At 54.4% G+C, this 139,293-nt stretch overlaps 2 protein-coding genes and 1 long non-coding RNA gene across 6 annotated transcripts; 1 reads left to right on the top strand and 2 right to left on the bottom strand.

The window, feature by feature from the left end:
• Positions 1-2,374: 2,374 nt before the first annotated feature.
• LAMB3 (laminin subunit beta 3) lies at positions 2,375-26,654 on the top strand. 4 transcript variants are annotated; one of them, XM_059867628.1, is made up of 24 exons: positions 2,375-2,587; positions 3,194-3,314; positions 3,769-3,855; positions 4,802-4,956; positions 12,631-12,745; positions 12,893-12,966; positions 13,070-13,249; positions 13,623-13,686; positions 13,955-14,130; positions 15,294-15,417; positions 15,684-15,872; positions 15,952-16,107; positions 16,917-17,116; positions 17,947-18,058; positions 18,357-18,729; positions 19,275-19,435; positions 20,396-20,604; positions 21,549-21,752; positions 22,315-22,459; positions 23,285-23,492; positions 24,459-24,600; positions 24,728-24,904; positions 25,595-25,748; positions 26,147-26,654. In XM_059867628.1, the coding sequence occupies exons 3-24, from the start codon at positions 3,807-3,809 to the stop codon at positions 26,281-26,283; spliced, it is 3,504 nt and encodes a 1,167-aa protein (XP_059723611.1). In that variant the 5' UTR covers positions 2,375-2,587; positions 3,194-3,314; positions 3,769-3,806; the 3' UTR covers positions 26,284-26,654. The 4 variants fall into 4 exon arrangements, with proteins under 4 accessions (XP_059723611.1, XP_059723614.1, XP_059723612.1 ...); XM_059867631.1 differs by having other exon boundaries at positions 15,297-15,417; XM_059867629.1 differs by having other exon boundaries at positions 3,208-3,314.
• Positions 26,655-26,989: 335 nt separating this feature from the next.
• Positions 26,990-41,230, bottom strand: CAMK1G (calcium/calmodulin dependent protein kinase IG). Its single transcript, XM_059867632.1, has 13 exons — positions 41,123-41,230; positions 37,116-37,232; positions 34,736-34,864; positions 34,410-34,484; positions 33,693-33,831; positions 33,077-33,200; positions 32,509-32,584; positions 31,366-31,478; positions 30,467-30,545; positions 29,948-30,035; positions 29,004-29,551; positions 28,476-28,592; positions 26,990-27,572 (listed from the first exon to the last, which is right to left on the bottom strand). The coding sequence occupies exons 2-12, from the start codon at positions 37,205-37,207 to the stop codon at positions 28,499-28,501; spliced, it is 1,557 nt and encodes a 518-aa protein (XP_059723615.1). The 5' UTR covers positions 37,208-37,232; positions 41,123-41,230; the 3' UTR covers positions 26,990-27,572; positions 28,476-28,498.
• A 20,739-nt stretch (positions 41,231-61,969) lies between these two features.
• Positions 61,970-65,911, bottom strand: LOC132338361 (uncharacterized). Its single transcript, XR_009489436.1, has 2 exons — positions 65,717-65,911; positions 61,970-63,062 (listed from the first exon to the last, which is right to left on the bottom strand). It is a non-coding gene; the product is annotated as an uncharacterized LOC132338361 (long non-coding RNA).
• Positions 65,912-139,293: the final 73,382 nt, after the last annotated feature.

The raw sequence follows: 139,293 nt of genomic DNA on the forward strand, positions 1-139,293 counted from the left end.
GATCCTGGGGACACTGGGGGTACTGGGGGTACTGGGGACACTGGGGGTACTGGGGACACTGGGACACTGGGGACACTGGGGGTACTGGGGACACTGGGGACACTGGGGATACTGGGGACACTGGGGATCCTGGGGTACACTGGGGGTACTGGGGACACTGGGGACACTGGGGACACTGGGGATACTGGGGATCCTGGGGACACTGGGGATACTGGGGACACTGGGGACACTGGGGACACTGGGGACACTGGGGACACTGGGGATCCTGGGGACACTGGGGGTACTGGGGATCCTGGGGATCCTGGGGATACTGGGGATACTGGGAACACTGGGGACATGGGGGACACTGGGGACACTGGGGATACTGGGGACACTGGGGATACTGGGGATCCTGGGGACACTGGGGACACTGGGGACACTGGGGGTACTGGGGATCCTGGGGACACTGGGGACACTGGGACATTCTGTGCCCACCCATCGTGGGTCAGGCCAGAGGGAACCCCACGGGGTGGGGAAAGGAGCTGGGGGGAAAAGGAAAACCCAATTTCAGGGCAAATCCTGAGCCTTTGCCTTGCTGCAAAGTGGTGTGGAAGGGATCTGGGACAAGTGCTGTGCTCCTGGGCTGGGCTGGGTGAGGAGCAGGTCCTGAGCCCTTGCTGGCCACAGCTGTCCCCTCCCGGCAGCACGGCCCTGTCCCAGCTGTGCCCACAGCTGGCACTGCTGCAGGGCTGCTCAGGGAGGCTGGGCTCACAGGGTTGCTGCCCTTTGGAGCCAGCTCCCAGAGTTATTGGAATTTAAACCTAAAGTAGGTCAGTGGCGTTTTGGTTCAAAGTGTTATTTGCTTACAGAGCAGGTTTTCAGAACAGGAACTGGAATTTTGTCAGGAATTCCTGAAATGCTTTTAAAGGAGATCATGGTAATTAGCAAAGCCAGTGATTTAAATCATCTCTGCTGGAATAAGAGGTGGTTTGCTGGTCAGGTTTGAATTAAAATGGGAAATGAAAAGATTAGGTGGAGGAAAACCTATTTTGTTACTGATATCATTAATCTTCCAGCCAGGAGGGTTATCAGAAAGTTACAACATGAGACATAATTTCTTATCCCTGACAAAACCCTCCCAAGTTTTCCACTTCCCAAGCAGCTTCAGTGCTTCCAGCTCTGTGTCCTGTGACTCCTGCAGGTTTTTCCCACAAGGGTTCCAGGCACCTGACAGGACTCAGGCTGTGATGGGAGGTTTCATCCTAGCTGGAAGGAGCTGGGAGTCCGGACTCTGCCCTGCCTGTGCCAAGATCCTGCTCAGCATAAGCAAATTATCCCTGGGCCTGGTTTTCTCCATCGTAAAGCAGCTGCTCGTGTGCTTTCAGGAATTGTGCTTCAGACACTGCTAATCCTTCGATGAAGAATGTAACAGCAGCATTAAGGATTGCTCAGTCTCTGTGTGCTTGAACTATAAAACCATCCTCAAGCAGCATCCTTTTCCTTAGAGCAGGTTTTGCATTTCAAGGGATTAAATGTTCTCTGTGCGGTGCTGTGTCCCTGGTTTCAGCTCCTTTTGTGTTTCTGTCAGACGGGGAGCAGCAGGCGCTGCTGATCTGCTCCTGGAGAAGAGGCTTTCCTCAGCAGTGTCCCCTGCTGCCCCCGGGCAGGGGATGTCCCGTGACTCAGAGCGCGACTTCCTGCAGGAGGTGATGGTGTTTGTTTTCCAGGGAATGTCTCGCCCAGCCCTCGGAGGGCTGTGGGCACAGCCTGGCACAGGTTAGCACAGGCTGCAGAGGAACTCGAGCCCTGTGAGCATCCTCCTGTCTGTCCCACCCACCCCAGATTGCTCCAGCGCTTGCATTTATTTGCTCTGGTGCCTTTTCAGCAGCAGTTGCAATCTCCACCTGTACCCCGTTCCCTCCCTGCCACCCAGGAGAGCACTGGAGCTGTTCCAGGGTCTGACTGCCACCAGAATCTGGACCTGGCACCTCTCTGCCCCCAGGGCTTTCAGGGATCCCCTGTCCCTGAGCACCCACCCGTTCCCAGCCGATTTCTCCCTCCCATTTTCACCGGTTTGCAGTTGATATTCTGTAAAGGAGCCTTTTCCTCCGTTTGGATCCTGTTTGAACTTGTGGAGCCTGGAGCTGCAGGTGATGTTTTGCCTTGCTGGGCTCTCCGGGCCCGGTGGGAGCCCTTTACACACACGAGGTGCTGCCCAGGGGCTCGGTGCGCGGGGCTCGCTCACCGCAGCGTGCCGGGGCCGTGCCGGCAGCTCGGGGCACGTCTCATCCCTCCCTCCCTCTCTCCTTAGACATTCCAGGGCTCTTCTCGCTTCCCTGCTGCCGCCGGCCGGGCCGGGCGGGGCCGGGCAGGAGGAATGCGGCGTTACCGCATTGCTGAGCTCCCCAGGTGTGCCCAGGTGTGCCACACCTCAGCCCAGCTTTCACACTCCGTAGCCCGAGGGACGATATTTTTTTCCGCAGCTCTGTGTGTAGCCCTGCTCGGAGCTGCTGGCCCTCAGCTTGGCGTGCCCGTGTCCCTCGGGTGGGGACGGGACGTGGGTGCCACCAACGGCAGCACAACAGGAGGAGAGACCTGGAGTCACCTGGTGGGTCCTGCTGAGCCCCTCACCAGTGTGGGAGAGGAACTTTGGGGTTATTTCACTGGAGGGCATGGAAAGGGCTCGATAAAGTTTTGCAGAGGATGAAAACCAGTTTTAGCTGGAATTCAGCGTGCGGGCTGCGCTGGGGGGGGTGGCCGCGCTCTCAGCTGCCCTCGCTCCAAACAGGCTTTCAGAAATTTCTGACTTTGCTGCCGCAGTACAGCAATAATAAAGTTGTGCTGCTGTTTCCCTTCGTGTTTAAAGGCTGGAGCTGAGGCGCTGGGAGCAGCCCTGCCCTGCCAGCCGGGGTGAGCACAGCGTGCCAGCCCTGCCCGGGAGGGAGGGTGGGCGAGCTCTGCTGCAGCAGCCCCAGCCGGGTTAAACGGAGCCCGTTTGGGTTAAACGGAGCCCATTCGGGTTAAATAGATCCCATTTGGTTTAAATGGATCCCATTTGATCCCATTTGTGTCGAACGGAGCCCATCTGGGCTGCTCCCCGCCGTGCCCGGCGATGGCGGTGCCCGCCTGGCGCTGCCGGGAGCTGTGCTGTGCCCACAGGGTGTGGATGTCTGGGGATCCCTGAATCACTCCTTTGTCATCGCTGCACCCACAGGCACCTCTCTGCAGGTGAGGCAGCGCGCGTTAAAAGCCTGCGAGGAGCGGCCGGCGCTCAGAGGCTCTGGCGGCTGCCGGGGGACGCGGGGACACCGCAGGGGACACAGGGGACAGGGCAGGTGAGGTGTCTGTTTGCTGCGGGGGCGTGCTGGCAGCATTTCCTCCCCTGGGCTGTCCCACGGGGCTCCTTTCCCTGCAGGAGACGCTCACAGGAGGTTCTTATGGATTTCTCCTTTTCCTGGAATGTGAGCTCGGGGATTGAGTCTGGAAGCGCAGGGCGAGGGTGGGGCTGGGGCACCCAGAGTGCCTGGGAGGGGGCCTGGGGGCTGCAGGGGTCTGTGTGTGCACACTCCATCCCCTCCAGCCCCCATCCCACCCGGCACCAGTGGGGCTGGGCAGGGGCTCCTTGCATTGGAGGCAAATTCAGTTTCAGCATCTGATTTTCCTTTTGTTAGTCTTGATTTTTCCCCCCACGCTATTCTGTGTAGATTAATTAAAAGTATCTCCCTGTGAAGTGAGAAGGAATGAGGGCCTGGACTGAGCTGTTGAACTGACATTTTCTGCTCTTTTCAGTCTCGCTGCAGACTCCTCCCAGCTGTGCCCGGGGCCGAATGGAGCCTGGCTGCCAGCTGTGGCCATGGGCAGCGCTCGTCCTGCTGGGTAAGGCTCACCCTGTGCTCCCAAAGAGCAGGGGACAGCTGAGTAAAGAGCAACGCTGCTGATGGCAGCTGTGCAGCAGCAGCACCAGAGCCTGGGCTTGATTGTGGCCCTGGGGGGTGGCAGGAGGCTGCTCTCTGTCCTGAGATGCAGGGCTGGCCCTGGGACCAGGGGACAGCAACCAGGGCTGGCCCTGGGACCAGGGGACAGCAACCAGGGCTGGCCCTGGGACCAGGGGACACCAACCAGGGCTGGCCCTGGGACCAGGGGACACCAACCAGGGCTGGCCCTGGGACCAGGGGACACCAACCAGGGCTAGCCCTGGGACCAGGGGACAGCAACCAGGGCTGGCCCTGGGACCAGGGGACACCAACCAGGGCTGGTTCTGGGGACCAGGGGACACCAACCAGGGCTGGTTCTGGGGACCAGGGGACACCAACCAGGGCTGGCCCTGGGACCAGGGGACACCAACCAGGGCTGGCTCTGGGGACCAGGGGACACCAACCAGGGCTGGCTCTGGGACCAGGGGACAGCAATCAGGGCTGGCCCTGGGACCAGGGGACAGCAACCAGGGCTGGTTCTGGGGACCAGGGGACACCAACCAGGGCTGGCCCTGGGACCAGGGGACACCAACCAGGGCTGGTCCTGGGACCAGGGGACACCAACCAGGGCTGCTCAGTTCGATGGGCAAGGCACAGAGCACCCCTGCAGCTCAAAACCTGGGGCCAGGGCAAGGAAGTGTTTTGGAAGTAACTCTTGTAAAAAGCACTGTTATTAAAAAATAAAGGTTTCACCTCAGGGTGAAACACCCTTCTCTGTATTGGCACATGCCCTGGGGAGGCTGTCCCAGCCATGGCTGGTTTGGTGCAGAAAGCAGCTCCTGGTTCTGAGGGGCTGTGTGGTGTCTGTGCCCCTGACACCACCCTGAGCCCTGTTCCTGCTGTTGCAGCTGCCCCGTGGCTCCTGGCAGCACAGAGATCCTGTTCCCAGGGAGCCTGCTACCCTGCCCCCGGGGACCTGCTGCTGGGACGGGCCCCTCACCTGAGAGCCTCCTCCACCTGCGGCCTCAGCAAGCCCGAGACGTACTGCACCCCCCACGGACAGGTACAGCCCCTTCCTCCTTCCCCAGAGCTCCCCTGGGGGTGGGAGAGCCTTCCTCCCTTCCATCCTCCCTTCCATCCTCCCTTCCATCCTCCCCCCATCCTCCCTTCCATCCTCCCCACCCCGCAGGGATGCTCCAGCCTGGAGGGGGCTCTGAGCTGTCCCGACTGGGATGAGCTTTAAGGTCCTTTCCCACCCAAATCATTCCGTGGTGCTGGGATTTGTCCCCTCCCAGCCGTGCTGGGGCAGTGTCCCTGGAGCCCTGCTCTGCCATCCCCTGGGTGAGCTGGGCACCAAGGCAGACACAGGGCATGGGCAGCAAGGTGCTGGCACGGAGCACTGGGGACAAAACATCCCCAACCCTCTGTCCCTGGGCATTTCAGTTATAACCTGAACTCGTATTTGCTTGTCATGAATGGGAACATTCCAGCTTGGAAAAGCTGCTGAAGTTGTCTCCAGTCCCTGGTTGTGTGGGGGCAGGAGATCCTGCAGGGGGATGATGCTTCACCCAGCTGCAGGGCCAGAGGGAGAGTTTAGGGATAAATCTGCCCGAGCACAGAGCTGGGAGCTGCAGGGGTGATGTGTCCCTGGTGTGAGCACTTCCTGCAGCCTTTCTGTGGCTGCTGCTAACCCCAGAAGGAGGAGCCCCGAGGGTTCAGTGCAGGACAGGCAGAAAGGGCCTTGGGAGAGATGCTCCAGAGGAAAGGAGTGGCAGCTCCCCAGTGGGGCAGAGTTTTCTGCACTGGAGCCCAGCTCCTGTGAGTCAGCCTTGTGGTTTTAATTCCCCTGCAAACTGGAGGCCAAGATGTGGCTGTGAGCGGATTAGTTGTGGAGGCAGTGGTGTCCTGGCTGGGCTGGACAGATTTCCACTCATCCCTGAGCTCAGGGAGGGGCAGCTCCCAGCCCAGAGGGGTGTGAGCATTGGATCCTTCTGGATGCCGGGCTGGCTGCAGCATCTCTCCTCCCTCAGGTCCTTTTCCAGGCTGACAGTCACAGTCAGGCATTTCCTCCACTCCCTTTTTCTGGGGCTCTTCTGCTGCTCCCAGGGATCAGGATTTGTGCTCACAAATAAGCCCTTACTGCTTCCCGTGGCTTAATTAGCTTTTCCTCCCAAATTTCTGCTTATAGATGAGGAAAAGTTCTCAAAACTGTGCCTCTGAAATGAAATCTTCGTTTAACAGCGGCTTTGGGCAGCGACTTATGTTTGAAAAGGGGGCAAGGGGGCCTCGTGCTTGGGGAGTGAGTGAGGACAGAACCCTGATTAATCTGCTCATCCCAAGAGCAGCTGGAATGGGCTGGGTGCCCCCTTTGCCTGAGCCTGGGGGCTCTTTCAAAGGGCATCACTGTGACCCTGTGCATCACCTGTAATCTTTGAAGAGGGGCCTGGAGCTCTCAGCTGGCTGTGCTAGCCCTGGAGCAGGAGTGACCTGGCTGCAGGATCAGGGAGGGAGGGCTCCTGGAGGAAGGCAGGGAGCAGTCGTCTCTTCCAGGCTGCAAATCCCAAAACTCTTTGGTTTTCATGTCCCTCGTCCCTTGCCTTACAAGTACCAGGGTTAAAGGGGATGTGGAACAGTTAACATTGTGCTGAGCTGGGTTCTCCAGTTCTGGCTCTGGGAATGGGCTCTTCTCTTCCTGACATTTTGTTCCTTTGCTTTATTGAAATGAGAGATCCAGAGCCACGGAGAGCAAATCCCCTGATTTCTGTTCTGCAGCTGTAATTGCTGATGGAGGTTTGATTATACTAGCTCTTAACTTGGGAGAAATCCCCACGGGCTCAGCATTTCCTAATTTTTCCCTCCCTTTCTCTACTTCCCTAATTTAAGCCAAACTGAGCTCGATTTCCCTATTCCCCTCCTATAAAAAGCAAGCCCGTTTAATTTATAGACTCCTCGAGCTCTTTTTTTGGTTACAAGCCCTGCTCTCGTTCAGTTGCCAAATAGGTGCAAATCTGGGGGCGGTTTTGCAAGCTCAGCAGAGGGCACAGGACCAGGGGTTGCTGCAGTGCCCGGCTGCTCCTGCCGGCCCCAGGGCCCTCTTTTGCAACTCTGGTGGCCACTGACCAGCCTCAGCCTCTGCTCCATTGTCTGCCCAGCTCCAGATCCCTCTAACCTTTACTCTTTGCTCTCCCGATTGCTCCATCCCTGGCGGGGCTCAGGCGGTGAAATCCGAGCGGGGCGCTCAGCATTGCCGTGTACAGCCCGGGCAGGGAAAGGGCCCGGCTGGAAACCACCGGGGCTCGGAGCTGCTGCTGGAGCCAGCAGGGCAGGGAAACGGGAAAGGAACCGGGAAAACCAGCCAGGCTGGCTTTGGGGTCTGGAGTGCTGAGGGACGCTCGGTGGGACAGGCTGAGATGGACTGAGGGGTGGCTCAGCCTCAGTTAGCACTTCCTTGACCTCGAGAGCAGAATAGATGTAAATATAGATGTTATATATGTAAATACAAACGTGTGCACAGCTCTGAGGAGCACGGAGCAGCCCCCACTGCTCCTGCAGCCCGGGGGAGGCTCAGAGGGGCTTTCACAGACACCCTGAGCATCCCTGAGGGACCTTGTGCCAGAGAACAGGGAGGAGGCAGGGCAGGAGCAGAGCTGTGTCCCTGTGCTGCTGCTCCTGGAGGCTGTGAGTCCTCACCCTCCAGCCCTGGGACACTTTGATGTTTGAAAGGTTTGCATGGGGTTTTCTGCCTGTCTCACTGAGCTTGTGGGCCCTTGGGGGGTGTGGAGGGGGGCAGTCCCCTTTACCAGCTCTGGTGTCACGGTGACATCCGGGGGGTGAGAGGAGAGTTCCAGAGGAAGCAGGTCCCTGTGGGAGCCAGGCAGGGTGATGTGAGCCTGCTGGGGCTCCTGGCACAGCACAGGGCTCCCTGCTGCTGATGGATGGGGGCAGCTGCCTGGCAGGGCTGCTCTGGAGCCTCAGCACCCACTCCTCTTTGGCTGCTTCCAAAAATACCGGCCAGTGTCTGCCGGGAGGGAAGTGCCAGACAGGTCTGGAGCTGTGCTGGTGCTGGCTCGTGCTGGCATCTGCTGGGCCACCTGCCCGAGTCCCTCAGGGAGCTGGGAGCCCACCCCAGAGGCTGGAGCTGTGCCTCCCACCCCCCCTCCTTCCCACCCACAGCCAGCTCTGCACAGAGCTGTGGAATAACCACGGCTGGATGGGACCAAAGCGTGGCTCTGGTTTGGGTTTTTCTTTGTCCAGTCAGGGGTTTGCCCTGCCCAGTCTGTGCTCCTGAGGGGCTGAAGGTGAGCAGCAAGCACAGGCTGCTGCTCAGTGCTTATCTCACCCAGGCATTCAGGCACGCCCTGTCCCTGCTGCAGGGATGTGCCCCTACCTGCCGAGGAACAGCCAATTTCCCATGGTGTTCCCTCCTCCCTTCTCTGCATCCCATTTTCTTGGCCTTGGGCTGCAGATTGACACATGCTGGGAGACATCTCCTCACTGCCTGGCACCGTGTGGGGTGTGGGATAAGCTGCTGCAGTCTGGGGTTTGCAGCCTGTCAAATCATCCTGGCAGATTTGAGATGAAGTTTTGCTGATGTGAGAACAGATGGGGTGAGGAAAACAGCACCCACGAGCTCGCTTTTAAGTGAGGGAAAGGAACTCCATTTCCTTAAACCTCATCCCTGGGAGCTTTGTCCAGCCCGTGCCTGTACCCCACCTCTGCTGCCCCCCTGACTCGGGGGTAGAACCAAGGTGGGGCAGAGGTTGGAGCACAACTTCTGTGGTTTGAGCAAAACCTCAGAGCTCATTTCCAGTGTCATTTCCAGCCAGCCACAGTGACTCTGATGTCATGGCACAGAGACCCTCAGGCCCAGGCTGGGATTTTGGGGTGTCCTGTGTGGGGCTGGGGACTGCACTCAGTGATGCCCTTGAACTCCCTGATTCTGTGCTAGATCTGTGCTCCCAAACTGAATCCCAGACCAGTTTAGGGAATGCCAGTTGCTCTCTGGGAAGTTTAACCACGATGGCAGAGCCATGGGAGCTTCTGCTGCCTTTTCCCATGGCAAAGGAATGGATTTCTGCCCTGCTCCAGGAGCCTGGCCCAGCCATGTGCTGCAGGGAGCAGTGCTGGAACAGAGCAGTGTCCTGCAGGAAAGGGGCTGGAATAGGGAATGGCATAACCTGGCTCTGCAGGGGCCTTTGCCCACCCCAGGGTTTGATAACCCTAATCTCTGTGCGTGTATGAATTCCCACTGCTTCCCAGTTCTGTCTGGGAACACTCTGGAATGGTGACTGGTGTCCCTGTGGAATACTGGTGTGCAAGGGCTGCCTGCTGGGGGCTGAGTGCCAGGAGCTGACTGGCACAGTGCTCTCTCCTGGGGCAGAGGTGGGACCCCCGAGGCCCCACAGCTGGGAGAGGTCTCTGCTCCACGGCTGCTCAGCTCAGCTTCCCTCTCTGCTGATGAAGAAGTGCAGTTTATTTTGGGCTCTGCTCCTGTGCCAGGAGGTTTTTATTTCAAGGGCTCTCTGCTCGTGTTAAAACGGCAGCAGGAGCTCCTGAAGTATCGTAGTCAGGGGCCATCAGGGTGAATTGTGTGAGCTTTGCTGCCCTGCACGAGGAGGGAACTGCTCAGGAGCTGGGTCACGAGGCCAGGCAGGAGGAGAGCAGCACAGACCTGCAGACCTGCCACTTTCAAGTGGCTCTTTGTGGATTTTCCCCCCTTCCATTCATTTCTGAGACGTGACTCTATTTATTCTGAGCACAGGAGTTTTCCCTCTCACACAACTGTGCTGTGAATTATCTTTCAAAAGTCTGGAAGGAATTTCCCTTCATCCCAGAGCCTCCATAACCCATATTTTGGGTGACTGGAGCAGCTTGGAGGCACAGAGGGTGAGAAGTGATTTCCTTGCAGACCCAGAGCCCCTTTTACCTTCCTCCCCACGCGTTCCCAGCAGAGCCTGGCAGGGAGGGAGGCCGTGCTGGGAGGCAGCACCATCTGCCCAGGGCAGCTCCCCAAAGCTCCCCTGCCTCTGGTCACGTAGAGCTGCAGCCCTGAGTGCCCCTGGCAGCTCCCAGGGATCCCCTGAGCCTGGTCACAGAAGGAAATGGCAAAGAGCTGGGAGAGGTACGTGCTGCTAAAGCTCTCCTCACTCTGGGCAGTCATTTTTGGTAATTCCCTCTGTCCCAAGGAACTTTGAGCCACATAGTCACAGCTGGTAAGGGCAAATCCTGCTGTTGTGCAATTCAGGGGTTTCACAACTCCGAGGATGTGACATGAATTTGGTTTCCAGTGTTAATTTTAGTCTTAATTAAAAAACTGAAAAGAAAAAAAAAAAAAAAAGGTGATTTTTGCAGCCAGCACAGCCCTGGGCTGCCTGGGAAGGGTTTGTCTCACACACCTGAAGCTTCATTTTGACTCAGCACCACGTCTGAGTGGGGCTGCAGCTGCACTGAGGCTGCTGGAGAGCACCACTCTCCCTGGCTGTGTGAATGAGCTCATAAGTATGCACAAGTCACTCCTAATGAATAATTTAGCTGAGATTAACCTTTCCCCTTGCAGGAAACCTTCCTTTCTCCTTTGCTAAGCACAGTCAGGACTGCTGGGAAGTTTAATCACTGCTGGCAATTGTTGACTAGATTGTTTCTGTGGGTAATTCCTGCAGCTCCCTGACAATTTGCTGCTCGTGGCCATTATCTGAAATGAGTTCTGCCTAGTCCTGATTAAATTATTTGTGAATCTCACTGGTGGAGCCAGGGAAATGGCATGATTATATATTGTCAGTGCATGTTTGCTTACTTTGGGATATTGTTATAAATGCTGTAGTTTGCCAACTCCTGTGCTGGGGTATTTATAGACAGAGAACGTAAAGATTGTGGAAAATACAGAAACAGATGGGTTCCAAGTGAGGATCTCACTGTGCACCCAGCTGGGGAAGGTTCCCAGGCCTGGGACAGGGCAGACCCAGGTCTGGGCTGTGTGAGGAATGAAACCACAGATTAATTTTTATAAACCACACATTAATTTTAAAAGGGGAAGCCAGAAATTGTGGTGTCACCGTGGCCCAGTGGCTGCCACCCTGCTGCCCTCCCGAGCCCAGACCTGTCCCTTCCCCAGCCCCATGGAGGGCCCTGTTTGGGGTGTGCTTTGGGTTTGGCTCCTCTGTTTTAAGCATCCTGTGGAAGGTTTTAGCACAGGGGTGCCTGTGCAGTGCCACTTGTCACTTGTCACCCCCTGGCCCTGCTCAGACCCTGAAAGCTGATTCCCCTCTGGGGTCCCAGCATTCCCATGCCTCTGGAGTCACCCAAAGCCACTGCAGCCCCTGCCAGCCTTGCAGGGGATATCTCATTGCCTTCCCTGTGCCAGCTGTGCCCCTGCCAGACCCAGACCCCCTCTGCACCCAGGGTGACATTTCTGAGCCATCAGGGCTGGCTCCTGCCATCCCTGGCACGCGCTGCTCCATCCCCCCTAATCCCTGTGGGACGTGTCAGTGACAGACGTGTCCCACTGCTCCATTTGGGAGGCTCCTCTGCTTCTCAGGCCACTGACACCTCCGACTCCCAGAAAGTCTGGGCTGGAGGAGATGATGCAGTTCCAGTGCCCTGTCATGGGACACCTTCCACTGCCCCAGGCTGCTCCAAGCCCCATCCAGGCTGGCCTTGGGCACTGCCAGGGCTGGGCCTGCCTCAGTTTCTCTGGATAACCTGTTTTCCACCAGGCTGGAGGTGCTGAGCCCTTCATTTCATGGTCTGAGCAGCATCTTCCCCCTCCCAGTGGTCTCTGCAGTCCCTGGCTCCACTCCAAGATCTTCAGCTGGGGCCTGCCTGTGTCCCCAGAGATGCTGCTGAGGGCTCTGGCACCATCTCCCCATTCCCCACCTCCCCAGTTCCCCATCCCCCTGGCCCTGCCCTTCCCACCTTGGCCTCACCTGGCTGTCTCCATCCCAGTTTCCTGGTGGTCCTTGCCCAACCTGCTCGCCCACCCCGAGCCTTGGCTGCTGTCCATCCCTTCCCTGCCCCTGGCTCTTGCTCAATCTCTCTCCTGCTGCTCTGCCCGTTCCTGGGCCAGCCCAGGAGCCCCGCGGTGGTGGCTGCTGGTGGCTGCAGGGAGCGTTGCCTGGTTAGTGACAATTTGGGTATTGTTTGCTCCCGGGGGACGCTTTTCTCCCGTCCCCGCGTTCTCCATGCCGAATCTCTGTTTACTCCTTGGATTACTTGCTCAAGTGAAGGGCTGAACTTTGAGCCACTCGACTTCCCACCCCCTGGCTTCTCACCCACTGCGAGCTCCTGCTCTGCTCCCGGGGGAGAGCCCTGGGGGCTGAGCACAGCCCGAGCCCTCGGATAGGAGAGAAAGGCCCTTCTGTTCACCAGACAGCCCCTGGGCTGTGAGGAAAGGGCAAACCAGCGCTGAAAGGCTGCAAAGGGCTTTCTAGCCAGTGTTGGCATTGTGGAAACCGCGGGGGTTGCTTAAAAAACCACAATTTTGATGGTTCACCAGAAATCTGTGTTAGTCAAAAGCGTTTTGGGTTTAGATCTTAGTCCATAAAACCTTGAGCTGTGGCTTTCAACAAGGTGTGCAGGGGAGCACTTGAGGCCTGTGTGTCATCAGTCTCGCTGATCGTGGTCCTCCAGCTCTCTCTCACTGAGCTCCTTGGTCCATAATGAGCCCACCCTGCCTTTCCTCCTCACCCCCGAGCCTCCCCGGGGGGCTGCTGGGGTCACTCCCGCTGTCCTTTCTTTGCAGTGGAGCATGAAGTGCTGCAGGTGTGACTCGAGGCTGCCCCACAGCTACAGCGGGCACCGCGTGGAGAACGTGCTGTCCTCGGCCGGCCGCGCGCGCTGGTGGCAGTCCCAGAACGGTGAGGGACACACGCTGCTGCCAGCAGCCCACCGGGGGGAGGAGGGCATGCTGCTGAGCTCCGTGGGTGGGGAGGAAAGGAGGAAATGGCTGTTATTGTCCCCATGTCCCCAGCGTGTCCCTGTGACGGTGCCCTCTGTGCCCGCAGGTGTGGAGCGCGTGTCCCTGCAGCTGGACCTGGAGCAGCTGTTCCAGCTGGACAGCGTGGTGCTGCACTTCAGGGTGGGTGTCTGGGGGCAGCTGCTCTGCTCGCCAGCTGTCACCCCATGGTGCCAGCCCTGGTGCCAGCCCTGGTGCCAGCCCGTGTGTCTGTCCCTGCCCGCAGGCGCCGCCCGCAGCCATGCTGATCGAGCGCTCTCTGGACGCTGGCAGGACCTGGCAGGTGCTGCAGTACCTGGCATCCGACTGTGCCAGCGCCTTCCCCGGCGTGCCCCGTGGCTCCCCTGAGGGCTGGCAGGACCCCCGGTGCCAGGAGCTCAGGGGGCACCCCGTGCATGGGGGCACGGTGGGTACTGGGGGCTTGTGGCAGGGAGCCCTGCTTGGGTTGGGGTGGGCAGTGCTGCAGGAACAGGGGATGGCCTGGGAGCCTGGCACACCTGGTGAGGGATGGGGGAGATGGAAGCCTGGTACACCTGGTGAGGGGTGGGGCCTGTGGCACCCAGCATGCTGAGGGCAGCCCTTGGGAAGATTCCTGCTCCTCTGCAGGAACGCCTTTGCTGCTCTGTGACAGGCAGGTGCTGTGTCCTCTGCAGTTCTAAAAGCTGTCCCTGTGTTTAGTGACCCTGTGCAGAGGCAAGTCCAGAGCACACAGTGCCCGGAGCAGGAGCAGAGAGCAGCTGGAGTTCCCTGCTTTTTAACCTGTTTGCTTTCTCTCTAAGGTGAAATTCAGTGTCCAAGACCTGGGGTCTACAATCAGCTCCTCTTACAGCCAGGTCATCGGGAGTAAGTGATGGGCTCCTCCAGAGCTGGGAAGGGAGAGGGCAATGAGGCTCCTCGTGGTTCTCCCTGCAGTGACAGGAAGAGCTGAGCTGGGGTAACCCCTGGGGGACCCTGAGCTGCGCCTCTGGGCTGTCAAGGAGCAGCATTTGGTCTTTGCTGATGGCTCTTTGTGCCACTTCCTCCTTCCCTTGCTCCAAGCCCTCCCCACCGATTGCAAGGAGCTCCTGCTGGGCACCTGCTGCCCCTCACACCCGTCCCCTGTCCCCAACAGGGCTGGGGCCCTTCACCAACCTGCGCATCAACTTCACGGAGCTGCCCCACATCCCCCGCCAGGGCTACCACTCGCCCAGCACCTTCTACGCCGTGACGGAGCTGCAGGTGCTGGGGAGCTGCTTCTGCCACGGCCACGCCGAGAGCTGCGGCCCTGCGGGGGAGCAGCACGGCACGGTGAGCTCGCCATGGGCTGCCAGGGGGCTGGGCACTGCGGAGATGGCTCTGCCAGGGGCCTGGGCACCACTGGGATGGCTCTGCCATGGGCTGCCAGGGGCCTGGGCACCCTGGGATGGCTCTGCCATGGGCCTGGGCACCCTGGGATGGCTCTGCCATGGGCCTGGGCACCCTGGGATGGCTCTGCCATGGGCCTGGGCACCCTGGGATGGCTCTGCCATGGGCCTGGGCACCACTGGGATGGCTCTGCCATGGGCTGCCGGGGGCTGGGCACTGCGGAGATGGCTCTGCCATGGGCTGCCGGGGGCTGGGCACCACGGGATGGCTCTGCCATGGGCTGCCGGGGGCTGGGCACTGCGGAGATGGCTCTGCCATGGGCTGCCGGGGGCTGGGCACTGCGGAGATGGCTCTGCCATGGGCTGCCAGGGGCCTGGGCACCCTGGCATGGCTCTGCCATGGGCTGCCAGGGGCCTGGGCACCACGGGATGGCTCTGCCATGGGCCTGGGTACCCTGGCATGGCTCTGCCATGGGCTGCCAGGGGCTGGGCACCCTGGGATGGCTCTGCCATGGGCTGCCAGGGGCTGGGCACCCTGGGATGGCTCTGCCATGGGCCTGGGCACCACTGGGATGGCTCTTCCATGGGCCTGGGCACCACTGGGATGGCTCTGCCATGGGCCTGGGCACCCTGGCATGGCTCTGCCATGGGCTGCCAGGGGCCTGGGCACCCTGGCATGGCTCTGCCATGGGCCTGGGCACGACTGGGATGGCTCTGCCATGGGCTGCCGGGGGCTGGGCACTGCGGGGATGGCTCTGCCATGGGCCTGGGCACCCTGGCATGGCTCTGCCATGGGCTGCCAGGGGCCTGGGCACCCTGGGATGGCTCTGCCATGGGCTGCCAGGGGCTGGGCACTGCGGGGATGGCTCTGCCATGGGCCTGGGCACCACGGGATGGCTCTGCCATGGGCCTGGGCACCACTGGGATGGCTCTGCCGTGGACTGCCAGGGGGCTGGGCACTGCGGGGATGGCTGCACTGCCTGCCTGGGGTGCTCCTTGGCCACAGTGACCAGGAATGGGCTGTGGGGGGCTCTTTGCTGGCCATGATCTGGTGAGGCTCCGTGCTGAGCTGCTGCCCCCAGGGTGGGTGACCCCTTGTCTGTGCAGCAGGTCCCTGGGCACTGCGTGTGCCAGCACAACACGGCGGGGCCGCACTGCGAGCGCTGCGCTGCCCTGTTCAACGCCCGGCCCTGGGCCCCCGCCGAGGACAGCGACCCCCACGCGTGCCAGCGTACGGCCAGCGCTCCCCCCGCCCCAAATCCCGCCCGGCCGCAGCTCCCAGCCCTTCCCGGGGCTCTGCGGGGCTGCTGCTGACACGGTGTCTCGGCACCTTTGCCCCTGACGGGCTGCAGCAGTGCCCTGGTGCCACTGCGGGGCTGTCACGGGTGTCACTGTGTCACACGGGAGCCTTGGGCACCCTCTAGTGCCACCGCTGCTGCTGCCGGGGGGGTTTGCACGGTGCCGGCTCCAACGGAGCCGTTTGCTGGGATTTTTTAGGATGTGACTGCAACGGTCACTCGTCCTCGTGCCACTTTGACCCCGAGCTGTACCAGGCCAGCGGCGGGGCCAGCGGGGGGGTGTGTGACAGCTGCCAGCACAACACCGAGGGCAACAACTGCGAGCGCTGCCAAACCGGCTACTTCCGCAACCCGCGGCGGGAGCTGAGCCACCCCGAGGCCTGTCTGCGTGAGTGACCCCCCAAAACCCCCCCAGCACCTTCCCCGGACCTGCCCCCTCAGCTGGGCCGTTTCCTGCCTGTTTGCAGCCTGTGAGTGTGACCCGGAGGGCACCGTGCCCGGCTCTGTCTGTGACCCGGGGACAGGGCGCTGTGTCTGCAAGGACAACGTGCAGGGTGACCGCTGCCACCTCTGCAAGCCAGGCTTTGCCCAGCTGGCTGGTGCCAACCCCGCTGGGTGCCGCAGTGAGTACCCCTGGGACACCCCCTGCCCCCGGGGTGCCCTCTCCAAAAGGGAGCTGTGTCCTGCCCAGCTGTGGTTTGGGGTTTTCAAGCCAAGGGCCTGTTTTTAAAGGTTTATAAAAGCTCCCTGTTCAGTCTGGGGGTGGTTTCAGGTGTCAGTTTAGCAAAAAGCACGGGGCAGGTGGGGTTTGGGGGGTGCAGCTGTGTCCTGAGTGCCCCCAGGGCTCAGGGGGTGATGCCATGCAGAGCAGGGCAGCACAGGGCAGCTGTGGGTGGGGCACTGCTGTGTCCCCCCAGATTGGGGACACTGAGGCCCTCGGGCTGCAATCCCCACTGCAGGTTTGGGGGGTGCTGTCAGAGCCAGGTGCAGATCTCCTGTTTGGGGGGTGCTGTCAGAGCCAGGTGCAGATCTCCTGTTTGGGGGGTGCTGTCAGAGCCAGGGGCAGATCTCCTGTTTGGGGGGTGCTGTCAGAGCCAGGGGCAGATCTCCTGTTTGGGGGGTGCTGTCAGAGCCAGGTGCAGATCTCCTGTTTGGGGGGTGCTGTCAGAGCCAGGTGCAGATCTCCTGTTTGGGGGGTGCTGTCAGAGCCAGGGGCAGATCTCCTGTTTGGGGGGTGCTGTCAGAGCCAGGGGCAGATCTCCTGTTTGGGGGGTGCTGTCAGAGCCAGGTGCAGATCTCCTGTTTGGGGGGTGCTGTCAGAGCCAGGTGCAGATCTCCTGAGCTCGGGTGGGAAGGGAGGGAGGAGAGCTGCCCTTGGGTGGCCGCGGGCTCCTCCCAAGGCTGCTCCTCAGCCGGCCCCTCCCTGTTGCAGGGTGCACCTGCAACACCCTGGGGACACGGCAGGACACCGTGCCCTGCGACGGTGACACCGGGAGCTGCTCCTGCCTGCCCAACGTGGTGGGCAGCGACTGCGGGCAGTGCGCGGCCGGGCACTGGGGCCTGGGCAGCGGGCAGGGCTGCCAGCCCTGTGTCTGCCACCCCCGCGGCTCCCGCAGCCCCCAGTGCAACCAGGTACCCCCAGCCTGCTGGCAGCCTCCTCCTGGGGGGGTTCATCCTCCTGCTGCAGCCTTTCCTCTCCATTGCTGTGCTTGCTCTGTTCTCTCCTTTCCAGTTGCTGCTGGGAGGGGCTCTTGGGGTTGAGCTGCACGGACCAGGGTGACACTGCCATGGCCCTGTGTCCCCTCACTGTGACCTGTCAGAGCATCAAACACACCTGCTGGTGGCTCCTTTGTCCTGTCCCATCCATAGGAACCCCCACAAAAAGTGCTGTGTGTTCCCCAGTGCATCCCACTCCTATTTTCCTTCTCCCAATTCTTAGAAAACACCACGACAGTCTATTCAGGAAAATGAAAGAAAGTGGTAATTATTGAGGCAAGATTAAGTCACTTTAACAAGCCTGATATTTATCAAGGAAGTCCTAATAAGACATCTTCATCCAGGCGAGGGAAGTTAATTATGCTCATTTGTCAATGAAAAGCATGTGTGCCACTTCAGGCTTAAGAGGCAACTGGGAAAATTAAAGTTGAATGTAAAAAACCCCAAACCATGACAAATTCTAAGAGTCAAAGATAGGCTCCAAATGAGCTCAGCATGGGGAGGAGACCTGAGATGGCAAAGCAGCTGCTTGTGGGCGATTGCTTTGTTTTTGAAACAAGGCTGAGCACCCTCCTGGTGGTGCTGGGGCTGTTTGGAGCCTGTTTGCATCCTGTGCCTGAGCTGCAGCCTGGCAGGGGCACCTCGGGCACAGACTGAGAGGAGGAAATGGTCCATGGGTGGTTTTGGTGGTCAGGAGCAGCTGGGGGAGAGCTGTGCCAGCTGTCCCTCATGTGCTGCCCTCTCAGTTCACAGGACAATGCCCGTGCAGGGATGGCTTCACAGGACAGACGTGCTCGGCCGTGGGGCAGCAGCAGTGCCCAGCCCGGCACTACAGGGACGCACAGGGAGGGTGCACAGGTACTGCTTGGCCTCGGTGCTCCTGGCTGAGATCACAGATTTACCCAGCACTGCCCTCCCAGCAGCCTTGGCCGAGTCCTGGGCCCCCCTGGGCTGGCCCTGTAGGGTCAGGGGCAGTGCCAGCTCCGGGGCCTGGGGGCTCTGCCCGTTCCTCTGCCTGTGCCACCTTTGTCCCAGTGGGAGGGGACAGATGTCACAGCTTGGGTTGGGAGTTGTTAACCTAATCAAGGGCTGATTTTACACAGATATAAAGTTATTCACCACCACCTTCTCTCTCCCCCCACCTTCCCTGTCCCAGAGTGTGACTGTGACTTCCAGGGCACGGAGGAGGGGGGCTGCGAGCAGGCCACGGGCCGGTGCCTGTGCCGCGCCGGGGTCACCGGGCCGCGCTGTGACCGCTGCCAGCGGGGCCACTGCAGCTCCCAGCCCGGCTGCCAGCCGTGCCACCCCTGCTTCCACACCCTCGACGGGGACATCGAGCGCCTGCGCCAGCGCCAGGCCGGCCTGGCCAACGCCTCGGCACGGCTGCCCGCGGGCACGGGGGGCTCCCAGCTCGACCCCCGCCTCTCGCGGGCACAGGGCAACCTGCAGCAGGCACTGGGCATCCTCAGCCACCCCGCTGGCATGCAGCAGGGCCTGGCCCAGGCGGGCAGCATGCTCGCTGCCATCAGGTGAGGGATGGGAGCTGTCCCTGGGGCAGCCCTGATCCGCGGGGAGATGCTGGGGTTTCTCCGTGAGCTGCTTGCACGGTTCTGTTTGTTTCTGTCCCTGCCATGCCTGGCTTTGCTCACAAGGGGAGCAGGGAAGCAGCAGAGCAGCACTTCCACGTGTGCCTGTCCCGCTCCCACGTGTGCCTGTCCCGCGCACAATGTCCCCAAGGCAGGAGGAGTGTGGGCAGCCTGCATGGTGGCACTCTCAGGGCTGCGTGGTGGCACTCAGGGCTGCGTGGTGGCACTCAGGGCTGTGTGGTGGGCACTCTCAGGGCACATCCATCATTCCTGGTCCCTGTGTGGGCACAGCCCTGCTGTGGAGGGGCAGCAGCCCAGCTCCTCTCAGCAAATCTCTGAGGCTCTGCCATGTCCTCGTCTGTCTCGGGGCTTAGAAGTGCCCCTTTGCCAGGTGCTGGCAGTGCCCCAGCACAGGTGGCCCTCTCAGCCCTGCTCTCTGTCTGCTTTGCTCTCTACCTAATTCCCATTTTGTTCTTGTTCTCTCCCAGGGAGCAGGTCCAAGGCATAAATCCCGACCTTCATTTCCTGGATGACACTGCCTCTCTGTCGAGGGAGCTGGAAGCCCTCAACAGCAGCTTGTTTGTCACCAGCTCCCAGTACCAGAGCAAGAAGACCCAGTTTGAAACCAGCCGCAGCACGGACCTGTCAGGTACAGCTCTGCAGCTGCAACATCTCTTCATTTGCAGTCATTAATGTACCTCAGCCTGACTGCCTGGGGTTTTTCCCTGGCTGGTGGGGAGATTTTAACCTGCTGTCAGCCTCAGAACAGCAAACACATCTCCTCTCCAGTGAGGGGTGCTTCCCACACAGCCTGGCTCATGACCGTGGCTTTCACACTGCTGGGGGGCTTGCTCTGGTGTTTTGGGCTGGCAGCTCATTCTGTGTTCCTGTTCCCCCCCAGCACAATCCCTGCTGCCAGGCAGGGGCAGGAAGGGGACAGCCCTGCCAGGGAGTGTCACTGAGTCCATGAGGCAGCAGAGAATGGAGGCTGAGCACATGGAAGGGATGGAGGGTGGGGAGGAGAGCCAGGCTGCTGTCGGGCACTGGCGAGGAGAAGAGCTAATTAAGCCATATGATGATGCTGGTGCTTGCTGCCATGAGTCCAGCTCCAGCTCCTTCTCTCCCAGTGCCTGGCTGCTGTCCCCTCCCTGCCACAGCACACGGCTTGGGGACGTGCCAGCCGTGCCCAGTGGCACCAGGACAGTTCACTCTGCACCTCTCTGTCTGCTCAGAGCTCCATGTCCTGGCCGCCCTGTGCTGGAGGGGAATGATGGGGCTGCTCGGGAGCTGGGCAAAGGCTCTGAAATCTGTCCTGCCCTGCCAAAGGCCAGGATCAGCGGGTGTGCCTTGGCTGGCTGCAGTTTAGTTTCAGCCCTAAGCTCAGTTTAGACTCCAGCCCTGAGTTCAGTCCTTCAGGAGACCTCGAGCTCTCTGAGGGGAATGGCTGGAAGGTGTTTGGAACTAAAAGGAGTTTTTGGTGATGCCTTGGTGACTAATCCTGCACCCTCTCCTGTGCAGGAATCCAGCGCAGGACAGAGGCAATGCCTCCCTGAGGGGCCGTGCTGCATTTGTGACTCATTTGTGCCTTTTATCGCCTCGATTCCCGCAGGAGCCTTGCAGACGATCCGCTCTGCCTACCGCAGCTCCAGCAGCGCCGGCAGCCTGGCCGCGGGAGCCCCGGGGCTGCTGGCCCAGGCCAGAGAGAGCCGCCGCAGCACCGCGGGGCTGCAGGGGGACCTGCGGGGGGACACGGCCCAGCTGCTGGCCCTGAAGGGCGAGCTGGCCTCGGGCCCCGACCTCACCCCTGTCATCAACCAGGTGAAGATGCAAAGCGGGTTTTTAACTTGCCCACGGGTGTGTCTGGTTCTCAAGGGGGCCCTGCAGAGCTCAGGAGTCCCATCCTGCAGCCCTGCACCTGTCCTGAGGGAGGGCAGGGCAAAGCTCTGTCCAGGACAGACTCGGCTGGAGAACTGGCCGAGCATCCCCAGCCCGGGGATCACAGATCCCACAGCTCTGCCCTCCACCCCTCCCAGCCTGTCCTTTTCCCTGCAGGGACTCTCTCCTGTCACTTCTTGTATCTCCAAGACCCCCTTAATTTCTGGCTGAGGTTTCTCCTATTTCTCCTTCACTGCTTTGTTATTGCCATGGAGACCCATTTCGGTGTCGGTTGCTGTGGAGACCACCAGCCTCCCCTCTCTGCTGCTGGGGGCACCAGCACGTTCTGAGCCACCAGCCTGGCCTGGCTGGGCGCGTGGCACGTGCCCTCTGCACTGTCAGCCTGGGGGCAGCTCTGCCAGATGCCAGAGTGAGAGCTGCTGCTGCTCCCAGGGGCTGCTCGTGCAGCTCTCCCCCAAGGGGAACAGGGCAGAGGGGTGGCTCTGCAGAGAGGTTTGCTCCACACAGATGTGCTGCTACTCATCAGGAGCCACTGGGGCTGGGCTCCTGCTTTGCTCCTGTTTCTGCTGCAGCTCGGGCTGGTGATGCCATGCTGGCCAGGTGTCACTGGCTCAGGTGGAGGCCTCCAGCTCTGGCTGCCCTTCTCTGACTGGCACATCTCCAGTGCTCTGGGCTGTGCCACCTGTGTCACTGCCAGCCCGCTGGGCTCCCTCCCGTGCCCACACAGCTCCTGCAGCACGGGCTCAGCAGGTCCCAGCTCCCTTGGCAGGGTGTGCCATCCCTGTGGGGCTGTGTTTGCCTCCCCTGGGCTCTGAGGTGAGTCCAGCCGGGCACTGCCCAACCCCAGCTCTTCTCTCCCTGCCCAGGTGTGCGGAGGGGCCCGAGTGGAGCCGTGCACCCCTGCCCGCTGCCAGGGGCTGCTGTGCCCTCGGAACAACAGCTCTGTCTGTGGGGCTGGCCAGCCCTGCCACGGCCTCTTCCCGCTGGCCAGCGGGGCTCTGGCTGCGGCCGGGCGAGCGGCCAAGGAGTTCAGCAGCCTGAGCGCCCGGCTGCGGGACACGGCACAGCTGGTGAGTGTGGGCACTGCCCGTCCCCTCTCTGACCTCTGCTTACCACGGCAGAGAGCGAGGAATACACACCTCAAACTCTGCTCGGGGCTTAACCCCTTGGGCAGCTTCAGAAACCCAGGAATTTTGGAGAGGGAGGCTCCCTGCTGTGTGTGGGCCCTGCCTCCCCAGCTGAAGGTACTGGACACAGCACAAGGAAGCCTCTCTCCCTCCTGGGTTGGGATCAGTGTGGCAGAAGCACTGGGAAATGGAAAACTCGTGGATTCTGCAGGTTTGATGCATTTGGTGCAACCAGAGGGAGTTCATGGGTTAGGGCTCTTGCAGCTTCTTTCTGTGCCTTGCCAAGAGAAAGTGAGGTTTCAAAGTGATTCAAAACGCATTTCAAAGGTGTTTTTAAAAGCTGAATGGTGCTGCCTCTCTTTGAGAACTCCTTTGCAGACCCAGCCCTCAGTCTTTAACCTTTACAGCCCTTTGAAGCTCTGGCACAATGAAAACAGGGAATAGTGCCTGGCCCAGGCCAGGGCTGAGGGCTCTGAGAGGCCCCAGCCGTGATTTCTGTGTGCAGATCCAGAGGACAGAGCTGTCGGCGAGTGAGATCCAGAGCAGCACGCGGCGGCTGGCGGAGCAGCTGGGGCTCAGCAGGGCGCAGCTCCAGGGCGACGTGCGGCGCGCGCGGCAGCTCCTGCAGCGCCTGCGTGCCTTCCTGGCAGGTACCAGGGCAGGGCTGGGCTGGGCTGGGCTGCAGCCTGCCTCCCGCATGGCACAGCTGATGTTTGGAGTGATCAGAGAATCACTGGGCTTGGGACAGGCCTCCAAGGTCACAGTCCCAGCTGTGTCCGATCTCTGCCTTGTCACCAGCCCAGAGCACTGAGTGCCACGTCCGGGTGTCCCCTGGGCACTCCAGGGATGGGGGTTGGCAGCCAGCAGTGAGCTGATGCACTGAGGTTTTCTGGCCACGCTCGCTGATGCAGACAGACGGACAGATGACCCTTCTCTGGAGCAGGCTGTTAATCAGATGAGGATTCTTTATTGTCCTGCAAACTGATGGGATGACTTATTGTTCACAGACAGATTGTAATAGCATAATGAGCCTCCTGAGCATTAGCTGAATAAGAAAATCAGGTCATTTGGTGCTGCCTGGTGCTAATGATGAGTGAAGATATTTCTGAGCTAATCGCTGGGCTAATGTCCCTTGGGCTCTGCCTGCTTCTGATTTATTAACTTCTATTTGTGAAATGAAAAAATGCTTGTCTTGAAACACACCCTCATCTGCTCAGTGAGGGCTGCCTGACTGCTCTGGGCTCAGCCATGGTGTTAGTGTTGCCAAACTCAAGGTATCATTTCAGCAGTTTCCTGAAAGTTTTGCTGGTGTGAATGAGAAGTGCGTGACATTCAAGGAGATGGGTTCAGAAGGGATCCTGGCAGCTGTGTGGAATGAGGAGATGTGTGTGAGACGTGCATGGGTGTCTGCCCTCCTCCTCCCTTGCGTTTGCACTCCCACCTTCCCTGACGCTGCCTGTCTGCCTGCTCCGCAGACAAGGACACGGATCCTGCCTCCATCCAGGAAATCAGTGAGTCAGTTCTCTCCCTGCGCCTCCCCACGGACGCTGCTGCAGTCCGGAGGAGAATGAGCGAGATCCAGAAGCTGGCGGCGGAGCTGCAGTGCCCCGAGGACATCCTTGCCCAGACGGCCGAGGACATCGCCAGGGCCAAGAGGCTGCAGCAGGAGGCAGAGCAGGCCAGGTGGGTGGGGGTTGAAGGCCATTGCCAGCCGAGGGTCCCTTAGCTGGGCTCAAATCTTGCTCTGCCCGAGCTGTCCTGACTTGCACAATCTGAAGTTTTAGGCCGGGATCTTCTGTGTCCATCCAGTGCCTAAAAGAATGAGTCTGCAATCTCCAGATACCTCCCAGGGGCCCCAGTGCGAATAAATCTCCCCAGAATAGATCCTGTTATAGATACCAGGACAAGAAGGGCTTTATGGAAAGCAGTGGAGGCTTTGCTCTTATCTCAAGTGCCTGTGCTGGGAGATGACAGCGTTGCCCTGGTATTAGCTGATATTGGTGACCTACATCCTAATTGCACAAGAGAGCATGGGGAGAGTTAATGGGCTATTTGTTTTCTGGGTGAAAGTTGGGACGATTATTCCACGGTCCCTTAAAAAGTAATTACAGGGTGTCCTTGCCAATTTGGAGCATCTGCTTTGTCACAAGTTGACTTGCAGCAATACCCCAGCGAGAAGGTCAGCAGGATAAATCTGTAAACTCCTTGGCAGTGTCTGACACCTGCTTAACCTGCTGGAAGTGATGAGACAGGGGAGGCTGGCTTTCTCCAGAGCTCTGTTGCCCAGCCTGAGCAGTCCCACTGTGAGCAGAAATCTGTTCGCTGGGGCTGCTTCCGTGGTTATTGCTTTCCCTTTGACACCTTGTCGTGCACCATGAAATAAACATTTCAGACTAGTTTGAAGGAAGGCATTTATCTCCCCTTCTTAGCTGGTCTCCTTTGCTTGAGGCTGTGAAGTGGAACTGATGTTCCTCTCACAAGGAGACCTGCTGGAGTCCAGATGTGTGGGTTTTGGGGGTGGGACATTGCGACCTTCCCAGCAGCAATCCTCTCCTGCTTCCCAAGCTCCCTGATTTACCTCTGTGACCTCGACTCCCAGTCTTTGCCCTTATCCACCCTCACTTCTTGCTGCTTCCCACCTCTCCCCAGGAACCGGGCAAACGCCGTGGAGGGCAGCGTGGAGGAGGTGCTGGGGAACCTGCAGCGAGCCAACACGGTGCTGCTGGAGGCCCAGGGGGCCCTCAGGGGCTCGGGCTCCTCACTGCGCTTCATCCGCGAGCGCGTGGAGGAGGTGAGGGATCCTGGTGGCCTCCCAGAAACGATCCCTGTGCCCTGTCTGTGTCCTTCAGCCAGCAGGGCTGGCACAGGGAGGGCTTTGGGTGTGACTCCCCTCCTAACGGGGCTCCCTGTGCCCGCAGATCGAGGCTGTCCTGGGGCCAGCTGAGAAGAACGTGGTGGCCATGGGGGCTGGGCTGGCCGGGCTGGCCGGGCGGCTCTCGCAGCTGCAGCGCAGCACGGAGCAGAACCGCCTGCGGGCCGGGGACACACGGGACACAGCGGGGACAGCGGCACAGCAGGCCGGCAAGGCCCAGCAGGTACCGGCCCAGAGCAGGGCCCAGAGCAGGGCCCGGCAGGTACCGGCCCGGAGCAGGGCCCAGAGCAGGGCCCAGCAGGTACCGGCCCAGAGCAGGGCCCAGAGCAGGGCCCAGAGCAGGGCCCAGCAGGTACCGGCCCAGAGCAGGGCCCAGAGCAGGGCCCAGCAGGTACCGGCCCAGAGCAGGGCCCAGAGCAGGGCCCAGCAGGTACCGGCCCAGAGCAGGGCCCAGAGCAGGGCCCAGCAGGTACCGGCCCAGAGCAGGGCCCAGAGCAGGGCCCAGCAGGTACCGGCCCAGAGCAGGGCCCAGAGCAGGGCCCAGCAGGTACCGGCCGAGACCAGGGCCCAGAGCAGGGCCCAGCAGGTACCGGCCCAGAGCAGGGCCCAGCAGGTACCGGCCCACAGCAGGGCCCAGTGGGTACCAGCTCACAGCAGGTACCGGCTCAGAGCAGGGCCCAGAGCAGGGCCCAGTGGGTACTGGCTCAGGGTGTGCCCCCTGCCAGCACAGCACAGCCTGAGGCAGAGCAGCTCGTGGAGCTGTCTGTTGGTCTGTGAGTGCATCACAAGCTGGCACACATTTGGTAACAAAGCTCTGGTGCAGCATCCATTTAACATCCAAGCAGGATCCAACACTGGAAATGCCCCCCTGGGCCTGCTGGAGGTTACCTGCAGTGTGTTTGCCTTTCCCCAGGCTCTTGCCCAGGTGAAGGAGCTGTACTCGGAGCTGCAGAGCAGGGTGGGGCAGGGCCCGGCGCTGGGCGAGCAGGGCACGAGGGTGCAGAGCATCGGCCGGGAGGCGCAGGCGCTCTTCCAGGAGACCGTGGGCATCATGCTCAGGATGGAAAGTAAGGCTCTCACAAACTCAGCGTCATCGTGCCCTGGGGAGGAGCTTGGACTGCTGTGGTGTGATGAGGGAGACAGCACACTTAGGGCAGCGAGAGGGTGGGATCTGGGCTGGAGCTGGAGCTGCTGTGCCAGGAAATCGAGAGTTTTCAAGGGTGCCACCATGAAGGGAAGCCCTGCCTGCAGTGCCACTGTGCTCCTGTTTTCCTCCACACGCTCATTTCCATTTTCTGGCATTCAGAACTAAAGGGAGTGGTGTTTGGGGGTTGTTTGGAGGGTGGGGAGCAGAGGGAGTGCAGCATGTTGGTTTTCTTGCCCGGTCAGAGCTGTGCAGGAGTGAGGTGGAGGCTCAGCCCAACCCCACCACATAACCCTTCCCTTCCCTGCCCTCTCTCCTCAGCTCTAGAGTCAGAAATTCAGGAAGGGAACAAGGCTCTGGTGTCCAGGATGTCACGGCTGTCGGGGCTGGAGGAGAGGGCGGGCAGGATCCGGGACAGCATCAAGAGGAGAGTCGCCTACTACGAGAGCTGCTCCTGAGCAGCCCAGGGCATCACTGCCTCCCCTGCACACACCGACTGCTGCACTCATCCCACTTTCCAGCTGGAGCTCTCCTGTGCCCAATTCCCTATTTTTAGCAAGTTAATTTTCCATACCTCTGGAAAATAGCTGCACTGAAGCGAAGGAGCTCCCCCATGGAGGGGGTTGGACTGGCCAAAGCTGCCCAGTGGTTGGAGGAGAAAGGGGGAGAGACCTCAGGCTCCCGTGCCAAATAAACACATCCCAGGTTGTTATTTCCAGAGGGCTTTATAAACCAGGAAATTATTTTTTCTTCTTTTAGCCAATTCAAGCTCTCTAAGCTGAATTTCACTGTTCAAATTAAAGCCCTCCTGTGGGGTCTTCTAAAGCTTTTTATCTGTGCTGCAGTTAATTCTTCAAACATGCCATGGCTTCAGTACTTCCCTCTGAGATCTTCCTTCAAATAAGCAGATCAGAGAAGTGAAGAATTTTATCTCTCTCTGTACAACATACCTACATTTATGCAAATTAGACAACCACAGGCTCATAGTCAAAGGTGAAATCAGATGTCTTGTTTGATTTTCTGCCACACAATCTGCTTATTTTCCACAGAACATTTTGCCAGAAAAACACCAGTGGGAGCAGGTCTGGGATGCACAGGGAAAGCTTTAGGAGGGACTTTGCAGACCATTTCCATGTCAGATTTCTATGAATAACCATGAGGCACTTTACAAAACAAATCTCAGCTTTATTCAGCAAGTGTTCATTGTGCAATTACAGCCTTGGAAGGGGAGCTCAGACCTTGCTGTGGCATTGTCACACACAGGGAGGTTTCTAGCAGGTTCTCCCTCCTGTTGAGCTGCACTGAGGGCTGGGCAGCCTGGGCAGCTGAACTCCAGAGTGCCAAAGCCTGGACTAACCAAGGCCCAGGAGAGGAGAGGGTGAGGGCTGTAAAAACAAGGGAGCTGCCCCAGGAGGGAAGCTCTGCATGGCTTTGGTTTGTGGGGCTGATGCTGTGCAGGGCAGTGGTGCATTGACAGCTAAACAGGGGGCAGGAAACAGAAGCTGATGATGCCCTAAGAGAATGTACACTGGGTGTGGGAGCAGGAGCCTCAGACCTTCACTCGCCTCCTCCCGGCTGGAATGATCCAGAAACACCCCGAGCTGACTGCAGGGATGGATCCTGGCACTGCTGTGCCCCTGGCCCCAGCAGGTCACTGCTCTCCAGAGCTGCTGGCAGGGCAGAGCCTCCTTTCTGCTCCCACTGCCGGCTCTGAAGTGCAGAAAAGAGTCAAAGAGCCCTTCTGGTCCTGCAAGAGAGAGAATTCCAGGTGAGGACTGGGCTTTGCTTCCCTGCAGAACGTGCTGCTAATGAGCCGCGGTGGGGCAGGGACAGCTCGGGTCCCTTTGTGGCTGTCACAAAGGGCTGTCACAGCACTGATGGCTGGAATGGGCCCCTCTGGAGCCTGCAGTGGCCGCGTTTGTCTGTGCTGTTAATCGGCTGTGCTTCGCAGTCCTGATCAAACAACCTCATCAGCAGAGACTGGCACAGGACATGACAGGAGGGAGCTCTCTTGATGTCGCTTTTGAGGAGAGCTGTGCCAGCAGGAGCTCACCTCTGGGACATTGCTCAGAGCAAAGCTCACTGCTCACACACAAAGCCGTGCAAATGATGACAGGACTGAGCCAAGCTGTGGTCAAACAGGATCCAACCTGCACTGTTTTACTCTGCTTCACAAAATGAGCCTCTCTGGGCTCTGCTCACTGAGACACTCAAGCCTGCCTGGGCCAAACCCGGGAAAGAGGGGAGCTGCCTGTGCTGAGCCCTGGAGCTGCAGCTCTTGGCAGCCCTTTGCTCACGGCCCCAGCTGAGACCTGGCTGAGGGACAGGTTTGCATGGGTGTTTTTCCCATGAATTGCTTGAAACCAGTGCAGAGTTTGGTGTGACAAACCCAAGCTTGGCTCCCTCTCTCACGTCCCTGGTCAGCCTCGTTGGGATGTAAAAGCTGGATTGTGAGTCAGGGGCCTGGCCCTGGTGGAAGCTGAGAGCTGAGTCACGGCTGGAGAGGTGCTTGGAGAAAGGCTTTTTCTCTTGAAAAACCCTGGGTTTGTTTATTTCAGGTACAGTCACGGTGCTATTTGTGCCTTTCCCTTTTGCCTGCCCTAACTGGATTAATTAAGAGCAGCTGAAGATTGGATTGCAGGGCACTCACCTCTGACCACGTGGCTGCCTCCATCACATGATCAAACAAACTCCAGTTTGCCCAGTGCCACAGTGAGACGAGTGTTTACTGGTTTTCACTGGAACGAGAACCTCTGACTTGAAATGACTGCTAGGGAATGGGTGAAAGGGAACAGAAAGAAGAGAAATTGCAATTATTTAGGATCCTTCTGTAGGGGAATTGTGGTGTCAATGTACAGAACATCAGCTGTCAGAGCAGGGCTGGGTGCAGTCCCTGCAGCCAAGGCAGGGTCTGGTCTCAGTGCCAGCAGCTTGAGCCACTGGTAACTCCTGTGGAACTCCAGTGTGCTCCAGCCCATGGGAGCTGTGCCACCCAGCCTGGGCACCCTGCTCACCTGTGCAGACACCCAGCAGAGCCTGGGCTGGGCACAGCTTCCAGCCAAACAAAGCACTGGCTCATCCCTCCCCTTCTCCCCCCACCTGCCCACAGCCCCTGTGCCAGGCATCTCCATTCCCATCACATTTGCTGGAAGTTCATGGGAAGGACCTGGATACCTACTGGGATTTTGAAGACTTTTTCAGCAGCACTGTCTCGGAGCAGGAGGAGGCCTTTGTCTTCTCATGGCCCACACAGGAGGGGCTGCAGCCACAGGCGCTCCTGCCCGGGGGGCTGTGGCTGTCAGGCAGGGCCAGGCTGCTGTCCCCAGGCAGGGGTCCCTCCTCTGGGGGGCTGGGGGTGTGTGGCAGGGCCAGGCTGCTGTCCCCAAGCAGGGGTCCCTCCTCTAGGGGGCTGGGGGTGTCCAGCAGGGCCAGGCTCCTCTCCCTGGACAGGGGTTCCTCCTCCAGGAGGCTTGGCAGCTTTTCCTCCCCCATTCCCATCTCCTGCTGGGGCTGAGGGGGTTTGGGTGGGTTTGGGTGCCGCTGAGAGGGGGCCTGAGTTGTGTCCTTGTCGTCACTTGGTGCTGCTGGCGGGGGGGTCCCCGTGGGGCTGCTGGGCCTGGGGGGCTCGGAGGTCTCTGGGGCAGGGACAGAGCCCTCAGCCCCACCGTGGCCACTCATGTGCAGCTTCTTCATGTGGTGCACGACGGCCGCGGCGTTGAAGGCTTGCTGGGGAGGGAGACAAAAGCCCCAGTGAGCAGCTGGCAGTGCCAGGACAGGATGTCCCCCCCGGGTGACACCAGTGCTGTCAGCACTGGCTGTTTGGGATGGGCACATTCCTGCCACAAACCCACAAACACCACCTTCCATCGGCTGCAAGCTGCGTTGGAGCCGAGGAAAGCAGGGAGATGACCCCCTGCCCTCTGCTCTGCTGGGGAGGCCCCTGCTGCTCCATGTTTGGGGTGAATCTCACTCTGCAGCAGGGAATATTGCTGCAAACACATCGACTGCAGGCAATCCCAGCTTTGGAGGATGCCAGGTTCTGGGTGCTCACCCCCCAGTTGAAGGTGGCAGCAACTGGTGGTGTTGGTGAGATGGCTCTGGGCTCCAGCAGCAGCCACTTACCCTCCATTTGCTCTTTGCAAAGTTTTTCTGGATCTGAGCACTGACAGATGGGTAGATGTCACGGTGAAGGGCTGTATTTCCATTAATCCTGCAGATGGAAGAGAAGAAAACGGGCTCGTAGGCAGATGGCATTTGTAAGGCATTCCACATTCTGCAAGCACTGAACTGCTTTGTACGTTCAATCAGCAATAATTAAACCCAAAGGAAAAACAGCAACAAAATGTAACACAAACACACACTTCAAAGCCTGGGAAAGCTCAGGGTGGGATTTCTCCTCTGCCTCTGTTTGTGGAGGCAAATATGCACAAATTGCATCTTTAATTATTCATGGTTTGCTTTCTGTGCACACCAGAATGAGCCAGCCCTGCGCGGGGGAGGCGGTGACGACAATGACGTTAATGACGGGGTGGGGGACACTCCTGCTGCGGGGACACTCCTGTTCCCTGCTCCCACGGAGCCCAGCGAGCACACTCAGGGACACCTGGGGGCTGCAGGACCCCCTGGGCACCCCCAGCTCACCACGGGTGCCGCAGGGCCTCCTCGCAGGTGAACCTCGCGCTCGGGTTCTTCTCCAGGAGGTGCCGGATGAAGTCCTTGGCTGTTTGGGAAAGGGGAAAGCAGAGAGGGGTTATTGCCTCCTTCCTCCAGAGCTGATCCCGACAGAACGTGGGGAATGCTGCTGGGTGAGCAGCACAGAGGTCAGCCCCCAGGAGAAGGGGTTTGTGTTGCTGCACCGGGGAGGTTCAGGCGGGATTTTGGGAAATATTCCCTCACTGAAAGAGGGGTCAGGCACTGGAAGGGGCTGGCCAGGGCACTGGTGGAGTCACTGTCCCTGAAGGGCTCAAAAATTGAGAGGTGGCACTTGGTGATGTGGTGTGGTGGGATTCAGCCAAAGGCTGGACTTGGAGATCTTTTCCAACCTTAATGATTCTGCAATTACTCCAGTAAAGGAAGATTCTTACAGTGACAGGCTCCAGATGAAAAAATATCAACTCTGGATGTACCAAACTTCACTCTTAAATTGTGTGAATTGGAGTTGAATTATTCACCTAAAAAATAACTCTAGAAACCATGAAGTGAAAACTGAGCAGATTGAGAAGTTGCCCTGAAGAGCTCTTATATCTCTCCCCTTTTTTTCCCTTTGTTTTTCTTGCAGGAAGGATTGTGATGTTTGTTATTAAACCCCAGCACACCCCCTGCTAGGTTTGTTTGTTTGTATAAAAGATTGATGTTGAAATAAGCCGTGAGGATGCTGCCTGCAGTGAGCTCCACGAGCAGCTTGGGCTGGTGAAGTGGTGGCTGACAGGACAGAGGAAAAAAATGGGGAAAAACCAGCAGAGTTTCCCTTCTTACAGAATCCCAGAATGGTTTGGGTTGGAAGGAGCCTCAAAGCTGATCCAGGGCCATCCCTTCATTACCTGACTCGGAGATATCGTCCCAAAACGGAGACTCGAACTCGTAGTAGCCTTCCTTGATCTTCTCAAAGAGTTTGGACTCGGTTTCCTCGTAGAAAGGAGGGTACCCACAGAGCCTGGAGCAGAGCAGAGACACAGTGCCAGCTCAGAGTGGGCACAGGCTGCTCCACAGGGAGGAGTGACAGCGGTGACAAGGTGTCACAAGGGTGCTCCGCCCCCTCCTCTGTCCCTCTCTGCTCAGGGGATCAGCAAGGCTGCACAAAAGAGTTAAAAAAGAGTTAAAAACTCCACTGCAGCAGCGGAGAGGACAAAGCCACAGCTGGTACCGAGCTGAGAGTGTGGGAGGAAACGAAACAAAAAGTCCTCGGGAAGATGGAATGGTATTTGTAGGGAACTGGAGAAAAACAAAGCAGAGGATGAGGCACAGCCAGAGCAAATGGGATTCCTTTCATCTCCTCTCCCGTGCTCGACTCCCCACATCCCTTTAATGTCTGCATTTGGGAGGAATTCGGTGCTGTGCTCCACAGAGAAAGGGCAGGTCTGGCCTCACCCCTGCTCTGCAGAGCCCAGGGGAGTTCCCTAAGCCAGGGCCAAGGAAGAGGAGCAGTTCCCAAAGGCAGAGCCAAGGAAGAGGAGCAGTTCCCTGAGCCAGGGCTAAGGAGAAGGAGCAGTTCCCCGAGCTAGGGCTAAGGAAAAGGAGAGAGTTCCCAAAGGCAGGGCTAAGGAAAAGGAGCAGTTCCCCAAGGCAGGGCCAAGGAAGAGGAGCAGTTCCCTGAGCCAGGGCAAAGGAAGAGGAGCAGTTCCCAAAGGCAGGGCCAAGGAAAAGGAGCAGTTCCCAAAGGCAGGGCTAAGGAAAAGGAGCAGTTCCCCGAGCCAGGGCCAAGGAAAAGGAGAGAGTTCCCAAAGGCAGGGCTAAGGAAAAGGAGCAGTTCCCTAAGCCAGGGCAAAGGAAGAGGAGCAGTTCCCAAAGGCAGGGCCAAGGAAGAGGAGCAGTTCCCAAAGGCAGGGCAAAGGAAGAGGAGCAGTTCCCCAAGCCAGGGCCAAGGAAAAAGAGAGAGTTCCCAAAGGCAGGGCCAAGGAAGAGGAGCAGTTCCCAAAGGCAGGGCCAAGGAAGAGGAGCAGGCTGTGCTGCCTGCAGGTACTCACAGGATGTAGGTGATGACCCCGATGGACCAGCAGTCCACGGCTTTGCTGTAGGGCTTCTGGGCCAGCACCTCGGGGGCTGCAGGACAGCAAAGCAAAGGGCAGCTCTGAGCAACAGAGGGTTATCCAGCACTGGGGGAAGCAGGAGTCTCAGCCAGGAGCAGCCCCATCTCCCAGCTGAATTGCTCTGTGGTTTTTGGATCTTTTTTATGCCATTATATAGAAAGAACCACAGACAATCTCTGCCTGCATGCTGAGGTTTGACCACAGAGCTGCATCCAGCCAGTGCAGTCTGGTGGGAATTAAACAAAATCCCATTGCATTAAAGTAATTTTTATAAATTGTTTCAATAAATATATTGCTCTTAAAATGACCCTTTTCTTTGCATTTTGAACCATTGAGATTTTTCAGTCCCTGCACTCGTTCACAGGGTCTGTGCAGTGCATCTGTGAGCCCGTGTTGTTACCAACAGACTGGTGTGTTTCTTTCCCTCTGCCAGGCATGTCCTGGATGTGCACAAGCCTTTCCTCAGGAGCTCCACCAGCACAAGCCCAGTCCTGCCCCAGCTCACCCACGTATCCTGGGGTCCCACAGGCCGTGGACATGATCCCGTTCTGCTCCATTTTCGACAGGCCGAAATCCGTGATCATGATTTTGGAGTTCTCCTCGGGGGTGAGGTACAGCAGGTTCTCAGGCTGGGGACACGTTTGGGGCAGGAAATGGCAAAGAGGAGTGTGGTTACCAATTGTGGTGTTGGACGAGCTGAGAGATGAGACTTGACTCTAAGTTCTCAGAAGGTGGAATCATTATTTTATAATATTAAATACTAAAACTGTACTAAAAAAACGGGGAAAAATCAGAAAGCTAAAAAAAAATGATAATAAAAAACTTGTGACTGATCAGAGTCCCAACACAGCTAAACTAGAATTAATCATTAATTAAAAACCATTCATATAAAACCAATCAAAAATACACCTGTTGGTGAGCAACCTCCAAACCACATTCCAAACAATCAAATAATTATGGTTTACATTTCTTTTCTGAGGGTTCTCAGGGGAAAAATCCTGGCGAAGGGGTTTTCATAAAAAGTGACAGTGACAGAGGAGCAGGAGGGGTGGCACAGGCAGGGCAGGGAGGTGGCACAGGCAGAGCAGTCAGGCACAGGCACAGGCAGAGGCAGGGCTCACCTTCAGGTCCCGGTGCACGATGCCGTTCTCGTGCAGGTATTTGACAGCTGTCAGCACCTGGTGGATCACCAGGCTCGCGTCCTTCTCGGTGTACACGCCCCGCTCCAGGATCCTGTCAAACAGCTCTCCCCCCGACACCCTGTGGACAGAAAAGGGCTGGAATAAACACAAACAAAGCTTTTGTGTGAGCTCAGCTGAGTTTCTGCTCCTTCCTCAGCAGTTTTTGGGAGGCTGAGGCTGTGGCTGCTGCTGGGTGCAGTGCCAGGCTGCCAGTGGGGGTTGCTGGTACACCTGGGCACTTGGGGGAGCTTTGAGGTGAGCCCTGCTGGGGCTGGCACCAGGTACCCAGCTCTGCCTCAGGCTCCCCCCACAAGTGGCTAGGGGGTTGGGGTTTTGTTCTGTACTAAACCTGCAGCCCAGCAGCAGCAGCAAGGTGCTCAGAGCTGTTCCCTGCAGCTGACACCGTGCCCATTCCATTTCTAGAAACCCTGCGTGGCACAGCTTTAATTAGAAATGCTTCTGTCTCTGCCCTGCTAAACTGTCAGGAATGAATTTGCATAAATAGAACCAAATTGTGGTTCAGGAGGTTGCTGTTAGGATGGGGATGGGCCAAGGGGCCACAGGCAGTTTCCAGGTTGGTGCTGGAGTCCCACACATCCCCCTGCTCCTGCCCTGTCCCTCTGTGTGGCCCCAAAGAAAGGGCTCTGTGGCACTCACAGCTGCATGACCAGGTAGAAGTGGGTTGTGCTCTCATAAATATCCTCCAGAGTCACGATGTTTTCGTGCTTTATCCTGCAAGGGAAATGGGGGTCAGAAACAAATCCTGGCAAGGGCAGAAGGGGGAAAATCCAGCAGTCATCTTGCTTTAATCACCAGGGAGAGGTCACTGGGGCTTCTGGGGCTGCTGTCCCTCCCCTGCATGGCAGAGGATCACTGATATCCATCCAATTCCTTTTGGAGCCCCAGCCCCCATCAGTGGGAGCCAGACCCTTTATTTAAAGCCCCCAGCACATCAGGAATGCTCCTTGGACTGTCACACTCACTTTTTCAGCACTGCTATTTCATTCTCCAGGCTGCTGTCCCTGTTGAGAGGAGACTTCTTGATGCATTTCAGAGCAAAGAGCTTGCCAGTGCTTTTCTGCTTCACCAGGAAAACTTCTGAGAAGGCACCTCTGCAGAGAGGGGGAGAAGCTGCATTTCAGTGCTTCTGGGCACGGGAGGGACTGGCAGAGAAGGGAAACAGCACAGGAAGCACTGTGGTGGAGCTTCATGTGGATGCTGGTTCTAAAGCTGGAACCGAACTGGAGCAGCCCCAAACTCAGGGTGTCCAAGGCAAGGTTATGCAGTGGGAATAAAACCCCACGTTTTTTCTGTAGAGAAAATGTTAATTCTGCACTGTCCAGGAGGGAGCTGCAGTTTGGGTTGTGCCACCCTGCATTCTGCAGGTCCAAAATGCAAAGCAGCAGGAGAAGCCCAGTTAATCTTTAAATTCAGCCTCTGCTTGTTCTCCTGCCTGCAGAGGCTGCTGTCCCTGTGTCCCCTCGGGGACAAAGTGACAGTGTCTGCCCCCCCAGCAGCAGCAGGTATTTATAACCTGCCTAAAACCCCCAATCCAGCTTTGTCCTGGGGCTGAGCACGCGGCTGGGGCAGTGACAGTGACACTGGGCCAGTCCTCACTAATCCTCATCAAACCTTAACCATGCAGCTCCTTAACTGGGGGCCTTAAGTGGGACTTGCTGTGAGTCTCAGGGCAAGGAAGGGCAGTGCTGTGGAGCCCGGGGGAAAGTGAAAACAACTTTGAGGTGGTTTTAAGTCCCAGATCTTCATTTCAATTCTTCAGAGAGCTGAAGCGATGCACGTGGGAAAAATCCCAATTTCTAATGCTAAATTTTCCTATTAAAGCAATAGTAGGAAATGAACAACCTACAAATCAGCTGCTGGGGCATCTGTTCTACATCTCTGTCCCAAACAGTTTATAATAATTATGCTCCTTATTAAAAATGATGAATCAACAAGTGGGCTAGGAGAGAACAAAGTTTTTCTAACCTCATTCCCTTAGCGAAAGCTGCTGGATAATTCCATTAATCTCTGAGGCTGACAAGGCACAGAATTTGGAGGAGCTGCTTCTTTGGGAGCTTTCTCGTGGGCTCGGAAGTCACAGAAAATTTGTCCATGACAGAACTTGCTGGTGGAGGTAATTCAATTCCTCCCCCACAACCTTGGAAATGTTTTGTTGTCTCATCCCCATGAATAGGCAAATGAAGCTGTTAACGCACAGGGAAGGATTGTACAACTCCAACATCCTTGTTTTTGTTTCATTCCCCAACTGAGTCAGGGCTCCTGAGCTAAATATACAACTTGTTATTGTCGTGCTCTGCTGTGCCAGCCCCTGACCTTGCAGCAGCAGGAGTGGGGCAAGGACCTTCCCTGCAGGAGAGGCTCCCTGGGGGTCAGGGGGCTGCAGGGAGGGCAGGGGCACCTGGGGCTGTGCCTGGGGCTGGGGGCTCTGCTGCTCTTTGGGAAGGGTGAGCCAGGAGTGGGAGCAGCAGCAGCAGCACCCTGGGCACCCCTCACCTGCTCCTGGCAGGCCTGGGACACTGACCAGGGCCAGGAGGGACCCAGGACACTGACCAGGGCCAGGAGGGTCCCTGGGACACTGACCAGGGCCAGGAGGGACACAGGACACTGACCAGGGCCAGGAGGGACCCAGGACACTGACTAGGGCCAGGAGGGACCCAGGACACTGACCAGGGCCAGGAGGGACCCTGGGACACTGACCAGGGCCAGGAGGGACCCAGGACACTGACCAGGGCCAGGAGGGACCCAGGACACTGACCAGGGCCAGGAGGGACACAGGACACTGACCAGGGCCAGGAGGGTCCCTGGGACACTGACCAGGGCCAGGAGGGTCCCTGGGACACTGACCAGGGCCAGGAGGGTCCCTGGGACACTGACCAGGGCCAGGAGGGTCCCTGGGACACTGACCAGGGCCAGGAGGGACCCAGGACACTGACCAGGGCCAGGAGGGACCCAGGGCACTGACCAGGGCCAGGAGGGTCCCTGGGACACTGACCAGGGCCAGGAGGTCCCTGGGACACTGACCAGGGCCAGGAGGGACCCAGGACACTGACCAGGGCCAGGAGGGACACAGGACACTGACCAGGGCCAGGAGGGACCCAGGACACTGACCAGGGCCAGGAGGTCCCTGGGACACTGACCAGGGCCAGGAGGGACCCAGGACACTGACCAGGGCCAGGAGGGACCCAGGACACTGACCAGGGCCAGGAGGGACCCAGGACACTGACCAGGGCCAGGAGGGCCTGGGGACATTGGGCAGGACCAGGAGGGCCTGGGGAGCTGGGGCTGGGGCTGCTCCTGCCCAGGGACACAGGGACAGCAGCCTCTGCTCCTGCTGGTACTCACGAGCCCAGGGCCTCCATGAAGATGAAGGTTTTGCGGATGTTGCTGGTCTGCTTCTTCCAGGAGCCGCTGCCTTCCTCCTCCTTGCGCCCCATCTCCTCCAGAGTGGAAGCAGGAACACTGGGAGGAAGAGGAGGAGGAGGAGGAGAGGTCACTGGCAGTCTGTGTTTGCTGGGAGCCCAGCACTCCCCAGTCACAGCAGGGATCAGAGCTGGCCAAAGCCTGGGAAATGCCCCCCAAACCCCTTAGGACTCCTTATGAGATCGGGTCTGGGGACTGGAGGGACACCGGGACCTGAGACAGGGACCTGGAGACAAGGGAAAATCGATATAAAAGTGACCCTGGGCAGCAGGGAGCATCCCTGGGAGTGGGGAGCATCCCTGGGTGTGGGGAGCATCCCTGGGAGTGGGGAGCATCCCTGGGTGTGGGGAGGATCCCTGGGTGTGGGGAGCATCCCTGGGAGTGGGGAGCATCCCTGGGAGTGGGGAGCATCCCTGGGTGTGGGGAGCATCCCTGGGAGTGGGGAACATCCCTGGGCAGCAGGGAGCATCCCTGGGTGTGGGGAGGATCCCCTGCCCAGGGCAGGCAGGGAGCCAAGGGCTGTGGGACACAGCTGAGCCTTCAGAAGACAAAGAAAAGCTCTCCTGGATGTTTTTTATCCCTTTGGAAAAGGCAGAAGTATTCAAGCAGAGAAGAAGCTGAAAGGTCTTTTTCCATGAGAGACTGCTTAGATATTGGATTCCTCCTGAACCTACTTTATCTCCTTAATTAGCAGGTTTGCAGGGTTTTCAGCTCCTTGACACAATTTTTAAAGGTTAATTTAACATTATTGAAACCAAAATTGACTCAATTGTAAACAGTTGAAGCCTTCAGTCCATAAAATCACCGAAGGCCTCATGAGCTTGACCTTTATTTACCTCTTGGTTTCTGATGCCTGTGTGACTCACAGAAATCAGCTCCTTCTAGAGCCCGGCCTTATCTTGCTGTTTGAAATCAGGGAAGGTCAAAAATCCTTCCCAAAAATGCTGATCAATCAGCAGAAAACTTTCAGCCAATTATTTTGAGTCCCTAAATAATGTTTTCTTTGCTGTCATTTGCCCATCCCAAATGTAGAGATCTGGGATATCACAGAAAGAGAATTTGCTGGCAGAGCCATTCAGCTGGTGATGGCAGGTGAGTTTTATCCACTCCAAATAAATATCAGAGCTGGCAGGGTGGTGCTGAGTGACAGGGGAAACTGAGAGGAGCTCTCCATTCCTCTCCCTGGCTGCTGCCAGCCAGAGAATACGAGGTGAAAAAAGAGAATAAAAAGCCCAAGTAGGTCAGCCTGGCCCTGGGGACGAGTGGCATTTTGGGCTCCTGTGCTGAAGCACGTCCTGGTTGGGAGCAGCTCATGGGACAGAGGGAACGGGGCAGAGAGACCCTCCTGCACTGGGCAGAGGTGGCTGTCCCCAGCCCTGGGGACAGGGGGTGATGGGCACTCACTCCTGAGAATTTGGCCCATCCAAGGCCAGGGGCTCAATCCTGGCTCATTTCAGCTCCATTCCCGGAGTATTTTGGTGTTTGATTCCTTGTGAATCCAACAAGTTCCCTATTTTAGAGGGAGTTTTGCTCCCAGGGGAAGGCAGGGTCATGTTTTGCTCACTCCCTGTGGATCATGTGCCCGTGTCAGAGCTGCTCCTGCTGTCCCTGGGGTGAGGCAGCCGGTGCTGGGGACAGGCTGCAGGAGCAGCTCTCACTCCCCACACGTGGGGCTGATCTCCTCCTTGCTCAGTTTCCCTGTGCCATCAGCAGCAATCCCCTCCTGCCTGCCCTCACCTCCGTGCTGTTCTGGGAGCAAAGGATGGAATGTTTGAGCTCCTGAGGTGGAAAGCTGCCAGGGCAGGGGGTGCAGGGGAATGGCCTTTGAGGTCCCCAAACCATCCTTGATCCCAGCAGGGCTCAGGAGATGGACACTTGCCCGCTCTGCTCCTGCTGGATCCCATCCTTCCCGGGATTCTCCTCTCTGGCACCAGGGCAGGAGTTTGCCCAGGGCTGGGTGCAGGACCCAGGGGCCTCTCAGCCCAGCCAGGATCATGGGCTCAGGAGAATGGGGATTCCCTGGGAGCTCCCCTTTGTCTCCCTCTGCCTGAATCACCTGTTGCACCTCGCAGCACTTGGTCACAATGCAATGTTTGATGAATTTGTTGTTGGTCTTTTGTTATTTATTCAAGTTCTGTGCAACAATCCCCAAACCCCAGACTTGTTTGGGTGTGAAGGGACCTCAAAGTCCATCCAACCCCACCCCTGCCATGGCAGGGACACCTCCCACCGCCCCAGGCTGCTCCAGCCTGGCCTTGGGCACTGCCAGGGATCCAGGGGCAGCCACAGCTGCTCTGGGCACCCTGTGCCCTTCCCAGTGCCCAGCCCTGGCTTTGTGGATGGACTCCCTCAGCTGGAGAAACTTCCCACAGCAGTGGGACCACGGCAGAAGCTGGGCAAGCCCCTGGTGCTGGGACTGGCAGATTCCCTGCCCTGCTCTGTGCCCACCTGCACACCCCAGCCCTGCCGTGCCCTCCCTCCCTGCCAGCTCCACCCCGACCCCGTCCAGCTGGGCCTGGGGACAGATCCCAGCCCCAGCCCTGGCATGCACACAGAGGGCACCCAGGGGCACTGGAATTCACATGATTTCAAATAATTCTTTAACTAATTCCCAATATTTTAACCCCTGATCCCACAGTGGGCTGCGGTGCCCTTGTGCCCGTTCACCTCCTGGCAGTGCGAGCACTCCGTGTGCCACGGTTGCATAATGAGATTGAAAAGCTCATCAAGAAATGCAGGTGAGACCCTCTGGAGCTGAGAGGGAAGAGCTCATTATGAAATGCAGGTGAGACCCTCTGGAGCTGAGAGGGAAGAGCTCATCAAGTGAAACAGGTGAGACCCTCTGGAGCTGGGAGGGAAGAGCTCATCAAGAAATGCAGGTGAGACCCCCTGGAGCTGAGAGGGAAAAGCTCATCAAGTGATGCAGGTGAGACCCTCTGGAGCTGGGAGGGAAGAGCTCATCAAGTGATGCAGGTGAGACCCTCTGGAGCTGAGAGGGAAGAGCAGAACACAGCTTTGGTTTGTGGAGCTTCCCCCTTCCCCCCCATAGCAAACACAGCAGCACGCAGGGCTGCGCCTGAGTTTCTGTCCTGGGCAGGAGACTCCAAAGAATGTGATACCAGTGTCTGACCTCTGGGCTCTCCTACAGCCTGGGCCAACCTCTGCTCTGCTCTGGCTGACCCAGCAGCACACTGCTCAGGGTGCAAGGGCTGTTATGATGACCTTGCTTAAATCTTTCTGAGGAAATGGGGTCTGCTTCCCCATCCACAGGCACAAATCCATCTGCAGCCAGCCCTGCTCCTGAATGGATGCTCTGCATTAGCAGAACGATTGTAAGTCATGATTAATGGTCTCGTGACAAACTTCCATGTGCAGGGGGAGCAGACATGCAGCTTTCAGGGCTCTGCCTTTGGAATTAGAAGTTTATAGGAAAAAAAGGGGAATACAAATTCAAAGGGCTTTGATTAAAAAAAAAAAAAAAATACAGCAAAGCAAGCAAATCTGCATGTGAATGAATAAATGAATGAATGAATGAATGAATGAAGTGCCAGGGCAGCCTCTGTGTTCAGGGACAAAAGAACAAGAAACTGAAGCCACGAGCTCGCCATTAAAAACAAACCCACATCAAAGCTCTGGATCCCCCCACCACACCATCCATTCCAACTTGGGAACACTTGGAAATCTCCATTTTCACTGGAGACATCCCAGATCCCCACAATACTCTGGATGGAAAATGTCAGAGACAGCTTTCTATGAAATCCTGAACACAACACGAGTGCTGGGGGATAGCACAGAGGAAGAGTGCTCTGGTGTTTCCCTGCTGCGAGATAAAACCAATTTAAAGCAAAGCAGGTGAGCGGGGACCCCACCTGCTTCACCGAGAGAGCAGGAGCAGCAAACGGCTCGGAAGGAAAGAAGATTTTGCTTACCCAAGTCAGCAGAGACAGAGCTGCTCCTGTCGGCTGCTCGCGCTCGGCGCCGTCTGCGGGGATTAGAGCCGGGAGGAGGAGGAGGAGGAGGAGGAGGAGGAGGAGGAGGAGGAGGAGGAGGAGATGGAGCCGAGATGGTAACCAGGGAGTCACCAGGGGCACGGGGACAGTGCGGCAGGGCTGGAGCCCGGTGCCACCAGGCTCAGGGCTGGAGCTGGGCGTGCAGCAGCCGCTCCTGCCGGCGCTGAGACATCCCCGAGGCAACCCCAGGCTGCCTTCCTCACCCCAGCGGCTCCTCGGGGCTTGGAAACCGCCCCCACTGCCTTGGCATGGGCTGGCACTGCCGTGGCACTGCCCTGGCTGTCCCGGCAGGAGCTCCAGCCGGGCAGGGGATGCTCCTCAGCGGCTCGGAATGGCACAAACCCTGCAGAACAGTCATGGGGCAGAGGTCAATCTCCATGCCCCGAATTTGGGGCTCTTTCACCCCAAACCATGGCTCTGTTTTGACTTTCGAATCCTCCCTGTGAGTGCCTGCTCAAGCACAGCCCATATGAAGAGAGGAAATATTAATAATTCTTTGAATCTTTTCTAGGTGTGGGATTTTAGAGCTGGCAATAACAACTTTACTGACTGCATTCTCAGTTGATTTACACTGCCATCTAGAATAATGCATGGAAAAAGTCCATATCATCGTGGAGTTTAGTTTTATGTCAGGAATAAATCAGCTCTGAGGCAATACTTGAAAATCACATTCATTTTCTGGGCATATTTTCCCTCAGGAGCTTGGTTCCAAGGCAGAGGCTCCGGGGTGCTGCTCCTGTCTTTGCTGTGGGTTCCATCCCTGGGAACTCCCCAGGGGTTTTGGTCAGGATTCCTGGATGTGCCTCTGAACGTGCAGGGTCCCTTTAGTGCAGGTTCCCTTTAGCTGGGTGGAATTTCCATGGATTTTACCTTGAAAGTCACCTAAGGCCTCACCTGTGGAGTGAGGGGGAGCCAGTCCCACTGCAGGGGAGGCACCAGAGCCAGAGTGGTGTGAGAGGCTCTATTGGGGGTTTACTGGGTTTATTTGGGTGTTTATTGGGGTTTTTTAGGGGGTTTATTGGGTTTATAAGGGGGGGTTATTTGGTTTATTAGGGGGTTTATTAGAGGAGTTTATTTAGGTTTATTTTGGGGGGGTTATTAGGGTTTTTTGGGGGGGTTATTAGGGTTTTTTAGGGGGGTTATTAGGGTTTTTTGGGGGGGATTATTAGAGTTTTTTGGGGGGTTTATTGGGGTTCCCAGCCATCCTGGGATGGTTTGGAGGAGCTCGAGGCAGAGGTGAGGAGCACAAAGGGAAGCTCTGACGTGCCAGCCCCAGGAGCTGTGGGGGGAGGTGGCTGTGCTGCCTTGCCTTGCCCCTGCAGAGCCCACTGCAAACGTGTCACAAACGTGTCACAAACCCACAGGCAGAGCCCCACGGCAGCAGGGCCCTGCTGGGGCTGGCCAGGAGTCAGAGGAGGGAGAAACACTCCTGGGAACACGGAGGGGAGCAGAGCTGTTCACCTGCAGCATTCCCACACCCCGGAGCTCAGAGCTCAGCCTTCAGAAACAGCCAGAGGAAACAGCAACAACCTGCAGGAGTGAGGGGAAGAGCTCCCCGAGGGCTCTGCTGGGCAGGGCTGATGGAGGTGGGGGCTCCTGACCCTGCCTGCTGGAAATTGGGACAGCAGGAGGCTGCTCAGGGAGCTGTGCTGAGCGGGAGCTGAAATAGCAGCTCTCACCCAGGAGCAGGGAAAGCTGCACTGCTGGCTGTGAATCACCCTGAGGGGGTGGCAGGGAAACAGCAAATGTGCAGCACAGCAGCCCCTCTGCACGGGGGGAAGGTGCTGCTGTGGCCAGCCCCGGGGAGCAGCACCTGGAACACGCCGGGAGGAGAGAAAAAACATCTCCTGAAAAAGATGGAGAGGGACTTCCTACAGAGGCAGCTGGGGAGAGGACAAGGAGGATTGGTTTTAACTAAAAGAGGGAAGATTTGGAGTGGATGTTGGGAGGGAATTGTTCCCTGGCAGGGTGGGCAGGCCCTGGCACAGGTGCCCAGAGCAGCTGGGGCTGCCCCTGGATCCCTGGCAGTGCCCAAGGCCAGCCTGGACAGGGCTGGGAGCACCTGGGACAGGGAAGGTTGGAAATCGATGATCTTCAATATCCTTCCCTCCCAAACCCTCAGTGAGAGGGGAACGGGACCCCCGTGCCCGGGGGGCCAGGGGCAGGACTGGAGCCAGGACACCCTGAATGCAAGCACAGCCAGCCAAGCCAGGGCAGGGCTGGCACTGTCCTGCAGCCTGAGCCAGGGCTCGCCAGCCGGGGGCAGTCCGGGGTGGCCCTTGGGGACACGGGTCCCCGGGGGCGGGGGCAGGGCTGGGTGAGCTGGGCTCCATGTCCCTGCAGGGCTTTCCTGACCCAGAGCGATCTGCGGGGGTGTGCGGGGTCCGGCCAGCCGAGCCGAGCCGAGCCGAGCCGAGCCGGGGCAGGCCGGGAGCTGCGCTGGGCCAGCAGAGAGCACTGCAGCACAGCCCATGGAGCTGCCGCAGCCCGGGGAGCCGGCAGGAGCGGCTCTGCCTAAAGCCAAGCCGGGAGAACACGAGTGATGCCCTTGGGAGGCTGAGCCGCTGGCCGGGGGAGTTCCTGTGGCAGAACTCCTGGAAATAAAGCGCATTTCAACAATTCCTCTCAGCCGGGGAGCGCTGTCTGCTCTTCTCTGTCCCCAAAGCAGGGATGCTCCTGCATCCATGGCACCGTGGGAATGAGCTGAGGTGGCTCTGGATCCTCTGAGCCGTCATCGCCCCAATGGGAAAGAGCTGCTCTTTCTCCAGATTTGATTTTGACCTTCAGGGGATAAATTGGTGAATGAGCTACCCAAGGAACTCAGTCTCGGGTTCTGCACGTTCTCCTTAACCTGGGAATTCTGGTCCTGGAGACCACATGGTAACCATCCCTTCAAAAATGGCAAAGAATCATGTAATTAGCTGCTGATGAGCATTACTGTTAATTACCCTGTTCAGTGGCACATTTACTGCACAGCTTCATTATCTGTCCCTAAATAATTCCATCCATCTCTTGGATCTCCATCATTTCCATACAAACGTGGGACACATCCCACCCCAGCCCAAAGAACTGACCCCCCAGCCAGGCTTTGGGGCTTTGGGGCTGCATTCCTCCCAGCTGAGCCAGGTTTGCTCCGAGAGCCCCAGAGGAGAGGCTGATGGGCAGCCTCGGCCATGCCGTGTGGAGCTGCAGCCTCACAGTCCCTGCCAGCAGAGCCCCTCCTGTGCTGACAGCTCAGACCCAGAGCTGACCAAGGGAAAGCCAATTAGGGACCTAAAAGGGCCTTTCAGGAGCCTTTGGAAAAACTCGGTGCTAATTATGCAGGTTTGAATAGATGTTTACTCAAGGGGTTAATTATGCATCCCTGAAGAGCAAAACTTCATGTGGTGCCCCTGGGGAGGCTCAGGGTGGGGAGAGGACCCTGTGCTGCTCTCTCTGCTCAAACCCTTCACAGGTTTTGGTTGCTCTGCCTCTCCCTGGGGGAACTGGAGCTCCCAGGGCTGACTCCTGCTGCAGCCAGAGTGGAGTTTGTGCCAGCCCACAAACCTCGGCCTGGCTGCAGGATGTTTCCTCCCCGAGCAGAGGATTGGGCACGGGATGGCTTTGGCAGTGGGGAGGACAAGGGAGGCTTTCCTGGGATCTGTGGGGACCCTGCAGGGCCTGGCCTGGCCCTGGGCTCAGCCCCAGCCCCCTGCAGCACCTCCTGCCCATGAAATCCTCTTTGTCAGCACAAGTTCACTGGAACATGAACCAGCTCGGAGCCTCGGTGGTTGTTTGCTCCTCTGCCCCTGCTGCACAGACCCACCCTCGCTCTTCCCCTCAGGAAAAACCAATTAAAAGAGAAGGAAGAGAAAACCAGACCGATTTCCTGAGGCCACAGAATTTCTCAGATATCCATTTCAAGGTGTTTATTGCAGCCTTTCATCCCCCTCCCCGACTGCTGGGGCTGCATTCCCTGCCTGGCAACAGATGGGATACCGATTTATTTTTAGCAGTTTGTTTGCTTTGATTGAACCCTCCAACACCAGCCTGCTTTTGAGGCCACGAAGCACCTCGGGGGCTGGCAAGGTGGGCTGAACTCGGCACCAGGGAGGTCAGCAGAGGAGCTCCTGGGGTGGGACCATCCCAGCTTTGGGGGTTTGCCTCCCATCCCGGGCTGCTCAGAACCCACACTGCCACTGAGCTCTGAAATATTCCTTTCACTCACAGGAGGGGCCCTCAGGGAGGCTGCAGGAGTGCCTCAGCCTGACCTCTCCAGCAGTCCCACAGCAGTCACAGAAATGCCCCCACAGCCCCAAAGAGGCGTGCCAGCCCTGCGTGCTCAGTCCCTGCTCTCCTTCCAGTCTTGGCTCCAATGACCCTTCCAGGCACGGGGAGCTGCCCTAGACCCCTCCTCTTGTGCCTCCCCACAAATGGATTTTAATAACGGAGTGTAATGGAGGAGCTCTGGTTGGATTCCTCGCCCAGAGGGTTAACTGGGTATTCCTAAATAAGTTACAAAATGTGTTCCTTTGGACTCAGCTCCTTTTGCTTTATCCAAACTAAAACACACTGCTCTCCAGAGAGTTCTTTTTTGAGAATTGACTGAAGATAATTATTTCAGATAATTAAGATCACTGAGCAAAGTAATTTAATTTTCTTCCCTGCCTCTCCCTCCCTCCAAGAAATGTAAATGTCTGTGGAGCAGCAGATCAATAAAAGAACCTTTCCAAAGGTTAACTTGGCCAAGGGTGCTGGAGCTGGGAGAGACCAGCATGGAGGGGAACCCAGAAGAGATGTTTGGAAAGTACTGGGATTTCCAGTTAAATGATTCCCCCAGGAAGATTTTTTTCTGAGTTTGTTTTTGGATTTGTGTGTTTCAGGGTTTTTGTTTGTTTGTTTGTCTGTTTGTTTGTTTTTAATTCTTCATGTTGCCCTAGGGCAGAGCAGGGACAAGGAGGTGAAGCTCTGTGGCCACAGGATTTTATTGAAATCTGCTCTGAGATGCAGATGATGAGGAGAAGGTGAATTGTGCTCAGAGAGGGAGTTCACTGCAGCCAACCTTTGGCAAAGCTGTGCTGGGACAGCAGCACAGAAATGGAATTGTGGAGGACAGGATAGGCTGTGTGAGAAAATGGAGTGGAGGCTTTTACTTTCTTTTTCTCTCTGGTTTCTGGCTTTTTTACTTTCTGTGACCCCTGCTTGCTGCACAGAGAGCAGGGGGGGTTAGGGGGGTCTGCCCTCCCAGTCCCCAAGTGCAGGGACCTGGTGATATTGGTACAAACCCATTTTTCTGTCCCCTTGCCCTGTAGCCGTGGCTGCAAGGGGAGAAAGTGCTCAGCCTCTCCTCACAGAGAAGCAAAAAATAGCCAGGCTAAGTCTTAATCAGCTTTTGGGATTTCAGCCTGAGCCAGGGCTGTGTCCTGGGCTGTGTCCTGGGCTCAGAGCTGCTCCCAGCTGGGCCAGACCTGCCGGAGCTGGGGGAGGACCAGCCCTGCCCAGGGCTGAGCTGGGAGCAGGGGAGGAACCTCCCAGGGCTGCAGGAACCTGCTGAGGAGCAGTTCTGGATGCTGGACACCAAATACTGGAAAATGGATACTAAATACTGACTACTGGACACTAAATGTTAAATACTGGACACTAAATATTAAATACTCAATACTAAATGCTAAATACTGGATACTGGACACTAAATGTTAAATACTGGACACTAAATATTAAATACTCGATACTAAATACTGGATACTAAATACTAGATACCAAATACTGGATACTAGCTGCTAAATACTGGATACTAAGAACTGAATACTAAATCATGGGGTCTGTGTCCATGGGAAAGCCTCCCAAACCAACCCTCCTTTCAGCTCCAGGAGGGCAGCACCCCTGGGCAGGATCCCTGGGCAGGATCCCTGGGCAGGATCCCTGGGCAGGATCTCTGGGCAGCACCCCTGGGCAGGATCCCAGGGCAGGATCCCTGGGCAGGATCTCTGGGCAGGAACTCTGGGCAGGATCCCTGGGCAGGATCCCAGGGCAGGATCCCTGGGCAGCACCCCTGGGCAGGATCCCTGGGCAGCACCCCTGGGCAGGATCCCTGGGCAGGGTCCCTGGGCAGGGTCCCTGGGCAGGATCCCTGGGCAGGATCCCTGGGCAGGATCCCTGGGCATCACACCTGGGCAGGATCCCTGGGCAGCATCCCTGGGCAGGATCCCTGGGCAGGAACTCTGGGCAGGATCCCTGGGCAGCATCCCTGGGCAGGATCCCTGGGCAGGATCCCTGGGCAGGATCCCTGGGCAGGATCTCTGGGCAGGATCTCTGGGCAGGATCTCTGGGCAGGATCCCTGGGCAGGGTCCCTGGGCAGGATCCCTGGGCAGGATCCCTGGGCAGGATCCCTGGGCAGGATCCCTGGGCAGGATCTCTGGGCAGGATCCCTGGGCAGGATCCCTGGGCAGGATCCCTGGGCAGGATCCCTGGGCAGGATCCCTGCCCCTGTCCTTTCCTGGCCCTGTCTGTGTGCCCAGGCTCCCCTGGCAGTGCCCCCCAGGCCCTTGGCACCCCGGGGTGTGTGGGGGGCCCTGTGGGGAGGGCAGGGGGCCCAGGCACCCCAGGCTCCCTGAGTGCCTGCAGGCTGTGGGAACACCCCCTGCTCCCCACAGCTCCGCCCTGGGAGCTGCCCGAAGCTGAACCCGGGGGATTTTAGCCCAAATCCACTTGCTAATGGCTGCACACTGGTATGAAAGCCTGCCGTGGTGTGTTCGTTGTGGTTTCTGTTTTACAAGGGCCACTCACCCACAGCACAAACACTTCAGTGCCTGCCAGGGCTCCTTTGAAGCTGCTGGGGAGGTGAGCACCAGAGATCTGCTGTCCTAATTAGAACAGGAGGTTCAGAGATGCTGATGCCTGATCTTGCAGGGCTGACAGAAAGGATTAAAGGTGCTGGAACCAGGTGTCTGTAAAGCAGAGGGTTCTGGGTGCTGGGGGGTTTTCCTGAGCTCACATTCGTGGATTGTGGCTTCCCTTTCTTGGCTGAGGGAGCTCCTTGGTGCTGGGCCGTGCCTGGGACAGGGATGGGAGCAGCCAGGAGGGGCTGGATCCCCCAGGAATGCAGGTGCTGGGCCTTCCAGGGTGTGACCAGTTACACTCAACCTGTCTCAAGGAGGCAAAAATCTTGCAGCAATTAATTAAGTTATTGTATTTCTGATGTTGGCTGTGCCTCCCTGGCACCCAGAGGATCTCAGCTCTTTGATCTGGGGGTGATTTATTGGGCACTTACACATCCCACCCCATCACTCCCACTGGGAAGAGGGGCTGTGATCTCATCAGGCTGGGCAAACGTGACATGGAAGGACTTTTATCAAGTGGAGGGGGCTGATGGATGGAGGAGCCAGGGCAGTATTGACTGGAGGCAATCTGTTATTTTCTACATGAATATTGTGCAGACAGGGGCAGACAGAGCGTGGTCCTGGTGCTCCCTCCATGATGAGGAATTACCCTCCTGGGCAGTTCCACTGCAGGGAGGGATGGTGCTCGGGGACCTTCAGGGACTCCTCAGGGAAATGTTTGGTCTTCGATTGTGAAAAGAAAGAGGCAAACCACACAACTGTATTCTTGTGCCATCGGGCAGAAGCAGCGTGGGGGGAATCTCTGGGGATGTGGAGCTCCCTGTGAGTGCTGCTGGGCTCTGGGATGGCCCAGGAGCTGCTCAGCTGCTTCTGGGATGGCTGTGGCACTCTTGGGGTCCCTGCTGGGGTGAGCACAGCCAGGGCAGCTGGGGCTGGGGTGTGTCCCCAGGAGCACCAAATCTCAGGAGCTCCCGTGGCTCCTCCAGGGGCTCCAAGAGGAGCAGTGCTGCAGCCAGCCACGTGTGGCTCAAATCCCTGCAGCCCTGGGGCTGTGAAAGGTGGGATCAGGAGAGATTTCTAGTCTTGGTTTAGTGCTGGTGTCCCTCCTGACTCAGATCCAAAGACCATTCCAGGACTTGGCTCTCCTCCCATTCCAAGGTGGTCGCTGTGAGTTCAGCAGGGCTTTCCTGGGTGGGACTGCTGTGCTCCCCCTGCTCTCTCTTCTGCTTGTTTAAATCAATCCTGCATTTATTAGCCAGGGTTCTGCCCATATCCATCAGGGCCAGATGGTGATGAGGACTTGTAGTTTCAAAATTACCAAACTCTTCTTCCCACCAAGAACAGGAAGGAGGAGATCAATCTTGGACTAAAAGTCTTTGGTTCTTGGTGGCTCAGAAGTCATCAGGAGATCCCCAGGAATGGGACTGAGCCCCTGGCTGGTGCTGACTGATGGAAGGGTGATGAACCTGCGGGATTTTGGGGTTGGTTGGGCTCGGGCAGCTTTGTCCAAACACACAGGGAAGATTTTCACCCGAGTTTCTGCGCCAGAGGGATGGGGGTGACTTTGAGCTGTTTAAATAAAAAACCAGGGAGGTTTTCTCGCAGCCCTGGTTCTGTTTGCCCACCCGGGGCAGGACGGGGCAGCCCCTGCCGGGGGATCCTGCCCAGCCCAGGGTCGCTGTATTCTCGCCGCTCCCCACTGGAGGTCACTGGAACATTGGTTACCATTGTCCCCCGGAACAAAGGAGCTGCCAAAGTGACGCTTGGCGAAATTAATGTTTGAAATTTGCGGAGATTTTTATCAGTTTCACGTATGAAAATAAATCTCCAAATTGCTCATAATCCCTGTGTGTGATGGGTATTTTATAAACACTTCTTATGCCCCGAGGAGACATCAACAGAGGCTTTATTTTACAAAAGTATGACTCAACTGCCAGGAATTTTGAGCAAAGCTCCTCTAATGGGTTCTCTGTGGCCCAGCTCTCTTTGTCATACCCTGATGGATGTGTCAGAAGTTCTAAAACACACCTGAAGCCATTCCGAGGCTACCAGCAGGAAACCTAAAAGTTGCCATCGCCATCAGGGCATTGTGTTTGTGCTGCTAGAAATGCTGGGGAGAGGAGGAGCAGCTCCAGCTTTGCAAAGCTCATTTTATAAAAAGTAGTTCTGATCATGGAAGCAAAGATTCTTTTTCCTTCTCCCTGTGCCCTGGTGCAGGCAGCTGTCCCTGCCCACTCAGAGTTTTGGGGAGCCTGCTGAGATCCCTCCTGTCTCAGAAGCAGCCCCTGGCACGAGCAGCCTCGGTGCTGGAGCAGGAGCAGCTGATGAAGGAACAGGAGCTAATTATCAGCAATAAGAGAAGTTTGGCAACTCGTCACAGACTCATCAGTGCAAACCAAAGCTGCTTCTCAACCCGTCTATCAAAGTGCAGTTGCTGTTAATGATAGACTGAATAATAATTAGTATTAACTAAAAGGATCCCTTTCTATTCCCAGTGATATTTAAAGCCAAGCAACAGACTCCTGGCTTTGGGTGAGATCCAGCTTCAATATAGCTCTGGGATTTACATTTCAGTCTTTAGATGGAAAGGGAATTTGTGGAATTTGTGTCAGCTTGTGGCAAACCCGGTGCCATGTGCTGGAAGTGTTTCCTGGGGGTGCACCCGGAGCTCAGACAGAGCCCAGACCCGTGGGAGGAGCTCGGGATTTCCATGGCAGATGTGGGTGCTCCTGGGAAGGGGCTCCCACAGCCAGGATCCTGCAGGAGCAGGGCTCAGACACATCCAGGGAGCAGGATCCCCTTGGAGCAGGGCTCAGACACACCCAGGGAGCAGGATCCTGCAGGAGAAGGGCTCAGACACATCCAGGGAGCAGGATCCTGCAGGAGAAGGGCTCAGACACATCCAGGGAGCAGGATCCCCATGGAGCAGGACTCAGACACACCCAGGGAGCAGGATCCCCTTGGAGCAGGGCTCAGACACACCCAGGGAGCAGGATCCCCTTGGAGCAGGGCACTAAAGATGAGAACCTCCTTGGCTGGGAGCTCTCTGTGCTGGGGAGATGCAGGATCTGTGTCAGCACCGAGGTTTGGACGTTCCCCCAGGGCAGGAGGTGCTGTCCCTGCTCTCCCAGGACAGGAGGTGCTGTCCCTGCTGTTCAGCCCTGCAGGTGATGGTGCTGCCCTCCCTGGAAGCTTTTGGCAGATGTGGGGACAAGAGGGGTGGCTTGGTGTGAGCTGCCAATAGCAGGATATCCCAAACTGTGCCCCAAGCCGTCCCTGGATTTGTGCAGGAGCTTTGGAATGCCCTCGTGGGGTGAGCAGGTGGCTGGGGCAGCCTGGAGAGGAGCCTGGCCTGGCTCTGGAGCACAGCTACTGCTCCATTTCAAAGCTTTTCCTTAAATGTTTGCTCTAAAGCCCTGGAGCCCCAAGAAAAGAAGATGCAAATAACTTGACTCTTTTCCCATGGAAGCAATTAAGGAACTGTGTTAATAAGAAATGAAGTTGTTTGTAAATTTTAATGGTTTAAAAGATGCCCCAGGGAAATCACAGACAAATAGGAGCTGTTTGGTGCAGACCCTTTCTAGCCAAGCTCCACCTCCGTGGTGGATGTGATCAATTAAAAATTATCAGGAGAAAATGACACGTTCTTTTTCATGTAATGCCTTTGGCCAGAAGCATTTTCTAACAGAATGGTTTGGGCTAGGAGGGGAGTGTTGCTTTGTTTCCTCCCCATTTCATCCAAAAAAAGCCTCAAAGGAAAAATAAAAAACCAACAAAAAACAACCAAAGAAGCAACCACTACCAAACCCCAAAGACAAGCCCATGAAAATGTCTAAATAAATGGGTTTTTTAAATTCTGTGACTGCAAAGCCCATCCCATCAGTCTGAGGGCCAAGCCAGCTCTCTGGACTGGTGTTTGGGGCAGGGATTGCTGGCAGGGCTGCTTTGGGGCTGCTTTGGGGCAGAAGAACCTGGCCAGGGCTGGTTTGGGGCTGGTTTGGGGCAGGAGAACCTGGCCAGGTCTGCTTTGGGGCTGGTTTGGGGCAGGAGAACCTGGCCAGGGCTGGTTTGGGACAGGGGGAGCTGGCCAGGGCTGGTTTGGGGCTGGTTTGGGGCAGGAGAACCTGGCCAGAGCTGCTTTGGGGCTGGTTTGGGGCAGGGATTTCTGGCCAGGGCTGGTTTGGGACAGGGGGAGCTGGCCAGGGCTGCTTTGGGGCTGATTTGGGACAGGAGAACCTGGCCAGGGCTGGTTTGGGGCTGCTTTGGGGCAGAAGAACCTGGCCAAGGTTGATTTGGGGCTGCTTTGGAGCAGGGAATTCTGGCCAGGGCTGCTCTGGGGCAGTGACCCGGTGGTCCCTGGCACAGGGGGGGTGGCACTGAGGGGTTCCCGGGGGTCCCTGGCAGCCCCAGGAGCCCGGGCTGAGCCCAGCCGAGCATCCCCGCGCTCCGTGCAGCCCCTCCCCAGCCCCTCCTGGGATTAGTGCAATTTGTTTCCCCCGGAATTCCTGTTCGGCTTGACAAGACACCGAAGTTCTGGGGAGTTACACGAAGGCCTCCTTTGCATAATAAAGACTCTGCGTTGTCACTTGACTAAATTTGGGAGAAACATCCGCGCTGGGAGCGTCATTAGAGCCGAGATGGATCCGGGGCTCATTAGGGGAGCCGAGACTGAGGTGGAGGGAGGACTGGAAAGTGGCGCTGTGCTTTCTCCCAAAGCCCTGCCGAGGCTCATTTTCCCTCTCTCCATCTCCAGCACTCTCAATCCCTTGATAATAAATGCAGCTCACATAGGAACTACCCCCCGGACTGATTTCTTTCCACTGCAAGAAGTGATTTAAAAGAAGACGAAAAAAGACATTGAATGTGTTCATTATTGATAATCTTAAAGATTTACTGCAGGCTTTCAGAAAAGCTGCTGCCTTAAAGCAAACTGCTTTTATCTCCTTTTTGTTTGCTTAGTTGGCTTTTGTGGGTTTTGTGTCTTTTCCTTCAGTAGCTCATGTAGGTAGAAGCTTGAATTATTTTCTCTTTTCCTGAGGGGGAGTTTGGCAGCCCCTGGAGCAGTGGGAAAGCTCTGTGGGAGCAGCAGGAGGAGGTTCCAGGCTGGGGCAGGGCTGTGTGGGCTGCAGCCCACTGCTCTGGGGCTGTGACCACTGAGAGCAGCAGGGCTGTCCCTTCTGGGGAGATCTGGGAGCTCTGCACAGAGCTGGGACCCCACCCGAAGGCACTGGGGCTCTTTAGAGCAGTTTGAAATAGAGATTAATGGTAAATATTGAGAAATCAAGGGGGAAAGCCCCACTTGGAGCAGATTTCTCCACGATTTGCCAGCAATTTCCAGTCTCTTCCTCCTGAGCCTGGGCTCTGCTGTTCTGGCCCCCTGGCTCGGGGTCAAACTCTTCTGCAGCAGGGCTGGAGGGGAGGAGAGGAGCTGGAGGAGCCAGGGGGGCTGAACTGGGGCTGGACTGGGTCACAAGGCTCAGGTGGGAAGGGAGGGGGTAAGGAGCTCCAGCAGGGCCTGTGCAAAGCTCCCTGAGCATTTCAGAGCCACCAGCTCTGGCCCAGAATCCCAGGGTGGCCTGGGTTGGATGGCACAGATCCTTTCACCCCAGGACACCTTCACTGTCCCAGGGGCTCCTCAATGTCCAGCCTGGCCTTGGGCACTGCCAGGGACCCAGGGCACCCCAGCTGCTCTGGGCACCTGTGCCAGGGCCTGCCACCCTGCCAGGGAAGGATTTCCTGCTGATATCCAGCCTGATGTTGCCTATTTCAGTTTGAGCCCAGGCTCCTGGTGCTGTCCCTGCAGCTCTTGGTGAGGAGCCCCTGTCCTCACTTCCTCTGAGGATGACTTCGGGAGGGAGGACACAAACCTGCAGGTCCCTGAGGCTGAGGGATGCTGCAGCAGAGCTGAGTGAGCTCTGCTTTGTGGGTTTTCCCTCGGAGTGGGGCAGGGTGTGCTCGCTGCCCCCTCTCCTGGAGCAGCAGAGTGCCCAGGGCTCTGAGCAGCTGCGCTCACCCCAGAAAATTCCAGAACACAGGGGATCCCAGAACAGCACAGAGCAAAGCCACGTGCTCCAGCCCTGTCATCAGCTCAGAGGTTTAACAGCATCATCCTTCACCAATCAGAATAATTAAACAGCCTCATTATTTTAAATATTCATCGAGGCCAGATTCCATGTTTGGCTTTCTTGGTCAATTTGGTTCTTGCTAATCTGAGGGAAAGAAAGAATGTTCTCTAGTGCTTAATTTGCATTAAAAACACTATAATTTGTAAGTAAATTGGAAAGCTTTTAAGTGAAGAGGGAACATCAGTGACTTGACAGTCAAAGCTCTCCTTTGTTTTTCAAGCACAATGTTCCAGAAAGATGCTCTTCCTTTCTTGGAATTACACGGCATGAGAACGAGCCTTGTAATTGTTCATTAATCCGCGGTCATTAGGAGACCCGGGAAAGGAGCACAGCACTGAAAACCGAACCCGAAGCAGGCGCTGCTCCACCAGAAGAGTGATTTGGAGTGTCTCAGCTTGCCGAGGGGGGTGAATGCTCAGGAGAGCTGCGGGCGGGAGGGGCCGGGACGCTGCTGCCTCTGTCCAGAGGGTTTTCCAGGGAAAGCCTCTCCCCGTGCTGAGCCCTGCAGCCCCCGGGGCTTCTCCCCCTCCAAGCTGAGCCTTTCCCCTCCCCGCGGAGCTGAGGAGGGCCCGGGGGGCGCTGAGACCCCAGGCTGGCTCGAAAGGATGTGCAGATCTGTCCCCAAGAGGGGCCTTTCCTTTCTATCTGAGCAGCTGGCAAAGGAACCCAGCTGAACTGCTCTGGGCTCAAGAGATGCCCAAGGAGCCAGGCTCCACTTTTCTTCCTTTTCTGGAGCACCTGATTGTGTGGATATTCCTTTAAACCCCCTTTTCTCTCTCGTATTTAAGATGTTGCTGTCTTTGTTGCTTCCACCTCTTTATTTAGGAGGAGGAGGAGGGGAGAGGAGGGATAAAGGCAGCAGAGGAGCTGATTTCAATGCAAATCTATTGTTCATAATTGCAGTTTTAAAATCTTCTCAACCTTCAGCTGAACAATGATAAAAGAATAATGGCTGTGAATTATTAGCTGTTCCACTTACCTTCAAAATAGTTCTTACTGTTGTGATACTTGGCTATATTTATTACTGTACTTCTTCCTTTTGTAATGAGCTTGTGCTTCTTGTGGCCTTAATTTTCTTTTTGGACCTCTGCTCATGCTGCATCTGTATTTTTGTTAGGGATATCCAGGGCTAAAATCAATTAAAAATCTCTTCCATGCTTCCAGAGTAATTAGATAATTTCCCCATTGCTCTGATTCCAGGCCTGCCTGATTAAGGTAACAAGTATTCATATAAAAATGGAGCAAGGCAGTGAGATTGGAGAGTTTTTATTGCTCTGCTGGAGGTGTCTGCACACAGGTGGGCTCGACCCTGAGCTGAGAAGTTCCTCGTGGCACTGAAATCCAAGTTTCTGCCAGCTGTGGCTGTCAGAGAGTGAACAGAGAGCAGCTGGACTGGAGGCAATGGTTCACCCCCCTTGTGCAGCACTTCACCCCCTTGCTGTGTTTTCTGCACAGGAATGGCCTCTGGTATGGGATGAAGGGAATCCATCCCCAGGGATTCTCACCTTATGGATGCAAATGTCTGACTCTGGATAAACTCTCAGTGCAGAGGGAATTCTTCATTTTTATTTGATTTCTTTCTTTTTTTTTTTTCCTTTGGAAGTGTTTTGAGATTTACAGGCAGCTATGAAAACCTCTCAGGAGGAAAAGGAGTGATTTGAATTGCAGTAAATAATAAGAGAGAGAGCTGAGGCTCCCAAATCTGCCTAAAGCCCCCAAGGCCCAGGCTTTGCTCCCCCCAGGCTGGGTGTTAAAGGTGTCAAACCCCTTTCCCTGAAGCCCTGGCTGTGTTTATCTGCTGGGGCACAGCCGGGATGGATCTGCCTGCCCCTGTCCAGGGGCCAGTTCACCTCCCTGGTTCCTGCTGGGTCCTGGAGTGGGAGAGCTTGGATGGGAAGGGTGGCTGAGTGCTGGGGGATTGCTGAGGTGCCAGCAAATCCCCCATCTCCTTCTGCTGATTCCCTGAGCTTGGGACAGCGTGGGAGCCGGAGGGTTGGTTAAGGACACGCAGGTGGAGGGAGCTCTCTAAGGCGCTCTCAGCACTCCCAAAGGGGCAGCAGAAGTCTCATCCCCATCCCGAGGGCAGCACCAGGCTGCTCAGGGATGACCAGGGAGAAAATTCATCCCTGGGTGCAGCAGGATCCTCCCCTGAGCCCCCGAGGCTCGGCTCGTTGTCCTGACTAAACCCTTACACCAGCCCGGGATGGGCTTAGGCCGGCGGGAGAGGAGGAAAAGCCCGACTCATCTTGGGGAGGAAGAGCCCGACTCACCCTGGGGAGGAAAAGCCCGACTCATCTTGGGGAGGAAGAGCCCGACTCACCCTGGGGAGGAAGAGCCCGACTCATCCTGGGGAGGAAGAGCCCGACTCACCCTGGGGAGGAAGAGCCCGACTCACCCTGGGGAGGAAGAGCCCGACTCACCCTGGGGAGGAAAAGCCCGACTCACCCTGGGGAGGAAAAGCCCGACTCACCCTGGGGAGGAAGAGCCCGACTCACCCTGGGGAGGAAGAGCCCGACTCATCCTGGGGAGGAAAAGCCCGACTCACCCCGGAGGGAGGATCCCCCAGGAAAGCCCTGCACCTCTGCTCGGCTGGCACCGGCTCTCCACGGCTGCTGAGCACGCCCTGCATGCTGAGGACAAACACGGACTTGTCAAGGATGTGATTGCTTTTCCTCGGCTGCCTGAGGAGTGTTAGAACCTATTGCTTGTGACAATGCACCTCAATTAGGTCTTAAAATCAGCACTACACGCTCTGTGAAACCCGAGGAGTGTGGTGGATTCCTCGGAGGACTGAGCTGCTCGACTTCAGCTTAAGGATGATGTTTCTCCACAAGGGAGTCACCAGTCACAATAATTACATTGCTGTCTTCTCATAATATGATTTATTTAGATGTTGCCGTATGAATTAATTCTCTCTAATTGCTGCTCTTCTCACTGTAAATCAAGGTTTCTTGCTTTCTGGAGAGTAGTGAACATGATCCTACACTGAAGTAATTAGTCCAATTAGAAAGGAAAGCAGATGTGGAAAACCAATTACTTTCAGGAATATGTCTGCTCCTCTGTAGTCCAAACGCTGTTCAATCAAAGTGTAACAGCAGTTTAATAAAACATTGTTTTATTCATAAACTCCATCCAGCGGTGAGACTCCACCTGCTCTCTGGAGGAGCCACTTTGGAGCAGCTTTGAGGCTGGGGAGCTTTCTTCAGAGCTGCTCCTGCTCCTCAGGCTCCAGGGAGAGAACAAAGTGGTCAGCACACGATGTGCCCCGATCCCAGTCACTGAAGAGCTGCTGTTACAAAGAGAAGGCAGAGGAGGAATTGTTGAACTCTGGGCACCAGCAGGGACTGTTCAGATTACAAGCAGCAGCAGCAAGGTTCCCCCAGTCCCTCCCGGCCAGAGGAGCTGTTAAACCTGAGCTGGTGGCCAGCCTGGAGAGCCGTGAGGAGCTGCCCGTGTCTCTCACTGAGAGGGGCCAGCCTGCAGTGCCTGGGCCAGCAGCTCTGCAGGGCTTGGTTCTGACTGAGCTTCCACAGGCAGGCAGGACCCTGGGAGGCCAGGAGAGGTTCTGTGCTGCCCTGTGCCTGTCCTGCTCTGAGGCAGGGTTTGGTACCAGAGGATGCTCCTTGTTAGCAGAGAGAAGGAGTCAAACCCCGAGTGTGCTCTCTAATTAACTGTGTAGTGATGATGATGATGGTGAGGTGGCTGTGCCAGCCCCCAGGGCCAGAGCTGGGCACACACAGCTCCTGTGTCACCAAACCACGGCCCAGAGGCCTCTTGGGGTTTGTTTTCTGGGTTCTTCATTAAAATACCTGCAGAGGAGTTTTGCACTGGAGATTCACCCATCTATTTTCCTCTATCTGCTGCATGGAAGACAAGTGTTCTCATAATTGGGCCATTAAAGGAGGTGTTGAAATGTTACTAATTGTCAAAAGCAATTAAGTATGGCAACATGTCACAGGTAAATTAACGAGGCTCCAGGTGTTTCCAGCAAATTGCAGTTCTGTGGGTGTAAAACACTCCCAGTCTTCTCTGCTCTTGTCTGTGCAGTTTTGGTGTGCTCTGATTTGGGGTTTGGCATTCACCAAAACTCTCCTTTTGCTGTTGAAAAGTGCAGGAGAACACTCAGAGCCCCTGCAGCCACTTCTGAAGGCAGGCAGGGATCCCTGTCCCCTCTCCCTCGCAGGGAGCCCAGCAGTGTCCCAAAGTGCCACTGAGGATCTGCAGGGTTTGAACCCCAGACTGAACCCCGTGGGTGTCTGTTCCTTGTTCTGCTCCCCATGCCCACCCAGAGCTCCCCCGTTTGGGGTGCCCTGCAGCTGCGGCAGCGCTGCCACCCCGCTGGCACCGTGCCCTGCCTCTGTCCCTGCCGGGGATGCTCGCAGAGGGTGGCACTGTCACCAGGCTGTCATTACCAGCCTTTGTTCCTGTTCTGCTCCCCGGCACGGCCCGGGATTGTGTGCATGTGCACAGCCTGTTGGAGGGAGGGCGGAGCCCTAATTGTATATTATTAAAATATTATGATTTTTTCCCCCCTTCCAAGCTGTGGCACCTCCCCACGTCTGGTGCAGCTGGCTCCGACTGGCACTTGCAAGGTTGTCCTCCAGGTGCTGCATCAGAAATCTTTTGACACAGTGTCAGTAATTAAGTGTACAATTAAGAGAATGTCTGCAATTAAGTTCAATCAGTCAGTCAATCAAATCTACATTTGTAAAGGGTTTCTAAAGGGCCTCTCATCCAAACCCATCCTCGGCTTCTGCGCTGGGCTCAGTTAACACCAGACAAGGCAGCGTTTATGTGAAGCAGCTCCAGGGGCTGGAAGGTTTGTAGTGCAATGCTGTTGGAGGCCTGGCTGCCTCCTCAATCAAAACTGGCTTTAAGTGAGGCATTGAGGCACAACACTGAAATGTAACCATTAACAAAGCTGAAAACTCGTGGCTTTTCCAGCAGTGTGTCTCCCTGGGCTTAGCAGTGTAATTCCTCACCTTGTTTCCTCTGGGGAATACTCAGGAAGGACAGCTATTCTGCTGGAATCAGCCAGCCTGGTTCTGTGCTCTTTCAGGCATCCTTCAGCTCCTGACAGCTCCGATTTTCCCAGGAGGCTGCAGTGGGTGAGCACTCACTGCTGTTGTGCTGCCCAGTCAGTGAACCTGGAGTGGGAACTGCCCTGCTTAGAGGTTATTGTTTGTGTTATTATTTGGGTTATTATTTGGGTTACTATTTATGCTATTCTTTGTGTGATTATTTTCCTCCAACAGAGCAGGGGTACCTGTGCCTGAAGGCTTTCATCACCTCAGTACAGCCAAGGAGTTGCACACACCCTCCCAAGGAAACCTGCCCCAAACCCAGTCCTGTCAGGGGTCCTCCAGCTCTCCCTCACCGAGCTGCAGTGGCAGAAACTGTTCAGGGTTTGGTGCCCCAGGAGCAGCAGCACAGGGCACTGGGGGTGAGGTGCCCCAGGAGCAGCAGCACAGGGCACTGGGGGTTTGGTGCCCCAGGAGCAGCAGGGGAGGGCACTGGGGGTTTGGTGCCCCAGGAGCAGCAGCACAGGGCACTGGGGGTGAGGTGCCCCAGGAGCAGCAGGGGAGGGCACTGGGGGTGAGGTGCCCCAGGAGCAGCAGCACAGGGCACTGGGGGTTTGGTGCCCCAGGAGCAGCAGCACAGGGCACTGGGGGTTTGGTGCCCCAGGAGCAGCAGGGGAGGGCACTGGGGGTGAGGTGCCCCAGGAGCAGCAGGGGAGGGCACTGGGGGTGAGGTGCCCCAGGAGCAGCAGGGGAGGGCACTGGGGGTGAGGTGCCCCAGGAGCAGCAGGGGAGGGCACTGGGGGTGAGGTGCCCCAGGAGCAGCAGGGGAGGGCACTGGGGGTGAGGTGCCCCAGGAGCAGCAGCACAGGGCACTGGGGGTTTGGTGCCCCAGGAGCTCCCTGGTGCTGGAGCAGACCCTGCTGCTGGCACTTGTTGGCTGCTGGGCGCTGATGTCACTGCTGTCCCCTGAGAGGAGCCTTCCCTTGTCTGAACTGCCAGATCTGTATCACCAGCTGCTCTCCAAGGCCTGGGAATATTCAGTCTCTAGACTGCAGACATTGCTCCAAAGAGTAACTGGAGGGTTTTTCCTGTCTCTGGTGCTCCGTCAGTGTGAGCAGCAAGCCGTGGTTGCTTTGATAACGAGCTTGCATTTACACAGCACCTGTCAGCTTGAAGGGAGCTCTGCTAACTCAGCCCGAGCTGACAGAGCCTTGTCCACGCTCAGCACAGCTCTGCCAGCCTGGCTGCTGGCTCGTTATGAGCCTTGCTCCAGTGGATGGAAAGCTGTTACCCAAAGTGTCCTTCAGACAGGGAAAAAGAACAAGTGGATGAGGAATATGTGCCTTGTGGGGCTGTAAATGTCCCCAGCACGTCTTTCATGCCCAGCTTTATTTGTGTCCTCAGCCCCCGGCCTCTCCTGCCCTGCAGAGGGAGGGAAGGCAAGAGTGCTCCAATGGATCTTCAGCAGAAGCGTAGAATTCTGCCCTCCACACCTGGGGCAAGGCAGGACCCCTTGTTTTATTGATTTTAGCTGGTAAATACACAAAGCTGCGTGGTTTTCATCCACTTGTGCTTGACATGTGAGACTTACCCTGGTGCATTTGGACTCCTGGTTTTGCTGGAAGGATAACAAAGGAAGAAAGCTCCAAATTCTTCCCAGTGTCCTTGTCACCCACCACCAGAGCTGCAAAGAGTGGCTTGCTGAGCTCTCAGAGGCTCTGAGGGAAAGCCCTTCAGGAAAAGGAGGTGTTAAGGGCTGGGCTGGACAGGCTCTGAGCAGCCTGGGATGGTGGGAGGGGTTGGAAAGTACAGCCTTGAAGAACCCTTCCAAACCAAAGCATTCTATGAAAAGCTCCCAGGACTGCTTTTGGTGGTGATTAACTTGAAGAGATGAAGGATTGGGTGGACAGGAAAGCACAGAAAACTGCAGCAGGGCAGGGCTGGCCAGAGTCCCATTTGCAAAGCTCTTGTGCTCGGGGCTGCAGCTGGAATGGTTTGGGTGGAACTCGAGGGAGAGCTCAACACTGAGCAGGGAAACCTGGTTTGGGGGACATTGACCGGGAATGGCTCTGGGAATTACAGAGAGACTGCCACTGCTGAGAGGGAGAGCTCAGCACCAGGGCAGGGGGAGCTGGTGGCTGTGGCTTTGCAGGGAGCAAAGGCTCCTGTGCTTGTAGGAAAACCCATCAGCAAGTGGCTCCTGAATGCTTTTCCAAACAGTCAGAGAGAAGGGGCACGCAGCTGAGAAATAACACAGGACAATAAATTCCTGAAATCTGCTACTAAATCTATCAAGGTGAATAATACATCCTGATGGGAGCGAGACATTATTTGCTTTTTTTTGTTTTAAATTTGCCAGATCTCATTTTTTTTTGCATTTGTCTCAGGGAGGTGAGGACTTGGAAAAGGCAATTACAACTGGTGAATGATTAGCTTTAGATGTGACACATTTATGCATCAAATATGTTTAACTGCATTAACCTTCAAGGAATTTACACTGACACCTTGAAAGATCTATCCTGTGCTCAGCCTGAAAAATCTGAGTTCTCCCTCAACTTCCATCTTATTTACACGAATTTTATTACAAAATAAATGGATCTAAAATATTAATGGAGTTTTTACAGGTTCTGAAGGAGGTGTGGAGTTGGAGGGAAGCAGGCACCACTGGGCATTCTGTAGGGAGAGATTTTTGAGGGGATGCACTGGTGCCAGTGCACTGAAGCAAGGTTAGTTTCTGGTTTCTTCCCTGGCTGTCCCTTCCTGGAGGGAAGATGACTGAAAGGATGAGGTTACACAGCTCATTTATCCACTTTAGGGTTTAATTTCCTGCTAATAAGGTATTTAAACCTTCCAGAAAGCAGCTTGTGGTCTTTGTAGACTTTTAATCTTTACACATTATGCAGAAAGGAAGCACATGCTGGCGGAGGGTGCTACTGGGGATTTTCAGGAGAGGCTCAGGGTGCTGCAGAGCTCCTCGTGCTGCTCCTCTCCTCTCCCCTCTGCCTGGCGCACCCCCGTTCCCAGGGCTGTCCCACTGCAGGGCAGCAGCTCCTCGGTGCTGGCTCAGCTCCATGCCTCTTGTGCTTCACTCCACTGAAATCTGGTTAGCTACGAGACAGACTCCGGTGGAATGAAGGACAACAGAACCCATGGACGTCCTTCCTCACTGCCCTCGGAGCACGGGCGGGGTTGGGGAGCTCGGGGCCCTGGGGGAAGCCCGGCTGGTCAGGCGTGTGTGCAGGTGTGAACTCGGTGCTCGGAGGGGTTCTCTGGGCTGAAACCCTCGCTTTCCTCCCCCACACATCCCCGTGCACACCTCTGGCATTTAGCCTGGAACAACGCAGCCACTTGGGACACTTTGTCCCGATCCCTGCGGGAGCAGCTGACCCCAGGATGCGCTCTCCATCTCCTGAAGGCCCTCCAGCCACCAGGAGCTTCTGCAAATTAAACGCTCAAGGCGGTTTTGTTGTCTTTTATGGTTTTACAAGGGAGGAGCGACCAGATAATGGCCTGGGTCCCTTCAGCCTTAAACCCCGAATTTACAAACCCCAAGGGATGCCTGGAGGCGATTTTCCTCAAAGTGCCGGAGCTTTTTAAAGACCTCTGGCCATCCTGGGAGTGTGTTAAGGTACTGCTTCCCTTTAGCCGAGATAGGGGAGAGATAATCCCATTAATGCCGGCCCCTCGGGATGTGGGAATTGGGGTTTGCTCCCCTCGGGTGCCTCGTGAAGCCCGGACAGAGCAGGGAACTCATCCCCTGTCCCAGCCAGGCTGCCCCTGTCTCTTCTGGGAGATGGATCCTGGATTTCATGGGATTGCCCTGGGGCACCATCAAGTTTTGAATAGTTAAAAACCCTCTAAAAGGTGTGCAGCCTCTTCCTGAGAGCTTCCCATCTGTGAAAGAGACAAAAATAATGAAAATTAAGACCATTAGGAATATTCCTCCATCAAAGTCAAACCCACTACACATTTGTGCAGTAAAGATATTTCTGAGATTCCTGCAAAGGAATCTGACTATAGGTTTAAATATTTTGCCTTATAGATATGTGCTGGTTTTATCTATGAAATTAATAATTCAGAATAGAATGCATATCCTTAGCATTGCATGTTGCTTCTCCTCTAAAGAGCCACAATCACCAAAACAAATCTACATCAAAACACACAAATCCCATGAATGAAATGGAAATTCTCCACATCCCAGTGAGGAATTGCAAATGGTGTTTCCAGTTTGGGTGGCTTTGCCAAATGAAGGTCCCAGCTCCTTCCTCCTCAGTGCCTGGGAAACCCGGGGCTCTCAGAAGGGTCCAGCTCTGACTTTTGGCAAGTCTCCCACACGCTTGGATAACTTCAGATTTCAAATTTTAATTTGTTTGCACTTCACAGCTTGGGAAAAGAGAGGTTAGGGCGCAAAACTTGCCTTGAAGGCAAACTGAAACGTTTGCCTGCACTTGAATTTAAAAAAAAACCAAACCAACCAAAACCCCAGCCCACAAAGCCCAGTGCGGAGGTGCTGATGGACGATTTAGCAGAACAAATAGTTTGGGGTGTTTCTCTCCCGCTGTTAAAGCAAAGCTGCGCTGCTCGGAGCCTCTCCCCGGCTGTGTCAGGACTTGTCGGGAGCTTTGGGTAAGCCCTGAGAAAGGGTGGCCTAGGCAGGAACCCATCAACCGAAATTCCTCTGTGCAATCCTGCCTTGTTTGAAACGCCTTTTATCAGGCAAGTTCGGACGGGCTCACCCCGCAAATGCCTCCTGCTCAGCTGCGGGGCATTAACCCCTCGGAGCCCGGAACGCACCGAGCCCAGCGCAGGGAGCAGCTGCAGCCCCAGATCATCAAATCCAGGCGCTCATCAGAGAAATCGCACATTAAATCAATGCTAATAAAAACCTGAAATACGAGCTCCACCTCCAACGGCTCCCCTCATCCTGAACGGCCAATTTAAAGTGTGGGGAGCTCGGTTTTATAAATTTTAATGAGATGCCCCTTGATTTTTGCTTTTCGCTGGGGAGAAGTGTTGGGGGTCAGGCTGCAGCTTCACCTGAGCAGCAGCAAAGGTCTGCTGCATCCTCTGAAGGGACAAACCTTCAACTAAAGGTCAGGTAAAATGGTGCTGGACTTCCCTGAACTTTAAAGTGAGCAAACATTGCTCTGTTCTTTGTCTGTGGGGGACCCAAGGGAGATGCTCTGAGCATTGGCTGCACTGAAAGGGCAGGGACGGCACCTTCCTCCCCAGGGATGGCACCTTCCTCCCCAGGGACGGCACCTTCCTCCCCAGGGACGGCACCTTCCTCCCCAGGGACGGCACCTTCCTCCCCAGGGACGGCACCTTCCTCCCCAGGGACGGCAAACTCTGCAAATTCAGTGCCGTGCCCTGCCTGCTCTGACTAGTGCCAGGAGCTCCCCGTCCTGGGGAGAAAGTACAAAATAATTTCTGTGCCTGTGTAGGGGCTCAGCTCTGACCTCGGAATTCCAGAGGCAGCACTTCCCCAGCCCCATCCAGGTGTGGTGCCCAACAAGAGCCTTTGGGCTGGTCCTGCTCATTCAGGGGATCTCATTTTTTCCTGCCTTTCTCAGGCATTACCTGCACATTTCCCCAAATGTTTTCCTTGCAATTGGTTGCTATTTCTTTCAAAAGGGAATTTTCTCTTGGATTTTGAGGAAGTTTTACCCCATAAGAATCAGTTACATTTGAAATTGGCTTTAGCCCTGTGCATTGCACGTGGAGAAGAACCTGATTGCTCAGCAGCACTGAAGTCAAAGCTCCTGATTCTCTCTTGGGAAAGTGAGAGAAGGCTTTTGGACGCTTTTACTGAAACTCAACAGCCAACACAAACAAGAGCTCCACAGAAAGGGGCAGGAGCAGCCTGAGCCCCCTGGTCCCTCTGATCCCAAGGACCAGGAGGGATCTCACCCAAAGGAAGCTTCAGCATCACACAGCACCACACCACAATGACTTTGGGACCTCAGAGACCTTGGCAAACTCAAACTAAAGCAGGTTAAAATTGTCTCCATAAGGCAAATTACCAAGCGTGACTGTTTTCCAAATATTTCACTTCTCAGGATACCACTGGAGAGGGAACAATTTTAAGTGATTCACACAGAAAATCAAGAGAAGAATCAACTGATTGAAAAGAAGTGAAATCCTTACAAATGGTGGCCTGGACAGCAGCTCAGGTCTGGGATTTGTTGCACCAGCACAAGTCCAGAGCAAATGCACAGGTTGTGATTGAACCTGAGTGTTCTTAAACACGTGCCATCAACTGCTGCTTTCAGTATCCATATTGCAACTTAAAATATCCCAGGAACTGCTTAAGAAGTTTTCATTTTTCCTTTCAGAAACCACGTCCTGGCCTCTGCTGCCCCACGGCCAAGGGCAGCTCCTTGCCCTGCACTCCTGCCACAGGAGCAGGGTTAATTAGGACAGCTCGTCAGAGCATCCTGCGCCTGTCTCCCCCAGTCCCCATCCCTGCCCAGCTGGCTCCCGGGCACGCCCCTGCCCCAGGTGTCCCCAAGCCCTCCGGACACGTGGCTGGAGGGTCGCTCACTCACCTGGCTCTGCTGGGCAGGTCCCAATCCCATCCCGCAGCCGCTCCACTGAACTCCAGCCAAAACAACAAAAACAGGCTAGGGACAGGAGAGACTGACCTGGGGCAGTGGGCGAGGGAAGAACGGGGGCTCGCTCAGTGTTTGGAGCAGAATCCGAGGGCGGGGGCCCGGACAGCGCGGTCCCGTCCCAGCCCCTCCCGGCGGCCGCAGGTGCGGCTTTATCCCCGCGCTCACCTGCGGCCGCAGCCAATGGAGCTCCCGGCTCCTCCCTGCCCGGCCCGCCCCGCGCTCACAAAACCTCCCGAACGGCCCCAAAACTCTCCAGCCTGCTCTGCTGCTCCTCATCCTGTACTCCAGGGTCTTGCTTATAGACCTAGCATTAATCCAAAGTGTAGGAGAACATTTACAAGGTGTTCACTTTAATTTTTCCCCATCAATTGCCTTTTTTCAAACTCACCTCTCCATACAAGAAATATTTCATTTTACTTTTCCAAAGCTGTTAAAGAAAGGGGAAATGCGTTGGCTCTAGTTGCCCCACGAGGGGTGAGATAGGGACTGTGATGTAAGCCCTGTGAACGCCCATCATTCAGGTGGCAGAACCTGCCTTTGGGGTATAAGCTTGTAAAGGATTTGGAGAGGAGAACGCTGGGAAGTGCAGGATGCTCTGTCCAAGGGCCTCCACGCACTGGTTTTCATGTCCATTGTAAAAGAATCCCATTTATAGTGGGACTCTTTGTGTTCTGTGAATCTCTGGAGCCTCCTCCTTTCCTTGCCCCTTTATCTCTGCCCTGCTTTGGCAGGGGGTGCCCACCCCTGGCTGGCACTGGGGCTGCCCTGCAGGGTGGGCACAGCTCTGCAGGGTGGGCACGGCAGGGTTTCCTTCCAGGGCTCACCAGGCCAGCCTCGAGGTGCCCGTGCTTTGCATTTAGCAAAAGCATCCTGGGAGGCAGAGCTCTCCTGGATCCTCTAGGTCTGCTCTTCTGCACAAAGGGAAATATTCCAGCTGGTTTGCCCTTCCAGTGGAGGAGGGTGTAAAGAACTAAATTACAAAAAAATTAAGCCTCACTGCCCTTTTGGTTTTCTTTCTGTAGTGCTCACAGTGTACTCCCATTCTTCCACGCTGTTTTCCTTTGCACACGAGTCCTGATTTTCCTTTTGTTTATGGGGTAAATTGGAGTTTCCAAAGCTGGGCTGCTTTAGCAGTGACACAGGTCACAAGGTTTGCTGCTTTAATTTGGGCTGTACTGACTTGCCCTGAGCAGCAGTTTCCAGCACAAGTGCCCACAGTCAGGAATTAAAATCTCTGAGTTTTGCCCACACGTTTCAAGCACAGAGGTGAACACATCAGTCTATAAATGTGCCTCCTGCAGTACCTTCAGAGAAAAGGAAGTCAGTGTTTTTCATGTGAGAAATAAGAACTGAAGGTTATCAGTGTTCATTGCCTGCTTTTATTTTCTCAGGGCTCTGTGAAACCAAGAGCCAAACCTGCCACAATTTTCGCTCTGCACAGTTTGAAGCCGGGACTGTTCTTTCAGATACAAATCTGTCCTTTTATTTGTTTTATCTCCTACTGGAAAATAACAAATACCTTTAAAGTTTACAGCTGCTACTGTCAAGGACAGACAGGGAGGGACTGGCTGGGGCATGGGGAGCTGCAGGAATGTCCTGTTGTTCCATAATACCCAATTATGTCAACTACCCCTTCCTTTAAACTTTCAACACGTCCCCGTTAGGTGGGAAAAGCTGCCAGCACATCATAAAAGTGCTGCTGCAAAGCCCAGCCCTGCTGATGGAAACGTGTCAGGGGATGGAGGCTCTGCCCTGCAGGCTCTGTGAGGCACATTCCACCCCTTGGCTCCCGAGGAGCAAACCTGTGTGGTCTTGAAGCTCTGTCAGCTCTGACCTCTAAATTTGTCCCATAAATGGGATCAATTTACTGGGTCTGGAGGTCTGAGACATCAAACAGGGCCCAGGGAAGCTCAGGGCCACATCTCCTGCAACTGCCCACTGTAAATTCAGTCCACAAGCAGCTGGAGAAGAATTACTTGGGGTTTCTTTCACTGTTTGCCTCAAAAGTTTATGGTTGTGAAAAATGTATTTATAAAGCAGCTGCTCCATGGGAATGAGGAGTGGACAGAGCCCCAGACTGAGCATCCCTGCTGTCCCCATGCCAGAGAGGGGCACCACGGAGCCCTGCTGGGCCCCAGCTGGATTTCCCTGGTTTCCCTGGCTGTGCTCAGCCCAGCCAGCCCTTCCTGCCCCCTCCCTGGGCACTGCTCCCTCTCCCACAGGCATGAAAGGCAAACCAGCCCTTCGGGGCCTTTCTGAAGTGCAGCCAGAGCTGCTGTTTGATCCTGGAGCACCCTGCCTCCTGCCCTGCTCCCAGCAGGGCTGGGCTGGGACTGCAGCCTGGGCAGGCTGGCTGTGGGAGCAGAGCCCTTCCCAGCCAGTCCCTCCCCTCAGCTGCTCCTGTCTCTGCTCTCACCCAGCTTTTCCTGGGAATAGCAAGAGACACGTGCTGCAAAATAAGGACTTTGAGCTCGGAGGCTTTGGAATCTTTTTGTCCAAGTGGTGGAGTCCCCAGCTCTGGAATTGTTCTAAGGGTGTGGATGTGGCTCTCGAGGACATGGTCTAGTGCTGGTGCTGGGCTGATGTTGGACTTGTTCCTAATGGTCTTTTTCAACCTTAAGATTCCATGATTCACTCTGTGATTCACCAGCCAAATCCTGAGGTGATAAACCAGGGAGAAGAAGGCAGCACAGCCTTTAAGTGTAGCTAAAATGGGCTCTTCTGCTCTTTCAGTCACTGGAAAAACAACAGCCCCAAGCAGTGCTGGTGTGATGCAGGTTTGTGGTGAAGATAAAATGATTTTTTTTTTTTTTTTTTGGAACAACTGAAAAAGTGAATAAATTGGAGCGTTCAGGCAGTGCCAAGCCCGAGGCTGGTGCAGGTGGCAGGATGCAGTTGTGCTGCTCAAGTGAGCAAATCTGGAGATGAAGCTCCTTGAGAAGACAATGAGGAGCCCCTGTGCCAACTCCTCCTCCCTCAGAGGATGGTGAATTCCTGTGGCAGCACCAGGGCTGGGCAGGGCCCCTGCCCCTGGGTCGGGCTCTGCAGGGCTCCTCTGGGAGGAGGAGACTCAGCAGCTGCTGCCCCATCTCTGCTCAGGCTTTCCAAAGGGGCTGGCACAGGGGAAGGCCTTAAACATCCTTCAAAGGAAATAATTAGAGATTGATTTATACCTTAATTGTACAGCAGTATCCCAAGGCTCTGGAGGGAGCCAGGCCTGCTCTGCCTTTGAAGATCAGACAGAGTGGCTGTGTTTTAATTACTGGAGGGTTACCTGTGCTTTCTGTGTCTGCAAGAGGTCAAGAACTGAGATTTATAGTAATTCCTGGATTTCTGCAGTGCAATAGAACTTTAGAGGACGATTTCCCCCCACCACAGGGTCACTGATCAGACTGACAATCCTAACAGAGTGTTTGGCTAGGGCAGCTCGTGGCTGCCAGGGAGTTTTACCCGTGAACTCTGTCTAAACCTGATTAACAAGGATATTTGTGCAGAGATGCATCTTCCAGACCCACCTGCTGCAGGCATCAGGCAAAATCAGCTCTGCAGTCCCCAGCCAGTGCAGGATTAACCCCTCGCTGTGCCCACCCTCGGCTCTGGGAGCTGGCTGCGATGGTGAGGAGGCAGAATGAATCACCCTGCTGACAAAACTAATGCAACAGTAATTTAAAAATAAACCTTTTAAGCTGATGTATGTGGTCTAAAGCCACCAGAGCATTGCTAAGGAGTGTATTTTTCAGTTTTATGTTTGCAAAAGAAAAAAAAAAAAAAAGTAAGAAAAAAGTCTCAGCATCTGCCCTCACAGGGAATGAACTTTTAAGCAAAGGAGATGAAATTTCTGATTCCTCTGTGAATTTTAATGCCCTGAAAAGAACATTTAGCATTGCTTTAGCATGCAGGTCGCTAGAGGACTCTGCCTCTGTGCACAGCTGGGTTTTAGGAGCCCTGTTTGCCTCATCCTGGGCTGGAATTTTGCTTTCCATGCTCCCAAGCAAAGGAAGAACCTGATGGCAGAAGTTCAGTGCTGAGGAGGGAATGCATAAGGCAGCTGATATAAGTGAGTCACAGGCACAGATAAATGTCTGCAGAGATCTCTGTTATTTATACTGCAGAAATGTACAGGGAAATTAAATTACACAGAAACTCTTTCCTGAAAGATGTGGGGGTAACATTCCTCCCTCTGCTCTGGAGTTTAAAACAATGCTAAAAAATTACATTCTGCAATTACAGGCATTTCAAAGAGCCTGATAACTCTGCAGCTGGGGGGACAGAGGATAACTTGTTTTCCAAGTAATCTCCCAGCCTTGGATTTGCTTCCTTGGTGGAGCACAGACGTGGCAGAGTGCAAGCTTTGCTCTGCCCTCTGTGCTGAGGGCTTTGCCAGCCTTTAGTGACAGATTTCCTGACTGCAGGAAACTGTTCCTCCCTCAGCTTTCAGGAAAGCAGCACTGGACAGAGCAGGGTGCTTCTGTGCTCATGCCAGCCTGGCATTTTGGGGGAACTTCGGGTTTCTTGTGAAATGTTGAGTATGACTGCCCTGGGGTTGTGCAATCGCTGCTCCTGAGTGTGTGTGAGATCCCAAAAACACCAGAGCTGGTTCCCTCCTCATAACACTGCAAGTGCTGACAAAGCTGAGTTTCAGAATGTAGTAGTGCAAAACTTGGGCTTCATTTGGATAAGTATCCTTGGCTCTGGAGGCTTTTCCATACCGTTCTGGCCTTTCTTGAATCCACTTCCTGATAACGCTAAGCAGCGGGATTTGTTTTTTCATGACATGATTTATTTTGTGATGAGTGAAGCTGAAGATACAAAGTTTGTTTTCTGTTTTGGGACTCTTTTTGTGTTTTTACAGCCCAGAGACCTGGGACAGTGAAAGGTGTCCCTGCCCAGGGCAGGGGGCTGGGAGGAGATGAGAGTTAAGGTGCTCCCAACCCAAACCACTCCGTGATTCCATAACCCAGATCCTGGTCCAGCCCAGCCCCTCCCTGACCCTTGCCCGTGCCCGCGGTTCTCATCCCGGGATGCGCTCCCTGCCCAGCCTCCGGGGATGCTCGGTGCCGTCCCGGGGCTCAGAGCCCTTCCTGCGCGCTGCGGAGCTGTTCCAGCACGCCCCGGGCTCCGCGGGGCTCTGTCACCTCATTCCTGGCCTTTGTGCTCGGCTCAGAGCGCTGGGAGCAGCCCGAGCCCTTCCCTGCCCGACAAGCAGGAACACGCTGGCTTATCTGAGCAGCAATTCCAGCCGGGGCCGGGCCACGCCTTTGGGAACGCTCCCTGCCCCAGCCTCCTGCAGCTCGGGGCTGCCTCGACTTGTTGGGGATGCTCTGGAGGCTGACAGAGCCTCCGTGAGCTCTCCTGCCCGCCAGTGCCCGCTCACATCCAAAGAAAACAGCTTCAGCTGTGAGTGGAGCCTGCCTGGGGTCGGCTGGTGCCACTTTGGGGCTCCTGCAAAGCTGGGGCCATCCAGCCTCTGCCCTGCATATCAAATATTTGTGTGCATGCACCTTGGTTTGGTGGGGTGAGTTACAGTAACACCCATGGCCCTTTATGTGGGGCTTAGAGAAATAATTTGTTATTTGAGGCTCCATTCCTCTGGCCAAGTGAGCACTGGCTGAGTTCAGGGACGCGCACGGGGCAGCTGCTCAACACAGTCTGGAATCCGAAGCTTTGAAGGGAACAACCCATAATTTCTGTTTCTGTGTCTGTAAGTGACACCTCCAAAGGCAAAATCCCCTTCTCTGGGGAGCCTTTGAAGCTGCAGTCAAAGAGAGGCCCCATATGCTGCATCCCACCTGGAGAGCACGGAGGAGGTGCAGCCCAGCCGGGGGCTGCTCTGCAGGGTCGGGGATGTGCAGCTCAGGAGGGGCTTGGGGTGTCACAGGGAGCCCCTACAGCTCCTCTGCCCTTCCTGCAGTGGGAACAGGAGCAGCTCTCCGTGCAGGGCTGTGCAGTGAAAGCAGAGAGGGAGCATTTCAGTCCTTCTGCAGAGTGGCTGCAGCTCTGGGCTCTGTGCAGACTGGGGGATGCACAGAGGGGGCTCGGGGATGTGAGGCTTTAGTCAAGCAGGACATGGAAGGGTTCAGGGCCGTGTTCACAGTCCATGTCTTGGTGTGGCAGTCCCAGGGGCTGAGCCAGCACTGATGGAGATATTTTGGTTACCAGGGTGGCATTTCCCAGGGCAGTGAGTGCCACACATCCTCACAGGCAGTGAGTTCTGAGGGGACAAAACCAGGCTAGAAACAGCACCAGGGTAACACCAGAGCCAGCCTGGGGTAACTGGGTCAATAAAAATCTCCTGCCAAGGTCTGGAGCACGTGGTGGAAGCCAAGGTTGTCTCGGATGCTCCATGGGCCAGGCTGGGCAGGGGCAGAGCTGCTGCCTGGGGGCTGCTGGCTCCTCTCCTCTGCAGCCTTCCCCCTCTGCCCAGCGGGGACAGCGCCGACCTCAGGAGCTCTGACCACAGCCTGGGGAAAAGAAAAGGCAGGGCTGCGAGGTGCTGTGCAGATGCTGGGCTGTTCCTACCTGCCAGCAGCACCATGAGGCAGCTGCTGGGCTGGATGTTCTCCTGCATTATTTACTGCTGCAGCATCATTCCCAGGCTCTCCTGGCTGAGGTGCCATCTCAGCTCCGATTTTTGATGATGACAACTATAATGAGATGGAGGAGGAGAAGAGGCAGCTCAATTTTGATTTGGATCCCTCTGCCTTTTTAAAAATTGAAGATTTCTAACTCTCAGCAAAATCCTTGCCACAGGAGACCTTGTTTTACATTCTGGCTTTTTGCAGAGCTGATGTAGAGGGGCTTTCTGCAGAATCCCAGTCTGGCATTGTTCTGTTAATGATTGAGTGAGGAGGTGTTTGGTTGCCTTCCCTGATGTTATCTTGTATTTTCATGTTCTGAGAGGGCATTTTTGGATGTGTAAGAAATCAGTGTTAAATATAAACATAGGTGCTACTTTAGGGAATGTGTCTCATTCAGCTAAGGCTGAAAGCTGTTTCACAGCTAGAAAGTAATTCTTTTTTGTTGACTTCAGTTCATGAACAGTGGAAAAGTCTGCACTAACTGCTCTAGAGACGAGTGATTTATCTTAACTTGGATGGGCAGAAAGTGATTTTGCAGGCATCTCTCAGTGTTCCCAGAAAAAAACCAACCAAGACCCTCTCGCCTGTGAGCTGAGCAAAACCCAGAACTCCTCCTTTGCTGCTGAAAGCCAAACCAGGGCTGAGTGAGCCTGGCCCTGTCCTGCCTCTAAGGGTGCCTGTCCTCGAGGCACTTATTGGAAAACACGGTCCAGACACAATCTCTGTGCTGGGACGGGGAGGGGGCTGGGACCAGGTGGTGCCTGGGGCTCCTTCCAGCCCAAACCATCCTGGGCCTTCATCCTCTGGCTGTGGCTGGGACAGGATGGGCACAGGTCCCCTCCTGGTGTGTGTGTGCCAGGAGGGGACCTGTGCCCACCTGTGTCCCCTCCCTGTGTGCCAGGGAGGCCTCAGAGCTTCACCTGACACCTCCCTGCCCTGTCTGAGCTCCTTCATCTGAGTCCATTTTGAGGGAATTATCCCAGATCTCTTCCAGAAGGAGGAAGTAGAAAATCAGCCTGGAGCTCTGCAGGGATTTTCATAGCTGGCCTCTGCCTGGGGCTCCTCGTGGCTGAACCTTTGGATCATGCCATCAATTATCCCAAGGGCAGCACAGGCTGGGGGGTGATTGGAGGCAGTCTGGGAAGTCTGGTTTTCCTCCTGAGTTCCAGGAGTGGGGAATATTTTAAGGGGTTCACGCTCATTTGTATGTTAAAGCTTCTTACTGTGAAGTGCAAGACCAGGGGCTACGTCTTCAGCTGGCATAAATCTGCCTGGCTGCATGCAGATAAACTGATTTACGCTGGCTGAAGATCTGGCCCTGGATGGAAGAGATGGAAGCAGGTGGATGTAATTTCTCTAAATTTCCACTCAAGCTGCAGCCGCCTGGAGCAGCAGGAATTGAACAGCACTTTCCCTAAGAGTAAAAAAGTTATTAACTCCATATTTGTGTTGGTGCTTCACTGCCCTCCCTCGTCTCGATCCCCACACGTAGCCATGGGCTGTCTCTGGCAATGACTCTGTCTCCCCAATAAAATTAAAAATCACTTTTGTTTCATATCTTTCTAATCAGACGTGTCCTTTTTAATAAAGGGCTCTGCTCTTTAAGGGGTGATGCGCTGATGAGCAGCAGGCTCGGAGGTTATTGCATTTCCCTGATTTGAATTTCTCTTTCTGCATTTCAGCTGTAAAAATAAAGCTGAATCCAGCTCCCCAAAGCCTCTGCACATGCAGCACAAGCAGAGTTCTGCTGCCTCCCACCTCTGGGGTGAGACTGATACCCAGTGTCAGTGGATGTGTGGCCCTTGCACACTTTGGTGTAAGAACAGCTTTTCTTCCTGAATGTCCAGTACAGGAAAGAAGAGAGGCAGAGTAAAAAAGACAAAGGTGAAACTCCAGGAATTTGCTGAGTGGTAATTTTAGTCAAATAATGTATGCAGATTTCCTGAATTGTTCTAAGCTTGAAGAATCAAACAAACCCAAAATGCCTCTCTATGTTTAGTTTCTTATATTGATTCATTTATTCCTGGGACTGTTTCAAACACAGACCTGAAGTAACTTTATGAGCCAGATTTTTTTTCTCTCCCAGAAGTGAACAGGTAAGATAATTAAACCTGAGGAATTCAGGAGGCTTTGGAAGCAGCAGGTTTCTCTCCTGCCCCACGATGAGTGTAATTTGGATTTCTGGGGATGACAGTTCCAGGTGGTTGGGGGACACTTCCAGAGCCCTGTGGTCTGGATTGGGCTGGGATGGTGTGGGGTGCTCAGCAGACGTTGTGAGGTGCTTGAACCCTTCCCAGATGTGGCTCTGTGTCCCCCTGCCCCCCAGCCCGAGAGGTCTGAGGGATAAAACCTCCCGTAATTCATTCCAGCAGCTCCGCGTGCGCTGCGGTTTTGGGGTTTTCCAGCACGGAAAGCATAACTGGGGGCTGTGTTTTCAGGGCTGGCAGAGCAAAGACAATACAGTTGCAGGAGTTTTGCATATTTCTGATCCTGAGGCTTTCCTGGGCCGGGTGGTTGCTGCACAAGTCAGAACAGCACCAGGCTCTGCTCTCTCAAATCCACCCCGGAGCTGCCGGGCTGGGCTGGGGCCCTGGGGACTCTGGGGCTCTGCAGCTTCTGCCTCCCTGCTGCTGTGGAACCTCCTCACAGAAATCTCAGACTCCAGGTGTGCAGCAAGGCAAGTTCAAAGCAGAAAATAACCAAAAATAACCATCAGTGACTTCAACAGATTTTCTTTTGCTGCTCAGCCTCCTATGGTGAGTCTGCAAGCTCTGTGAGACTGATGCTGGCAACAATATTTGCAGTGAACTCAAAAAGATCCGGTGCAGTCAGTGCTGATCTGTGCCACTTTGGAGGGTTTTGCCTCCAAATGCCCATCCTGCACCCAAATCTTCAATCTGAAAAGTTCTTCCAAGTCAGAGCAGCCCTGGCTTTGCAGCACTCATTCCCCCTTTGCTGCAGGCACACAAATGGTGCTTTACTAACTGCAGAAGCTGAGCACCAGGCTCTGATGGGACAAAAATGCAGCACAGAAAGATGGAAAAGGCTCCTACATGGCTTAAACTCACCACTTACAGGGTGTGGAAATGGTTGTAAGCCAACCCTTGCAGTGACAAAGCTCTGAACAAAGACATCCTCTGGTGTTTTCAGAGGATGAGTGTCAGCTTTGCACCCTGAGCAGGGCAGGGTCGTTCTGTGGCTCCTCCTGTCCAGGTAAAAGCTCTGTTGTCCTGTTTAAGCCTCACGGACTGGCTGACTGGGCTGGAGCAGATTCAGCAGCTCCCCCTGCACTGGAGTGATGGCAGAGCTGGCAGTGAATGCTCATTTTAGCACTTTTGGACACAGAATTTTGCCAGACCATCCTTCCAGCTGAGTGCCACCACCTCTGGAGAGTCCCTGCTGGGGAAACAAGTTGTTTTTATCCTGGACCAGGGCAAGTAAATGGGAAGAGAAGTTAACATTACATTTCTGTGCAAGTTTAAGATATTATGGGCATTTGTCTTCTGGATTAGCCCATGGCCTCTCTGTTGTGGCTTTTCATGCTCTTCCTCCCACTGCTTTCCTGAGCTGGAGCTGTGAGTGGAGTCCAGGTGTGTGAGGTTCCCTGGTTGGGGTTCAGAAATTCCTACCCTGGGGTGGAGGGGGAGGGAAGAAGGAGGAGAAGAAACAGAAGAGAAATGAGAAAATCAAGTAGGCTCCAGCACCTGCCATGTAATGATGGGTTCTGGAGATAAGGCTGTTTTAAGGTGCATTCCAGACGTGTGGGTCCTGCCCAGACACAGCACAGAAGAAAAAGGAGACTTAAAACAACAGGCAGCTCCTCCTCCCCCCGTCAGGTGTGCACACAGCTACGAGGAGCTGCCAGCCCCAAGGAAACCTCTCTCCCTGCCCAGGTTTCCTTACAGCTCCGACCCAAAGCCCCCTTTGAGCACACAGCCACCTCCAGCCCCTCGGATCAAGTCGATGCCTGCACTGGGGATAAATCCAGAGCCAACCCAAACAGAGCAGCACCCGGAGAAGCTGCTGGAAAATGCCCCATCCCCTTCAGTGATCCTTGTCTTCCTCAGAAAGGGAAATTGCAAACAATCGAGCACCTCTGCCTGGAACAGGAGAGATTCCCTGCAGGAGGAATCGGGGCAGGGCGAGGCTTCAATGCTGCCCCATGGGGCAGTTCTGGGTGTTCCCAGTCAGTGCTGGGAGATTCCTGGGGTCCAGCTGGGATTGAGGAGTTTGGAGCATGGGGAGAACAGCAGGAAGGGTCTCCATGTGCTCCCCTCACTGGAAATATTCTTCCCCCTCATTGCCTTTATGCTCAAGGGTTCAGAGCCCCAAGGGAGACAAGAATGAGGCCTTTGTGTCTTTTTTTTGAGTTTTTTTGGCACTGGAAATGTCCCTCTTGGGGCTGTGCAGACTGGGGATGGAAAGTTGTGAGGTCACCGGGATTTGCCCCAGTGAAAACCGAAGAGAGAACAATGGGCAACTGTAACAGCATCTCCGGAAAATGGCAGCGTGATAAAAGTGGAATCACCCAGTAAAAATGGGCTGTAAAGCTCCTCAATTCCAGCCTCTCTTGCCGGGCTATTTCTAAGCAAATTTTCTCTCTGTTGCACTGTAAAAATAAAGTATCAGACACCGAGTTGGGATGCAAATGGGAACATAACTCTGCAAGACGGAAGCTTTATCTGAATCTGAGATTTTTTAGGGGAGTGGTTTCCTTTGGAGAGGCACTTATTTTTAGAAAGTAAGAGACGGATGCTCCTGTCCGAAGGGCCCAGCTCCTGTTTGTCTTCAAATGAGGAGAAAAACCCCTTTTTCCATGAAAAAAGACAGGCAAGCAGGACTTATTCCTGAAGTACTTTGCCTCTGCTCACTGCTCCACATGGAGCCCATTCCCTGAGCCTGTCCTGAGGGGCAGAGCTCCCAAAAGAGCTCTGGGGAAGGTGAGCCAGTGCTCTGAAGGTGCAGCACCTCACACCTTGGGAAACAGGGCTCATCTCCAGCTCCTGCTGTCCTCCAGGTCTGTGGGAACCTTCATTTGTCACTGCAGAAAGGACTCTCAATATTTTATGAAAAAAGCATTTTACCATCGGACTTTGGTGAATATCAGCATAATTTAGCTGTGATTTAACAGAACCTTTCATTGACTTTTTAAATTATGCCTCTCCATCACCTACCCTGTGGGTTTCCTCACTTTTCATCCTGCAAATCCCATTACTTATTAATTTCCCCATAATACATAATAGAGGCAGGAAAGCATATAGCATCCCATTCAGCAGTGATTTACAAGTCTCTTAGTTCTGAAGCAACACAAGAAAGAGCAGACATTTCATGAGTTTCCTCTGTGTGTTTTCCTCAGAAAAACCATATAAAGCCATGGCTACAAATCTGGGGCTTCTTTGGCCATGATCTCATAGCTCCAGCTCTTGCATCTCTGCAGAAGATGCAATCTGGAGGAGATTACAGCGGCACAGTCGGGGCAGAATTAGCAAGGAGATGGTGAGCAAGATTTACCTCCTCCTCATTATGATAATGGATGTAATATCCATGGAAATGCTGATGGGCTTTGCTCAGAGAGGAAGAACTGCAGGCAAAGAGCAAACACACAAACCAGCATTATTTGCCCACATTCCCAATCAGGGTTTTGCTGGCATGTTCATCTTTCTACAGGGGGCCCAGGAGGAACTTTGATTCCCTTGGTGTTTGCAGAAAATGACTTGCACATACCATGAATCAGAGGGGCTCATTTTGGAATGTAGAAACTATTACTCATCCTGCTCTGGCATGAATGAGCATCTGGCAGCATATTCTAAAATTCTGTGAAGACAACAGGAGGCAAAAGGAAAAAAAAAAATCGAGCTGGAGTGCACCTCTTGTCAGCTCAGCAGGCAGCAGATGAGAACTGGAAGGAGACAGCACAAAGACAGATCTGCTGAGCTGAGCCTTTATGTGCTTTTCTGTTTCTATCCATCCACTCCTTCCAGCTTTTTTTTAGAGCAGGCTGGGGATCCTACAGAACACAGGGAGACAAATTCACCCAGTTAACTCTGCTCCAGGTCAGCCTGGGACATGTTGCTCCAGAGCTTTCCGGGCTGCAGCAGCTGAGGAGGCAGCGCTCTGCTCGGTGCTCTGGGCCCAGGGAGATGGAGCTGGGGAAGCCTGGTATTTATCAGATTGGCTGATGTGGGCTTAGACCCCTTTGGATCAACAGCAATGTCCCCACTTGTCCTGCACAACCTGCCCTGCTGCCCCTTACCTGACCATCTGCATGTGCCAAGGAGCTGCTCTGGGGTTCTGAGGAGCTCTGGGGTGTGTGAGGAGCTCTGGGGTGTTCGAGCAGCCCCATCTCCCCGTGCTGTGCAGGGTGGGCCATGGTGGGCCCCCGTGTGTGTGTCCCCTCACAGTGAGCAGCAGGCTGACAGGCCATGGCAGTCCATGTTTGTCCCCTCACAGTGAGGAGCAGGCTGACAGGCCGTGGCAGCCTTGTGTGTGTCCCCTCACAGTGACGAGCAGGCTGGCAGGCCATGGCTGCCCCATGTTTGTCCCCTCACAGTGAGCAGCAGGCTGGCAGGCCATGGCAGCCCCATGAGTGTCCCCTCACAGTGAGGAGCAGGCTGACAGGCCGTGGCAGCCCCATGTTTGTCCCCTCACAGTGAGCAGCAGGCTGGCAGGCCGTGGCTGCCCCATGTTTGTCCCCTCACAGTGAGCAGCAGGCTGGCAGGCCATGGCTGCCCCATGTTTGTCCTCTCACAGTGAGGAGCAGGCTGGCAGGCCGTGGCTGCCCCATGAGTGTCCCCTCATAGTGAGGAGCAGGCTGGCAGGCCATGGCTGCCCCATGTTTGTCCCCTCACAGGGAGCAGCAGGCTGGCAGGCCATGGCAGTCCATGTTTGTCCCCTCACAGGGAGCAGCAGGCTGGCAGGCCGTGGCAGTCCATGTTTGTCCCCTCACAGGGAGCAGCAGGCTGGCAGGCCGTGGCTGCCCTGGAATGTTCTGGGCTGCCGGGGCCTGCCCGCCACAGGAGCCGCGCAGGCCGCAGGAATCCATGCAGGCCGTGGCACGCACTCAGCCCCTCCAGGGGCAGGCAGCTGCCTCTGCTGCACTCACAGTTTATGTGACATTTTTCTCATTATTGTTATTTCTTGCTGGCCTTCTTTTCTCCCTGCTGGGTTTTTTTTTTTTTAATGTTTTTTGTTCCCCTGCTGCTTTCTTCCAGCCCGGTCTCTGCCAGGCTCACCGGGACAGGCAAGAGCACATTGGCAAAACAACCCCTGAGTTGTATTTTCCTCGCTCCCTCATCATGGCAAAACCTCCTTTTCCAAGGGAGTTGTTTCCTCCTGTTCTCTTCCCCCAGGTATTCTGTGGAATTGATTTCTCCTCTTCTTTTACAGATGAGATATTCCAGGAACAATCGAACTCATACTGCTTCTGTCAAACTCAATCTAGGATACATTCATCTGGAATATAGCAGGCAAGCAGATCCAGAAAACCTCAGCTGCCTTTCTTATGGGGGAGCTCATAAAGCACAAGGATGATGACAGGCTACTGAAATTTAAGCAGCCAAGAACAGGGAAGATATTTTATTCAATAGCTGGAATAAAATTTCATGTCCCAGAGATCTCAAGGAGCACAAACAAGGGAGATGAAGGAAGACTGATTTTCTTTTTCCTCATAAATGGACAGGTCTGGGGGTGGTTTTTAGGTTATGTCTGTACTATCAGAGGCACATACACATTTCCTCTCCTAGAGCCAGCCAGAAGTGTAATCCTCAAGCAGCTGGGGTTACAACCCTTCAGCAGGCAGGGCTGGGGCAGCTCTGCTCCTCCTCACTGACACAGGGCTGCTCCAAAGGGCTCTGTGGGACCAGCTTGGGTGTCAGCCTCAGGAGGAGATGAATCACACCTTGCAAGTGCTGATTTCTCTCTCTTATCTCTCAGAGGAGCCTAAGGTGCCTAGTTCAGATCCAGACATTTACACAGATGAATCACACCCTCAAGGCCATGGAGAAAATAATGAAAATCTGCAAGCCTGGGCCCAAATCTCTCGAGTCATCTTGAATAATTCTATTATTTTACTGAATAGAATGATCCAATGTCTTTAAATTGCTTCATGCTTTGCTGGTAGAAAATGAAGATAAATAAATTCTCTCCTGGAACAAACCCTCACTTTACATTTTCCTGATGCAGCACAGGCAATGGTGTTCCTTTCAGTATGTCCCTTCCTTAGATGTCCTCTTTTTCCTAAATAAGCACAAAATTCACCTCAGTGTGCAGCCTCCAGAGCTCCTCCTGCCTTCCTCAGAGCAGGAATCTCAGGGATTACCAGATCACAGGCACTTTTAAACCATCTGTGCTTCATTCAACATCTCCAAGGGTGTTGATGTTTTCCAAGCCCTCAACGGCTTCTTCAGATTCTCCTGTCCTTTGAAAGCTCGTGCTCAAGAGGGAGATTCTTACCCTGAGAGCTCTCCTCCCTCTGTGATATAATGGTGAGGTACACCACGACAGGGAAAGCCTCATTCTCCCAGCAGGTCAGCCTCAGTGTGCTTTAATTCCCCTGGGAATTAAAATCCATAGTGCTGCATGTCTCCTTCCACATCCCTTCCTAAATTATTGGGTGCTGGAGTCATTTGAAAGCAGGGAAAGGAGGGTAGAAAAGGAGAGTATGGAAAATGTGGGTTTGGGAACAGGTCAGGATTGATGCAGCCCTTCCCATTTCCTCCTTGGTTATTTCTTTGCTTGCTCCCTGTAACTGAATCACCCTGGAAATGCCTCCTGATCTCTCCAAGCAGAGACCATCCATTTTTTTTAGTGGAGTATTTTGCACAGAAAGTCCAGCTCTGATGGAGTGCTGCACTGGCTGCCATAACAATAAATTCCCATTACCAGAAGCAAGACGTATTTTCTTATGCATCCCCTTTGCAGAAAGGCATACACTGAATTTTGACTTCAAAGGAGATATCTTTGTTCAAAATGCAATGCTCAGAAATATTCTGCAGTCAATTATTTGCAATTAGAATGAAAAGAGAAACCCCCTTCCCCAAACTGCCTGTAATTACAAACGATCCTTTCATGAAGTATAAATCCAGTCATTAAGGAGTTTCAAAAGTTTTAATTCAGTGGGCAATTAAAAAGAAGAATGTCGGGTGCTGAGACAGAGAACAATGCCCTGGTGAGCTCGGGGTCCTGAGGTATCAATTGGACTTTTAGCAGGAAGATTTTCCTATTGATCCCGGTGGTTTTAGGAGGCAATTCCTCAGCGTGGGATCGTTACCAGTCCTTGTCTGCTGAGCCACTGCTGCCACTGGGGTTGTAGGAGCAAACTGAGGCTCAGCCTTGGCCTGGCAGCCCCAAAATCTCCTTCCAAAGAGCTGCTGTCACCAGCACCTGAGCTGGGTCCTGCTCATGGGACAAATCCTTGTCCTCCCACGGATGGGGCCTGAGGGGCCGTGGTGCCAGAGCTCTCCCAGGTGGAAGGTTTAGCTAACAAGTCCTGAGTTACTGAACAGGGCTGTTCCAAGCACAACATCCCTGTGTTTCCATCAGTCAGTCCTTGCCCTTTTCCCAGAAAGTGCATAATCTAAGTGGTGCCTGTAATCCAGGCTCCCTCAGGAATCATTCTCACATTTGGACACATCCTCAGGATGGAGCCAGAATGGAAACCGTAGATCTTAATCCTCTCCCCCAGTTTGTGAAGTTGGGAGGGGGGAGGGAGGTTTTGGAACGCTCATATTTTGAAATTGGGACTCAAATTTATTGCCTTCATTGCTTAAGGGAGGCCTGTTCTTTCTGGATATTTATTGTCCTTGGTGATGCCTTAGTGTGAGTTCCCCGGCAGCTGCTTTGGGAGGAGGTGTGAGGTGGATCCAGAAGGTTCACAGATTTCTCCCACCCATGTGATAGGTATTTGTTGTTTGGCTGCGTGCTTGGGAAGGCTGCATCCCGTATTCCTGACAATCTGTGCCCTGCATATGCTCCCGGCCATGTGGGGAGCTGCCACCCGAGGGGTGAGCCAGAGAGGGAGCAGAAATGTGCTCCCAGGAGAGATGGTTTCAGTTGAAAAGACTGAAAATCAAATCCCACCCAACATCCAGCCGTGATCTGCTCCCTCTGAGAGGAGGGAAGAGGAACCAGCAGCTTCACAATCCTTTCTGGGGTCCTGTGCTACTGCCTGAGGGGGTGATGGACGCCAGGGCTGGAAAAAAGCTTGAATGAAAAGAGGGAAAGCAGAGCTCTCTGGAGTTTGCATTTCAACCACCTGATGGAAACACTTAAGCTGCTTTTGATTTGGTTCACTCGCTGATCGAGTCTGATAAGCCAAATTCAGGGATGCTCAGGTGTGTGGCCATGAAGGAGGAGCCGTAATTTTTCTGCCCTGAGATCATCTCCTGCACTTTTCTGCAGGCACAGCACTAAAAAGAGTACTGGTTTTTTTTTTGTTTGGTTGGTTGGTTGGTTTTTTCGTAATCATTTGCCATTTCAGTGTCATTCAAGGTTTTATTTTTAGATGCTCCTTCATCCAGAAAGAGCCACACAGAATTCCCTCTGTGGCAACTGCCTGTTTTTCCCCAGAGCAGGGAATATCTGAGTGTCCCCAACATGCACAGAGTGTCACCTGTTTCCAAAGGTGAGGACAGCATTGGCATCACCTGCAATCTCATTGTTGGGGTACTGAACAATCCAAGTTTCCAGAACTTCCAGTGGAGCTGCCCATTGTTAGCATATCCCAACATTGGGACACGCTCCTTTTCCAGCCTGGGGTGCTCACTGCTGTTTCAAATCGGGATCTCTGGTGCCTCCTGACTCTGTGCTTGGGAAAGCTTCCCTTCAGGTGCTTGACAGATTTGGAGGAAAGAGCCCTGATGGGGCTTTGTTCGAGGAGCTCATGGAAAGCCCCGGATCTTGTGTAAAATCTCGGTCTTTTCCCCATTTCCCTATTTGGCAATGCAGTTTTCCCAGGTTTTCTGCCTTTCCACCCTCCCCCACTGCCTCTCCCCTTCCCTAACACAGGTAACCACACATTTTGATGGAGGTTTAATCTCCTTCCTTCCTTCCTTTGCAAACCCACCTCCTCCCCTGCCCCAGGCGCTCTGTCAACTCAAACGCATCGCAAATCAACCTGACAGTGGAGATCTCCCCTTGAGCAACAGCGCTGGGAGTTTGCTGCTGCTGATCCTCAGATAGGGAGGGTGGGGTGCACTTTCCACATAAAACCCAGTCGCAGCTAAATGGAAGTAAATTTCCATTCCCCATTCCCTTTGTTTCCAGCTTGGGCTGTCAGCTAAGTGGATCCACAACCCCAGGAGGATGCACAGGATGGGGGACGCAGGCAGGGCTGAGCTGCAGGGACAGTCCAGGCATTTTTCTGGCATGTTGAGCTGAGGAGCTGGGGCTGCTCCAAAGAGTTGAACTCAACTGCACAGACCAGCCGTTACCTGTGATGGCCAAATGGAGTGTGAGAGTGATTCCACTTCAAGACAGTGGAAAAAATGTCCAAGAGAACAACCTAAGAAGCAGTGTCATTTTCTTTTTCACTCTTTTCTCCATGTTAGAAGCATGGGGAAGTCACAAACGTGCTGCTGAGTCCTGCCAGAAACACAAACCAGGGCAGCTCTCTTGGTCTGTAGGACCTAAATCAGCAGCTGCACTGACCTGGGACAAAGGGCTCATCCTCTGTTCAAGAAAAAACCCCTAAATCTTAGAGGTACAGTATTAGACTACTGCAAAGGGAAAAGCTAAAAACTGGCCCTAGCTTGTGCTGCTTTTCCAGGACTTTTCAGGCTGGTGGGAGGAGGCAGCTCCTGGATTCCCATGAGAACAGAGCACCAGGAAAATGTGAACGTCGACTTCCTATCCTTAGAAGGCTGGCTGTTACCTTCAGCTGGTGCGAGTCTTTGCAGAACTATTTGCTAACTCAGCTGAAGTCAGAGAAAGCCCTCTGGTTTTGTGTTTGAGCATAAAAAACGGTTTGTTTTTCGAGACAGGGTTTGTTTTTCAGAACACATCACCAGCAATGCTCAGCTTCAGAAGAAATGGCTCCTGTTGGTAGCAACAAAACAGTTCGGAGTCAGAAACAAGAGGGAGAGAGACAGAAAGGGAGAAGAGGCCACTCTGGGTCAGCCCCAGGTGACGAACAGCTCCGTGAGAGTCTCTGAACCTGGAACAGCCCGAGCAGGCATTGCCACATCCACTGCTGAGCCCGTGCCTTGGGAGGCTCAGGGACTCCAAGTGCATAACCCCAGTGCTGCCACTCCATTATCTGCACTCAGCCAGGAACTGAGCCCTTACCCTGCTTGATTTATTAGTTTTATAAAATGCAGAGTCTTTAATGTGCAGTGCTTGGAGCACACTGTAATTTTAGCTGCATTATTACAGTTGTTGACCAATGTATGAATTATCTTCAAAGGCTTGGAGTTCCTCTGAGCAAGATTTCCCATTCCAAAGACCAAGGCAAAGGAATCCAGGAGGTCTGTTCTTTCAAGGAAAGACGTGTCACAGGTCGAATGTACAGGAATGTTCTGGAAACACATTCAGCAGGAGCCCTGGAGAAAGCACAGGGGTTATTTTCTTTCTCAGAGCTGTGATCAGTACAACCCACAACACATCATTTCAATGTCTTAGAAAGGAGTTGTTAGCCTCAAGATCCCGGAGTGGCAGCTGCTGGAAGAGCATCCACCACCACCAGAGCCTTTGCTAAACTCCCTGCTCTGTGTGGGCTGAGCTGGCAGCCCAGTGCAGGGTGTCTGAGCCAGCTCAGGGACATTTGTGCTCCTTGTCCCTGCCTGGCCTCTCCTCCAGCACACTTTGCCTCCAGGAAGGGGCACAGGGAAAGCTATTCCCACCAGAATTACATGCATTTAAACTCATTTTTGGAAATTGTCTGGGCACAGCCTCCCGTAGAAATGAGATGGCACAGAACTGATTAAATAATGTTTATGCAAATACAAAAGTTGTCAGGGCGTTGTTTTCTGAGCCTTCAAGATCCAGCTTGTCAGAGGCTCCTGGCGCAGAGTCAGCTTTGCTGAGCTGGGCTGAGCCAGTAGGAGCTTGATTTGGGGTGGGCAATTGCCAGAGCCCTGCAGAAACCCTTCCGCAGGGAGGAGAGCATCTCCTTCCGACCTCAGCCATGGTGGGGCCTCAGGCTCCCCTCCCACACCTGCTGCCTCCTCAGGAGGGACATCCCTGGTGACATCCTCACCTCACCTCTCACCTGCCCTGCCCCCAGAGCCCGGGCTGCTCCGACAGGAGCAGCTGCCCACTCTGGTGTCACTGCAGTCTGGGCCATCCTGTGCTCAGGTGCAGCTTTGGAGGAATGTTGGCACTGCTGGAGCTGGGATGAGCAGGGAGTTACTGACAGGTGTTTGCACAGATTCCTGCTGAGAGGGCTTCAGGGGCTTTTGGGTTAATGGGACGATACCAGGAACGGCTCCCAAAGATTTCAGTGGATTTCTAACCGGGTGAAAGGTGTTGGGATGAATGTTAGTGGAAATATTAACAAATCCTGCCAGAACACCTCTGTCACAGCCCAGTGCTTCTCCCCATTCCGTGCTCTTTGGTGCATTCTGGACTGGCAGGCAGGTGACTCCCAGTTCACAAACAGCACGAGAGCCACGGGTGCCATTACTCATCAGGGGAAATATTTGTGCAACTGCTCAGCTCTGAGCATGTATTTGCCTGTGCTTTTGTGGGGCTTTGTCTGGATACTCTTTGCAACACGAGCCCGTTTGTGCAAGGGCTCCAGGAGAGCTCCGGGAGCCGCTGGGACTCGTGGGGACACTGGAGCCCATTCCAGGCCTTCACTTGAGCAAATGTTTGCAGATCCTTTCCTGCAGTGTTTGCCCAGTCCTGACCTAAGCTTCATTAGCTCAGCAGATTCATTTCCCTGCTCCAGTACCTCGCTGGCCAGCTGGAAGCACGGGATATTTTGGTGTGGTGCTTTCCAGGGGACCCTGGGGAAAGTCAGTCACTGGCTGATAAGAAACAGAGAGTGTAAAAACCTCCTGGTGCTGTCTGTGCTGATGAGCCCCTCACAGGGGGTGGCTTCTGCTGCTTCTGCCAAGAGCAGCTGGCTCCTTTTGAAATGCAGTTGGAATTTACAGGGCTGAGTCAACTCCTGTAGGTTTATATGGAATTTATTTTACATCCAATCCATTGCTGGTGGTGTAACAGACCTGGAGTGACATCAGTGTGAGCAGAGACACTGGCAATGTCCCAGTGACAAACGGGAGGGTTTGTGCAACTTGGTGGGATGAAAAGCAGCTCCTGCTGCTGAAGGGGTGGTTGGGGAGCACCCTGTGGGGGGGCCATAGAGGGAACTGAGCAGCAGAGAGCTCTTCACCTGCACTGCCCAGAGATCAGAGCCACCTGGAAAACACAAATCAGGAATCATCTCCAGAGCTGCTCTTTGCCATTTTTCAGTGGCTTTGCCTCAGGTGGCCACTGGGATGGCAGAATGGGCCAGGGCTGGGAGCTGAGCTCACCCCACTCGACTGGCACAAATCCAGTGCCTGCTGATGCTGGGTCTGGGTTTGCCACGCTGAGGATGAGATCAGAATATTCCTGATGCCAGAACAGATCGTGGCACGGAATGGAGTCTGACTGTACCAAGGTTCTGATGGATGGGCTCACCCACACACCCCCAAATATCCCTTCCACAAGTGGATCTCCTGTAAGCCCGTTTAGCACACAGCAGTGGGATGGATCTGCTCAATCTTTGTATATTTTTACTGCTCTGAGGAGCGCTTCTGTGACGCCAGGAGAGTTTTATCTCACAATTTTTCTATGGAATGAAAAACATGCATTTCAGGTGAATATTTGAATTAGTTTAGAACTGGATAAATCAGGAAAGTGGAGCGTAGTTTGCACTGTCATTTAAATTTGGGTTTTTTAAATGAATCATTATGGTTTGGGCCAGCAGTGGCAACAAATAATTCTGGGCTGTGTTATTTTGTGCAGGTTAAACTCCTCAGTGGGAATCAGAGTTCAGGATTTAGCTGGGATGGTGCTGAATCTCTGCCTGGATTTGAATCTCCCGTCTCTCTTCCCACTAAATACCCGGTTCAGATTTAGGCTTCCGGCTCTGGCCCCCGTGCACCTTCCCAAAGCCCTTTCATCTCCTGGAATCGGGAGCCCGATGGCTCGGGGCGCTTTAATTAAGCGAAATGAAAGGTGATGATTTCCATAAATAGAAGAACTTCCAAGAGCAGCCCCGGGCCCAGCCCGGCCACCCACCCCGAGGTGCCCCAGAACCCACCCGGCACATCTGGGAGCCGAGCGGGGCTTGAACTTTATCCTGGCGATGCCGCTGATAGGGAACCGCAGCCCGGAGCCTGCCGGGGCCAGGGAGCAGCGGGGATGGAGCTCTGATCTCCCAAAGCCGGCCCAGGAGGCTTCCCCTGCCCGGCTCGGGGATGCTGAGCGGAGACAGACCCCTAGTGGAGCGCCGGCAGCTCCCGAGCCTCGCTCCTGCCATTCATATTCGCGCATTTGTTTATTTGAAGGGAGGGAAAGCAGGATCTGAGCGCTGATCCTTATCTGCCTGCTGCTTTCCTTTGGTCCTCACTCGCCCCGAGCTGTTCTGGGGCTTTATCGTGGGAACCCTGCGCTGAAATTCGGGGATATTTTCATGGGAATGCAAATTCCCTTTCTGGAAACCTGATGGAGCTCGGCATTGCCACCGAAACCCAGTTGTGCAAACTCACAACTTCATCTGTGCTGAGGAAGGGAGGTTAAAAATGGCTTAGAAAGAGAGAAATGGGATCAGCTGGGAGGCACCAGAACTGTGAGATAATTCCAGAGGACTGCTCTCCAGGAATTGCCCAGCAGGAGGAAACAGGGAAAGCTTCTTGTTCAGTTTGGTTGTCCCTGGTTCTGTCCTATCCAGCACACCTGTCCCCAGAAATGGACACCAGGAGCTCTCCAAGTGGAAAAATCCAATTTTCACATCAGCAGCCCTGAAGCCCCAGTGTGAGGGTGGGATTTTGGGCAGCCAGCAGAGCATGCCTGGCTTCCTCCAAGCTGCCAAATTAAACTGTGCCACCTCTGCCCCCCGGAGCCACCCTGGCTGTCCTTGGCACAGCAGTTTGCCCTCAGAGCCCAGAATCTTTTGTTGATGGTGCTGAAGGCAACAACTGACTCTGGCAAAGGGTGCTCCCTCCTCATGGTGCAGAGTCCCAGATACTTTCACTCCCACGCTGGAGGGGGTTTTCTGAGCTGCCATCTGGTCTGAACAGCGAGAACTCCTGGATCTGGAGGGATTCACTGAGGTTGTCTCAGGGAAAGGGAGAAAAGCATCAAAGGGATAAATCAAGCCCAGTGAAGTGCAATCAGGGCTGCAATTAAAGCATCATGATGGCATCAAAATCCTGAACTTAAGACAAAATCAAAGCAGTTGGTAGCACAATTGCAGGACATTTATTTTGTTGCCAGTGGTTATTCCTTGGTGCATTTTTCTTCAGTGAATTGAATCACAACTAATTGCACAGTAATCACCCAGGCCCCAAGTTCAGATAATGTTGCCTTCCTAATACTTTGTAGAAATGCTGAATCCATTAACTATCTTCAAATGAGATTATTTTTTTTAATTACCAGGATCTTAGCAAGCCATTACAGACACCATTCGTGCTGCCACACGGAACTTTCCTGTTTGCTTAACACTGCAAAGGGGAAATTCTTTTCAATCAATTCAGGGCTGACAGGACTTGCAGTTTGCTTTCAAAGTCTGAGAATAAACAGAATTTTCTGACAGGTGAGCAAGCCTGTCTTTGCTCAATTCATAATTTCCTTTCTGATGTTTTTGGGAGGCTCCAAGTTCCCAGCTGGTATCTGTTGATGGATCTCAGTGAGCTTTAGGTGCAGGGAAACTTTCCCAGATCTGCCTTGGCTTTCCCTTTGCCTAAGAGCCAGCGTGGCACCAATCAGCTGGACTTCACTTCCTCCTGAAAATCCCCTTTTTCCAGAACTCCTGGTGAGCCACATCAGCATTTCCTTTGGGTGACACCAGCTGCAGGGCTCAGCCAGCACAGGGCCGTGAGCCCTGCCCTCCCCATCCCACCCCAGGGAGAGACTGGAATTTATCTCTATGGCAGCTCCAAAGTGCAGCCAAGGAAGCCAAAATCCTGGGAATGGGGAGCTGCAGGCACGGTGGGATCAGTGGATGAGGAATAAACAAAATATTGTGCTGATGTGCTGTAGAAGAATGGATTCACAGGTGATGACAATCCTAAAATATCTTGATGTAATAATGAAAACTTCATCATCCAGCCCTCTGCCAAAGTGTTGCCACGGGCCTGCTGCAAGTCCCTGGGAGGATCTTTCATTCTGACAGAAATTCTGGGTTACAGAGCAGAGCTCTGCTGGAGGGGAGGCTGTGCCTGCCCTGGCTGTCCAGGGGAATGAGGCGCTGCTGCTGGCAGGGCTCAGGGGAGCCTCACCATGACAATATTAAAAACCAAAGAGCACAGAAGATTTTCTCCTGTCTGAGCACTGGGGACAAATTAAGTGATAAAGCTTGAGTGTTTACCAGAGTTTTATTATTTTATTAAAAAGTAATTCATCTTTATTACAGCGAGGCTATTATGTGTCACATCATTAAGGAAGCAATGTGTGGAGACCCTAAAGCTAATTTGGAGATCCAGCTCTCAGGGTTTTGTTTGTGCTGCTGGTGTTGGAGCATCCTCTGGGGCTCTGGGACCTCCAGAAAGGTTTTGTCAGGAGGTTTCAGAGCTGCTGAGGTAAATCCAGGCTGTGCTCAGCTCACAGCTCACAGCTCACAGCGTGCTGGGCTCCTGGGCTGTGTCCATCCTCACATCCAGGGGTGTCCAGGCTGCTCTTTGGATCAGATCCATGATCCTGGGCAGTGCCAGCTGGAATTCCTCTCCAGCCACTCCAAACCAGTAGTTAAATCACTGAGAGAAAATTCCCACCTGGGTTCCTCAGCAACCCAGACACGCAGTGTGGCTGGGAAAATCCATTTATTCCTAAATTCCTGTGGCTCTCTGGGACTCCTCGTGCCACAGGCTGGGGGTGGCTTTGCATTTTGGGGTCAGGCAGAGCCAAACCCACAGCCCCAGCCCAGGGAGCTGCAGGAAGCCTGGCCAGACGTGGATTTGTGGGAGTGCAAAGCACCTGGAGCTGGACAGGCTCCTTCAGGTGCCTGGGCAGGAAGGGAGCGCAGGGGATGTTCAGAGGGATGATTTGACAGCAAATCTGTTGGCACTGGGGCTGTGTACACTCAGGTAAATGAGCTTCAGCCAATTTGCTTAAAACTATCCAGGTAAAAGGCTTGTGTAAATGACTGAAATTAGTGTAATATCACTTAAACATATGAATATAAATATTAGTACGTTAAATATTATAATATATTAACTTTATCCCTGCACAGACAGCCTCTGAACGTAAAACAAATACTTTTTAATCCACTTTGAGAGTGTCCAGGCTGAGAATTTCAGCTCTATTAAACCACAGCAGTGACAGCAAAGCAAATGCCAGGTTAATTCCATTGACTCTCTTCACTTTTATTAAGTTATTCCCATTTCTGACAACCCTGCTTAGAGGCGAATTTGGACAAGCAGAGAAGGAGCCAGGTGTGCTCTGTGGGACTGGGCAGGACATCCTGGGGGGCTTTGTTGTCACTTCTGTCCCCCCAGGAAATACCAGTGGCACTGGAGATCAGCCTCAGAGTCAGCTGCACCCTTGGTGCAGCCCGGGAGAACAGAGCTGCCAGGAGTGCCCTGCTCAGGCTGTCAGACACGAGACATCCCCACAATGGAGCACAAAGGCAGAGAAAGGAGCAGGCTGCTCCAGTGCCTGCTGAATCAGTGGGCTGTGAAGAGACCGAGGTGATAAACCCACTGTGCTCAGGGCTAATTTTATGCAATGTAATATGTTCATAGGATTAGTCTATTTAAAAATAATTTTAATCAAACTTTTTAAAATGCAAAGCCGTTCTGCACTACTCATTTTCAATATATGCCTTAAAACAGATGAGGGAGGCAGAACCTGATCCTTATTATCCATGCATAATTTAAACAATATCATCAACTCAGTATTGATTGCTGACTAATGTGCTTATTAATTAATAGATATCTTTGTGCTAAATACATTTTTCAGAGCTGTTCTGGGACCATTTAATAAGATAAATGGGGAGTTGCAGCACAGTACTTTGTCATTGAATGTTGAAGTTTTATCAGGAAGGCCTGGAAAGCCCTGCCTGGGGTGGCTCCTTGCTGGAGCGTGCCACACGATGGCCACATCCCAAAAAGGGAGGTGCAGTGCTGGAACTGTGGTTCAGATCAGCTCCTGTTTAGAAGGGAGAAGAGCTCTCCCTATTTTCTGAATTAGGAGGGGAGGGGAAGGAAGGGAGCTGGGAAGGGCCTTGCTCTGCTGCTGCAGTTTAATGAAATCCCAGATTTACAAACACCAGCTGGGCAGAGAGGGGGTGAGCTGAGCATGCAGGGGAAACAGCCACCAAACCACCCAAACCCCTCCAGTCCCCTCCTGCTGTGGATCCTCTTCTCCCTTCTGCTTCTGCCCCCAGAGCTGCTGGAAGTCACTCTGACACTTCTGTCCCTGCAGGGAGGGGACAGCCCCCAGTCTGGAGTCTGTGCCCCAGTCTGGAGTCTGTCCCCCCCAGTCTGGAGTCTGTCCCCCCAGTTTGGAGTCCAGCAGCCGTCCCCCCCAGTCTGGAGTCTGTCCCCCCCCCAGTTTGGAGTCTGTCCCCCCAGTCTGGACTCTGTCCCCCCCAGTCTGGACTCTGTCCCCCCAGTTTGGACTCTGTCCCCCCAGTCTGGACTCTGTCTCCCCAGTTTGGAGTCTGTCCCCCCAGTCTGAAGTCTGTCCCCCCAGTCTGGAGTCTGTCCCCCCCCAGTCTGGAGTCTGTCCCCCCAGTCTGGAGTCTGTCCCCCCCCCCCAGTTTGGAGTCTGTCCCCCCAGTCTGGACTCTGTCCCCCCAGTCTGGAGTCTGTGCCCCAGTCTGGAGCCCAGCCCAGTTTGCTCTGTGCCCCCGTGCCAGTGCCCTGCCCTGCCCTGGCTGTGCCACCCCTGAGCAGACACAGGCACTGCTGATTCCCATCCCAGCCGTGCTGCCCTGCCCCACGCAGCCCCTGCAATCAGCAGGAATCATTCCTAGGGCTTGTACACCACCGAGGATCAGCCTGTACATATTTAAAATAAATAGATGTGCACATAAAAAAAATTACCCCTATTATTACCCAAGGAGGCAGTGGGAGTACCAGGGGAATGGCTAAAGTAACAAAACTTGACACCAGTGATAATAAAAGAGGGAACTAAAGCAAAGAGATCACCCCAGTCTGCCCTGCTTCCAGTGCTTAATCAAAACTGACTTCTACTACTGCAGCTGCAAAAGAAATGTTTCAGGCCTGCCATTAATTTCCATACAATAACCCTCTAATGGGGGAGTTGCCGGGAGAGGAGGGCGATCAATCTGCTCTAATGACACACCAGAGACTGGGGGAAAATGCAAACTTGGAGCAATTTCATGGCAGGTGCAACCTTGGAAAGTACGGCCATTTTTCTGAGTTAATTTGTTCCCCTGATATGTTTGAAATCCATATTTGTATTTTAAAGGTCTAAAATGCAGGGCGATTAAAAAATATAAGCAGATTTTTGTAAGCTTTTCAAGTGTGGTAGGTGATCCAGTAATGCCTCTCCTCGGAGCTAGGACAGCTGGATATCTTCTATCATCTGTCACCAAAAAGGAAGGGAATAGGATTGTTTATTCCAGCATCCCCTTTTTGTCTTTGGCCTTCCCCCTTCCCTCCCCAGCCTGGTGCTCATTTGTCTCCCAGCTGAATTGATCCCTAATACTGTAGGAAGTAATAATAGTAATAATCATGGTAACTGCTGGCAGTAATAGTTATTATTCTGATTATTGTTAGCACTTACAGTGCTCTGTAATGATAATGATTATTATTGCTACAAGTTTTAAAACACATAAATGAATTAACTCAGTTCCTGCTACGCTTTGGGTGCTGGCAGCTCTCACACATCTGAAAATTCCAGCTGCAAATCCAAACCCAGAACAGGCACCGAGGCACAGAGCTCATTTCCCTCGGGGTCTCAGTGAACATTTGGGTAAAATCTGGGGGGAGCAGGGGGCTCCAGGCCCCCCAGCACTCCCATTCCTGCAGCCCATCCCTCCTCTCACCTGCTGAAAGCCAATCCCACTTACCCTGATTGCTCCCTTGCCTTTCTCAGCACTTAAGAACTCCAGCCAGGATCTTAAAAGTATTGAATTTTCAAGGGCTGGAAAGTGCAGGGGCTTTGCATGAGAATGGGAACTGCTCTGCTCAGCTGCCTTTGTCCTTCCCCCGTGCCCATCTGCATCCTCCCATTCCTGCCTTTGTCATGGCCCTCTGCAGTCAAAGGCAAGTGTGGCCTTTCTTACATTAAAAGATGCTTTTTTGCATTAAAAATGCTTTTTTTGCATTAAAACTGCTGTTTTACATTAAAAATGCTTTTCATATTCCAGCTGCATTTATGGGATGCTCTGGCCTCTCTGCTGTGGCCATTGTTTAGGATTTCAGAAAAATCTCTAAGCCTGCAATCTATAATTTTGTTTTTTTTTGAACACCCATGGTGCAAAGCTGGTTCCAACCACTTGTTCACTGAGGAAAACTTCAGCAAGAACTGGCTGAGTTTGCAGAGTGGCTTCGTGGAGTGGGTGGCAGGCAGAGAATTTGGGCTCTGTTCCCATCAGAGCAGCTCCTGGATCCAGGCAGAGGGAGCAGCCTTGAGAATCCTCTTCCCATCAGTTCTTTAGCACTGCTCAGGACCCCCCCAGCCGTCCAGCAGCAATAATGTTGGGTGTAAAGTGATGGCTTTGTCCATGGGAAGTGGTGGGTTTGAGAAAATGCAGATTTTCCCTCCTGTCTGCAGCCAGGGCTGTTGTTTTCCCTTGGAGTTTGCTCTTCTCTGTGCATAAAGGAGCCCCAGATTAAACACAGGCAAGCCCTGTGACATTTCACAGAGGTGGGAACAGAATAACTCATTTTGCCATCTGGACAGGAGTCCTGGCTCTAACAAGTCCGTGCCTTGCTCGTGTCATTACTCCTCACCTCTGCTCATAAACCTCCACCCAGGAAATCATGTCATTGAACTGGGCTGTGGAAGGAGGCTGCTGTCACACTCGGTTAAACTGCAGCCCTTGGAAAATTCATTGTCATTGGGGCTGCAGAGAGCTAATGCTCCATGAGCACCCGGGGCTCTGGGACAGGAGTGCAGCCCTGCTGGGGGGGACATTGGGGACAGGGAGGGAGCACAGCCCAAGGTGGGACACAGACCCCGAAGCCATGGCAGGAATTCCTGACTGAGCTCCTGCGGGAATCCAGAACAAGGGGACAACCCCGTGGAGGGAGATCCCAGCATGTCCCTCCTGTGTCCTGGGGAGGTGACCTGAGGGCAGAGCAGGGCCAGGCTCCAGCAGCCCAGCCATTCCGGGGGTTTCAGACACACCCGGACATTTCTGACATGGGAACAGAAGGTTCTGGCTGTGCTGAGCTCTGCAGGAGCCTCCCACAGATTCTGCTCCATCCTCAGCACCATTCCAGGTTTGCTTTTGGAGCCCTCCACCTCTCCCAGCCTGCCCAGGACCTGCAGGGTCATGGCAGCTACACCAAACCCTCAGCTGGGTCATCCTTCCCCTTAAATGTTCCCACACCAGGAAAAAAGAGAAACCAAAATCCTGAGGACACCTGAATCTTTTGAAAAAAACCCCAGAACACAAATGAAGTCATCTCGGTTTGAAGTTCACAAATATTTTGGAAGGCAAATGGATGGGAAGAGTTTAGCCTGCAAACAACTATTTGTCATGCAGCCTGACTGCTGCTTTTCAACATGCTTTGATCCTCTGCAGTTTTTTTGGCCCAGGCATTAGATAATGCTTTAGAAGCCATTAGAAAAAATGGTGACAATTGAAATGCTTTGAAAAATGACAGTTTGATAGTCTAATAATAGCCCCTACACTGATCTGGAGAAGGTTGGCTGTTCTGTTTTTTGTGATATTCATTATGTACAGTGCATTTCAAAAGGTGCTTTTCTCCCCAGTAAATAATTTAACCCTTTCAGGACCTGCAGCCCCAGCAATGTGGAGCACAGAGATGGAGATCTGTGCAGGTTTCCAGAGCTGTGCTCCAGAAAGAGCTGCTGCAAGCTGCTGAGATGTTGAGGGGAGGGGGAATGGAGAAGATGACAATATCTGTGCTCCTGGAGCAGGCTGACCATGCCCAGGGAGGGCCCAGCCCTGCAAGCTCCAGGAAGGTTTCCCACAGGGAGGAAACACATCTTGGAGGGTGAGGTGGGAGCCTGCATCTCATTGCAAGAGCTTGTTTTTGCAAGATGTTATTTGGCAGCGATAAATGAGCAACTTTCAAGCCTCAGAAGTGATTAATTTCTCACTGGAGCTGTCTCTGAGCCTGTCACAGCCTGACAATCCTGACATAAGTGTCATTTATAATGTCACAAGTCTATTCCCCATAAATGTCATTACACAATTACTGTGAGGATGAGGAGAGCTTCACCGGGGGAAGAGCGTCTGGTATTAAGTCAATTACAGATCTTAATGTTATTGTTGGGTTGTCCCCCCTCATACAATTACTTTGTGTCTCACTTGCTCATTTTGTGCAAATTAGCAATTATTTATTGCACTGATAGCACCAGGTAGGGCTGGTGCCACGAGAGCTCTGGCACAGCCTGCAGGGCTGATCTCCCGTGGGGATCAGGAGCTTTGGCACTGAGCCCTCTGTCCCTGCACCCCCAGCTCCTCCCTGCCCCTCCCTGGAGGAGCCCAGCACCTGGGGGAGGTGATAAATCCTGCTGTGCTCTGACACAGGTGGCTGTTCAATGAGGGGCACTTTTTGTGCCACAGAGAAAAACAGTTCTTCCTTGTCAGAAGGACAGAGGAGTTCAGTGAGTTCCCCTGTGCTGCACCTCAATTATGCCTTAAACCTGGCATAAATGGAGCCTGCATTTAGCTCTAACAGGCTTTCATCCTCCTTGGCCCAGGCACAAACAGTTCCTGGGCTGGGCTCGGTGCAGGAGGAGATTTGGATTTATTCTGCACCCCAGGTAGGGGAGGAGCAGGGGGGGCAGGGCCAGCTCCCCTCCCTCCGGGATACCTGGGGCACCTGAGCCCTGGCTGTGACTGCAGATCAGCCCCAGCTCTGTTTCTGAGCTGGAATGGAGCTCCTCTCAGGAGGTTTGAGGGCTCTGAGCCTCTCTCTGCTGGCTTTGGCAGAGAGCAGCACTGTGGCACCACAATGTGACTCACAGACAGGCAAACGTGGAAAAGGGCCAGGAATTTCCATGATAATCCTCCAGATTTGCACCAAGACACCGAGATGAGGATCAGGCCTTTCAAATTGCTCCCTTTGCCTGTTTGCTATTCTGGGAAGCTATTGTTCTCAAAGGGACATCTTTAAAGCAAAAGCTGGAGAATAATTTATTTGCGAATAATTTATTCAGTGATTGATGGGAAAAGCTGCTGAATAAATAATTCACTGAATGCTAATGGAACATCAGAGATGGTCGAATAATGAAAATGTTTATTTGCAAATAATTTATTCAAAGAAAAATGCTGAAACCTATCAGCTCAATTATTCTTGGTGAATAATCCAGTCCCTCAGCCAGCCCTCTGTGCCGTGTCACACAGAGATGCTTTCCCAACAAAAGGAGGACTCAGGTACAGCAGCCCTGTTTGCTCTGCTCCCCAGCAGGAGCAGCCAGGAGGAGAGGCTGGTGAGACTCCTCGAGCTGAGCTCGGGCTGGAGCTGAGCCCGTGGTGGGAGCTCCTCATGCCCAGCCTCTCCCAGCCTGAGCTGGGCAGCTCTGAGCTCTGCACAGTTTGGAAAGGCAGGGACTGGGGAGAGTTATGGAGTTATGGAATGGCCTGAGCTGGGAAGGACCCCCAGGGATCAGAGTCCAGCCCCTGGCCTGGCACACACCCCAGAATCCCACCTGGGCATCCCCTGCCCATTCCCTGGGGAGCCTGGCAGTGCCAGCACCCTCTGGGGAAGAGCCTTTCCCAAAATCCAGCCCAGCAGCCCAGGCTTCACCCCCAGGGTGACCTTTCAGCCACCAGCTCTGAGAAGTTCAATTCTAAACCTGCACTGAGGGCAGCAAAAGGAAATAAATTCAGCAGAACTTGTGTCCCTGGTGTCCCTGGTGTGGCTGAGGTTTGGAGGGCCCAGGCAGGGACCCCTCCCAGGGCAGGTCCTGCAGGTCCTCAGCTGTTCCAGTGGCCAGAGGAGACCTCTCCTGCTTCCCTGCAGCTGTACAGCAGGGCTCAGGTGCTCCTGGAAAATTGAAGTGATTTTGTGATGATACTGGAGCTAATACCAGAAAAATCTAAATTACATTTTAAAAGGAATCTACCCTTTTATCTTTTAACCTTAGGCCTCTCCCTCTCATGCAGAAAAATCAATCTTGACTAATCTACTGACCAAGTAAAAGTGAAAAGGGGAACCCATATAATCATACACTTTATCTTCTTTAAATATTTTTTCTACAGAAGAGGAACTCACATAAACACCTACTTTATCTTCTTTAAGATATGTTTTACAGAGAAGCTCAGCAAAACATCCAAGGCTTCCTCAGGGCTCTTAGGAGGAAAGCCCATTGTCCTGAGAGAGCAGTGAGGGATTCCCTCCCAGGGAGTTCCAGCCCTCCTGCAGTGGAATTCCCAAAGGCTGGCTGCAGACAGACTGCAGCAATGGCCAGGGGGAGCCAGGGGCACGGAGCTGCTGGGGGCTGGGATCATCACTTTATTTCTTTAGTATTTCTTTATTTATTATAATTTATTTATAATTTCTTTATTATTTATCTGTTTTAAATGCCTGACACTCACGGCAGGAAAACCTCCCCAGCAGAATCCCTGTGTGGAAAGGAGGCACTGAGGGCACCAGGGCAGAGGCAGCTCTGCCCAGACTCCTGGCTCTCAGAAATCCCATCCCCTCTTCTCCTCAGTTTTCCTCCTGTCTCCCTCCTCCAGCAGCTTTGCTTTGGGAGGGATGGCCTCCAGGACAAGCACAGCCCCTGGAGCAGCTCCGGGCACTCTGCTCTCCCTGGATGCCCAGGGAGCTCTGGCACAATCAAAGACTTTGCCTTCTGGTTTTAGAAGTTTCCCAAAGTTCTGATCAGCTGTGGCCAGGCCTCGGGCAGGAGTGAGCAAACCCCTGGGGTGCAGTGGGGACGTGGGGCTGTGCTCCCAGCGCTGGCACCCTTGGTGGCCGAGCTGCAGAGCCCTCAGCCCTGCTGAGAGGGGCTGGCGAGCTCCCACAGCCCCCCAGAGCCCTGCTCCAGGGCTGCTGGGGCTCCCTGCTCCAGGGGGGGCCCTGGGGCTGTGCTTTGGCCCCACACTGCCCCAAGCACCTGCAGCAAACTGGATTTTGGGTCCATTTCCATCTTTGTGCTGCCCTACCTGGATCTAAAAATAACAAATACCAGAGCTGTGCTGAGGGCCTGCTGCTCCATTTCCTTTGTGATTGCACCCAGGCACAGCAGAGCCAGCTCAGGCTGCTTTATTCTCCAAATTCCTGGTGTATTAGCACTGTCAGAATCCCTGATGTATCACCTTGCAGGGAGTCTAAAAGCTTGTCAGTGCCTTACTTTGCATTTTTGTTCTGGGTTCAAAGCTGAAGGCACAGCTGAACTGGAATCTTTTCTCTGGCTTGCTGAAAGAAACGTAAGAGAAATCTCATTTTTAAAAAGTATGAAAGGACCATAAAAATAAGCCTTTCACTAAGCTGATCAACTCAGGCTCTGTATAGCAAAAAGGATTCAGAATGAGTAGCTGATAATACAGGCTTTGGTTTGTGGGAAATGAATTAGAGATGGTATTTGAAAGGACTATTTCATTTAGGTGTTTTGGTGGCATAAACCCAGCTACTACAGTTAGAGTGCAGCAAGCTTAAATATTATTTAAAAGTTAATTCATATTTTTAGCATATAATTTCTAATTAACTTGCTGTAGTTATCTTGTTAAATGTCAATTAAATCTGGGAGCATTTCTCACAGGTTTCCTGTATTCATAAAATGTAATTATCCAGCCATTGCTCATGTAGCCCTTATTATTGGTGTAATCTAGAGCTAAATATATCTCTTACATGCTAATTATACATTGCTAAGTGCTATATTGATAATCAGTAATTGATTTAGCACAAGCAATTGTTGTGTTTCCTCCTGAAATGTCAACCTGAAGGATTTGGAATTAAAAGTTCTGGCCACAAGTTGTGCCTGGGCCTGAGCCTGGCTGCCAGCCTGTGCTGGTGGCAGGAGGGTCCCTGTGCTGGAGCTGGGGCTCCTGGGCAGGGCTGGGGGCTCTGGGGGTGCCCAGGGTCAGTGCTGGAAAAGGGGGGTGAGAAATGAGGACAAACCAGGCTGAAAAGGAACTCAGCACAAAAATAAGAGAAGGGGCAGGAGGAGACTGGAACAGCCCATCCCCAAAGTGCTTCTTTTGAAATCCCAGAAATCCCAGGATGGTTTGGGTTGGAGGGACCTTAAAAATCAGCTCATCCCAGCCCTGCTGTGGCAGGGACACCTTCCCTGTCCCAGGTGCTCCCAGCCCTGTCCAGCCTGGCCTTGGGCACTGCAGGGCTCCAGGGGCAGCCCCAGCTGCTCTGGGCACCTGTGCCAGGGCCTGCCCACCCTGCCAGGGAACAATTCCTGCCCAGCATCCATCCCAAATCCCTTCTTCCAGGGGAAGGCCATTCCCTTTGTCCCAGTCTGTCCCTGTGCCAGTTCCCTCTCCCCGATTTCTCTCTCCATCCTGTCTGAGCCCCACTGGGTTTGTGCTGGTACCAGAGCTCAGGACGAGCTTTGGGGTGCTCCTCACTGCACACAGCTCTGTCCTGCTGGCCCTGCCTGGGGACCCACTGTGGGCTGCTCTTGTCCCCTCCTGCCCAGCACCAGCCCGGCCCCACAGCTGACCCCCCTCTGCCCAGGCAGCTTTAATTACAACTCAGCAATTAGCAGGAAATACCTGAAACCCCAATTAACTGTGATCTATAACTGTGGTGGTCCAGATGATAAAAAGGGAGCAAAAAAACAGAAAGAAAAAAACCCACACCAAAGAGAAGCTGAGAAGGCCTTAATTAGATTTGCACATTTGCTGCCCAGCAGTTCCTTGGAGCAAACATTATTCCCAGTGTCTCCCAGGCTGGGGCAGCTCCTCCCTCCCCCCTCTCTGTCTGGATGGTGTTTCCTGCTCCATCAGGGTGCTTTGGAGGTTGGACCCTGTCCCCTGCCAGCTGGGGAGGTGTGTGTGGTGCTGCTGTTCCCCAAACCTGCCCTGCCCTGGCACTCTGCATGGCCCTCGGCAGCACAGCCCAGCCAGCAGCAGCCTCTGCCTCTCCCATCTGTGCCTCCCCCTTGCTGGAAGTGGGGGGGTTAATTTAATTGAAATGAAACCTCCTCCTGCTCTGCTCCTTGGCTGCCCTGTGTCCTGAGGCAGCAATTTGATCAGTCTGGGAGATGGAACCAATGGGAGGGTGGATTGTCCTTAGGAGATCCCTTAATATCCCAGGAGAGCAGGCCAGGAGCTCCAGGACTGAGGGGAGGGAAAATCACTGAGGGCAGGGCTCTTTGGAGGGCTGTGTGTGTGCACGTGGTGGACAATATAGAAATGTGGCAAACAGGATCCAGGGCCTTGTGTGGCTTTAATTGGAACCATTTGTAATCTTCATTCTCTTAAATGACACTTTTTATCTTCCTTGGGATCACAGGGTGGGCTCTGCTGCCACTGAGTTCATCAAATACACAAAAATTCAGTGTTCTTTGGAGAAAATCCATTGTGAGTGCTGGGGCGGGGATGGCAATTCCAATAACAGCTCTGGGTGGTACAAAAATGAACCCGTTCTTCAGAATGTTGGAGCTCTGTGGCCACCACCAGCTCATTTCCATTTTGCATGAAAACAAATTCTCCAAACCTCAGTGAAAGACTTGCTCATTTCTGAGTGATTTTTTTATTGATTCATTGAGCACAAACTTTTCTGGCTCTCTCCGAGCGTTCCCTGAGCGTGGGGGAATGAGTTTGCTCACAATTATCCCTTGGTGCTGCTGCTTTCATAACCAGAGCTCATTAGAAATGAAAACTTCACTGAATGAGGTCGGTTACCCTTGGGGGAGCAATCAGGAGAGGCAGAAATGTTCCTTCTGAGGGCACAATTCTGCTTTTCTCTGGGCTGGACGAGCTTGCCCTGCCCAGTCCCTCTCAGGGACGCTCCTGACTCTTGGTTGCTCCCATTTTTCTGTCGATTCTCTCTTTGTATTCTCTTGGCCTCCTCTTTTTGACCTCAATTCTTCCTTTTTCTGCTGCCAAGCAGCTCCAGCAGCTGCCCTGGCCCTGCTGCAGTGCTGGGATTTCCCCTGCCAGGGCTGGCTGTCCCTTGGTGTCCCTTGGTGTCCCTGGCTGGGGGATGGACTCTGCTGCCCTGATCCCTGCCCGTCTCCTCCTCAGGAATGTGGGTCCAGGACCAGCAGCAGGGTCCCCATTTCCTGCAGGACCCTCAGTTCTGGGGATTTGCTGGGCTCCCAGTGGATCTCCCTGCACTTCCCATCGTGGTGAGTGTGGGAAGCAGGAGCACCCTGAGTCGTGATGAGCCTCCTCATTAGCTGCAATTAAAATTCTGCCCTCATTTCCTTTCAAAGTGCTCCAATATTCCTGCAAAAGCCTTTCCCAGGGCAGGGCTCTCCCCAGCTGCAGCAGGAATCTGGAATCCAGGTGGGAGAGGATTCAGGGCAGCTTGGCCAGCCTGGAGGGAAGGGAAGGGGAATTGGAGATGGGGGGTTGGGATAGGAGAGCAGCAAGAACAGGGTGAAGATGATGAAGATCAAATATCCAAGATTAGAGCTCTAGGAGTTCTCTCTCTGTAGCACATGGGGGAATTTTACCCAATTTGCAGTCTTGGCATTTGCCTTTCTATTTTTTTTAAATTTTTTTAATGTATGCTCATATTTTTACCAAATTCTAGAAAGCAAAAAAAAGGAACTGGAAGTTCCATGGATGCAGTGTGCGTAACGAAAACGTGATAGCACATATTCCCTGTGAATGTTTCAGGATAAAAAGGCAGAGAGAAATCAGATAAATGCATCAAAAGGAGTCAGCTGTCTGCCAAAGCTCGTTTTAAATATCAAATTAGAATATAATGGTATGCAGAGTTTCCATATCAAATCAGGACTTCATTGGCAGGACTGGAAGGTGACGCAGCTCCGAGTCCTCCTACACCCCTGGGTAAGGGATGAAAGAGTCTTGAATGGAATAAAAGCAATTTGGGGGCCAAATCCAGGCTGAGATGGACATTCCCAGACAGGGCTGGCTCCTCTGGTGGCTCTGGTCACTCCAAGGTGACACCTCGAGCCATGGGCTGGCCCTGCCTGTGCCTCTCGTGCCCCTGGCAGTGGGCAGAGGGCTTGGGGCAGCCCAGGTGTTTATCTGGGGTGTCCTGGCAGCTCTGGAGCCCTGTCTGATGTCAGAGATTGCCCAAAACAGCTGAAATTGTTCCCCCTCAGCAGCAGTGATGGGTGTCTGTGCAGAGGAGATATTTCACACGGCCCGTGGGGTTGTGTTGAAAGGAGAGAGGCAAGAAGGGAAGCAGAACACCTGGGAGGAGCCTGGGGAGCAGAGCTGGGGAAATATTGCTGCTCTGGCTCTGGAACCATCACACCTCAGAGCACAGGAGGAGTCTGGGCCTTCCCCTGGGCCCTGGGCAGTGAGGGGAACCCAAAGGCACCAAGGGACAGCAGCAGGGACCCCAGCAGGACGTGCCTGTCACCAGGAACTGGGGGGACCCTCCCGGGCTTGGGGGGATGTCCCCTCACAGGGAACCCCTGGTGACCCCCTGGGGACCGTGCCAGGGTGTTCTGTGCCCTGGCAGACAGAGAGGAGCAGCTGGGCTGGTGATTCCTGACTGTGATGAGGCAATTCCCACGGCAGAGGCAATTTCCAAAGGCTCCCAGCACCAACCCCTGCTGGAGGTGCAGTGCAGGGCTGCAGCTCCTCTGGACAGGGGGGAGGAGGAAGCAAATGGAAATATTTCTTTGCAGGCTGAAGATATATTGCTGTAATATTGCTGGGGCTCTGGTCTCCATTCCCTGCTGGCAGCCCCAGCTCCCCAGTAGCTCAGGGCTGTCTGTCAGAGCCTCTCTCCCTCACACACAGAATATTTGTTAACTCCAACGATTGGAGGCAGACAGGGAGGTGCTGTGCTGGAGAAGGGATTTTCAATAACTGCCTGAGGCACCAGACATTTTGGAATCAAAATCTGGAAAGCAGAGTCATTATTTCTGTTGTTTTAGTGCCTGCTTTTATTCTCTTTCTTATTGACAAATGTTCCTTAACCCATCTTGCTGTGGGTGGTTTTCTTCACATTTGCACTTTACAGAGCTGTTAAAAAAGGAAGGAAGAAAGAAAAAGACTTTATTTAACCACCTTGGCAGCGTGTGCTCCTTTGTGCTCCCTCACCCTTTGCTGTCTCTTCTCTTGACTTCTGATCTGTGGACAGAGACTGGAATCTGCAGCTCTCCCTGTGGGATGGGAGTGGGAAGTGTCTGGGGCTAAAAGGGGAATTTCTCTTCATCTCCCTCTGGCAAATCAAACAAATCCCTAAATCCACCTTGCTGCCACCAAAATCAGCTCCCTGGAGGAATGTTCCAGTGCTGGGAGAGGCTCCACAGGGCAGGGCTGCACCCACATCCCTGGGGGTGTCCAAAACCCAGGGGGGCTGTGAGACTCCATGGTCTGGGGCAGCAGGCTCAAAGGGTGGCTCCATCACCTTGGAGCTCTGTTCCAGCCCTGGTGATTCCATGGTTCATCCCCGTGGGGCTGTGGTTTTGTGACACCCAGGGCTCAGGGCAGGGCCCTGGAGCTGTTAAAGCAAAGTGTGCTGCTCCCAGGTTGGGGTCAGGTGTGGAAAACACAGAGCAAGTGAACGAAATGCTGTAAAAACGGCAAGGGAGGGAAATAAAGAGGAGATGACAGAGCTGGGGCTGCTCAAGTCGTTTGTCCCTGTGACCTGGGGGGTCTCAGGTGCCCGGCAGGAATTAATGGTTATTCGTGATCCTAATGGGAGCAAGGAAAAAGCAAAAGGCTGGGCTGGGAGACTCACGGGAGCAGGAAATGTTCTCTTGCAGAGCTCAAGGAGAGCAGCAGTGAGGACCTGCAGAGCCGAGATCCATCCCTCGTGAGCCCCACAAATCACCGGGACGGATTGAGTGAGCTCCGGGCGGGGACAGTGACAGAGGGCACTCCTGGGAGCACGGCTGGAGAGCCCCTGAGCAGGGCCTGAGGCACCGGAGGTTTTCTGGAGAGGGAGCATTTTTCATCAGCTCTCCTCGAAGCACAGCCGAGCTTTTGGTTAGACAGCCCTCTTAAGGCACCTCGCACGGCTGCAGCCGCTGCAGCAGAGCCGGGGAAGCGCCGAGAGAGTCCTGCAGGGAGCAGCAGGAGCCTGGCTGGGCTGGCCACTGCTGAGCCCATCAGCCATCCCTGGGCTGGGCTGGGCTGGGCTGGCCACTGCTGAGCCCATCAGCCATCCCTGGGCTGGGCTGGGCTGGGCTGGTCACTGCTGAGCCCATCAGCCATCCCTGGGTTTGTCACTGCTGAGCCCATCAGCCACCCCTGGGCTGGTCACTGCTGAGCCCATCAGCCATCCCTGGGCTGGGTTTGGTCACTGCTGAGCCCATCAGCCACCCCTGGGCTGGCTTTGTCACTGCTGAGCCCATCAGCCATCCCTGGGTTGGGTTTGGCACTGCTGAGCCCATCAGCCATCCCTGGGCTGGGTTTGGTCACTGCTGAGCCCATCAGCCATCCCTGGGTTGGGTTTGGCACTGCTGAGCCCATCAGCCATCCCTGGGCTGGCTCTGTCACTGCTGAGCCCATCAGCCATCCCTGGGCTGGGTTTGTCACTGCTGAGCCCATCAGCCACCCCTGGGCTGGGTTTGGTCACTGCTGAGCCCATCAGCCATCCCTGGGCTGGGTTTGGTCACTGCTGAGCCCATCAGCCATCCCTGGGCTGGGTTTGTCACTGCTGAGCCCATCAGCCATCCCTGGGCTGGGTTTGTCACTGCTGAGCCCATCAGCCATCCCTGGGCTGGGTTTGGCACTGCTGAGCCCATCACCCATCCCTGGGCTGGCTCTGTCACTGCTGAGCCCATCAGCCATCCCTGGGCTGGCTTTGTCACTGCTGAGCCCCTGATTTGGTCACTGCTGATCCCCTGGGCTGGGTTTGTCACTGCTGAGCCCATCAGCCATCCCTGGGCTGGGTTTGGCACTGCTGAGCCCCTGACTTGGTCACTGCTGATCCCCTGGGCTGGGTTTGTCACTCCTGAGCCCATCAGCCATCCCTGGGCTGGGTTTGGCACTGCTGAGCCCCTGACTTGGTCACTGCTGATCCCCTGGGCTGGGTTTGTCACTCCTGAGCCCATCAGCCATCCCTGAGCCCCCTCCTTTGGGAATGCCCTTGGGATGTGGGTCCCCTGCTGTGGGAGGACCCGGGGGCAGCCCCACTCCTGAGAGGGGGTTCAGTCTCTGACCTGCCAGGGCAATGGGGAGGCAGTGCTGGGAGCAGCAGGAGAGGGCCTTGGTCAGCCAGGGAAGGAGGTTTTGTGCCCAGAGCTCTTGGGAACATTGGTGCTCTGCTCTTGAAAGGACAACATTTCCCTCATTATTACATTAATGCATTTCTTGATTATTTATTTGCCTTTCGTTCTTTATTGGCAGTACCAACAGACACTTGATAAATGTGAGTTGCACGTGTTTGTCTCCTCACAAACCCCAAACTGGGTTTGATCTGTGGCAGAGGTGCAGTGGATTTTAGGAGCTGAACACACTGACTGTCAACCCCCCTCACAGCTTTATAACAACACAAAAATGTAATCTGATAGCAGAAACACTTCCAGGTCCTCAAGCCATCCCTTCCACTCGATAACTTCCAATCAATCTATGTTCCAATATTATTAATTGCAGCATTTTATTTGCAATTTGAAGCCTGTCTGATAAACCTGCCTTTTGCACTGCAGGGCTCAGCATCTAGACCACAGATCTGCACAGGAAAATTAAGGATATAAACTTGTTTACAGAGATTAGATGGAATCTTTGCAGTTCCCCACAGCCTCCCCAAACGAGCTGCAGCCCTGTGATCACAGGGAAGGGAAGATCTTTATCGAATTTCTCAGGCAGCAGAGCTCTGGCACCCGACTCAGAACTGCTCTGAAATTTCCCCCTTCCCTGAGAGGGGCCATAAATAACCAGGAGTGTGCTGGGGATGGATGGGATGGGATAATGGGATAATGGGATAATGGGATGGGATGGGATGGGATGGGATGGGATGGGATGGGATGGGATGGGATGGGATGGGATGGGATGGGATCAATGGGATGGGATGGGATGGGATGGGATGGGATGGGATGGGATGGGATGGGATGGGGATGGGATGGGGTGGGATGGGATGGGATGGGATGGGATGGGATGGGATGGGATCAATGGGATGGGATGGGATGGGATGGGATGGGATGGGATGGGATGGGATGGGATGGGATGGGATCAATGGGATGGGATGGGATGGGATGGGATGGGATGGGATGGGATGGGATGGGATGGGATGGGATGGGATGGGATGGAGAGATCACCCAGTGCTGTGGGAGGCTGAAGGCTTTGCTCCTGACCAGCACAGGATTTACACAAGATTTGCACAAGATTTACTCTTCAGTGGCATCGCTGAGTCAGAGAAGAAGGATCTGCATAAGCAGAGCTGCTTTTGGATCACATCCTCGTGCAGACACTGGAAAGGAAGCAGGAAACAAGTTGTACCTCTTGTCTTCCTCCTTCAGTTCCAATTAATCTGGTTTGTGTTCAGCAAGAGCCTTTCCCACTTGTACACACACTGCAGCAGCCTTGCTACTACAGTTCCTTCTACATAAATCAATCTCTGTTTAATTTCAGCCTGCACTGAATTTGACCAAACCCTCAGGAATTGGATATAAAAGCTCTACAAGAGCAGCTTTTCATTTGGATCAATTCTGAGGGCTGCAGGCAGCTATTCTGTAGTGTAATCACTGCTCATGGAAAGTGGAAATGGAATTCTTTATTGTTTATGATGCAAATCAGAGAACAAATTCAGAATCATCCCTGCTGCCTGCACTGTTCCCAGCTTTGGAAATTTAACTTGCAAGTTAAAAGTAGGAAAGTTTTCAGTTCTGCAAGCAAGACTCTTATTTTAAAATATTCCTTTTAATTATTTATCATTGAACATCCATATGGCTGTGGTGTAACAGGGCTACATTATCTATGGACAGCTAATAACTTTAATTGGGCTTTAATGAGGAAAATGCTTTTTCTGTGTGTGCAGCCACGTGATCCTGCACTGCTCCTCAGCCACGCTGAATGGAAATGAGGGCGTTCTCAGGGCAGCAGTTTGGATATCAGAGCTCAGGACCCAGAGATCCCCCTGAGCCCGGGCTGTGGGACTGCCGTGGATCCCCTGGGGCAGACACTGACAGCTGCGAGGGGCCCTGCCTGCTGGCAGCCAAGAATCCTCAGTTTGATCAAGAAATGGGGCAGGCCTTGGAACAAGAGGATCTTTGCAGTCCCTTGCAGCCCAAACCATCCTGCGATCCCATGAAATTCCACAATCCACTCTTGGGGCAGTTTGGCATTTCCTGATGGAGCTGAGGCTGGGATTTATTTTATCCCAAGTCTCCTACCTGCTGGTGAATGAAGCTCCAAAAGATTTCTGTCACTTTCCAAAGGGAGAGGAGACAGATTGCACCATTGCTCCAGCTTTCATTTCAATACCTGCCAATGGCACTTTGCAAATCCGGGAGTGTAAAGCTAAAAAAAAAGAAAAAAAGAGAGAAGTGTAGCTAACATGAGGTTAAAAAATGTCTTTAGTGTGTAAAATATGAAGCTGGATGACACATAGGCAGCTGCAGATGCACTAATTTGATTTCATGCCTTCGAATCAACTGCACTGACGGCACATTTCCATCCATCTGCCAGGGGAGCTTCCTTGTCTTTCCAGAGCTCCTCTGCTCCTGTCTCACCCAGGTTCCCATCCCATGCTCTGCTCTCAGGGCCCCCTTTGGAGCAGCCCTTTATCCCCAGCCCTCCCGTGCTTTTCAAGAACTTACAACACAAATCTATTCCTTTCATATCCCCCCTCCCTTTATTTTCTCTCTCTTCCCAGTCTCAGGGTTTTATTATGGATTAGGAGAGACAGAGCACAGGATCTGAGTGTTTGAGCTCTAATCCTCCTGAGCCAGAGCCCACAGAGCTGCCTGTGTGACACTGGGCACCTGTGCAGGAGGTCACAGGGTGTGTGACACTGGGACCTCTGGGTGTGTGACACTGGAACCACTGGGATTGGGGCACTGGGACCACTGGGACTGTGACACTGGAACCAGTGGGATTGGGGCACTGGAACCACTGGGATTGTGGCACTGGGACCTCTGGGTGTGTGACACTGGAACCTCTGGGTGTGTGACACTGGAACCACTGGGATTGTGGCACTGGAACCACTGGGATTGTGGCACTGGGACCACTGGGTGTGTGACACTGGAACCACTGGGATTGTGGCACTGGAACCACTGGGTGTGTGGCACTGGAACCACTGGAATTGTGGCACTGGGACCACTGGGTGTGTGACACTGGAACCACTGGGATTGTGGCACTGGAACCACTGGGTGTGTGGCACTGGAACCACTGGGATTGGGGCACTGGAACCACTGGGATTGTGGCACTGGAACCACTGGGATTGTGGCACTGGAACCACTGGGATTGGGCAGAGGGGAGCTGGGCACTGGGGAGGAGCTGGGATGGCTCCTGGCAGCCTGGGGGGGGTGGTGGCCATGCTGGGGGGGGCACAGGGGGCACTGGGGGGACACAGTGGGGGACATGGCCAGGGAGGGTGGGCTTGGCACAGAACCAGCGAGGTGCCAGCAGTGCTGGAGTGTCCTGGGCTGGAAGGGACCTGGATCCCTGCTGGGAAGGGGGGGATCCTGCCCTGGCTCCCAGCTGCTCCCTGCAGGATCCCTGCCCTGGATCCCTCCCTGGATCCCTGCCCTGGATCCCTCCCTGGATCCCTCCCTGGATCCCTCCCTGGATCCCTGCCCTGGATCCCTGCCCTGAATCCCTCCCTGGATCCCTGCCCTGGATCCCTGCCCTGGATCCCTGCCCTGGATCCTGCCCTGGATCCCTGCCCTGAATCCCTCCCTGGATCCCTCCCTGAATCCCTGCCCTGGATCCCTCCCTGGATCCCTGCCCTGAATCCCTCCCTGGATCCCTGCCCTGGATCCCTCCCTGGATCCCTGCCCTGGATCCCTCCCTGGATCCCTCCCTGGATCCCTCCCTGGATCCCTGCCCTGGATCCCTGCCCTGGATCCTGCCCTGGATTCCTCCCTGGATCCCTCCCTGGATCCCTGCCCTGAATCCCTCCCTGAATCCCTGCCCTGGATCCCTCCCTGAATCCCTGCCCTGGATCCCTCCCTGGATCCCTCCCTGGATCCCTGCCCTGAATCCCTCCCTGAATCCCTGCCCTGGATCCCTCCCTGAATCCCTGCCCTGGATCCCTGCCTGGATCCCTCCCTGCATCCCTGCCCTGGATCCCTCCCTGGATCCCTCCCTGGTTCCCTGCCCTGGATCCTGCCCTGGATCCTTCCCTGGATCCCTGCCCTGGATCCCTGCCTGGATCCTGCCCTGGATCCCTCCCTGGATCCCTCCCTGGATCCCTCCCTGAATCCTGCCCTGGATCCCTCCCTGGATCCCTCCCTGGATCCCTCCCTGAATCCTGCCCTGGATCCCTCCCTGGATCCCTGCCCTGGATCCCTGCCCTGGATCCCTCCCTGGATCCCTGCCCTGGATCCCTCCCTGGATCCCTGCCTGGATCCCTCCCTGGATCCCTCCCTGGATCTCTCCCTGGATCCCTTCCCTGGATCCCTCCCTGGATCCCTGCCCTGGATCCCTGCCCTGGATCCCTCCCTGGATCCCTCCCTGGCTCCCAGGTGCTCCCAGCTCCTCCCTGCAGCCCAGGCCCAGCAGGTGTCCCCAGGTGTCCCTGCAGGGCTCCCTCCCCTGCCCCAGGCCAGGCTTTGCTGCTGGCTTTGCTCTGTCCCCCCTGCACTGCACACAGGGCAGCTGAGGATCAGATTAGATCTTGTCCTGCTCTGCAGGTACAAGCAGAATCAATATCTTTCATATTCTCAGCACAGCAGGAAATCCCGGGGATGGAAATTAAAGGTGTCTGACAAGCTGCTGGGGCAGGCAGAGCTCCCCTCTCTTTTCCAATTGCCTTGGAGTGAGCAGCTCCTGGAGCTCCCCAGAAGCTCAGGGTTAGGAGTTAATTTGGCCCATTTCAGTGCAGCTGCCATCAAGGTGCCATCACCCCTCAGACATTCATTTGCAATACTTTACTGCATCTCTTGTTCTCATCAGGCTGAGCCTGCTGTGAAACAAACCCTGGCTGGAAATGTTGCTCCAGGAGAGGCTCCCAGCGAGCTGCTGAGTGAGCAGGGCTGCTGGCTGAGGGGTTTGGCTGCTGCCAGGTGCAGTGAGCTCCCCCAGCTTTCCTCTGCTGGCAGTGAAGAGCCAGCTCGTGGCAGAAGAAGCTGGAACAAATTCTTGGCAAAGAGAAACAAAAAGCAGAGGTCGGTGCTGGAGCTGAGTGAAGCTTCTTAATTTTTGCTTCCTGAATTTCTGTAGTGCTCAACTGACTTTAAAGTGGAAAGGGAATTGTCATGGCCTTACCCCAGGTATGATTACACAAATTCCAGCTGAGAAACATCACAGACTGCTCAGAGCTGGGCTGTGCAGTGCTTCCTTCTCTGGGCAAGGGCTTGCTGTGCTCCTGGGAGGTTTCAAACCAGCAGCTGCCACGGAGAAAGGGACAGGACAAATGCCTGGAGTCCCAGCCTGGCTCTGGATGGGCAGCCTGAACAATATTTAAATATTTAATTGGTTTTGGAGCAGTAACCAGGGCAGGAACTGAGTGGCACTGCCCTGCTGTAGCAGGACTGGGGCTGGGCAGGGGCTCAGTCCTGGTGCAGGATCCAGGTGTTCGGTGTGAGACACCCAAATCCTGCAGCCCCTCCTTTTCTTCCCACATTTGTCACCCTCAGAGACCCCCCCTGGTTTCTGTGGCCCAGGTGACACAGGTGTGTCCCTGCTCAGTGACCTGTGCTGCTGGGTGAGCCTGGGGGCTGGGCAGGACCCTGGCACAGCAGGGAATGGGGAATGCTCCTTTTCCAGGCTGGAATGCTGCTGCTCCCCTCTCCTGCGGGGAATGGGGAATGCTCCTTTTCCAGCCTGGAATGCTGCTGTTCCCCTCTCCTGCAGGGAATGGGGAATGCTCCTTTTCCAGCCTGGAATGCTGCTGTTCCCCTGTCCTGCAGGGAATGGGGGAATGCTCCTTTTCCAGGCTGGAATGCTGCTGTTCCCCTGTCCTGCAGGGAATGGGGAATGCTCCTTTTCCAGCCTGGAATGCTGCTGTTCCCCTCTCCTGCAGGGAATGGGGAATGCTCCTTTTCCAGCCTGGAATGCTGCTGCTCCCCTCTCCTGCAGGGAATGGGGAATGCTCCTTTTCCAGACTGGAATGCTGCTGCTCCCCTGTCCTGTAGGGAATTGGGGAATGCTCCTTTTCCAGCCTGGAATGCTGCTGCTCCCCTGTCCTGCAGGGAATTGGGAATGTTCCTTTTCCAGCCTGGAATGCTGCTGTTCCCCTCTCCTGGCACAGCAGGGAATGGGGAATGCTCCTTTTCCAGACTGGAATGCTGCTGTTCCCCTGTCCTGCAGGGAATGGGGAATGCTCCTTTTCCAGCCTGGAATGCTGCTGTTCCCCTCTCCTGCAGGGAATGGGGAATGCTCCTTTTCCAGACTGGAATGCTGCTGCTCCCCAGTCCTGCAGGGAATGGGGAATGCTCCTTTTCCAGCCTGGAATGCTGCTGTTCCCCTCTCCTGCAGGGAATGGGGAATGCTCCTTTTCCAGCCTGGAATGCTGCTGTTCCCCTGTCCTGCAGGGAATTGGGGAATGCTCCTTTTCCAGCTGGAATGCTGCTGTTCCCCAGTCCTGCAGGGAATTGGGAATGCTCCTTTTCCAGGCTGGAATGCTGCTGCTCCCCTCTCCTGCAGGGAATGGGGAATGCTCCTTTTCCAGCTGGAATGCTGCTGTTCCCCTCTCCTGCAGGGAATGGGGAATGCTCCTTTTCCAGCCTGGAATGCTGCTGCTCCCTGTCCTGCAGGGAATGGGGAATGCTCCTTTTCCAGCCTGGAATGCTGCTGCTCCCCTCTCCTGTAGGGAATGGGGAATGCTCCTTTTCCAGCCTGGAATGCTGCTGCTCCCTGTCCTGCAGGGAATTGGGGAATGCTCCTTTTCCAGCCTGGAATGCTGCTGTTCCCCTGTCCTGCAGGGAATGGGGGAATGCTCCTTTTCCAGCCTGGAATGCTGCTGTTCCCCAGTCCTGCAGGGAATTGGGGAATGCTCCTTTTCCAGCTGGAATGCTGCTGTTCCCCTGTCCTGCAGGAAATGAGGAATGCTCCTTTTCCAGCCTGGAATGCTGCTGCTCCCTGTCCTGCAGGGAATGGGGAATGCTCCTTTTCCAGCCTGGAATGCTGCTGTTCCCCAGTCCTGCAGGGAATGGGGAATGCTCCTTTTCCAGCCTGGAATGCTGCTGTTCCCCTCTCCTGCAGGGAATGGGGGAATGCTCCTTTTCCAGCCTGGAATGCTGCTGCTCCCCTCTCCTGCAGGGAATGGGGAATGCTCCTTTTCCAGGCTGGAATGCTGCTGTTCCCCTCTCCTGCAGGGAATGGGGAATGCTCCTTTTCCAGCCTGGAATGCTGCTGCTCCCCAGTCCTGCAGGGAATTGGGGAATGCTCCTTTTCCAGGCTGGAATGCTGCTGCTCCCCTGTCCTGCAGGTAATTGGGAATGCTCCTTTTCCAGCTGGAATGCTGCTGTTCCCCTCTCCTGCAGGGAATGGGGGAATGCTCCTTTTCCAGCCTGGAATGCTGCTGTTCCCCTCTCCTGCAGGGAATGGGGAATGCTCCTTTTCCAGGGCTGGGAATGAGAGTTTGCTCAGGGAGGCCAGGCCCAGCTTGGCTCTGGAGCCTTCCTCGAGCTCTGTGCTCCTCACCCTCCTGCCTGGGGTTAGCAGTGCTGGGGGAAGCACACGGAGAGAATCTCCTCTCCTCATTTCATCTCCTCCAGCCTGGAAATTAAAGCTGCTTCCTCGGAGGGACCTTTACCTTCTCCATCACAGCTTCCCCTCCCCCTCTGCCTGCCGGTGCTTAATGGGCTGGAGGCAGCCAGAGCAGAGGCTGTGAGAGCAGGAATGATAATTCATTCGGGATGGAAGCAGGAGGCAAAATGTAATCCATCATATCTGCTCCATCTCATTATGGAGGTGAGATACAAGAGAGGGCAAGCTGTTAATAAACTGGAGGATGAAGTTATTTTACCAATCTGTTACAGCCAGCGAGGACAGACAGGGGTAGAAGTGCATTATTCACACCTTTCCCTAATCCCTTTGTTCCTTATTCGGTGGAAATGCCTTTGTACAGCCGGGAGCAGCCCGGCTCGGGGAGCTGCCAGCTCACCTCCCACCTCTGCAGCCTGGGGTGAATCCCGGGAGCTGCAGGAGGGTCCCAGCCCAGCCCGGGGTGGTGCAGAGCCTCCCTCTGCCCCAGCAGATCCCCCCAGAGCTGCGTCCCCTTCCCAGGGGCTCTGGGAGCTGCCCTGCCATCCCTGGGGCTGAGAGGGCTGGGGCAGCTCGGGGAGCCCCTCCTGCCCCTGCTGGGAGCACTTGGGGCGTTGGGGTATCCCTGAGATCCAGCAGGGATATCCCTGGGTATCCCTGAGATCCAGCTGGGATATCCATCCCTGAGATCCAGCAGGGATATCCATCCCTGAGATCCAGCTGGGATATCCATCCCTGAGATCCAGCAGGGATATCCATCCCTGAGATCCAGCAGGGATATCCATCCCTGAGATCCAGCAGGGATATCCATCCCTGAGATCCAGCTGGGATATCCATCCCTGAGATCCAGCTGGGATATCCATCCCTGAGATCCAGCAGGGATATCCATCCCTGAGATCCAGCAGGGATATCCCTGGCTATCCCTGAGATCCAGCAGGGATATCCATCCCTGAGATCCAGCTGGGATATCCATCCCTGAGATCCAGCAGGGAAATCCATCCCTGAGATCCAGCAGGGATATCCATCCCTGAGATCCAGCAGGGATATCCATCCCTGAGATCCAGCAGGGATATCCATCCCTGAGATCCAGCTGGGATATCCATCCCTGAGATCCAGCTGGGATATCCATCCCTGAGATCCAGCTGGGATATCCATCCCTGAGATCCAGCAGGGATATCCCTGGGTGTCCCTGAGATCCAGCAGGGATATCCATCCCTGAGATCCAGCAGGGAAATCCATCCCTGAGATCCAGCAGGGATATCCATCCCTGAGATCCAGCTGGGATATCCATCCCTGAGATCCAGCTGGGATACCCCTGGCTATCCCTAGGATCCAGCTGGGATGTCCCTGGGTGTCCCTGGGTGTCCCTGAGATCCAGCTGGGATATCCATCCCTGAGATCCAGCAGGGATACCCCTGGCTATCCCTAGGATCCAGCTGGGATGTCCCTGGGTGTCCCTGGGTGTCCCTGAGATCCAGCTGGGATATCCCTGGCTATCCCTGAGATCCAGCAGGGATATCCATCCCTGAGATCCAGTTGGGATGTCCCTGGGTGTCCCTGGCTATCCCTAGGATCCAGATGGGATCCCCCTGGGTATCCCTGAGATCCAGCAGGGATATCCCTGGGCGTCCCTGGCTCTCCCTGAGATCCAGCTGGGATTCCCCTGGGTGTCCCTGAGATCCAGCTGGAATCCCCCTGGGTGTCCCTAGGATCCAGCTGGGATATCCCTGGGTGTCCCTGGCTCTCCCTGAGATCCAGCTGGGATTCCCCTGGGTGTCCCTGAGATCCAGCTGGGATCCCCCTGGGTGTCCCTGGGTGTCCCTGAGATCCAGCTGGAATCCCCCTGGGTGTCCCTAGGATCCAGCTGGGATATCCCTGGGTGTCCCTGGCTCTCCCTGAGATCCAGCTGGGATTCCCCTGGGTGTCCCTGAGATCCAGCTGGAATCCCCCTGGGTGTCCCTAGGATCCAGCTGGGATATCCCTGGGTGTCCCTGGCTATCCCTAGGATCCAGCTGGGATGTCCCTGGGTGTCCCTGGCTATCCCTGAGATCCAGCAGGGATATCCATCCCTGAGATCCAGTTGGGATGTCCCTGGGTGTCCCTGGCTCTCCCTGAGATCCAGCTGGGATTCCCCTGGGGGTCCCTAGGATCCAGCTGGGATATCCCTGGGTGTCCCTGGCTATCCCTGAGATCCAGCAGGGATGTCCCTGGCTCTCCCTGAGATCCAGCTGGGATGTCCCTGGGATATCCCTGGGTGTCCCTGAGCCCCCAGCCCCGTGCACGGCCGCCCAGCCGTGGTGGGTGCTGCCCTGGGGGCTGAGCTCTGCCTTGGAGCTGTTCCCAGGCTCCTGCTGGCTGTGATGGCAGCTGGGACAGGAGGGCTGGGCTGTCACATCCCCCTCTAACATTCCCACCTTTGCTTTTCTGCACAGGCAAAGGTTTCTGTGAGGTTTGCTGTGCTCAGGTTCGAAAGCTGGCCCGTGGAAAATGCACCTCAGAGCCCTGGAATTGCTTCTTTCTCCTTTTCTCTCCCTGCTCACAGAACTGCTGCTTCCTCCTGTGCTGCTTTTCATCCTTTTCATCTCCCTGGCAGGGATGAGGCTCATCGTGGACCCACTCTGGGCAGATTTGTAGCCTGGCTGTGCTAACAAGGTTTCAGTTTCAGGGCTGTCAGCTCAGCACAGGAGCTGCTCATCCTCCTCTGCCTGGTGTGCAGTGCTGAGGGGAAATCTCAGAGGGAGAACGTTCCCACACATCCCAGAGCCGTGTGACAGAGTGGGGGGAAGGAAGGGAAGGTGAGCAATAAGCCAAGAAGGTTTCTTTTTAAAAATAAATGCTCAGCCAAGCCCTGGATGTGCAGGCATCCCTCCTTCCTTCACTGCCCCGTGAATTGCTTGGGCTTCCACAGAATTGTCCAAGTCTGAGCTGAAGGGACCCCAGGGATCATCCAGCCCAGCCCTGGCCCTGCAGACACCCCAAAATCCCACCTGGGCATCCCTGGGCAGCCCCGGGGCTGTGCCCATTCCCTGGGGAGCCTGGGCAGTGCCAGCAGCCCCTGGGGAAGAGCCTTTCCTGAGATCCACCCCGCTGTCCCTGCTCGGTCTGTCCCCTGCCCTGTCCCTGCTCTGTCCCTGTCCCTGTCCCTGTCCTGTCCCTGCTCTGTCCCTGTCCCTGCTCTGTCCCTGTCCCTGCTCTGTCCCTGCCCTGTCCCTGTCCCTGCCCTGTCCCTGTCCTGTCCCTGTCCCTGCTCTGTCCCTGCTGTGTCCCTGTCCCTGCCCTGTCCCTGTCCTGTCCCTGTCCCTGTCCCTGCTCTGTCCCTGTCCCTGCTCTGTCCCTGTCCCTGTCCCTGTCCCTGTCCCTGCTCTGTCCCTGTCCCTGCTCTGTCCCTGCTCTGTCCCTGTCCCTGTCCTGTCCCTGTCCCTGTCCCTGCTCTGTCCCTGTCCCTGCTCTGTCCCTGCCCTGTCCCTGTCCCTGTCCCTGCTCTGTCCCTGTCCCTGCCCCGTCCCTGCCCCGTCCCTGCCCTGTCCATCCCCTGCAGCCCCCCAAAAGCAGGGACAGGATCTGGCAGGTGCCACCCGAGGCTCCTGGGCTGCTCAGCCCTGCCCGTTTTCAGGGCAGGAGGAGATGGAGACATCAGCTCATTAACACCTCCGTGCTGGCAGCACACCGGCCTGCGGGGCTCCAGCTCGAGGCTTTCCAATCCAGGGGAGAGGAGAGCAAATTTACGGATGATGACTTGATTAAATTTAAATTACTGTAAAAATATCAAGGCAAGGCTGCGGTGGTGACAGGAAAATCTCCTTCAGCTTCTCTTTCCCGTTACTCTCAGGGTTTCTGTCAGGTCCATGGGGAGAGAAGAGCCTGCACAGTTTCCCTCCCTTCATTCTTGAATTTGTTCCTACACAACTTTTATTTCAATTTCTAAACGTTAAAATTATTTCTGCCACGTGCAGCAATGAACAATATCTTTGAAAACAGCCAGGAAGGGATTTCTTCACTCAGAATGTCCCAACCCTGAGGTTCGAGTCAGCACAAACCCAGAACTGACAGAAATGTTGGCAAACACACCAGAGATGAGTTCTGTGCCTTGCTCTCATCCCGAGGGAGCCATGAATGGCCCGGGGCTGTGGAGGAGGGAGGGATTGCTGGTGCTTCGGGCTCTCACTGCCCTGAACAGCCCCGAGTGTTACCAGGAATTCAGTCTCAGTTTGGTCCTGGAACAGGGATAATGGCCACATCCCAAAAGGTGCTGGCACCGAAGGCACCAACTGTCCCTCCTTTGTCAGAGCCTCGGCAGGCTCTGCTGACCGATAACCTCTCCTCTCCTCGGAAATTCCCCTCTCCAGAGCAGGCTCCGGTGCCCGAGAGCCAGCCGGAGGGAGGTGTCAGTGCCGCGCTGCCTTCAACCCGAGTAAAGGATTGCACTTCCCAGAGCGGCTGCCGGGCACCTCTCGGGAGCCCCCTCAGGGAGGCAGAGCTGGGATCTGCTGGGATCGGCTGGGATCGGCTGGGCTGGGATCGGCTGGGATCTGCTGGGCTGGATGGGCTGGGATCTGCTGGGCTGGGATCTGCTGGGCTGGATCTGCTGGGCTGGGCTGGGCTGGGATCTGCTGGGCTGGATCTGCTGGGCTGGGATCTGCTGGGCTGGGCTGGGCTCTGCTGGGCTGGGCTGGGCTGGGCTGGGCTGGGCTGGGATCTGCTGGGCTGGGCTGGGCTGGGCTGGGCTGGATCTGCTGGGCTGGATCTGCTGGGCTGGATGGGCTGGGATCTGCTGGGCTGGATCGGCTGGGCTGGGCTGGGCTGGGCTGGGCTGGGCTGGGCTGGATCTGCTGGGCTGGATCTGCTGGGCTGGATCTGCTGGGCTGGGCTGGGCTGGGATCTGCTGGGCTGGGATCTGCTGGGCTGGATCTGCTGGGCTGGGCTGGGCTGGGATCTGCTGGGCTGGGATCTGCTGGGCTGGATCTGCTGGGCTGGATCTGCTGGGTTGGGCTGGGCTGGGCTGGATCTTCTGGGTTGGGCTGGGATCTGCGGGGCTCAGAGGGACCCAGGCAGGGCAGGCAGGGGAGGGCTGGAGCTGGACCAGGCACTGCTGGCAGAGCTGCCAAGGCCAGGAATGCAGGAATTGTAAAAAAGTGGGAAAAGACCTTTGAGATCAGCCAGTCCAACATCCCCCAGCTCTGCCACAGCCACCACTGAGCCACGTCCCCAAGTGCCACATCCACACACCCACAGGGCTTTTTAATCCCTCCAGGGATGGGGACTCCAGCTCTGGGCAGCTGTGCCAGGGATGGGCAGCACTTGTGGCAAAGGAACTTTTCCTAAAATCAGAAGAAACTCCCCTGGTGCATCTCGAGGCCCCCCAGAGGGTTTGCACAGAGCTCTGGGCTGGGCTGCTGCTGCTCCTGGCCTTGCTCAGGTCCTGCTGCAGAGCTGTGGGCCCCGGGCTCCCCTGAGAATCACAGGTTTGGGACCCCCAGTGCCCCCCTGGCAGCTCCTGTGTGCCAGGCAGGCTCTGCTGCCCCTCCCAGCCCATCCATCTCCCAGCAGGGCAATGCCAGCCCAAGTGCAGGCTCCTGAGGACAGCACGGAGGCACACGGTGCTGAGAAATGATGATAAATGCACATGATCCTCCTGTGAGCCATCCATCAGGGAGCACTTCCCTGCGTGGGCTGGGGGAGGCAGTTGCAGTGAGCCCAGAGCTGCCCCTGAAGGGCTGCCCTGCACATCCTGCCACGGCCAGACATTAATGAGGGGAATTGAGGATGTTATTAGGGGAATGTGTTTGTTATCAGAGGTTGCTTATGGCATTATTACTCATAGGCACACTTCATTAATATCCATTTTTCATGGCTTGGCTCTGCCTGCCTGACCTTGTGTCACTGGAGGAAATGTCAGAGATGAAGAACCTGTGCTCGGAGCTGTGCCACCTCCTGCAGGGCCTGGCAGGCTCCAGGAAAAGCCCATTGCAGAGCTTGCAGAGCTCAGCCAGGAAAGTCAAGGCAGCTCCGGGGGAGCCGGGCATGCAAATGTGTGTGCTAATGAGGAAGTGATTGCCCAAAAGCTCCCCAGACAAACAGGAGGGATCAGCTGCTGGGGAAGCACGAGTTTGCCTCCGGAATGTCAAAGGGACTCCAGATTTGCTGGTGCACGTTTCACAAGGAAATGTTTGATTGGGTTGTTACTGGAGATGTTTAATGATCGTGTTTGGTTAGGATCACTGTCAGCTTCCTGCACACAATCACATTTACTGGAGCTTTGGTTTGGATGGCTGCAGCTGAGTCAGAGATTTTCAAATTACAGCAGTCAGAAATAGAAGAATTAACTGGAAAATGCTGATTATAACGGCCTTTGACACCCAAAAAGTTGTGGAAAAGCCCTTTCCAGAAAAAAAAAAAATGCAGGCCACAATCTGTGTGTGGATTGCAATGAAATGAATCCATGGAACACAAAACCCTTGGGAAACAAAAACCCTTCCCTGGGTGCAGTCCCTGCCCATGGAACGAGAGGAGCTTGGAGATCCCTTCCAGCTCAAACCACTCCGACCTTCTGGGGCTACAACTCTGCATTTGGAGAACAGAAACCCAAGACTCCACTGGGGAACCCGTGGCAGTGGCAAACTCAGTGTAAGCTGGGGGCAGAGCTTCCTAAGGAAACAAAGCAAAGAAACCCAAAGAAAGAAATCCAGCTGGGCTCTGCCACCCTGAGCCTGGGGACACTGCCTGTGGGCACTGGGGACACTGGGGACACTGCCTGTGGGCACTGGGGACACTGCCTGTAGGCATTGGGGACACTGGGGACACTGGCTGTGGGCACTGGGACACTGCTGTGGGCACTGGGACACTGCTGTGGGCACTGGGGATACTGGGGACACTGGGGACACTGGGACACTGCCTGTGGGCACTGGGGACTGTGGGGACACTGGCTGTGGGCACTGGGACACTGCTGTGGGCACTGGGGACACTGGGGCACTCCTGTGGGCACTGGGGACACTGGGGACACTGGCTGTGGGCACTGGGGACACTGGGGCACTCCTGTGGGCACTGGGGACACTGGGGACACTGGCTGTGGGCACTGGGGACACTGGGGCACTCCTGTGGGCACTGGGGACACTGGGGACACTGGCTGTGGGCACTGGGACACTGCTGTGGGCACTGGGGACACTGCCTGTAGGCATTGGGGACACTGGGGACACTGGCTGTGGGCACTGGGGACACTGGGGCACTCCTGTGGGCACTGGGGACACTGGCTGTGGGCACTGGGGACAGTGGGGACACTGGGACACTGCCTGTGGGCACTGGGGACACTGGGACACTGTCTGTGGGCACTGGGACACTGCTGTGGGCACTGGGGACACTGGGGACACTGGGACACTGCTGTGGGCACTGGGGGCACTGTCTGTGGGCACTGGGACACTGCTGTGGGCACTGGGGACACTGGGGACACTGGGACACTGCTGTGGGCACTGGGACACTGCTGTGGGCAGGGTCCAGGAGGCTCCAGGGCTGACTGAGAGAAGCCCCAGGTCCTTGGCAGGCACGTGCTGGTTTCTCCAATATTGACAGTTTGGTTAAAGAGTTAATGATCTCAATTTCCCCGTTGAGTTTTGTCCCTTCCCCTGGTTCAGCATGCCAGCACAGAGCTCCTGGCACTGGAAATCCACAGCAGGAGTCACAGGCAGAGGCTCCACCCGATGGTGACACACTGCTCTCAGCTGTCCTTCTGGGCTCTGGCTCAGGCTGCTCCTCTGCCATTCCCCCTTCCCATTCTGCTGCAGCCAGGGCTGTGCTGCTGGACCCCAGTGCCCACCAGTGCTGCCCAGTTATCCCATTTCCTCTGCATCTCCCCAGGGGTGAACTGCACCAGTTCAGGTTACTCAGCTCCAGGGATGAAGCTCTGTGTGTTCAAGAGGGGTAACTGTAAAATTCAGAGATGCTGAGCTCCATTATGGGCAAATCTGTGTTTTCAGTAAAAAATTGCCAGTATTAGTTAAGGATCTTCATGTAAGTTCCTGACAGCCCGTGTTTTCACCTTTAAACACGTTCATGGCTTTATCCTCAGCTGGGATGTGTGAATCCAAGTGCCTTCTCCACCACCCCGGGGAGCAGAGCAGGATCCCAGGAGCAGCCCTGGAGCAGGAGGCTGGGTCCTCATTAATGCACTGCAAAACCCCCATCACCATGGAGCTCCCACTCAGCCCCAGTGCTGCTCAGGGGCATTCATCAGTGCTGCTTTATTTTAATGTGCTAACTTGGGATTAATGAACAGCAGGGTTTGATTTACAGAGGGCTGTGCCTTCTGCTGAGCTTCCCTTCCCTTTGCTCTTGGCAGATTCCAGCTCCTGGCTGGGCAGGACGAGTTAATTCCAAATATTCCTTATTTCTCTCAGGAGACACCTCTGTCCTCTCAGCACAGCCTGGAGTGTCAGTCTGGGTCTGGCCTGTGCCTGGTGCAGGCCTGCTGCAGGATTGTTTCCCAGAAAATATCTGTTCTTTCCATGGATTCTTTCCCATAATTTACTGTTTCTTTTTTTTTAATGATTTTTTTGGGTCTAAATAGAATTCTGCCTTGCACAAACAGCACCCCCAGCCCTGTCCCTTCCCACGTCCCATCCTGATCACTGCCTCAGCTCCTCCTGCTTGTCTGAGGGCAGACTGTGCCCATCAGGATGCAGGCAAAGGCATTTCTGAGGGTCTTCTCTTACTTTAATTAGAAGTGATTTCATTTCTTCATCACTCATCTGATGATTGGCTGTACCTGCCCTTTCTTAGAGCCTTTTCTCTTCATTAGTGTTTATGCTTTGTATAACTAAGGAAATAATTAACCGTGCTGGGTTTTATTGGCAGCACTTTGCCGAGCTCTTGGTGGGAGTCTGCACTACATCATCATTTGGTGGTGTCTGTGCCGCCGTGCAGGAGCAGCAGAAGAAAAATGCCACATAAACAACGGCTCAGACAGAGCTGGAACGATCCAGTAATTTTGATTTATCCTTTGCATTCCGAGGAACTGGATTAGCAGTTGGAGTCGATGGGTAAACGGTTCCCACACAAACCATTCCCACACAAACCATCCCCACACAAACCATTCCCACACAAAGGAAGGATCCCCCACCACCAGAGGCAGGAGCACAAAGGAAGCTCCCGGGTGAGATTTAGTGCCGGGCACTTTGCTCCGAGCCCAGCCCGGGGGTGAATTCCAGCCCTGCCTCCCCTTCCAGCCCCCCACCCCCAAGGCAGGGCTGTGCCCGGGGTTCGGGAGCTCTGCAGTGCCAGCCCCACTCTGGTGTCCCAGTGGTGCCACACAGGACAGCAAACAGCACGGACACACTGCTCCTTTCACGGTAAAAAAGAGAAATTTTAATTTCTGACTCCAGCATTTATAGATTTCCAAAAGTGGCAGTGGGTTGGAGGGTGACAGTGCCACCTCTCAAGTTAAACACAGCACCTTTAACTCCTGCCCAGGTAAACACAGCACCTTTAACTCCTGTCCAGGTAAACACAGCACAATTAATTAATTTCTGTCCAGTTAAACATCACACATTAAACTCCTGTCCAGGTTAACACAGCACCTTTAACTCCTGTCCAGGTAAACACAGCACCTTTAACTCCTGCCCAGGTAAACACAGCACCTTTAACTCCTGCCCGGGTAAACACAGCACAATTAATTAATTCCTGTCCAGTTAAACACTGCACATTTAACTCCTGTCCAGTTGAACACAGCACAATTAATTAATTCCTGTCCAGTGGAACACAGCACCTTTAATTAACTCCTGTCCAGGTAAACCCAGCCCACCGAGCCAGCCCAGCCAGGGGGGCACTGCCAGGGATTTTCTGCTGTCTTCCAGCTCCAAGCAGCCACTCCTCAGGGTAGGAGGGGAGGGAGGTTCAGCAGCTCCAGAGCTGAAGCAGAGTCAGTTTAATCCGAGCTGGAAGTCCCCCTGGACAGGAACAATCCCTTGGACAGGGCTCCATCCTGTGACTCTGCTCTGGGAGAGCAGGAAATTCTGCTCCAGCCAAAATCCCAGCAGAGTAGGAAACTGCTGAAGGGATCTGAGCTGCAGGGCTTGTAAGGTACTGGAGCATCTCCGAGGGTGTCATTTATTGATGTCTTGCAAGGGAAATGTTGATTCCTTTTTGTAAATTGCATTTTTCATCAAAAGTCACTGAGACTGAAAAATGGCTTGTGACTGACAGGCTCCGTGTGCTCCAGTTTGATGGGAGTGTTTTGGCTGCTGGAGCCAGAGAATAGCCTGGGAATAATTACCCAGCCTAGCACGTTCCCTGGGTGACAGACAACATCTTCATTTCCCAGGCCAACTTGTTTCACGAGACTTTTCCTCCTGACTCCCATCTCCCTTCTCCCATGACGGGAGCATTTCCCTCCTCTCCTTCCCCTGCTCCAGCCCTGGACAACTTGGGCAGGACAGGGCTGGTTTGGGGCACCCAGGGCAGCTCCAGCCTCGTGTGTGTGAGAGTTCAGAGCCACAGCTTCACTCCATCTCCCAAAACCCCAGAGCTCGGGGCTGCTGCCACCTCCCAGAGCCCAGAGTGAGCTGCAGGGGACAGCAGGGCCACATCCTCCAATTCCCTCTGTGGGACTGCCACTGCCACCAACAGCGAGTGTCTGCAGTGACAGTGACACTCTGGGATGCTCCCAGCCCCCTTTTCCTGCCTGGAAACCACCCAGCTCTGGAAAATCTCCTTCCTCACTGAGGGAGAGCCCTGAGGGCCAGGGGACACCCCTGGCAAAGTCCCCTTCCCCAGGGGAGCCAGGGGACACCCCTGGCAAAGTCCCCTTCCCCAGGGGACACCCCTGGCAAAGTCCCCTTCCCTAGGGGACACCCCTGGCAAAGTCCCCTTCCCCAGGGGAGCCAGGGGACACCCCTGGCAAAGTCCCCTTCCCCAGGGGACAGCCTGAGGGCCAGGGGACACCCCTGGCAAAGTCCCCTTCCCCAGGGGACAGCCTGAGGGCCAGGGGACACCCCTGGCTCTGCCAAGCCCTGGGCCAGGGTGGCTCCTGTCCCTGCTGCAGCTGGCACAGGGCAAACCTGGAGCTGCTCTTTGGAGCTGCTCCGGGGAACTGAAATCAGTGAAATCCCATTTCTCAGCCCCCTGGCCTCCAGGCTGGGCTGTGTGATGACCAAGATTCTGAAAGGCATCCCAGAGCTCATCCCTTGCAGGGGAAGGGTGGCAAGGGGGCCCTGAAGGGAGCAGAGACCAAAAGATCCCAATTTAATATGCAGATGGCAGAGTTACAGCAGAGGTTTGTGCAGCAGAAGGGAATCATGTCCAACTTTAAGGGAGTTATTTCTCAGCCTGATTGATTCCCCCATGAAATCAAATGGCCTGGAAGGGACATGCTCTACTGACCTGCTGAGCCTTGTTTAGCTCACTTCTCTAGAAACTGCAGATGTGGGAAAATTAGAAAGGCAAAGAAAAATTCTGCAGTTTTGGTAGGTGGGAAGTCGGGTTACACGTGTCCTGCCCGTGGAAATCCCTTTGGTGGCTGCTCTGGTTGGAGGGGGGAGAAAAGATTTTAAACCTTGGAAATCTGCGTGAGGGCACCACTGAAGGATGGAGTACAAGCCCCAGGAGATGCCCACAGATCTGTCCCCACAGTGGGAATAGTTTGGGTGCTATTTCCAGACCTAAAAGTGAGTGCTCAAGCAGATTGCCTCTTCTGATGAACAGATTGGCTCCAGTGCATCCTGGGAAAGCCTGGAAGACTTTCAGCAGAAAATAAGGTAGGCTGAGAAATGGCAGCAGATTCATGAGGTAGAAATAATTAAGGTAAATCCTGGAGCAGTTTGGTTCCCCTTCCTCACTCTGTTTTCAAACAGAATATTCTGCATGATGAATTGTGGAAGTGCAGCACATGCTGGGAGGTTTTAACTGTCTCCTCAGATCATAAAGAGAGAGAAAAGGAACCCTGGCCTTGTTGATGCTTTAGGAAATAACTAAACACAGCACAGGAAGAGAAAGGCTGCACCTTAAAAATTAATTGTTCAAGTACCAGGTCATTGTGGAGTAATGCACCGTGAAATGATGTTATTCTCCAGGAGAATTTCCATAAAGTTTAACACTCCATGACACAGCCTTTGGCGACTGGAGTTCCTTAAACCAGTCCATAAAAGTGCTGGGAGAGGGAGGGAGCTGGGGAAGGCTGGGGGGATGGAGGATCAGCAGAGCCACCCCACCCCAGGCACCCCGGAGCTGCAGGAGCATCCCCCAGCTGCCCCCTCCTGGCACCCAGCCCGGGACAACCAGAGCACGGGGACATTGCATTGCTGAGGAGGAGGAGGCAGAGCACTTGGGGCTGAAGCACTGAGGCAAGGGCAGGGCCATGGGTGGGGCTGGCTGCTGTCACAGCCTGGGGACAGGAGCTGTGAGGGATCCCTGGGCCAGCAGCTCCCAGCTGGGTCGGGACCGATGGGGAGGAGGAGGAGGAGGAGGAAATCCTTGCTGGGAGTGTGAGGTTCTTTGAAAGGCTGGGAGGGAGGAAAACAGGTCCAGGCCAGGGCTGGGAGTGAGGATGTGCCTGGCTGGAGTGTCCTGTGCCAGCTGGGGGCTTCTCTGGCTCTGGACTGGAGGCCCTGGAGATGACAGTCCATGTTCAGAGCCAGGTGTTTGTTATTTCTGATCACTAAAACACTCTCACTGCTGGGAGCTGGACAGCTTTTCTTTAGAAGGCCCAAAGGGGCCAACAATCTCTTGGTACAAGGCTCAACTATCCAGTTAAGGGCTGACACCTGGATTATTGCCCTTTTAGCCCAATAACTGATCCCAGTGTGGGTTTCCCCCCCAGTGACCAAATGCCCCCCAAACCCATGGAGAAGGAGGAAGAAGAAGGTGAAGAAGAAGCCCAGGATGACACCCTGTGCCCTCCATCTCCTTCCATCCCCAAGCCCCCAGTTTCTCACCCAGTGACACACCTGCACTGCTCTCTATTATCTGTTTCACACTTTGGTGGGTTCCAGTCTGTCTGGAAGTCTGGGAAACTTTCTCCAGGGATGAGGGTCAGAATCAGAGCTGCCCTGGGGCCAGGGCACCCCAGAGCAGGCACAGAAATATTCCTGGTGCCCTGGGTTTGCAGTGTGCCCCCATGGCTCCACAGCACACCCCCCTGCAAGGAGCCCTGCTAGAAAAGCATTTGTTTGTTTTGCAAACAGCCCAGCAGGCAAGCATCTGTTTATTTACATCTTTTATCTGGGTGACAAGTGGAGCCTCCTGGAGACTTGGAGGCCTTTTGAGCTGGATCTGAAGTGATGCTTTTCCTGAAAACAGCCTCGTGGGCTGGCTCTGCAGGCCCTGGGCTGCTCCCAAGGATAAACCCAAGCCCCAAGGTCTGCAGGCACGAGTGCCAGGGCCCAGGAGGGATTTGAGCAGTGACATGCAGGGGGGACTGGGCAGGGGCTCGGGGGGCCACAGGGAAGGAGGAGGCTGGCTGAGAGCGTGGCCTTGTCCTGGGGGAGAAATAAAACCTGGACAGAGAGAGAAAGTGCCTTGTTTTGTGGAGCTAATACATGGACTTCTTGCATTTTTTAAAGAAGTCTTAAATGGCTGTGGAGTGGAAGTGCCCGGGGTGATTGACGGGCCTTTTCTGAAACTTGGGCTTTCAAATTTATTGTGGAGCTCTTGGAAATATTGCCTGTGCAGCTCCAAAGCAGAGCAGAGTGCTCCTGAGTACTTCATCCCTCTTTTTTATTTCCTTTTTACTCCCTCAAGCTCTGCAGATGCAGCAGATTTCTGGCAGCAGATGATGGGCCAGAACTATTAACCAGCTCCTAAATGCAAGATGAATTTATAGGCTGGTTTTATCCAAGACACTGCCCGAGCAGGGGATGGGAGCCAAGCTCTGGCTGTGGCTGCAGAGCCCCAGGGCACACAGGGAGGGTCCCTGGGCACATGGGGAGGGTCCCTGGGCATGGGGAGGGGTCCCTGGGCACACAGGGAGGGTCCCTGGGCATGGGGAGGGGTCCTGGGCACACAGGGAGGGTCCTGGGCACTCAGGGGGGGTTCCCTGGGCACACGGGGAGGGTCCCTGGGCACACAAGGAGGGTCCCTGGGCATGGGGAGGGTCCCTGGGATTGGGGAGCGTCCCTGGGCACATGGGGAGGGTCCCTGGGCACACAATGAGGGTTCCTGGGCATGGGGAGGGTCCCTGGGCACACAGGGAGGGTCCCTGGGCACTCAGGGGGGGTCCCTGGGCACTCAGGGAGGGTCCCTGGGCACATGGGGAGGGTCCCTGGGATTGGGGAGGGTCCCTGGGCACACAGGGAGGGTCCCTGGGCATGGGGAGGGTCCTGGGCACTCAGGGAGGGTCCCTGGGCACACAATGAGGGTTCCTGGGCATGGGGAGGGTCCCTGGGCACACAGGGAGGGTCCCTGGGCACTCAGGGGGGGTCCCTGGGCACTCAGGGAGGGTCCCTGGGCACATGGGGAGGGTCCCTGGGATTGGGGAGGGTCCCTGGGCACACAGGGAGGGTCCCTGGGCATGGGGAGGGTCCTGGGCACTCAGGGAGGGTCCCTGGGCACACAGGGAGGGTCCCTGGGCACATGGGGAGGGTCCCTGGGCATGGGGAGGGTCCCTGGGCACACAGGGAGGGTCCCTGGGCACTCAGGGGGGGTTCCCTGGGCACACGGGGAGGGTCCCTGAGCATGGGGAGGGTCCTTGAACATGGGGAGGGTCCCTGGGATTGGGGAGGGTCCCTGGGCACTCAGGGAGGGTCCCTGGGCATGGGGAGGGTCCCTGGGGACTCAGGGAGGGTCCTGGGGACTCAGGGAGGGTCCTGGGCACTCAGGAAGGGTCCCTGGGCATGGGGAGGGTCCTGGGCACTCAGGAAGGGTCCCTGAGCACACAAGGAGGGTCCCTGGGCATGGGGAGGGTCCCTGGGCACATGGGGAGGGTCCTGGGCACACAAGGAGGGTCCCTGGGCACACAAGGAGGGTCCCTGGGATTGGGGAGGGTCCCTGGGCACATGGGGAGGGTCCCTGGGCACTCAGGGAGGGTCCCTGGCCATGGGGAGGGTCCCTGGGCACATGGGGAGGGTCCTGGGCACACGGGGAGGGTCCCTGGGCACTCAAGGGGGGTCCCTGGGCACTCAGGGGGGGTCCCTGGGCACATGGGGAGGGTCCCTGGGCATGGGGAGGGTCCAAGGAGGGTCCCTGGGCATGGGGAGGGTCCCTGGGCACTCAGGGAGGGTCCCTGGGATTGGGGAGGGTCCTGGGCACTCAGGGAGGGTCCCTGGGCACACAGGGAGGGTCCCTGGGCATGGGGAGGGTCCCTGGGATTGGGGAGGGTCCCTGGGCACTCAGGGAGGGTCCCTGGGCACATGGGGAGGGTCCCTGGGCACACAAGGAGGGTCCCTGGGCACACAGGGAGGGTCCCTGAGCATGGGGAGGGTCTCTGGGCACACAGGGAGGGTCCCTGGGCATGGGGAGGGTCCCTGGGCCCCCAGGGAATGTTGTGGGGGCTGCAGGGAAGGGCAGGGGCTGCTGTCCTGCTCCTTGGGCACTCTCCTCATCCTTTCCCCTCAAGTGATGGGGAAGAATTTGGGTTAAATTCTCTGCTGCTTTGCCTCTGTCCTCACAGAGCCTTCGGTGAGCTCAGAAGAGTTTTGGGGCTGGGGGTGCTGGGAGGGACAGGAGCCAGGGGGGAGCAGTGGGACAAACCCTCCTGGAGGGGTTTCAGCAGCCATCAATTACAGCCCTAAGTGGGAGTGAGGAAGAGGAATATAATTGGTGGCAAATCTGTGAGACACACAGAGACAAATGGGGCACTGGGATGAATGGGGGCTCATAAATTTCCTGAAGAGCCACATTTGAGTGCAATCATTTATTCCTGGGGTCCCTGGAAGTGATTCCAGCCCGCAGGTTGTGCACACTGGAGCTGGAGAGAGGTCACCCCCTTCATTAACTCAGCTGAGAGAGATTATTGATTCATAAAGAAAAACTGGTGGGTTTAAGTGGGGAGATGAATGGACTCAGAGCAAAGCTCCCTCCTTGCTAGCAAGGGCCTCTTTCTGGGTGTGCACTGCTTCCCCTCTTGCTGGGAATAAATCACCTTTCCCCAGACCCTCCTTTGTCCTGAGGGAGGTTCAGGGCCTGGGTGGAGCTTTGCTGTCAGTGGGGACTGCTGTAACCCCAAACCATGAAAAAAAGGGACTTCTTTGTGTTTGTGCTTGTTGTATTTCCTTTTTTTTTTGTATTTCCTTTTTTTTTGTTTTTTTTTTTTTTTTTTTTTTTGGTATTTCCTTCCAGCTGTGGATCTCAACCCAAGGAAAGTGATCCCTGCCCATTTCTGGGTGGCAGAGCAAAGGTGCAGGGGGCTGGCAGGAGCTGCTCCTGGAGATCTGGAGATGCCCAGCAGGACCTCCCTGCATCCCTGGGCCCTTGCTGTGCCTGCAGGGACCCCAGGCTGCCTCTGCTCCCCCACGCACACCTGAGCACTGTTAATGCCAGAAAGGTGACCTAGAAGCTCCCAAACAGCCTCCATTCTCAAATCTCCCACTTTCCCCCCAATCCTTCAATCTAATTAGGCTCACATCAGTATATTATTACAGAATGTAATCATTCCTTTCTTCTAATAACATTCATGGATAATTTTATTTCTCATTTTCAGCCTCCTACTCCTGTGGTGTAATTAGTGTCTCTGGCACCTCGTGACGCTCAGAATGAGTTGCAGCTGCTAATTGCTAATTGAAAAATTAGAAACTCAGTTAGAAAAAGGATCTAATTAAAATGAAATTAGATAAAGTCCCTTCAAACTGGTTTCTTCCTCTCTGCTTTCTCCCCCAGTTCTGCGATCACAGAGCCATTAGCACTTGCCAATTACATTTAATTGTTAAACACAAATACATTTCCATTCGACTCCTTACCATAACCTTTTATTAGTGACAGAGGCTCCCTGAGCAGGGGCTGGCAGGCTCTCCCACCCTAAATTTCAGCAGATCACCTGCTGATCCTGGTGGGGCAGGGTGGGGCTGCCCAGCTCCTGGGGGGAGAGCTGAGGAATCCCCGGAGGTGTGGGAGGTGTCCTGGCACCTGTGCTGTCCTGAGCTCTGTGTGGCCACCAGGGCACGGCCCCGAGCCCAGCAGGGGCTTCCAGAGCCCCGTCCATCCCCCCTGCCCTGCCCTGCCCTGCCCTGCTGCTGGAATGGGACAGAAAATACCCGGGATGGAGAACTCACTGGTTTGGTGGATTCGTGAAAAATGCCTGGTTTATGATTGGCTTTTGGCAAATATTCCAATGAATATTCCATGTGCTGTGTTGGAAAGTGATGCTGGGTTAATCCTCTTCAGGAGTGTGGTAAATGTAGTTTGAGGTTATAACAGAATGTTAAAGTAGAAACTCTGCTGTGTGAGATAGTTTTTTAAAGGAAGGGCTCACAGTGAGACAGCAGCCACAGGACACCTGAATCCTTCAGAGAAAGAGAATTTATTGCCCCATTATCAGAAGAAATGAACTTCTTCCTGCCCCCTCAGCCCTGGAGATGCTGTCAGGATCCAGAGGAAGGAGCTGGCCCTGCCCAGACAGAATCCTGTGTGTGAGTGGAACTGATGCACCATGGATGAGGTGTGGGAATGTGCAACAGGCTGTTGCTTTAAGGGTTAATCCTCTGTGCACGTGGGCCCTTTTTGGGCTTGTGCTGCCCAGAAAAGGTACCTGGACTGTCCCTAACTCTTTGTTTCTATTGTCTCATATTGTCCTCATCCAAATTGTCCAAAGCATTATTACTCTAAGTGTATTGCTATTTTTATAACCATTTCATTATCATTAAACTTGTAACATTTTGAAAAACCCGAGGGACTGGCGTTTTCCCCGACTCGTTCCCGGGTTCCAAAGGAAGCAGCCCCCAAGCCCTGTTCCTGTCAGGAAGGCAGAGGGTGCAGGAGCCTCCATCCCCCCGGGAGCTGCCGGGCTGCAGCAGGTGAGGAGGGTGAGGAGAGGTGCTTGTCGGAACTCAGGACATTCCTTTGGGAGTCCGGAGTTTCCTGGGACCCCTGCCAGGGGGCTCGGAGACCCTGGCACACAGCCCAGAACACCAGTGGGTTCGATTACCAACCACGGAATAACTTGTCACCTTTATAGAAAGAGATAAAAGCCACAATAGTGTAAATAGTGTAAGAATAAATAATTACAGAGTCTAAATGTAGGTTTTAGGATTTTTGGTATAGGGGTTTCTGGTGACAAGATGGAGGGATTTGGGCGTGTCTAGCCTTTCTTCTTCTTCTCTACCTCCATCTTGTCTGGTGATGTTGGCACTTTTAGATTGGTCTAAAGTAGAAACTCACTGTCTAATATAGATGATAGGTATTGGAAAATAACTGTAAATATTGTACACGTAGTTTGTAGTATATAAAGATAACACCGCCCTGGAGGGGGGGGGAGTGCCTCTGGCTGTCCTGCCAAACGGATCTCGGCTGGACAGGGAGAAAGAACTTTATAGATAAGATGCAATAAACAATCTTGAGACCGAAAAAATGAAGAGCCCTGACTTCTTCTTCAAGTACCGGGCTGGGAAAAGAAACTTTCGAACTTTAGTCGGGGTCACTCTGACCAGCTAGAAAGAGAGACCCCGGCAGGTGCTGGCAGTGCCCAGAGCTGCCCCCAGGGCAGGCTCACCCTGCTGCCCCCAGGTCAGGCTCACCCTGCTGCCCCCAGCCCTGCCCTCCCAGCCCAGTCCAGCCCAAGGCTCTCCCTGCTCCCCCAAACACTCCAGGCTCCCTCCTGGAGAGCTCTGCCAAGCCTACCCAGGACTTTGGGGTGGAGCACAGAGCAACATCTGCATTTTTACTGCCCTCCCACAACTGCGGTTCTCGTCTTACAGCTGATGTTTTATACAGCCCGCAGAGTTTTACTGCTTGCTCTACAACTGGCTGGGATATGCTCATTACATCAGCTGGCACAGATAAAATTGCACTTAATTGCTCCATTATTGAGCTGCTCCAGCTCCAGGTGGGAGCATAAATAAATCCCAATCATGGCTTTCAGGGTGTCAGGACAGGTCCTGGGAATCAGCACTTTTGTGGGCTTAGATGTATCTAATATATGTACAGATCTCATATACATTGATTGATTTATAATTGATATATTGATTTTTATATATTGATATAGATGTATGTAAAATATATATATATCTCATATACATTGATTGATTTATAACTGATATATTGATATAGATATATCTAATATATGTACAGATCTCATATACATTGATTGATTTATAACTGATATATTGATATAGATGTATCTAATATATGTACAGATCTCATATACATTGATTGATTTATAACTGATATATTGATATAGATGTATCTAATATATGTACATATCATACACATTGATTTAGATATTGATTTATAACTGATATATTGATATAGATGTATCTAATATATGTACATATCATACACATTGATTTAGATATTGATTTATAACTGATATATTGATATAGATGTATCTAATATATGTACATATCATACACATTGATTTAGATATTGATTTATAACTGATATATTGATATAGATGTATCTAATATATGTACATATCATACACATTGATTTAGATATTGATTTATAACTGATATATTGATATAGATGTATCTAATATATGTACAGATCTCATATACATTGATTGATTTATAATTGATATATTGATTTTTATATATTGATATAATGTATCTAATATATGTACATATCATATACATTGATTTATATATTGATTTATAATTGATATATTAATTTATATATTGATACAGATGTATCTAATATATGTATATATCTCATACATTGATTGATTTATAATTTATATATTGATTTTTATATATAGATATAGGTGTATCTAATATATGTACAGATCTCATATACATTGATTGATTTATAACTGATATATTGATTTATAAATATTGCTATAGATGTAGCTAATATATGTATCTATCTCATATATATTGATTTATATACTGATTTATAATTGATATATTGATTTATATATTAATACAGATGTATCTAATATATATCTCATATATATTGATTTATAATTGATATATGGATTTATATCTATTGATATAGATGTATCTAATATAAATATATATCTCATATACATTGATTTATATATTGATTTAAAATTGATATATTGATTTATATATATTGCTAGAGATGTATCTAATATATGTATATATCTCACATATATTGGTTTATAATTTATATATTGATTTATATATTGCTATCTATATACCTAATATATGTATATATCTCTTATATATTGGTTTATAGCTCATATAGGTCACAGAGAGGGTGTCCAAAGTCTGTCAGATTTGGAATTCAAACCTGTGGTGTACCCAGTGCATATTTTATTTTTATCAAAAGGGGTTACTTAGATTTAGCCTAAATTTAGAGTAAAAATGGCTTTTTGCTCCCACAGGGAAAGTTCTCACTGGCTTCAGTGGAGCTGGGGTTTGTAGCCAAAGAGAAATCAAAGTGAGCGAGGTACCCTGAGCTCCAGGGGAGAAAAGGAAGGAAGGAACAGGAATGTTCCAGCAGAACATGCAGAGAGAACAGTGACAGAGCAGAGTTTGGCAGCCAGGGTGCTTTGCAGGGAACTGGCTCCTGCCTGTGATGGATCCACTCAGGGAATGGCTCCTGCCTGTGATGGATCCACTCAGGGAATGGCTCCTGCCTCTGATGGATCCACTCAGGGAATGGCTCCTGCCTCTGATGGATCCACTCAGGGAATGGCTCCTGCCTGTGCAGGGAACCACTCAGGGAATGGCTCCTGCCTCTGATGGATCCACTCAGGGAATGGCTCCTGCCTCTGATGGATCCACTCAGGGAATGGCTCCTGCCTCTGCAGGAACCACTCAGGGAATGGCTCCTGCCTCTGATGGATCCACTCAGGGAATGGCTCCTGCCTCTGCAGGAACCACTCAGGGAATGGCTCCTGCCTCTGATGGAACCATGCAGGGGAACTGGCTCCAGCCTCTGCAGGAACCATCTGCACAGCAAACATTTGTCCCTGTGTGTCAGTCCCTGCTCTGAGCCCCCTGACAGAAGGAGCCCAGCAATCAGCCCAGCAGCAATTGAGCAAGCACGGGCACTCTCCACTGCCATGGCACAAACACAGACATCCCCACTGCCTCCCTGCTGTGTGGACACAAACCCACCCCCAGCCCTGCTGTCACTCTGGGTGGGCAGGGTGCTGGAGCTGGGTCATGGGAGTGGCAGGGGGAAGGGAAGGGGCAGCAGAGGCTGGGCTGCAACAGAATCATTCTGCTGAAAAAGACTTTTCCAAAGCCCTGGGGCTCCTGCTGGAGAGGGGATGGCACGAGCAGGGCATGATTAGAAAGGACAGATCCTTTGTTAGAGGTTACTGATCCACTGGAAAGGAAAGATGAGCTGGGAAAAAAGGGCCTGGAAGGGTTGAAAGCACTGCAGCCTGCTCCCACCCACTGTTCTTTTCAGCTGTCCTTTGAATTTGATATTTGTGTTTCCCCTTGGCTCTCGTGGGTTGAGCTGTGGATTTTTTGAGTAAATCACCAGGGCCAGGCACTCCTGTGGATTTTTGAGTAAATCACCAAGGCCAGGCACTCCTGTGGATTTTTGAGTAAATCACCAGGGCCAGGCACTCCTGTGGATTTTTGAGTAAATCACCAGGGCCAGGCACTCCTGGGAGCTGCTGGGCCTTGGCTGCCCAGGCTGCTGCCAGTGGAGCTCCTGCAGATGTGGGGATGCTCAGCCAGCTGTGCAGGCTGGGGGAGCACGCAGACATTTCTTGCACACACACACTGGGTCAACAGCTCCAGTTACACTGATGTGTACACAAAGCTAATTATTTCTCCTTAATTGGTGAGGCAAGATTGACTCAACATGGGTTCTTCCCCTACCGAGAAAACTGTCCAGCTGTGGGCCACTCAAAAAAAAAAAAAAAACAACAATTGAGGGGCTGGAGAGTGTGCAGGGAAGGGAAAGGAGCTGGGGAAGGGGAGTCAGAGCAATCCTGCCCCATTCCTGCTCCATCTGGATCTGCAATCCTGCCCCATTCCTGCTCCATGCAGATCTGCAATCCTGCCCCATTCCTGCTCCATGCAGATCTGCAATCCTGCCCCACTCCTGCTCCATGCAGATCTGCAATCCTGCCCCATTCCTGCTCCATCTGGATCTGCAATCCTGCCCCATTCCTGCTCCATCTGGATCTGCAATCCTGCCCCACTCCTGCTCCATGCAGATCTGCAATCCTGCCCCATTCCTGCTCCATGCAGATCTGCAATCCTGCCCCATTCCTGCTCCATCCAGATCTGCAATCCTGCCCCACTCCTGCTCCATGCAGGAGCAGTGCCCTGCTCTTCCCTGAGCCAACCCTGCCCAAAGCCATTCTCTGTGAACACAGGGGCTGGGAGGGAGCAGAGGTGGAAATTCCCATTCCCAAAGACAGAATCCCCATGGACTGAGTGTGTGCTGCACACCTGGGAGCCCTGGTGGGCAGGGCCTGACCAGATCCGTTCTGGGAGGTTTGGAAATGTGGATTTCTGTGCCTGAAGCTCTGCACAGGACTTTCCCCCTCGTGAATAAATAAATAATAAACAGCAGAAGCATATGGGGGAACTCACAGCACTTCCCCAGCGTGAAGCTTGGGGAAAAAAATTAAAATATCAGAAGATAAAGATGGCAAGGGACCCCTGCAGGGAAAACCTCTTTGTCTAATGACCTTTCTGGGTCTCTGATAGCAAATACAATGGCCAGAGCTCATAAATCATAGTTCAGGAAAACATCCTGAGGGCACGCTTTGACACTGTTTGCATATTCAAATGGTACCCTGCTCATGAAAGAGAGACAAAATGGTTTTTTCTCTCAAAAATGTCAGCACAGACTGGATTAGAAAAGATAATTCAGAAGTACTCCCAGAGAATAATTACCACTGTCACCTACCTGCAATGTAGTTAATGAATGGGAAGAGAGTGTTTTATTAGAAAAAAAAATTATGATTATTAGAGTAATTAATCAGCTGCGTGATGACAGTTTCCCTGGGAAAATAATCTCCAAAGGCCAAGTGGCTACAGGAGGGCATTTTGTTGATAAAGCACCAGGAGCAGAAAACATTCCTCTCCCATGAGCTGTGGGAGTGCTCACGGGGTGGAATCACATCCTGGCCTCAGCCCCTGCAGATCCACGGCCTGGGGGGCTCTGGGTTCATCCTCTCAGTGCTTCCAGGCAAGGAGATTTCCTGACCTTCTGCTCTCCCCCAAATAAACAAATAAATAGATAAATAGATATAGATAGAGATAGATAGATAGATAGATAGATAGATAGATAGATAGATAGATGATAGATAGATGGATAGATAGACAGACAAATAGATAGACAGACAGACAGATAGATAGATAGATGATAGATAGACAGATAGACAAATAGATAGATAGATAGATATAGATAGATAGATAGATAGATAGATATAGATAGATAGATAGATAGATAGATAGATAGATAGATAGATAGACAGATAGATAGATATAGATAGATAGATAGATAGATATAGATAGATAGATAGACAGACAGACAGATAGATAGACAGATAGATGATAGACAGATAGATAGACAGATAGACAAATAGATAGATAGACAGATAGATAGATAGATAGATAGATAGATAGATAGATAGATAGATGACAGATAGACAGACAGATAGATAGACAGACAGATGATTGATAGATAGATAGATGACAGATAGACAGATAGATAGACAGATAGATAGACAGACAGACAGACAGACAGACAAATGAGCCTTCCTCTGGTTCCTCATCTCCATCCCACCCAGGCCAGGCTCAGCCCCGGGAGGCAGCTGAGGATCTCCCCCCTGAGCTCATCTTCCCCCTGGGCACCAGGGCATGTCTCCACCCTGGGAAGGAGAGAGGGGACAGAGGGATGTCCCCAAAGGTGGAGAGAGGGGCCAGAGCCCCTCCTGGGCTCCAGGAGGAGCTGCCTGCATCCCCAGGCTGAGCCTGGCCATCATCTGAGCCCTGACCCCCTGCAGGAGGGGCTGGGGGCTGCCTGAGCCCCCTCCCCTCTGTGTCCCATGGGATGCCTCCCTCCTCCCCCGTGGCTGCACTCTCTGCCTGGCTCAGCTTCCATCCCTGGACATCTCCTTTCTCCCGGGGTCCCAGCCTGCCCTGAGCATTCAGCCTCTTCCCCCAGCCCCTTCCCCACCCTGCTGCTGCTGACTCCCCATCCCTGGGCTGTCCCATCCCTGTCCCTGTCCCGGCCTGGCTCTGCACCCACCAGTGCTTCCAGTCCCTGCTGGAGCTGCCCTGGGGGCTGGGGGGGCTCTGAGGCTGTTGCAGCCACCAGAGGAAATCCAGGGTTGCTGAAATTCCCCTTCCCCTGTGGCAGCACCTCCAGGGGAGATTTCCTGCTGGAGGAACATTCAGGATTTCCCCAGACCAGGAGCAGGTGCCAGGGCTGCCCTGAGCTCAGGGTTGGCTCTCTGCTGTCCCCAGCTCCTCCATCCCCTCCTCACCCTCTGGGGCTGCTCCAGGCTCCAGCAGGGTTTCCAGCATGGAAATTCCTTCCAAGTGAGACAAGTGTGTGTTCACAGCAGACTAACCTCTGCCGAGCACAATGCAGCACCAAGTGCCAAGGGCAGCAGCTCAGAGATGCATTATTTACATATTTATTAGAAATTCAGAGCTGTTTGGGAGAGCAAACCACTTCTGAGTTCAATTCCAATAAGGAAACGACCCGATGGGCAAATAAAAGCAAAAGGAAACATACAGTGCCACAGTTTACACAAGCTAATACAGTAAAACAAAATATTCTGAACATGAAACTGTTCTGCAAGATAATAAAAAAAGCCCCCACTACCTTTATTCTGCATCTTGGTTAAGCATTCAGAAAATAGTAACTGCGAAATAATTTAATTATATGTGCTATCAGTTGCCTCCCAGACTAACAGAAAGATAATTAATCCTTGTTTATCTAAACTACACTGGAGTTGAGTTCAAACTGCCCTGCAGCCACCAGCATCACTTCTGCCTCAGCTGAACCTGCTCTGGCCTTTCCTTCACCGGGTTTTAATTCTTCTCTGGGTATTTGAGGGGAAAAAATAATGATAGCTGCTGGCTGTCATGTGAGAAGGAGCCCTGTGACAGTGGGAGGGGTGGCAGAGCTGGGATGGGATGGGATGGGATGGGATGGATGGGATGGGATGGGATGGGATGGGATGGGATGGGATGGGATGGGATGGGATGGGATGGGATGGGATGGGATGGGATGGGATGGGATGGGATGGGATGGGATGGGATGGGGATGGGGATGGGATGGGATGGGATGGGATGGGATGGGATGGGATGGGATGGGATGGGATGGGATGGGATGGGATGGGATGGGATGGGATGGGATGGGATGGGATGGGATGGGATGGGATGGGATGGGATGGGGATGGGGATGGGATGGGATGGGATGGGATGGGATGGGATGGGATGGGATGGGATGGGATGGGATGGGATGGGATGGGGATGGGGATGGGATGGGATGGGATGGGATGGGATGGGATGGGATGGGATGGGATGGGATGGGATGGGGATGGGGATGGGGATGGGATGGGATGGGATGGGATGGATGGGATGGGGATGGGGATGGGGATGCCCCACTCCCAGCAGAGCCAAGGACATCAGAAGGAGCTCCCAAGCCTTTCTCCTGCCAGAGGAGGCATGGAAGCTGATTTAACAGAGGCACTCGGAGTTGGAGCAGGGCTCTGCTGGGAC

This window comes from Haemorhous mexicanus, chromosome 25 (assembly GCF_027477595.1).
Source record: "Haemorhous mexicanus isolate bHaeMex1 chromosome 25, bHaeMex1.pri, whole genome shotgun sequence".
NCBI lineage: Eukaryota > Metazoa > Chordata > Aves > Passeriformes > Fringillidae > Haemorhous > Haemorhous mexicanus.

Bases quoted from the DNA above. Each gene is read 5' to 3' on its own strand.
- LAMB3 (XM_059867628.1), top strand. From the start codon at position 3,807: ATGGAGCCTGGCTGCCAGCTGTGGCCATGGGCAGCGCTCGTCCTGCTG. The intron at 12,746-12,892 runs GTGAGGGACACA...CTGTGCCCGCAG, and splicing joins CTGGTGGCAGTCCCAGAACG to GTGTGGAGCGCGTGTCCCTG. The intron at 22,460-23,284 runs GTACCAGGGCAG...CCTGCTCCGCAG, and splicing joins CCTGCGTGCCTTCCTGGCAG to ACAAGGACACGGATCCTGCC.
- CAMK1G (XM_059867632.1), bottom strand. From the start codon at position 37,207: ATGGGGCGCAAGGAGGAGGAAGGCAGCGGCTCCTGGAAGAAGCAGACC. The intron at 34,865-37,115 runs GTGAGTACCAGC...CCCTCTCTGCAG, and splicing joins TTCATGGAGGCCCTGGGCTC to AGGTGCCTTCTCAGAAGTTT. The intron at 34,485-34,735 runs GTGAGTGTGACA...TTTCCCTTGCAG, and splicing joins GAAATAGCAGTGCTGAAAAA to GATAAAGCACGAAAACATCG.